The sequence below is a fragment of the Geotrypetes seraphini genome, chromosome 1, assembly GCF_902459505.1.
Source record: "Geotrypetes seraphini chromosome 1, aGeoSer1.1, whole genome shotgun sequence".
Classification (NCBI taxonomy): domain Eukaryota; kingdom Metazoa; phylum Chordata; class Amphibia; order Gymnophiona; family Dermophiidae; genus Geotrypetes; species Geotrypetes seraphini.
In genome coordinates, this window is record NC_047084.1 from 544,324,914 (window position 1) to 544,469,092 (window position 144,179).

Genomic DNA, 144,179 nt, shown 5'->3' on the forward strand with positions numbered 1-144,179 from the left:
TTCATGTAGGCTTGACGGATTCTGTATTATATGGAATATATGATATTTATTTTATTTCTTCCATATCCTATATTGTATTCTGTGCAAATTCAATAAAAAATTTTAAGTAAAAAAAAAAAGAGCTATTGAGACATTGAAAAATTATGATTCATTTATCATAAAACTAGCAGACAAGGAGGGATAGTTGTTATGAATAGACAAGACTACATCTTTGAAATCAAAAACAACTTGATAAAAAAAAATTTTCTATAAATAAAAATTAAAATGACTTAACTTCAGAAACCCTAAAGGAAATGTCTAATCTCTTGGATATAGCAAAAGAAGTAGATTCCTGACTAATTAAAAATTAGACTAACTTGTGGGGAAGAAAGATGGCATCCTGGCAAGACATGATTGAAGCCTCTCTGTCTGATTCTTTTTATTTTACATTAAGGGCTAGTGTTTTTAGCGCATGCACAAGATTAGCGCGCACTAGCCCAAAAATTACCGCCTGCTTAAAAGGAGGCGGTAGCGACTAGCGTGTGCAGCATTTTAGCGCGCGCTATTCCACGCGTTAAGGCCCTAATGCACTTTTTGTAAAAGGAGCCCTAAGTTTCCTTTAGCAGTTGCCTTATGCCAAAAAGAAGGGGGAAGATTCAGTCTGCTTTCTGTCAGGTTTTTAATCCCTCATATGGGTCAGCCGAAGCTCGTCAGCCATAAGAAGATTATGGCATCGGGCAAGTGGGTTGCACTGGACTTCTGGCTCATATCTCCCTCCATACCAGTGACAGACAACATGGAACACAACCTGCCAATCTGTGGAAGAAGCATTTTTGGGTGCAGCTGGAAGCAGCTTTCCCTTGGCAGGTTTTTTTCATGCAGTTGAATCTCCAATACTGGAATCTTCTGAAGCAATGGAGGAGGAGTCCAAATGGTTCAAGAGATGAGGTTGGTAACAACTATATGCCCTCGTGTTAAACCATCTGAAATTACATTGAAAGTCATATGGTCTGCACAGCAGTCCCTATCTGCTCCATGTTCTGGGAATATTCCTGCTGTTCAGCAATATGTTGTTACATTGCAGAAACCGAAGGAAGAACAACATCCTGTCTCCAGCATTAAAATTCAGAATCTATGTATTCAAATTCAGCAATTAAAATAACCACAAACCGTTTCAATTCAAGAAAAAAATGATTCGATATTGGAAGATTTCATTAGACATGTAGATCTGTGAATTCGGAACTTTCCCCAAATATTAACTGTAATTGCTAAAGAACTATTTTATAGGCTTTTAAAAGAAAATAATTCAAAGCGGTGACTTTGGGCTAGATTCACTAACCTGACTTCCGGGGCCGATATGGGGCCCATTCCAGCGGGCCCAACGAATTCCCGAAACAATAATATTGAAATGAGGGCGATCGGAGGAATGCCCCCCTCTGACTACACGGATCGCTAGTGTGCGATCCCGATGCATGCGCAGACCATCTGTAGATGGTCTGCGCATGCGTCTAAGACCGTCTGTGCCGCAACTTTGTTTTAGCCCAGCGAGCCCGTGTTTTTAACCTGCGGGTTAAAACCACGGGCTCGTTGTGCGGGGAAGGGCAGGAGAGATTTGTGGCAGCAGGCAGGAGAGATTCGGGGAAGAACAGGGTGGCGATTCAGGGGAGAGCAGAGCGGCAGGGAGGAGAGATTCAGGGAAGAGCAGGGCGGAGATTCGGGATGGCATGCAGGAGAGATTCAGGGCAGATCAGGATGGCGATTTGGGCCGGCAGGCAGCAGGGCATGCAGAGAGCAGAGTGGCTACCCAGTTAGGTTATGGTTATTTTTTAAAATATATTGACTAATTGTGTGGACAATAATTTTATGAACTGAATTGAAATTTTGAAAATCATAGATAATTGACATCTGAATGGATGTATAAGATATGTTAATTGTTTAGTATAGCAAATTTTGTCCTTATTACTATATTGATTGAACATGCCATTGCATGTCATTAAAACCTGAAAATAAGCAGAAGAAAACATGTATGTGTTTTATCATTTGTCCATGGTAGAGCTGGGGGACCCTCCCCCCACTGGTTAATCAACCTTACCTGGTGGTCTAGCGGTGACGCAGGGCAGGAGTGATCTTCCTACACTCCTGCCCTGTGCAGATCCGTCATTGAAAATGGCTGCTGTGAGTTCCCGTGGTCTCACGAGACTACAATGGGAACTCACGGCAGACATTTTCAATGACAGCTCTGCATGGGGCAGAAGAGTAGGAAGATCGCTTCTGTCCCACGTCACTACTAGACCACCAGGTAAGGTCCGGGAGGCAGGAGGAAGGTGGGGTTTGGTCAGAGTCAGCCCAAAAGTTATTTGCAAATTTTCCATATTCGCAGGCTACCAGAAGAGGAATGTGCAAAGTTTCAGAAAGAGTGCACCCTTCCTCTAAATCAGGGGTGTCCAACCTGTGGCCCAAGGGCCGCATGCGGCTCCATGAAGTATTTTGTGCGGCCCCGGTTTAGGGCAATGCAGTGTTTTCTTCTGCTGCTCCTGGGTGTTTACCGTCTTGCTGGCTCCCTTCTCTTGATGCAGCATTTGTACGTTGTGTGCGGCCCCAGAAACATTTTTTTCGGCCGAAAGGTTGGACACCTCTGCTCTAAATAGTGCACTCTCTTTTAAAGAGTGCACAGTCAACAACATTGCTTTAGAGATGAAAATATGGCCAATGAAAATGGTTTTTAAAATTCCCAGAAATGGCACAGGAAACAATGCGAAATGAACTTTTTTTTTTTTTAATGCCTATCCCTGCATCTTATCATGATTTTCCTTCCTGTGCTGAACAACTATTCTCTGAGTTAAACTCCAGTTTTGCATAGCTCTTATGTGGATATGAGTTTTACTGAATTTAATCAACTGTTCCAAATCCAAGCTCAAGGCAAGTTACAAAGTACACATGTTATCCCTTTCTAAACTGGTTTACACTCTAAATCAGTGTTTCTTTACTCTCTGCTGGAGGCACACCTAGCCAATTGAGTTTTGGAGATTATTATGATGATACAATTGGATTATGCATATTTATTGTGGTAATCCTACATACCTTTGGATCATACTTATTCATCTTGGTAATTCTGAAAACCCAACTAGTTAAAACGGACCTCAGGAGGAGGGTTAAGGAACACTGATTTAAATTATATATGAGGCAAAGGAGGGTGAATTAACTGTCTTTCTCAAGTTGCTCTATAAGTTCCTCCTAGCCAGTCTGCAGGCAGTACATGTAAATCTCTCCTAAGAAAATGCCTTGTGGTTATTCTGAACACCACACTGGATAGATGTTACTTCAGGAATGACCTGGGAAACACCAAAGTACCTTACTTAGATCACAAAGAACCCCAGTGGGGAAAATGCCTGCTTGATGCTTTAACTCTAGTCAGCTGTACTCATCATCACTTTAGTTTTTTGCTGTGGAAACTTTATATTCATTGTTGTGATAAAAACTCACTCTTTATGAATGTATAAGAGAGTATATACTATACTGTATATTGTATGTGTGGAGTTTTTTTTTACTCTTTTTACCAGTGATGATACAGACGGCTTAGGGTACTTTGGGTCCTGATGGTCTATGTTTTGAGGTCTGTTTTTCTCCACCATTTTTTTTCTCTATGATTTCAATGTGATATTATGGTTGAATGATTGAGGTGACCTGCAAAACACATTAACAGAGCAAATATATTTTTTTTCATTTTTATGCTAAATTCGAGTTTATTACAAAACTTCACATTCAGACTGGTGATAGAATATCCACTTCTATAATGGTATTGCCATGGGATATCAGACTGTCCCTGGAACACTCTAATTTCGTGGGGGATCAATTCATCATGCGTCCCAATCTGGCATACCTAATTTTTAAATATCTTTAAATGTCTTTTATATACTTTTCTTTTGTTTATACTTTTTCTATTTTCCTTATAGTTTAAATAATTTAAATAATTTATCCATTTCAGTGCATCTCATTTCATTTCGTAGTTCGAATTAATAACTTAGCTTTTCAGTTTATGAATCATGTGTCCCCTTTACCAATGCATTTCGCTCATTCTTTTTCAAGGCTGGGGAACTGAAAAGACAAAAAACAAAACATACCTAAATAATCGCTAAAACATATCATCCCTCTCCTTTCCGCTTCAGAAAATCTGACTGCGGAGAAGATCTCTTACCTACTACTACTATTCATCTCCTTTACATGCCGTCGGCTATCGAAAAGATGGCCGCGGTGTTCTGCCCTGATCTGAAATAGAGAATCCTATGACATCATATCCGATCCCGATTAAGGACTGTCAGATGGATGCAATCATTCCCCATCCCGTTGAGTTTAGACATTTTGAGGAACACACACAAAAATCCAGTACCAAACATGTCCATTTTCAAAACTGCAAACATCTTTTTTTAATGGATATGTTTGTGTTCAATGCATCTCAAACTGGGCAAGCATCACTTTGGCACTCTTTCATCTCACATACAATGTCAACATACAACAAAACATACAATGCTCAGGCCATAATAAATCCACTCTTCTTAGTGGATTTATTATGGCCTGAGCATTGTACTACTTACTTATGTTTGACACAGTTTATAGTATCTTGCAATAATATACATGAGTGCAATTTACAGTATAATGTAATTACATATAAGAATCCTTGAAAAAATTCTATCTAGATCAATTCAGGGCAGGGTTCCCATCCTGTTTTTGGTCTTCAGCAAATGATTATTTTTAACACAAATTTGTATGTAAGGAAGCATAGCCCCTGACGAAACCAAGAGTAAAACGGTTGGGCAGCCGTCGGGCATAAAGATAAGTGCCTTTCCTTCACAACGCTTTATGCACTTTATAATTTATATAGAGTCTGTATTAAAAATCTATATTTATAAAATAAATTTTTTGCACACGCCACTTTGCCAAGACCAATGATGAAAACACCACCCCAGTAAGGGCATGAAGACAGTTAAAAATTGTGCCTTGGGTGTTTGAGGTCTGGCAAAAAAATTCACTTGATATGAGTTTTGTCCTCAACTACTTTGTATTTTGAACTGACACATTGGACATCTCTGAATTTTACTTATTCAGTTGACAAAAATATCCAAGTCATAAGCCTGCCATAGTCCCGCCCACACCACATCTCTAACATGCCCCCTTGAAATTTAGACAAACTGCAAGTACAGCATAGATATCTGTCTAGATACAGTCGACTCCGCCTAAGTGCACGCCTTTTGGACCGGGTCTCCATGTGCACTTAAACGGAGTGTGCATTTATTAGGAGTGGGGGGTGGGTAGGGGGAGGCTGCAGTTAGGCCGGCTCAATTTAAATATGGCGCTTGGGCTTGCTGGAGCCTAAAGTACAGGGAAACTATGCCCTACAGCTTGAGTGGAAGTGGAGCACTCACTTTCCCAGCTGTTCCAGCGCTTAAGCTGATGTGTGAAGCTTAGCCATTCCCAGTCAGAACGTGATTGCATTTAACCAGAGTGAACGTAACGTGAAAGAATAGAGGTTGGACCTATGACATCAGTGTGCATAAGCGGATTGTGTGCTTATCCAAATTGCAAATATCCGGAGTTTACGTCCATTGACTTTAATGTAAAAAAAATTGGGACCGTAGTGCTAGGGTGCAGATAACTGAAACATGCGCTTAACCGACCTGCACTTAGGTGGAGTCAATTATAATATGTTTCAAAATAGCAAATTGGAAAGGTTTGGTGAGAAAAACATCCCTATGACCCTTTATACCGTGTTTTGAACATTATTCCTTTTTGAAAATGAGCCCCATATTCTCTTATTTGAGTAGTCATGTTTACTTACAACAGATACTTTTCACAATCTCTACATTATGATGTGAACATCAGCAGATTCTAGCCCAGGGGTGGGCAACTCCGGTCCTCGAGGGCCGGAATTCAGTTGGGTTTTCAGGATTTCCCCAATGAGTATTCATTGAAAGCAGTGCATACAAATAGATCTCATACATATTCATTGGGGAAATCCTGAAAACCTGACTGGATTCTGATCCTCGAGGACTGGAGTTGCCCATCCCTGTTCTAGCCAGTCTTATCTTTCTAAACTTGTCTACAATAAGAAGCATATTTTTATTGTACCAAAATTATACCTGCAACAGCTTAAATGTATACAATTTAAAAGCATTTTGTTTTTACCTTGTTACATAATACAAATTGATCTAGAATTATTTTTAGTACCAGTATTAATAACAATCTTAGGAACCAGCTTTTCAAAATCATTTTGGGTGCTAATCAGAAAGGCCACCCTGGACACAGTCAAGTGGTTTGTTCAATATCAGGGGTTCTCAAGCACCCATAAGCACCCAAAGAGCTGACTCCTACGTCTCCAGTTTCATATTGCAATTTGAACAACTTTTGTCAGGAAAATACTGCCCTAAATGTAAAGAGCATGTGGGCCAGAACTTTCTAGGGCACCTGGGGGATTAGCAGATGACACAGTAGTGATGGAATACAGGAATGGCCTGTCATGCATTAATATATTGCTCTAATCATGAAACTCAAACCTTTTAGGGTTCTGCTCATTGAAATCATAATAGCATTAGGCTAACTACAGCATTGTTTCTTTTGTTTCCTGTTTTTTCAAAAGATAATCTCATTTTTTGGGCAGATATATGAAAGCAGACTTCTCTAATAGGAAAAAATTATCCATAGTTTAGTGCACTTTACTTCGGAGGTAGAAAAGCTGCTCTGCCTGCCTGATTTCTATCATTCTTTATTCTTTTAGAGCTGCTGAACCGCTGTAGGCATTTTGCTTCAAAAATATTCTGCTACAGTTCACAGAAGGTGTAGCGAGTCTTCAGTCGAACAACACTAGCTGCCTATTGAGAATTGGTTAGCTATAGATATACAAGGGTCAAAGCCCTGTCTTCTAAAACTAAGTAGTGGTTTGGGAGAGATGTATACAGTAGATGTTTGAAATAATGATGGCCTAGCAGTTTAAAAAGAACACTCACATTGACAGCTTAAGATCAGTTATTGTTTGAAAGTATTTTCAAACAAATCTATGCTGAAAGAAGCAAAGCATTGCAGATTGTGCTTTTCAGTACAAACACCAAGTAATAGCAATTCAAAACAAAACAACATAATAAAAAAAGCACACAAGCTTGCCTGTTGTGAGGTTTAACTAGGTTGTAAATCTGCTAGAGGAAAGATTAAAATATGTTTACTGGCACAGGGTTTATAATTTTTTAAAATGTACAACTATTTCTTAATAGGTTTGTCTCTGGTTTAGGACTCCTTTTACTAAACTGTGGAAGAGCCTATTTCCGTGGGCCGGCAAGGTAAATGCTCATTCATTTCCTATGAGTGATGCTCATTCATTTCCTATTGAGTGTCATAAGAACATAATCAGTGCCTCTGCCGGGTCAGACCACAGGTCCATCCTGCCCAGCAGTCCGCTCCCGCGGCGGCCCAAACAGGTCACGACCTGTCTGTATCACCAGAAGGGGCTCCCTTGCCACCTTGGTTTCTCATTTAAGTCCTGTCTTCCTATCGAAGTCCTAACCCTCCGGTCTTGCACATGCACGACCTGGTTTGGTTTCTATACTCATTACCTGATTAGCTTTCTATACTTGTGTTACATCCCAGCTCCTCCCTCAGTATCCCATGATCCCTTTATCCTTCAGGAATCCGTCCAATCCCTGTTTGAATCCCTGTACCGTACTCTGCCTGATCACTTCCTCTGGTAGCGCATTCCAAGTGTCCACGACCCTTTGGGACATTTACCTCACCGGCCCGCAGTAAAAAGCTCTTCCACGGTTTAGTAAAATCCAGCATTAATGAACTAAAAAAAATATTCTGCTTTGGATATTTGAGAAAATTTGAAGTGGGATTTATGATTCAGTACTTCCGCATTAGAGAATGGCATGGGGACAAATTTCTCCCCGTCCTTGCGGGAACTGATTTTCCTGTCCCATCTCCGTGAGTTCTTTTCCTGTCCCTGCCCCATTCCGGCAAGCTCTATCCTCATCTGCACAAGCCTCAAACACTTTAAAATCATAAGTGCTCAAGGATTGTGCAGTTAAGGCAGAGCTTACAGGAATGGGGCAGGGACAGTGACAAAACTCACGGGGAGGGAAATTGAGTTCCTGCAGGGATGGGGGACAAATATGCCCCCGTGTCATTCTCTATTCTATATCAATTGTTTTCAGATTTCCTGCAGAGATTTGCCAAATTTTAAAAAGGCTAAAATCTGCTGGCTTGAGTTTGACAAATGAACTGTTTACACATCCTTACCCACAATTGCTCTTATAAAAAAATACAGTAGTTCTTGTTGTGCTAGTGACATCACATAAAGAAAAAAAGTCAGACTGAAGATGTCAGAAAATGATTGTTAATATTAAATTAATAATACTTGTGAAAAATAGAAATTATTTATAGCTGAACTTGTTTCTTGAATTTGGATAAGCACACAATTCTTGAGCCTTCCCCAGTTTATGAAGTTTAAGGATATTATGAATAAATATAAGAACATAAGAATTGCCTCTGCCAGGTCAGACCAGAGGTCCATCTCGCCCGGCAGTCCGCTCCTGCGGCAGCCCATCAGGTCAATGACCTGTAAGTGATCCCTTATATCCTTCAATCCTTTTTATCCTTCCTTATCTATATCCTTTAACTGTACCCTTCTTCATCCTATATCTTCCCTATCTATATCCTTCAATAACTTCTTCTTTCAAGAATTTATCCAATTTCTCTTTGAAACCCTGTAAAGTACTCTGTCCTATCACACCCTCTGTAAGCGCATTCCAGGTATCCACCACCCTCTGAGTGAAGAAGTACTTCCTGGCATTGGTTCTAAACCTGTCCCTTTTTAGTTTCTCCGAGTGCCCCCTTGTTCTTGTAGTTGCCCGTAAGCTGAAGAATCTGTCCCTCTCCACATTCTCAATGCCCTTCATGATCTTATATGTCTCTATCATGTCTCCTCTGAGTCTCTGCTTTTCCAGGGAGAAGAGCCCCAGTTTCTCTAGCCTGTCTGCGTATGAAAGGTTTTCCATACCCTTTATTATACGTATAGCTCTTCTCTGGACCCTCTCAAGTATCGCCATATCCTTCTTCAGGTACGGCGACCAGTACTGAACACAGTACTCCATCGCTTGATACAGCGGCAGGATAACTTCCTTCCTTCTGGTTGTAATCTAATATATTTGTCTTACCTGGAATATATGCCTGCAAATACTTTTTTTTTTTTTTACAGGAAATACATTTTTACAGAAAGGTTTGTAGATGTGTGGAGCAGTTTCCCGGAAGAGGTGGTGGAGACAGTGACTGTGTTTGAATTCAAGAAAATCTGGGATAGGCATGTGGGATCTCTTAGAGAGAGGAAGAGATAATGGTTACTGCAGATGGGCAGACTGGATGGGCCATTTGGCCTTTATTTGCCATCATGTTTCTATGTTTCTAAATGTATCTTTTGCATGTTCATTTGGGGTATCCTGATGGGTGTAAGGGGTAATCATGGAGTAATGATTGGTTGGAGAACCACTGCCATATTGTATGGGACACCAGGGAAAAACCTTTTTTTTTTTCCAACAGGTAAACTCATTTAACCCATGGAAAAAGGCTCTTGCAAAATTACTTTTTGAGTTATATGTATTTAAAGAAGGCATTCAAAATGTTCATATATATTTTTACAACACCTGAGTGTAGACATGTTTTGGGAAGATGTTTGGGTGGGGCACAGGTGGAGTAGTTAAGTATGTTTATTTTTATAAAATATAAATATATGTACATATAAGGGGCCGCCAAAAAGTTCTTAGCCCAACCAACAAAGTTGAGGCAGTCTCCATCGAGGGCTATACACCTACCCCCTCTTTTACAAAAGTGTGCTAAGCTTTTTAGCACGCACTAAACACGTGCTAAAAAGCTAACGTGTGCATGTTATCCTATGGACACATTAGTGGGTAGTGCACACGTTGATAAAGTGCGTGTTAAATCGCTTAGCATGCCTTTGTAAAAGAGGGCCTTAGTCCAATGATTTTCCGCTTTTTTAATTGTCGGAAAAATACGTAATGAAACAAGTAGAAAATTGTGTATAGCCCTTGATGAAGACTTCCTCAGTTTTGTTGGCTGGGCTGAGAACTCTTTCTCCTACTTCACAAGCGTAAATTTATACCAGCTCCCAACAAGACAAATGAGGGTGGTTTAAAAAGTGTGGGTAAAAAGGCAAGTTAAACAATGTAGTCTCCATCGAGGGTTATACATTTAGGGGTCCTTTTACAAAGGCGCGGTAGCGGTTTAACGCGCAGAATACCACGCATTAAACCGCCTGCCGCGCTAGCACCTAACGCCTCCATTGACGAGGCGTTAGGATTTTAGGCTGCACGTGATGAAATATCCGACGCACTAATTCCCGTAGCGCGCCTTGATAAAAGGAGCCCTTAGTTCAGCGAGTTTCTAGTTTTATTGCAAGCTCTTTTCCTATGATACAAAATAAACTGGTATCTCACTGGACTAAATGTATAACCCTCGATAGAGACACGTTGTTTAACTTGTTTTTTTACAAAACATTTCAAACCATCCATGTAAATGGACATACAGTATGTAAATACCTCTGATTATCATGGGATTTATGAGAATAATTTATAAAAAATATATTGGTGGTTCTTTTAAAAGCACTATTCACATCTTAGATATCCCTAATCTGGCATTTACCTTACATTACATTAGGGATTTCTATTCCGCCATTACCTTGCAGTTCAAGGCGGATTACAAAAGAATTATCCAAGATGTATTACAACAAGAACTTACAAAAAAAAAAATTGGTCATTTTCAAAAAGAGTGAGAAATGGGTAAGGTTATTTGTTTGGGGTAGTTGGCTTTAGTGAGAGGTGGAGTTTGAGACTTGCGGTATTATTTCTTTTTTTCAGAGTTTTCTTGAAGAGTATGGTCTTTATTTCTTTTCTAAAAGTCTTGTAGTCGAGGGATGCCGTCAGTAGATTGGCGATTTGGTTGTCTAGTTTGGCTGCTTGAGTGGCCAGGAGGCCATCATATAGTTTTTTCCGTTTGATCTCCTTAATTGCGGGGTATGAGAATGGGGTGTGAGTTTTCCTATGTCTGGTTGCGGTGTTGTGGATGAGGCAGTTATTCAGGTAGTTTGGACTGTCTCCGTATAAAGTCTTAAATAGTAGGCAGTAGAATTTAAATTGTATTCTTGCTGGGATCGGAAGCCAGTGCGATTGGAGATATGCTTCTGTTTAGGTGTCCATAGTGCATGAATGTCCAAATGTTAATTTTACAGTGATGGGTTATTGCTGTCCAAACCTGCAGAATATCCACACACCAAGGGTGTATGTTCTGGGCATGTTTTGGGTGGGGCTCACACTTGAATGTTCATGACTTGGCCATTCCCTAATTACAAAGGGTAAAGACCATGGACATTAGGATTTAGACCTGATGCCTGGAATGTTCAGGTCACTGAAAGGTGCTCAGAATGAGCAACGTTTCTCTGGAGGGAATTAGGGAGTCACCCACACAATTCCCACACAGTTGTCATGCTTCCCAGAAACAGAACTAGCAAAAAAAATAAAAAAAAATGGGGCAATGTATCAGCTCTTAGAACAATGGACTTTAATGGTACTAAAAAAAACCTGGCACATGGACTTATTTGTAGGCTTCTTAGAACATGTTTTTCCATGTTGTCACCCAAGTACCAATTGATCTGTGTCCATGATTTGGATGTTCCGCTGTTCATTCTGGATCATCTCAGAGTTATCAGCAATGCAATGACTTATACAGTCCAATGTAATCCTGCTTGAGCTTTCTAAAATGCCTCTAATAGGCGTGTATACTTCCTATCTAAGCTGTTATAAAATTATCCTTGCAAATATATTGAAAATGCATTCTAATGAAAGCATACATTTTCAGTGAGTTCCTGAACTCCTGCACAGTGGATGAAAAATTAATACATATTATGACTGCTATGATTCTTTTCATGCTAGCTTTGCAGTTTTCACATCCAAAGAAGCAGATTCAGTATTGTCTTAAAATAAGATCCTTGTATTTTTCTGTGCATTAAATTTGAAATCTCATAGCAGCCTGCAGCAATAGGGCAAAGATTACAATTTAGCAAACCTCAGCCTTTCTAGTATATTAGGATTATCTATCTGTATTTCAAGGGCAAAAACATGATTGGGCAGGAAGATAGTTTTATCAAAGAAATGCTTAAGTTTTCTTTCTTTTTACACCTACTTATGGACAAAGCACACAGGTTGCATTTAAAATAATTGTGTGAATATTACAAAGACATATGATTGCAAGCATTGAATTCTGGAGTCTCACTGTGAATCCTAAAAAAATAGATTTGACTTAATTTTCAGGTTTCTTCTTTTTATGCTTCCTTTGTCATAACTCCAGCTGTTAGCCCAAACTCACACATTAACTTACACTGAACTACTAATACTATTGATATGGTACCCATGTGTAATTGTTCAAGGTGAGCAGGGTAAAAATGTTTTGCTCTGTTTAGTTCCCCGTGTTATTTAAATGACTTTTTTAATTTGTTAAATTTTAGATTTTTGTTGTGGGTGCAATACCATTCATAGTGTGATTTCTTGTTTTGTTCCATTGTGGTAGAATTTTTTTGCTATGTATGCAGGCAAAAAGTGTTCATTCTGTTTAATTACACATGCCATTTGAAAGAGTTTTTGTTTCATTTTGTTTAGTTGCCTAAAAATGTTCCCTCTTTTTTCCTATGCTGCGGTAGAGGTGTCTACCACAGCTCGGAGCACTAAATACTCTGATGCTGCTCCAAAACTCCTAGAATTCCCATGAACATAAGAATTGCCGCTGCTGAGTCAGATCAGTAGTCTTTCTTGCCCAGCTGTCCGCTCACGCAGCGGCCCTTAGGTCAAAGACCAGTGCCCTATTAGAGTCTAGCCTTACTTACGTATGTTCTGTTCCAGTAGGAACTTATCCAACTTTGTCTTGAATCCCTGAAGGGTGCTTTCCCCTATACCAGCCTCCGGAAGAGCGTTCCAGATTTCTACCACTCTCTGGGTGAAGAACTTCCTTACGTTTGTACGGAATCTTTTTCCTTCTAACTTCAGCGAGTGCCCTCGCGTTCTCTTCACCTTGAAGAGGATGAACAATCTCTCTTTCTCTACTGTCATCTGAAAAGATTCCTAGACAAAACCTTTGCCTTCCAAGCAGCCAAGATGATCCCATGGATCGCCCAAATGATTCTCGAGGCTCCCACTTACCTCGACTTCAGAAAAACACTCAAAACTTACCTATTCAACAAACAAGCCCCGTAACGCCCCCTTTCCGGAATTACCTGGCCACACGTTCGACCCATTTCCCCCCATTATTGATCGCTGTCTTCCTGATCACCTACCCGCTTCCTTCTTCATCAGCCAAGTTCGGCTAAAGTTGTTGTAAATCCAATAAATTGTGGTAAATCGGCCCATTCGGCCCGTTTGGCCCTCCCCCCCCCCTCTATTGGCCGCTTTCCTCCTTCTCTCCTTCCCACTTCCGCTTCTTCAGCCATATTCGGCTGTAGGTGTTGTAATCCAATATATTGTTTGTAAATCGGCATGTCAATGCGGATCCTAATGTAATTGTTGTGAACCGCCTAGAACTCGATGGGTATGGTGGTATATAAGAATAAAATTATTATTATTATTACTAAGTCAATATTGCTGTTACTATTGTCAACTCATATATTGTTCCAGTTTTTTTTTCTCTTATAGTCCCTAAATTAGCTACACAATATCTTCAGCAGTAATCAAGAGAAATGCTTCCTTACAGAAAGGGTGGTGGATGCCTTGAGATGGAGATTGTATCTGACTTCAAGAACAGATGGGATAAACACATAGAGGGGCATAATAAAAAAAAACGTCTAATTCCCCTTTTGGGCTAAGGCCTTAAACGTTAAAAGTAGAAGCATGGAAAATGTCCATTATAATGGCCTGCCTCTACGTTCAGCTGTTTAAACGCCCAGACCACCACTACATCTACACTAACAACAAATAATCAACCTAAAAAAAGCCTAAGTCCCAAACGCCCAAAACAACAGCTATTAGGCGAAGGAGGAGCCAGTCCTTCACCTAAAAGCTGGATTCTCTAACCGGTGTCTGTCAAAAACAACACCGGTTACAGAATCCCCCCCCCCCCCTATAACGATCAGGCCAGGAGAGATCCAAAGCCCTCCTGGCCCCGCCGACTATGATCGGGGCAAGAGGGAGCCCAAGCCCTCTTGCCCCAGCGAGCCCAATGTTCCCCGACTCCACTGGGGCAAGAGGGAGCCCAAACCCTCTTGCCCCAGCGAGTCCGACGTTCCCTGACTCTATCGGGGCAAGAGGGAGCCCAAGCTCTCTTGCCCCAGCAGCATCCCTTCCTGCTGATAATGATTGGGCAAGAGGGAGCCCAAGCCCTCCTGCCCAGGCGAACCCCGACCCCTCACCCCCACTATGATATGGGCAGGAGGGATCCCAGGCCTCCTGCCTCGATGCACCCCCTCCCACGAATGACCCCCCAAACCCCTGATCGGCCCCCTCCCGCTGACCCGTGAGACCCTGCTGACCCCTCGACCCCCCCATCCCCAATCCCCCTCCCCGTACCTTAAATTAGTTGGCCGGATGGATGGGTGCCAAGCCCGTCCGTCCGGCAGGCCAGACATCCGTTGAATGGCTGGCCTTAGTGCATGATTGGCCCAGGTGGCTCAAACCCCACCCACAGGTGGGGCCTGAGGCACCTGGGCCAACCGGAATAGGCCCAGTAGCATTAGGCCCCTCCTATGGGTGGGGCCTTAGGCACATGAGCCCAACTGGCCCACAGGAGGGGCCTAATGCTACTGGGCCTATTTCGGTTGGCCCAGGCGCCTCAGGCCCCACCTTTGGCCAGCCATTCAATGGATGGCTGGCCTGCCAGATAGACGGGCTTGGCACCCATCCATCCGGCCAACTAATTTAAGGTATGGGAAAGGGGATTGGAGGTGGGGGTCGAGGGGTCGGCGGGGTCTCGCGGGTCGGCAGGAGGGGGCTGATCAGGGGTTCGGGGGTGCGTTCGGGGCGGGGTGTGTGTAGACTTCCTCCTGCCCAATTGTTATCGGCAGGGGGGTGCCGCCAGGCAAGAGGGCTTGGGCTCCTTCTTGCTTAATCGTTATTGGCATGGGGGGTGCCGCCAGCAAGAGGTCTTGGGCTCCATCTTGCCCAATCGTTATCGGCAGGGGTGGTGCCGCCGGGCAAGAGGGCTTGGGCTCCCTCTTGCCCAGATCGAGTCATGGGGGAGGGCTGATCGCTGCAAAAGAGATGGCTCATCTCTCCTGCCACGATGGTGATCGCCCACCCCCGTCCGAACCGTGGCACTTCGGGATGAGAATCGCTGGGAGGGGAGATGCCCTGCCATGATGCTCACAAAGTGCCGCGGTTCAGAGTGGGTGGGCGATCACCATCTCAGCAGGAGAAATGAGCCATCTCTCCTGCAGTGATAGTTTCAGTAGGCGGTAGGCAGATTGCTGGGGCTGCTGAGCTGCAGCAATCAACTCAGCGGCCTCTTTTTCAGCACTTATACTTGTTTTGACTTGATCTAAGTCAAAATGTATAAATGCCGACTAGACAGCCTGCCTAAACTTTTGGTTATACATGCTGTACGCCTAGGTGTACAGCCACTTCTCGCCCACCTCCCACCCTTTCTCTCCTCTAAAAACACGTCTTTTCGCTCTAAGCATTTAGAGGCAGGGGAAAGGCCTAAGCTGGTTTTAGATACGTCTAAAACTAGCATTGGTTATGGGTACTTGGACGATCAGGCTTTTTGATTTTCCAAGTACCCATTTAGGCCACTTTTTAGATGTTTGGGTTTTTTTTGATTATGAGCCCCATAGGATCTCTGAAGGAAAGGAAGGTCAGTGAAAAGCAGATAGTATGAATGTGTAGACAGGATAGGCTGCATGGTCTATATCTGCCTTCATATTATACATATTCTATGTTCACCTCCCAAGATCGCAATGTCCTGTTGCAGTTACAGTAAGTACCATATAAGATTGTGGTCTATTTGTTGACACATTCTTGACTGTTCCACCTAGCATATCATTCCCTAACCATAAATGAGAGTTACCAGATGTCCAGATTTACCCAGACATGTCCTTTTGTCATAACTTCTGTTTACATGCAAAGACCCAGTCAGCTCAGCCTGTTGCAGCTGCCAGCATTTGTGAAGAAATCATGTATTTGTGAATGGGGTCACTGAAGAAAGGAAGATGAGGAAGTGCCAGACTTGCAGTTGGGTGTGTCGCAGAACCAGGAAGTGACATCAGAGGGAGAACAAAGACCAGCGCATTCAGCAGGTTGGAGATGCTGCTCATGCCGACAAAGAGTTAAAAATGTACTTGGGGGAAAGGGAATGTGTGCATGTGGCAGGAGGTTAGAGAAGAGGGTAAAGGTGCCACCACCCTGGGTGCCTCCTACCTTTTATACATCACTGTGCTGGATTGCAGGTGAAGGGTGGAGATGTAGTTACAGAAACTCCGATATGCCCTGCTCCTTCCCAGGTTGTATAGGTCAATGTTTCTCAACCTTTTCAAGCCAAGTACCCCCTAAGCCTAACAAATACCAACTGAATACCCCCGCTCAAACTCCACCCCTGACTCCACCCCCATAATAATAATACTAATTGAAATGCAATTTCTTCCATCCATTTTTCATATACACGCAATATAATCTTATTAATACACTAGTGTTTAAGCCCATTACATTAACGGGTGTAAACTTTTAGCACAATGGGGCGCTGAGGCGTTTCTTTCTGTCTTTCTTTCTTTCTGCCTCTCTCCCTGGTCCCCTGTCTTTCTGTCTTTCTTCAAAGGTACGGATGAACGGAGGCACGAAGTTTCAAGTGCACATGCGTGCTTATTATTGATAAAATAATTTTCCCTACGTTTGTTGTCTGGTGACTTGATTTTTCTGTGCTTTTAGCTATATTTCCAGAGCCTCCTGCATGCTTATCCTCTGGTCCTCCTTCCCTCCCACATCTTCTCCCTTCCTTTAATCTCCCCCCTCTTATCCCTTCCCTGCTCCCCCTGTCGAGCAGCAACTCTTCTCCCTTCCTTTTACCTCCCATGTCCAGCAGTACCCCTTCCCTACTCCCTCTTTCCAGCAGTAGCCCTTCTCCCTTCCTTTTACTTCCCCCCTATTCAGCATCACCCCTTCCCTGCACCTCCTGTCCAGCAGTAGCCCTTCTCCCTCCCTTTTATCTCCCCCCTGTCCAGCAATACTCCTTCCCTGCTCCCTCTGTCCAGCATCTAGGAGGGAAGGCAATCTGTAGCACACGAAGTCTCCCTGTTTTCATGGTGGTCTGCAGTGGTTCTGGGCTCGCAGCATCGTGGAGGGAAGGCAATCTTTAAGCCACCGTAGGCTCCTTGTAATGGAGAAATGCTCTACTGCGCATTCGAAAACTGCCGAATGAAACACCTGCACTCTCCTTCTGCCTCCTTCTTCTGCGCTTGCGGAGGCACGGGCTAATGGATCATGGAACACGGAGATTGAAGTCCGCATGCGCGCTAAGAGTTTTGTTATAGCGGATAATGGTAACCACAAAATTTAAAAAAACACAAAGCACACTGTATGCAGAAAAAATATTAATTATCATTTATATTCAGGTTTTTTCAAAGATGTCAAGGCAGATGACTTTAAAATATGCAATGTCACCTCAGTAACTACAACTACAGAAAAATAGACAAATATAGTGAAAAATATAGACAGCAGATATAAATTCTCAAAACTACACATTTTGATCACTAAATCTATATATATAAAATCGGAGGTATGTATGTGTGTATGTATGTGTGTGTGTGTGTATGTGCCGCGATCACGCAAAAATGGCTTGACCGATTTGAACGAAACTTGGTATGCAGATCCCTCACTACCTGGGATGATATGTTCTGGGGGTCTCGCGGCCCACCTGCACACGTGGGCGGAGCTACAAACATAATATCAGATTTCACCCATTCATGTCAATGGAAAAAATGTATAAAGCTGCCATTCTCACAGTAATTCAAAACCGGCTTGACCGATTTGAACGAAACTTGGTATGCTGATCCCTCACTACCTGGGGTGATATGTTCTGGGGGTCTCGCGGCCCACCTGCACACATGGGCGGAGCTACAAACAGAAAATCAGATTTCACACATTCATGTCAATGGAAATAATGTAAAAAGCTGCCATTCTCACTGTAATTCTAAAACGGCTTGACTGATTTGAACGAAACTTTGTATGCAGATCCCTCATTACCTGGGCTGATATGTTCTGGGGGTCTCACGGCCCACCTTTACACATGGGCGGAGCTACAAACAGAAAATCAGCTTTCACCCATTCATGTCAATGGAAAAAATGTAAAAAGCTGCCATTCTCACAGTAATTCAAAAACGGCTTGACCGATTTGAAAGAAACTTGGTATGCAGATCCCTCACTACCTGGGGTGATATGTTCTGGGGGTCTCTTGGCCCACAACTCTATGTTGCTTGCTCAAGGGTGGGTTCACCCAACAATTTATATGTTCTTGCTCCTGGAGGTGAAACTAAAAATGTTGTTTATAATCACGTTTTGCGTTAGTTGTATTGTATTCATTTTGTCAAATATTTCACATTATAATTTGAATATTGTACTTTTTATTAAGCTGTAAAAAAATAATTTCATTCACCACTATAAAGTATCTTTATTTGAATCCATTTATAGTGTTATTGCTATAATTAAATACCCGTGCAACGCCGGGGCATCAGCTAGTTGAAAATAAAATCATTTTTCCTACCTTTGTTGTTTGGTGATTTCAAGAGTCTCTGGTTGCACTTCCTTCTGACTGTGCATCCAATCTTTCTTTCTCTTTCTTTCTTTCTTTCTTTCTCAGGATTTGTGTAGATGCATCTTCTGCTGCCAGACTGCCCACCCCTCCAAACTGATGTCCTATTGAACACTGAAGCTGCACTTTTTTTTTGGGGGGGGGGGGAGGAAGAGAAGACACAGATCAGATGAGTCATAAGGGTTTAGAGAGAGGGGAGACATTGAGTTCTACATTATAGGGGAGCAAGGAAAGGGAGAAGGGACAGGGAATTGCTGGATCATAAGAGGGAAGGGAGTAGGGGACAAATTTGTGATTCCTTCTGTATTTGGTAAGGTTCTGTCTATGTTTTGCATGTCATGAAGGTGTGGAATTTTGTTTCCATATAGTTTCTCTGTAGAACTCTATAACAGGCCTGCTTATTCAGTTTTACTAGTAGTTGGTGTAATGGTGTCCCAGGACTCTGTGTAATATTGCACATTGCTGACTATTTATAGGTAAAGTTCATGTTGTTTAAACCATAGAAATTAATGCTACTTTTGATTGGTAGGTTTGTTACATGTACGTTGTTAGGGTTTTTTTTTATTTTTTTTCAGATTTTTTATTATTTCACAGTGTGCCTTCTAGTAGTAAGAGTAGTATCGATATATCATCTACAAGCCTGAAAACTATCAAAATTCCCTAGTGGAAAGATTTATATTGCTATTACTCAGATGGTTGAAATTATATATATATATAACTTATACAGAGAAAATGTGCTAGTTATGATCTACGTCTGTTGTTGGAGGTGATGGGGAAGGTTGTGGATGCATTTAATTAATTAGAACTGCCATGCAGGATCAGACTGAAGGTCCATGACGATCATGTATGAAGTGTGTCACGTATGGGAACATTGTCTGCCAGGTTGAGAACCACTACTCTAGAGCAACATTTATAATACGAAAGTATTTTGTAAGCATAACAGAGAAAGAAAATGAAAATAAATGATAGTGACTTCAGAATTAGTACTGGTACACAAAATAAATCTCAGCAGGACAAGATAAACCTTTTAGGCCCCCTTTTATCAAGATTTTTTATCGCCGGTCGCTGCGGTAAAAGCTCCAATGCTCATAGGAATTGTTTGAGCGTCAGAGCATTTACCGCAGCAGCTGGCGATAAAAAACCCTAACACGACTTGATAAAAGGGGGCCTTAGTTAGCCAGTCCCTGGAGAGAAACAAAAATGAAATGCACATGTACCATGAAGTAAAAGGTAAATGGAAATATGTACTTATTTTCACTTAGTAGTATAAATGCAGATATCTTCTTTTACATATATCGATCATGGGAGCTCCTTGATCAGAAGTATATTCCCTGGTCCCAGAAATGAGGATCAGCTTTGTTCTTGGCATTTTGAGGGAAATTCTATAAAAGGCGCCTAAAGGTAGGCACAAAATAGGTGCCTAGCGTTTTTAGCGCCAGCTGCGGCAACCCCTCCCATGTCCGAAAGGTCTTATTCTGGGCATTTAGGATTTGGACAAATTTTTGGTCGAGAATGTGGTATAAAGATAGATGTACTGGCGGTCTGGACGATCAAATGCCTGGATGTCCAGATAGATGATTTTTTGGTCAAAAATATTTTAGATATACTTTTTGAGAATGGACATTTTTCCGCTGCCTTCTTTAGACCCTGTATCATTCCATGGTGCGACCTCATCTGTAGTATTGCGTTCAATTCTGTTCTCCTTATCTCAAGAAAGATATAGTGACGCTAGAAAAGGTTCAAGGAAGAGTGACCAAGATGGTAAAGAGGATGGAACTCCTCTCATATGAGGAAAGACTAAAATGGTTAGGACTCTTCAGCATGGAAAAGAGACAGCTGAGGGGAGTTATGACTGAAGTCTACAAAATCCTGAGTGGAGTAGAACAGGTACAAGTGGATCGATTTTTCACTCCGTCAAAAATTACAAAGACTAGGTTACACTGAATGAAGTTACACGGAAATAGTTTTAAAACCAATAGGAGGAAAATATTTTTCACTCAGAGAATAGTTAAGCTCTGGAACGCGTTGCCATAGGAAAATTAATAGTCTTTTATTGAGAAATCATGGGGGAAGCCACTGCTTGCCCTGTATTGGTAGCATGGAATATTGCTACACCTTGGGTTTTGGCCAGGTACTAGTGACCTGGATTGGCCACCGTGAGAACGGGCTACTGGGCTTGATGGACCATTGATCTGACCCAGTAAGTCTATTCTTATGTTACATCCAAATCAAACTTAGACGTATGTTTTGATTATGCCCCTCCACGCCTAAAGAATCTGTACATTGTTCAATGATACATTGTTAGCCTTTAATATTGTACCTAGGTCCCCCTATTATTCTGTTACCCTCCCAGTTTTTCTGTAAGCTCGTTCTCGGGATCCGTATTTGTTTTTCTGTTACCCTCCCTGTGTTTTCTGGGAGGGTGGGAAACAAATAAATAAATATCACTTTTAGCTTGTCTTATCTAAAATGAGTTCTCTAAATCATTACCTGAAATGTTCCTCAGATGTCTCTCCTTACACAGAAACTTTATCATTACTATTATGGATCTGTATATAATGAAAAGCAGAATTTATCTCATAACACTCAAGAGATTTCCTGTTCCTCTTTTCATTTGTATCTTCTATTAATTAAATTTTTATTGATTATCCAAATGAATGAAAATGTGGATTCACTGATTTCTATCAAAGCTCTAAATACTCGTAGGTTTGTTTGAAATCAAATCAGTTTCTTAATTTTAAGTAGTAAATCTGATGCTTGCCTCCATTTTTGCTCTATAGTTCCATCATCAAACATTTGACGTTTGTGGGCACATAATAGATGTTCTTTAAAACTAATCAGTACAATATATGTTTTTAATTGGCAGAAAATCTTTCATTTTTATCTTTTATCAAGATGAATGATAGTCTATCATTTTATTATTTAGTTTTACTTTGGCAACTGCCATTCAATCCTTGTTAATAAAAGCATTCATGTACTATGAAATCATTCCTCATGGCTCTCATTTAATAATTACTGTTGACAGTGAAAAATGTTTCAAGTGGGGCTATTAAAAGTAATTCATTAGTTGAGATGAATCCTAAAGACATCAAGTTGCCTCCCACAGTGGTGCATTAATGAAGGAAAGAACAACAGTAGTGGATTTTTTTTTTTTCAGAGCAGAACATGCCTTGAAATATAAGAATATGGGAAGGCACATTATAGATATACTAGTATTTTAGCCCGTTACATTAACGGGTGCTAGAATATATGTCTGTCTCTCTGTCTTTATTTCTGTCTCTCTCTCCCTCCCGCTGTCTTTCTTTCTGTCTGTCTCTGTCCCTGACCCCCTTTATCTGTCTGTCTTTCTGTGTATCTCCCTGCCCCTGTGTCTTTCTTCTTTTCTTTTTGTCTCCCTTCCTCCCGCTGTCTGTCTATCTGTCTTTCTATCTATCTGTCTCTCTCCCTGCCTCCTATGCAGCAGCATTTCTCTCACCACTTCCCTGTGCAGCAGCCAAAGCAGCATCCCCTCCCCCTCTATTTCCCTCCCCCCACACCACTTCCTTGTGCAGCATCAGTAGCGTTTCTTCTACCCCCCTTTCCCTTCCCGCGGTCTGTCCGGCTCCCTTAGTCCCTTACCGCCCCCCCCCCCCCTTCCCTTCCCTTCCCACGGTCCCGACTACGAACCTGGCAATTCCAGCAGCCTGTGCAGCAGTCTACACACGCTGCTTCGGGTCCTTCTACTGCCCTGATTTACTCTGGCACGTCCCTGATGACATCATCAGAGACGCGGAAGAGCAAATCAGGGCAGTAGAAGGGCCCGAAGCAGCGTGTGAAGACTGCTGCACACGCTGCTGGAATTGCCAGATTCGTAGTTGGGACCGCGGGAAGGGGGTGGCGTGGCAAAGGACTAAGTGAGCTGTCAGACGTCGGGAAGGGATGAGAGGGTCAGACCGGCAAAAAAACCTTACCGAGTGGGGAGCCGGCAAAGGAGTGTTTTCTGCTGCCGCGAGCATGGGGTCTGTTAAGGGCGTATGTGCACTCCTGTGGCCACAGACATGCGGAACACGCAGATAGGAGTGCGCATGCGTGGCTAGCGTTTTATTATATAGGATGAGGAACAGTTTTGAACAATCTAGCCTCCATTTAAAAAAGCCGAGGTAGCGGCTGCCGCTGGCAAATGCTCTGGTGCTCATTAAATCCCTATGGGCGGTGGAGCGATTACCACAGCAGCAGCCACTACCATACGTACGTAAAAGGAGCCCTAAGTTAAAACTGGGACATCCTGCTCATTACATCTAAAAAAGCTATCAATCTCACAGCCATTTTCATACAGGAAAACATCCAGAATTTTTGTTTGAAAATGGCTGTGAGAAGGACATTTTGTCCCATATTCAATAAATGGCATCTTAAGTTAGGTGCCTAACTTAAGTGGATAAAGCCTTTTAAAAATTATTAATATTGTGGGTTTTTTTAAATGTAGGTGCCTAAAAAACAGTACCTACATTGCATCTACAGAAGTGCTTTATGATGCCCAATGCTACTGTAGGCATAGCTTACACTGTAAGTGGCATTAGGTGTCACAAAGCACCTTCATAGCCGCAATTCATGTGAAAGGTAGGTACCAGAAATGTGGGCCTTTAAAACCATGGCCTTTATTTCTAGCACTTATCTGGCATAGCAGATTTTAAGAAAGGTTTGGACAATTTCCTGAAGGAAAAGCCCATAGTCTGTTATTGAGGAAGACATGTGGGAAGCCACTGCTTGCACTGGATCGGTAGCATGGAATATTGATACTCCTTGGGTTTTGGCCAGGTACTAGTGACTTGAATTGGCCACCGTGAGAATGGACTATTGGGCTTGATGGACCATTGGTCTGACCCAGTGAGGCTATTCTTATGTTCTTATGTTTAATCAGAGTACCCTTTTGTACGCTGGACATGACAGAAACAGGTCTAACTTAGGGTATTTTTTTTAGGCTTGAATGATTCTTCTTGTTTGACAATCGCTGTTGGATGTCCTGATTTTGAGCCTTTTCTAGTCCTGCCCAAAACATGCCCCCAACATGCCCCCTTGCTATTTGGATATATCTCATTGTTAGACATCCCTTTTCTGCCTTTGTAAAATTGGGATTTGGATGTTTCAAACATATGCACATTCATTTGGGCTTTTTGAGATGTCCATATAATTCAAAAACAAACTCCATAGCATAGTTATCACAAGGTTGCTTAGATCTGGGGGATCAGTCAGAGTGAATTCACTTATATCCAAAGGTTGCTGACCTGTGATTTAAGAGGGAATTTATAACTTCTGAAAGGATTTTGATGTGAGGTATATGACTATGTTAGGGATCTATAGGAGCTCTGTTTTTTCTTGGGTTCCAACAAAGTTTGTTGTTTTTCGCCCATTCTTGAATTGCTGTTAGAGAGGCAGCCAGTTTGCTTAGGGCTGTAAGACTGGTTCAGTGGGTATGAGTAGCTTACATCACCCATTAATATATATTGACTCTGGACCCCGAAAAAAGTGGGCCAGTCAGAGGCAGTACAAAAGAAAGTGGGAATGGACAATGAACACTCCACTGAAGATCACTGATGTAAAACCAACTTGTTTATTTCATAAAAGGACACAAGCAGAAGCTGTGGACCCGACACACCACTATGTTTCGGCATCTGAGGAACGCCTGCATCAGGGGGTCACTGTAGCGTATAAGTTCATAGATGGCAGGTCTGGGATAAAACAAAGCTCGGTCCAACTAACATACCAGAGTAACCAAAATCACTGAAAAAGCTGTGGAAGTCAGAGGCAGGCCAGAAGGCAGTGCTGGGGAGGAGCCCAGTCTTACGAGGACTCTGGTAATATTCAACAGGGGTCTGCATAAGATAAGTGGATACATTTAGGACAGCTTTTCACCCGTTTATCTTATGTGGGCCCTGACTAAATATTGGACCAGGCCTGTATGAGGGTTTTTTTAAATTATAAATCTTATTCTCTGGAACCCCTGATCCTCCTGATCCATGCCCCTTCCCCACTTCCCCGTTCCCCCCTGCTCACAGCCAATTTTCTTCCTGAAGGTCACCCATCCACCAGTGTGTAGGTAGGCACCTTTATTGGGGTTGAGGGCAGGATCAAAGCCCCCTCACATCTGTTCCTTGCTGGCAGCTCCTCAAAATAGCTGCCATGTTTCTTGCGACATCTCATGGAACTAGGGTTACCAGATTTTCCAAACAGAAAATCCAGACCCAAGACCTCACCCCCATGCCTGCCCTGTTCTAGCCGGCCATGCCCCATTCCACCCCCAGGCCCACCCCCTCAACCTGCATGAGCAACGAGCGACATTGGACAGCATTCAAACATGTGATGCGTCAGGAGCAGCGCGGGACATTCAGTGCGGTGCTCTGCGCTAAAAACTGGTAGCGCAGTTTAATAGAAGAGGGGGTTGGTTATACTAAAATAAACATTTTCCCCCTTATACTTTCCACTCCCTGTGTATTTGTCCCCATCTCCCTCCCCCTCCTTCCCCCCACCCCGGTTTATTGGTGCCAGGACATTTTAATTTGCTCTAATCTGCATTGGCTTTGGCTTGCGTTTCCTTGATGGTGACTTGTCTGGTGAGTATTCTTTGACCTTTACAGAGTACATTCCTTTTCTTTTAAGCATTTTCTTTGTTTTTTTTTAAGAGGTTAACTTATATGCAGTATTATGCCATTGTGTTGGCTTTTGTGTTTCACGCATATTGAGATTTGTTAGGTATAAATGCTCTGCAAGTTTTTTTTATGTTTGCCGGTTACACTGAATGCAATATATCAAGATATTTGACAAGTCTGTGAAGGTTTATTTCATATTTGTGGTGCTTAGCTATCAGTAATAAGTGGCTGGATATTGATTTGGTGTAAGATTTTTTTAATGTAATTTCTTATTTATTATAATTGCTCAAGGAAAACAGAAATCGTAGAGCAAGCCTGGTCCCTATTCAAGGGCACAGTGCAAGAAGCACAACATATGTACATCCCCAGATTTAGAAAAGGGTGCAAAAAAAACCTAACAAAAGACCCAGCATGGATAACCAAAGAAGTGAAGGAAACAATAGGAGACAAAAAAAAAAAATCATTCCGGAAATGGAAAAAGGATCAAACCAGGGAAAACTGGAAGGAACACAGGAAATGACAAAAAGAATGTCATCGAGTGGTTAGGAGAGCGAAAAGGGAATACGAAGAGAGGCTAGCCAGGGAGGCAAAAAAATTTCAAATCATTCTTCAGATATGTTAAAGGGAAGCAACCAGCAAGGGAGGAAGTAGGACCATTGGATGATGGAAACAGAAAGGGAGTGATAAAGGAGGAAAAAAAGATAACCAATAGGTTAAACAAGTTCTTCTCATCAGTCTTCACAAGCGAGGACACATCCAGTATACCAGAACCCGATGTGATCTTCCATGGAGACCAAGAAAAAAAAAAACTGTCGACAATAGAGGTGAGCCATGAGGATGTCCTCCAACAGATAGATAGATTGAAAAGCGACAAATCACCAGGTCCAGACAGAATCCACCCAAGGGTACTAAAAGAACTAAGAAATGAGATAGCGGAAATACTCCATCAAGTTTGTAACCTATCATTGAGAACTGGCGAGATCCCGGAGGACTGGAAGATAGCAAATGTTACTCCTATCTTTAAAAAGGGGTCGAGAGGAGATCCGGGGAACTACAGGCCGGTAAATTTGACATCAGTTCCGGGCAAGATGGTAGAAGCACTGATAAAAGACAGCATCTGTGAGCACATCGAAAAAAATGGGCTAATGAAAGCGAGCCAACATGGCTTCTGCAAAGGAAGATCGTGCCAAACAAACTTACTCTACTTCTTTGAGGGGGTAAACAGCCAGTTGGATAAAGGGGAACCCATGGACATCATTTACCTCGACTTCCAAAAGGCCTTTGACAAGGTACCCCATGAGCGACTACTTAGGAAGCTGTGGAACCACGGGGTGGAAGGGGACATACACAGATGGGTTAAACACTGGTTGGCGGCCAGAAGGCAGAGGGTTGGAGTGAAGGGTCACTACTTGGACTGGAGGAGGGTCACAAGCGGAGTTCCGCTGCTGTTCAATGTATTTATTAATGACCTGGAAACGGGGACGAAGTGTGAAGTTATAAAATTTGCGGATGACACTAAACTCTGTAGCAGGGTTAGAACTGCGGAAGAATGCGAGGACCTACAAAGGGACCTGAACAAACTGGAGGAGTGGGCAAATAAATGGCAGATGAACTTCAATGTAGGGAAATGCAAGGTCATGCATATAGAGAAAAAGAACCCGATGTTCAGCTACCAAATGGGGGGATTAATACTAGAGGGAAGTAACCTTGAAAGAGACTTGGGTGTACTGGTGGACACAACAATGCGCAGCAGCCTCGAATAAGGCAAACAGAATGCTGGGTATTATTAAGAAGGGTATTACAACCAGAACGAAGGAAGTCATCATCCCGCTGTACCGCGCGATGGTACGACCACATCTGGAGTACTGTGTTCAATATTGGTCGCCTACCTAAAGAAGGACATGGAGATACTTGAGAGGTTTCAGAGAAGAGCAAAAAGAATGATAAAAGGTATGGAAAACCTTTCATATGCAGAGAGGCTAGAAAGGTTGGGGCTCTTTACCCTGGAGAAGCGAAGACTCAGAGGAGACATGATAGAGACTTACAAGATCATGAAGGGCATAGAGAAGGTAGAAAGGGACAGATTCTTCAGCCTATTGGGAGCTACAAGAACAAGGGGGCACTCGGAGAAATTGAAAGGGGACAGGTTTAGAACCAATGTTAGGAAATTTTTTTTCACTCAGAGAGTGGAGGACACCTGGAATGCGCTACCGGAGGATGTGATAGGACAGAGTACATTAAGGGGATTCAAAGAGGGATTGGACAAGTTCCTGATGGATACAGGGATTGAGGGATATAGACAGAGGTAGAGATAGGATTAGGATAGAGGTGGAGATATGATCATGAAAGGGTATAGATAGAAGAAAAATGGGAATTAAAGGGATATAGGATACGGGGATTGAGGGATATAGAAAGAGGTAGAGATAGGATCATAAAAGGGTTTAGATAGAAGAAAAATGGGGATTAAAGGGTTATAGACAAAAGATCACTTACAGGTCATGGACCTGATGGGCCGCCACAGGTGCGGACTGCTGGGTGTGATGGACCCCTGATCTGACCCGGCAGAGGCAACTTCTTATGTTCTTATGTTCTTTCATGGCCATTGCTAATTCCTTTTTACCGTTCTCATTTCACGTACACTGAATTTATTTATTTTTTTTAAAACAGGGTTGATAAAATGATTTTTGCCTTATTTTATAGAACATTTGACTATTGCACAGTTCTATTTATACTGATGATTGCTTGTTATACTGTAGATGTTTTAGGGACTTATGGCTTTGACTGTTTCCCTTCTGTTCACTTTTTAGTCATACCGTCAATATACTATATATAACCAGGTATTAGAGCTGAGCACTCAGTTGGAGATATGCTGTATATGCATTTATTATTTATTTATACTGTATATTCCTGGACTGTTTTACAGATTGTTTTAACCTTTCCCCCTTTTATCATGCTGCGCTAGAGATTTTTCGTGCAGGCCGGCTAGGTAAGTACTCCGATGCTCAAAGGAATTCTATGAGCGTTGGACCATTTGCTGCGCTGGTTCATGCTAAAAACCTCTAGCATAGCTTAATAAAAAGGGCCCTTAGTTTTTTTGTTTTTAGATATGTTCATCTTATCATATTGATATATTTATGTGTAATATGTTCAAATACATTAAGACTTTGGTTTGCTAGCATAATTCATTCTGAAACCATGCTTGTACAGTACTCCCCCGAAATTTGCAGGGGTTACATTCGCGGAATGACCGCAAATAGTGAAATATCACGAATATCGGAAGAGTACTGTAATCGGCACTCCTCCTCGTCTCTTGTTTCATCCCTGGCACTCCTCCTCCTCTCTTGCTTCGTCCCCAATTTAAAAAACAAAAAAATTGCCTTCTATCTCCGGTCTCATGCGCATCAGACCACAGAAGACACCACAGTTTGGTTTTGAGCATGGTGCTGAGTGCTGACCCTTGAGGTTTCCCTGCAACCAGCCCAAGCAAAGGTACCCTAGTCACTTTAGTCAGCGGCATCTTCCGGAGATTGGTGGTGGTGATTTTTCTGCTCTACATGTTGTGGGAGGGAGCACGGGAAGCGCGCGGCCAGGGAAGATCGCGGGTTGGAGAAGGGAAGGCTGGCTGAGTGTAGACAGCTTTTCCATTGGTCAGTCATTCATGGTATTTTCTGACCAGAAGAGGCAGTCAGAAAATATTGTGAATGACTAAGTCCGCGAATCACGAACTGTGAATTTGCAGGGGTATATTGTAATCCAAAACACTCATATCAAAGCAAATTTCTGCCTAAGAAATAATGGAAACTCTGACGATTCTTTCCAGAAGCCAAAAACTTTAATACAAAATACTGTATATACTCGAATTGCAAGACTTCTCTCGTTTAGAACGGTCACTAAACTCCTGCAGCGTCAGAGAGAGAAGAACCATCAGCTCAGTTGTGATGATATGACACATGTATACTGTATGTACTCATATTTCAAGACCTTGCTTGTTTAGAACAGTCACTACACTCCTGTAGCATCGGCTCAATTGTGATGATGTGATGTGTGTTGTAACAAGTCTGACTCCTGTACCAGCCTTGTGCCAGTTAGGAGACACAGAAACAACCCTATTAAGCTGGTCAGGGCTGATCAGTGTGTCCCTGCAGCCCAGGATCAGGAATATGGAGATCAGGTTGAACCCCAACAGAACTCAAGTCACAGTCATAGAAAACAGGGTTATGCCCCTTTAAGGGCATCCATCTTGAAATTGCTGGCTAAGCAGGCTGAGAGGCAGTCAGAGCTGAACAGAGACCATCCCCCGCGCAGGGCTATGTGTGGCTCCACAGCTCTGCAGCATTTAGAGGGCTGGGAAGCTCAGTCAAGGAGGCAGCCCAGGGAAGCTCCTATGCTGGAGGAGCCCCCACAGTCCCAGCAACCAGAGGATATCGAAATGCAGACACCCGAGACAGGAGAGGATTTCCAAGAGGACAATGTGCCCGAAGCCATGGAATGCCCTGCCCGAGCTTCCATTTGTAGAAGATATGGAAGTGAGTTGAACTGACTGCTTTTTGCCAAGGTTTTTCTTTTCTCTTTCTGCATGAATTTTGTTAGTGTTTTCTGGGGGAACTACTTGCTTTTAAGGAAGGTTTTTTTTTTTTTTTCTTGACTGAAAGTTCTACTGGAGTTTTTGAACTTGTTGGGACTTTTGATAGGGGAAAGCTTATCCCCAGTGAATTGTTTGTTTTTTCTGAAGGTTTTTTTTTCTTTTCAAGATGGCTGAGCAGGAGTTCTGCTGCAGTTTAAGCAGAGGTAAAACTATTATTACCTAGAGAGTTTGTTTTGCCTTCTTTGAAGCTAGGGAGATATTAAGGTTGGGGGCAGGATTTTCCCGTCTTCTCAGAGGAGGGTTTTGTGGGTTTTTGCTTTTTGTTCTGGCAAGGTGCTGAATTGGCAGATTCACCAGCCTTACTCTCCTTAAAGCATTGAGTGGAGTGAAGTTTCTCAATGCCTGAGCTGAACTGGTTTTTTTTTCTTTGATAAAGAACTAAATAATGAGGATGTTTTGATTCATGGTTTTGTTAGAGCTGAAAAATTAGCTGGATTTACCTGGGACATGAACTGAGCATGCAAGGTGTTTACCAGACCAGGCTGGTGAGAGAAATTTTGTTTTGTTTTTTGTTTTGTTACATGATTGGCTGTAAACCGCTTCGAACTTCATGGTATAGCGGTATATAAGAAATAAATTATTATTATTACTCCAGGACGCATTTGTGTTAATTTGAATGCCAAATAAATTCTGTTTAGTTTTTGAAAGCTTGCCTAGTGGATGCCATCTGACTGTTATAAACTAGGTAAGCCCACCACTACAGGGACTTCCTCCTACTTTGGGAAGCATGCTGGGGCCATATCAGTGGTATGTGCCAGTTCCTACTATCACCTAAGGGACGGCCACACTACAGTGTATACTTTATGTACTTGTATTGCAAGACATTGCTTGTTTATCAAGTTAAAATTTAATAAAATGTTTTGCTTGGCTTGCAAAACACTTGCAAAACAGTTGCAAACCAAGTTACTTGCAATCCAAGGTTTTACTGTATTTATCTATATTTTATTCATCTATGTATTGTCCATGTATTAAGGTCTTTTTAAGTATGATCTGTTGTGTATCCTTCTTTTAATTGATTATTTATATTTTTATTGTATTTATTTTCAATTGTATTAATTTATTTTTATGTGTTCATAAGGTTTGATTGATTGATTCCTGATGAAGGCTGACCAGCTGAAACTTTGCCATGTTGAGTGTCCAATGAATCTGAGCACATCTGTAAAGAAAGCAAGAAAGCCAAACCCAGATTCTTAGGAATTCAAAACAAAGCAGAAAAAGAATGATTACTCAAAATGTATGGTTAGAGATGGTGAAGTCATTGGTCTGTCCCCTGGTCACAAACCTCACCTTTGTGAGCACTGTAATGCAACTTCTGAAGCTCCTATCATCTGTGCGACCATTTCTGTGCAGCCAATATGGCATGAGGTTCATCCAGAAGCACCTTTAGCAGCAACATGAGAATATATACAGTGGGTGTTTTTTGAGAAACAGTTTTCTGTTACCATAGTCCTCACCTCTGGAAGCATGCCAAAAAGTCTTCCCATATCAAGATCCTGCTTCTTAGAGAGTGGCATAATTAATGGCAGCAAGGCATGCTCTGAACAACCAAAACAATGAACTCATCCAATTTTGAATATTTGACACCTATAGAAAGAAACTTCAGGCAGATTACTATGTTTATGTCTATGTTTCATTTATTATGTATGTTCTCATGTGAACCACCAAGAACTTTGGATTGAGCAGTATAGAAACCTTTGATGTCTAAGTGTGAATAAAGATTATACATTCCACCTTGGGGAATCTTGATTTTCTAAGGGTCCCACTTTCTGCTTTTTTCCATTTGGGTGATCCATGGGACACAGTTCTTCTCCTTCTCTTTCTTGCAGACAGCATAAGTCCCTGAATAACATGTCTGCTCTGCAAATGGGTCCTTCTATCCCAGACAGAAAAAAATTGCAATCCATTATTCTTCTCTTGTATTCTGTAGTGCTGCTTTACTTTTTCAGCCTTTTATGTGTATTTTGCTTTCCACTGATTCCAAAACTGCATAATGCTTCTGTAAATGCATGAATGCATGCTCAAATGTAGTGTGTTATTTATTTATTCATACTTGTTTTCTAACATCTCAGTTATACATAGTCAGATAAGACATAAAAATGAAGCATAATTCACAATCCAGAATTTAAAAAGTATTCTAATACTCCATGTTTATCCTACAGCATATGAAATTTTAAGACCTCTAAAAACCAAGCTTTTACTACTTTGTTATGCTTCACCTATACATGTATATGGTTCTGTGTTGCTAATAAAGTAGCCTATTGATTAAAGCACTGAGTGTGTCAGGGGTGGAGAATGGGCATGAAACCATTAATAAGCTAATGCACTGACATTACTACCATGCTAACTGGTCACCGTACATGAAGAAGGACATGGTACTACTCGAAAGGGTCCAGAGAAGAGCGACTAAGATGGTTAAGGGGCTGGAGGAGTTGCTGTACAGTGAAAGATCAGAGAAACTGGGCCTCTTCTCTCTTGAGCAGAGGAGATTGAGAGGGGACATGATCGAAACATTCAAGGTACTGAAGGGAATAGACTTAGTAGATAAGGACAGGTTGTTCACCCTCTCCAAGGTAGGGAGAACGAGAGGGCACTCTCTAAAATAAAATTGAAAGGGAATAGATTCCATATGAACATAAGGAAGTTCTTCACCCAGAGAGAGGTAGAAAACTGGAACGCTCTTCTGGAGACTGTCATAGGGGAAAACACCCTCCAGGGATTCAAGACAAAGTTAGACAAGTTCCTGCTGAACCGGAACGTACGCAGGTAGGGTAGTCTCAGTTAGGGCACTAGTCTTTGGCCAGAGGGCAGCCGTGTGAGCAGACTACTGGGCACGATGGACCACAAGTCTGACCTAGCAGTGACAATTCTTATGTTCTTAAGTGTATCCAGTGATGTAGCAAGGGAAGTTAATGCTTGGAGCGGTGACATCCAGTATCTAATAATAATAACTTTATTCTTGTATACCGCAATACCATGGAAGTTCAATGCGGTTAACAGATGAAGAGACTGTACATTTACAGTGATATTACATACATGATAGAGATGAGGCATAAAAGATAAAGGAGTTACAAAACAGGGCATTTAGTTAAACTAAGCGATCAGATTTGTTAGGCCATAAAGTAGCTTGACAAGATCGGAGGAGTCGGGGAGTCCAAGGGCATATCGAAGGTCAGTGTAGGGGGTGAGGGAGAAAGGGTGAGGAGGAGTCAGAAGAATTTGTCAAAGAGATAGGTTTTGATTGACTTCCTGAACATTTGGTAGGAAGGGGAATTAGAAATGAGGGCGGTTAGGCATTTGTTCCATTTGCCCGCTTGGAATGCTAGGGATCTGACAAGGAATCTCTTGTGGAGGCAGCCCTTTAGGGATGGAAAGGTAAACAGGCAAGCGTTTCGTGTGTGAGAGGGGCCTGTAATTTAAGGTGCTCAGACAGGTAAATTGGGGAAGAGCCTTTTAAGGTTTTGAAGCAGAGGCAGGCAAAATTGAAGATGATCCTTGCCTCTACTGGCAACCAGTGAATTTTTTTTGTAGTAAGGGCTTATGTGGTCATGTTTTTTGAGATCGTAGATGAGGCGAATGGCCGCATTTTGGACTATTCTCAAGCGTTTGATGGTATTTTTATAGGGTCCCAGGTATATGATGTTACAATAGTCTAGGGTGCTTAAGATTAGTGATTGGACCAGCAGTCGAAAGGAGAGGTGGTCGAAGTAGCGTTTAATGGTGCGAAGTTTCCAGAGGGTGCAGAAGCATTTTTTGACCTGGGCACTCATATGGTCTTCGAAGGTCAGGCACCGGTCCAGGATGACTCCAAGAATTTTTATAGTGGGGTTGATTGGGTAGTCTAGTCCATTTAATTTCAGAGAAGTGTTTGTTAGTTTAAAGGTAGGGCTTGCTAGAAAAATTTTGGTTTTTTCAGTGTTCAATTTTAATTTGAATTGTGAGGTCCATTGTTCTAACTTGGTGAGGACGGAAGAGGTGAATTGTTCCGTCTCTTCTGTCAGTGAAGTTAAGGGAATGATAATGGTGATGTTGTTTGCATATATGAACGATTTTAGGTTTAAGTCAGCTAACATCCGTGCCAGTGGAGCCAAGTAGATGTTGAATAGGGAGGGTGATAGGGGGGAGCCCTGTGGGACACCACAGGGGTTGCACCAGGAATGGGAGAAGGTTCCATTGCTGTGGACCTGGTAGGTATGGTTGGTTAAGAAGCTTGTGAACCAGTTTAATACCTGTCCGGTGATACCAATGGAGTCAAGGCAACTGAGCAAAATGTCATGGTCGACCAGGTCGAAGGCACTGCTCAGGTCATATTGTAGTATCAGGGCGCTTTTGCCCAGTGAGAACAAATGGAGGAGGTAATTGGTCAATCTAATCTATTCTAACCTAATTCTTAGTTTTATATACCGAATCATCTCCTAAAAATAGGAGCTTGATTCAATTTACATAATTAAATCACAAAGAAAGAACCATTAACATTCATTGGAGTCATAGTCTAAAAAGTGACGAAACATAGTGGTTTTGAAGATTTTGCGAAAGATCTGAACACAATCTAATTTGAGGAGGTAGTTCAAGTTTCAAGTTTTTTTAAAATTTGATTTTATCACTTATCAGCATTTCTTTAAAAAAAATTTTTTTATTATTAATTTTCAATTTGAGTACAAAGTGCATTCAATTTTACATACAATTAATATCATGAACAGCACTTATTTTTGATCAAAGAATAATACAAAATATATTTTCCCCCTCCCTCTCTCCCACCTTCTTTGGATGTGTGTGCCAAACAAATAGGAAATAAAGGCATTATACAACTAATCAGAATTAACAAAATTTGTTAAAGGACCCCATGTTGTTTTAAATAGTTTATTATGACCCAATATATCTGAATTCATTTTTTCATATCTATAACATAGACATAAAGTTTCCCACCAAAAGGAAAAATTAAGCCCTTTCCCAGTTTTTCCAATTCTTGGTAATCATTTGCATGGCATTTCCTGTAATAATGATATAGGAGTTGCTTTTATATCTGTCTAATTGTCCTATGACCACATCATAGGACAATGGAATCGATGTATCCAGTATCATATTAATTTGTCCCCATATTGATTTCCAAAAATTGAGTATCAAGGGACAATAAAACAACAAATGATCCAGTGTCCCTACATCATGATGACAGTGCCAGCATCTATTAGACTTTGAACTATCCAACTTTTGCAAACGAACTGGAGTCCAAAAAACTCTATGTAACTAAAAGAGCCATGTTTGTCTAATAGATGCTGACGCTCTACATATCCTCCAAGTCCAAATCCATGGTCATTGAGTAGCAGAAATCTGCTGCTTTATCTGAATGCTCCAAATGTCTTTTAAGCTAGTTTTAGGCTTCTTATTCAAATATTCAGATATTAATTTATGCCACTTGGCAGCCTGATGCCCTAGCAAATCTGTCTGGAAACATAGGCCTAGCAAGCTATATTGATTTTTAAAATTTTGCCAATCAGGGAACCCTTTCTGAATGGCCTATTTCAACTGCAACCATTTATTAGCTTGAGACTTTGAGATGCCGAATGACTGTTATAAAAATAAGTTGTAATAAATTTAGCATTTTCCCATTGGGTATTACATCATCTAAATTACGTTTATCTGCCTTCAGCCAATGTTTCCAGAGGATTTTAGACTTGCCGATTTGTATCTTGCAGCCTATTTTACAAAGCCGCGCTAGTGGCTGCCTCGTGGCAACAGCCCCGAAGCCCTTTAAACCTCTTTGGGTTTCGGGGCAGTTACCACGCAGCAGCTGCTAGCGCGGCTTTGTAAAACAGGCCTTTAGAGTTTAACCCTAAAGATTAACATGTGGATTGTTGTATTAGAGTAGGTGTTAAATTATTAATAAATTTTAATGTATTCCAGATGGAAAAAAGAATACTATTGTCCTTGTATATTCTAGGTCAGTGTTCTTCAAGCCGGTCCACAGAAATTTCCTGCCGGTCCACAGGGCCGGCATGTGCATCAGGCCCCAAACTGTGTACTTCAACTGCCGGTCTACGGTGCGATCGATGCGTTGTTAATAAGATTATATTGTGTGTATATATGAAAAATGAATGGAAAAATAGTGTTACAATTAGGACTATGGAGGCAAGTCTGGGGTGGAGATTGGGTAGAGATGGGCAGGATCTGGCCCACGACTTAGCCCAGTGTTCTTCAACCGATGCCGGTCCACAAAATAATTCTTTTATTTCTGCTGGTCCATAGGTGTAAAAAGGTTGAAGAACACTGTTCTAGGTAACTTGATGCTCAAGATATGGCTCAGACGTAATGGATAACTAATAAACAGATAAAGGAACTAGGAACCCTGCTTTTTGGAACTAGTCTTGCTTTTTTGACTTCAACCCAGTCGTTTATATTGGGATTCAGACGTAATGGGTACATGAGATGACTCTATAATATCAGCCAATCCGGAAGATGCTGCATGAGTTCAGGAAGGATTCAGTACATACCCTGATGCAAAATGAAGGCTTGATGATACTTATAAAAATTTGGAAAATTTACCCTCCCCCTCGCCCACTGATTGTGGTTTTTGTAAAGATACTAAAACTGTTCTAGCAGTTTTACACAGCCAAATAAATTTTGTAAGAATCCCATTTAATTTCTTATAAAATGAACTTTGAAAATAAACCACAGGAAAAATCATTTTGATGGTTTGGACTCTCCCCCACCAATAAAAATGTAGTGGGTTCCAATGCTCACACATTTCTTTGACTTTTAGCAATAAAGACTTTTTATTTACTGTCATTGTGTCTTCCAAAGATCTTTGAATCATAATACCTAAATATTTTATTCCCTCTTCCTTCCAAAAGAATGGGAATGGATCAATTAAACCTTTTACACAATGCACATTTAATGGAAGAACCTCTGATTTGCTCCAATTTATTTTATAACCAGAAAATTTGCCGAATCGATCAATCAATTCCAGTAAATGCAGGATGGTAGATTCAGGATTCTTCAAATGAAGCAAAATATCATCTGCATAAGCTGTATGCTAATACCGCACATGAACAATTTTTCGCCTTCTTCCAGTGTGGATATGGGGGCACACCATGCACTGAGGTTCGAGCATTGGGGGTGTGGTTGCACATTGGTCTTAGTGTTATAGTGTTGAAACACAGACAGTGTTGGGTCCACATGTTTTCAGAGGTTCAGGCCCTAGACATTTTTATGTGGATTATCTATTTGTTTTAATAAAGCCTTCATCCTGGGCATCAACTCTCCACAACTCTCTTTTGTTTTATTGTCAGGTATATAATGCAATCAAGAGATGGACATTGCCCTGATCAGTGAAAGCCACCCACTCTGGCTTCTCTTAATATAGCCTGCAGTTCTTTATCATCATATTCCTTTGAAACTACGAGAATTGCTTTAGTATCTTTACAAAAACCAATTGCAACATGGGGGGGGGGGGAGGTAAATTTTCAAAATTTTTATAGGTACCATCAACCCTATATAATGCGTTAGGGTATGTACTGGATCCTCCCCGAGCTCATGGAAAATCTTCAAGACTGGTTATGGTTGGAATGGCAACTCCTGTCTCCATTGAGATTGTGTCACATTTTAAGTATCAAGTTACCTAGGATATATAAGAACAATAGAGTTTTATTAGACACATGGCAGACATTAAAATTTATTAATAATTTAACACCTATTCTAATTCATAAATCCACCTTTCAGTCCCTCTGGCTGAACTCCAAGATTCAAATTGGCAGGTTTAAGATTATCTGGAAGCATTGGATGAAAGTGGGCATACGTACTCGGGATGATGTAGTATCAGATGGAAAGCTGCTTGACTTTTCACGACTGCAACAAACATTTGGTATTGCTAAGTCTCAAAACTATAAGTGGTTGCAATTGAAGCAAGTCATTCAGAAGGGGTTCCCCGATTAGTGAAATCTTAAAAATCAGTATAGTTTGCCGGTCCTATACGTCCAGACAGATTTCCTAGGGCATCAGGCCGCCAGTGGTACAAATTAATATCAGAATTTTTGAACAAGAAACCAAAGACTGGTCTTCTAGACATTTGGAGCATTGAGATAAAGCAGCAGATTTCTGCGTCTCAATGGCCACAAATTTGGACTTGGAGGATGAAATGTATGGCATCTGCATATAAGGACAAACATGGTTTTTATTGTTGCATAAATCTTTTTGGACCCCTGTTTGTTTACAGAAATTGGATAGTTCTACGTCTAACTGATTCTGGCACTGTCATCTCGATGTATGGACACTGGATTTTCTGGGGAGAATGTATATTCTTTCCTGTTACCAGCAGCAAATGACCTTTTCCCCATTAGATCCACTGATGTTCAATGTTGTTCAAAGTACTTGATCAAAGTATTTTATTTATTTATTTTAAAAATTTATATACCGTTTAAAACTAAACGGTTTACATGGTTTACATACACAATGTTAAAATGATGACAAAATAAAAGCAAATACATGATAAAATAATCATATAATAAAAAGAAATACATACAATCCTCAGAGAAATACCATAATATGGAAAGAAGAGCTCATAGATAATTCATCAATTTTAGTTGAAATAACTAAAAAAAAGGCATCAACAAATAGCTGTGTCTTTAGTAATTTTTTGAACCTACCCTTATCACAGCAATTTCGTATCTGACCCAGTAAGGAGTTCCATAACTTATCCCCCGCACAACAGAAAGACCTTTTACCTGTCTCAGTAAGTCTTGGATTCACGGATGTCTTCAGTAAAGCTAAACTCTCAGAATGCAGAGATATTTTTGGTGTGTAGCTGAGTAATAGTAAAAAATACTTAAGAAAAAGTAAAGTACACATTTAAAAAATACTTAAGAAAAAGTAAAGTACACATTTAAAAATTTACTTAAGTGAATGTTTTTAAAAAGGTATTGCCCAATATAATACTTTTTGAGTAAAAAGTAAAAGCATTGTTGACTACAAAGAATGCACCTATTGTTAATATTTTTCTCCCAATAACGTTAATGTTTTACAATGCAATCCACTTTGCTTTTAGTATTTCTGCTTGTGAGTCATTATTAAACCAGCAAAGCTAAAAAAAAAAATAAAAAAAAAGTGTTCAACAACTGCACTGGCAGAACGTGGATTGCTCAGTCTGATTAAAAAATTCCTTCAAATCAAGCCAGGCTGCAATATTACTGATGTCTTTTGACTGAATCTGCAGATATTGATCAATGGAACACTTGACTTCTATACAGCAAAGAATGCTTTCTTATCACCATTGTCATTAGAAGCAGTCCAGTCTAATTCATCACTTGTGTCTTCATCTTCATCTTTGTTATCATCATCATGCTGGCCAATTCCAGAAAGGCTTTCACAAAGTTGGAATCATAAGAACATAAGAAGTTGCCGCCGCTGAGGCAGACCAGAGGTCCATCTTGCCCAGCGGTCCGTTCCCGCAGCAGTCCATCAGGGCCATTGCCTGAGCAGTGGTCCCTGACTATTTCTATAACCTACCTCTACTCCTATCCCTATAACCTACTTCTACTCCTATCTATACCCCTCAATCCCTTTGTCCTCTAGGAACCTGTCCAAACCTTCTTTGAAGCCCTGTAACGTGCTCCTGCTTACCACAGCTTCCGGAAGCGCGTTCCATGTATCCACCACCCTCTGGGTGAAAAAGAACTTCCTAGCGTCTGTTCTAAACCTGTCTCCTTTCAATTTCTCCGAGTGCCCCTTTGTACTTGTGGTTCCCCATAATTTGAAAAATCTGTCCCTGTCTACTTTTTCTATGCCCTTCAGGATCTTGAAGGTTTCTATCATGTCTCCTCTAAGTCTCCGCTTCTCCAGGGAGAACAGCCCTAGCTGTTTCAATCTGTCAGTATATGAGAGATTTTCCATACCCTTAATCAGCTTAGTTGCTCTTCTCTGGACTCCCTCAAGCACTGCCATGTCCTTCTTGAGGTATGGCGACCAGCACTGGACACAGTATTCCAGATGCGAGCGCACCATTGCACGATACAGTGGCAGGATGACTTCCTTCGTCCTGGTCGTGATACCCTTTTTAATGATACCCAACATTTTGTTTGCTTTCCTTGAGGCTGTGGCGCACTGTGCCAACGCCTTCAATGTTGTGTCTACCATCACTCCCAGGTCTCTTTCAAGGTTACTTACCCCTAGTAGTGATCCCCCATTCATTGTCTGTTGTTCTAACAATTTTTCATCTGATGGCAAACTCTTTTTGAATATCTTCAAGAATGTCAAATGTGTGGGAACCTTTCAATCTTGGAGCTAGTCAAGCAAACTTTCTCTCTAAAGACTATCAGACTAGTGAACAGTCACCCCAATGTAACATTTTCCATTGGATGACCAGAGATCTGTTGGTCGTAGAGACATATCTGTTCACCAAGAATTACAGCCCACGTCAGCATTGTCTCCCCTTCAAAGTAACCCAACTTGTCACTGTTCTCTTTGTCTAGAGACCAGTAACCAGTTCAACAAACACAGGCAACATCACTGTTCTCATATGGTATTACTAAACTGCAAAATATAAGGCAAAATGACCCACTATTTGAATAACGAGGTTTGCAAAAGCAAAATGCAGCTCCAGATTTTGCTGTTTGATTTAGTTTACTGAGGAATCATCATTTACATCTTACATCTTACTTCCACTTTTGCTTTTTAATTTTAACTGCAAGCATAAGATTAGTTAGGTAAAAGTACCGTATTTTCACGCATATAACGCGCACGTTATACACAATTTTACAAACCGTGCATAACCTTGCGCGTTATACGCGTGAGCGCTCTGTATAAAATTTTTTTTTACATAGTTCCCACCCCGCCCGATGCCCGATTCATCATCCGGAAGGACCGCTCGCACCCCCACCCCGATGGACCGCTCGCACTCCCACCCGAAGAACCGCTCGCACCCCCACAGCCTCCCCCCCTCCCCCATGGAGAAGCTGTCTACCTTGTTTCCGGATGCCAGTGAGCCCAGCTGCTTCCTCTGCCGGCGGTCCTGCCCCTTCTCTGAGCCCTGCGCTAGGCTGCTTCCTCTTCCGGCGGTCCCGCCCTTTCTCTGATGTCAGAGAAAGGGCGGGACCGCCGGAAGAGGAAGCAGCACAGCAGGGCTCAGAGAAGGGGCAGGACCGCCGGCAGAGGAAGCAGCTGGGCTCACTGGCATCCGGAAACAAGGTAGACAGCTTCACCATGGGGGAGGGGGGAGGCTGTGGGGGTGCGAGCGGTTCTTCAGGTGGGAGTGCGAGCGGTCCATCGGGGTGGGAGTGTGAGCGGTGGGGGTGCGAGCGGTCCTTCCGGATGATGAATCGGGCGTTGGGGGGGGCATCATGCATTCAGGGGCATCAGGCATTCAGGGTGGGGACATGACTTCAAGGGGGAGAGGAGAGTTGGGGTGGCCGAAAGTAGAGTCGGGGTGGCCAGATGAGAGTCGGGGCAGCCAGAGGAGAGTTGGGGCGGCATGCGAGGTATACCCGTGAGTGCGGTATATAAAAATTTATTTACATAAATTTGTGTTTCCCGCGCGCTATACCCGTGTGCGCGTTTTACAAGGGTGTGCGTTATCTACGTGAAAATACGGTACTTAAAACTGGTGAAATTGTTATTTCAGTAAAATTAACAAATGTTATCCTGTACTTCATTATTATAAATAAAAGTAACAAAACTTTTATTTAAGTACAGTAACTAGTTATATTTACTTAGTTAATATCCAACACTGCTGATGCCTCCCACAATCACAATCACCTGAAGTCCCCTGACAATTCTCAGCATCTTCTCCAATATCCATAGTTTCTTGTGGCAGCCCCTTTGACAATCCTACTATTACAAAGAGTAAGAAAACAGTCCCTGCTCAAAAGAGCTTACAATCTAAACAGGCAAGACAGACAAACAGGATGTCATGGATACAGTTAAGGGGAATGGTTAATCAGCTGGCTGGGTAGGAGGGCAAAGTAGTAGGGTTAAGGATTGAAAGCTATATCAAAAAGGTGGGTTTTCAGTCTGCTTTTAAACAAGGGAAGGAGCTATCTTCTTCCCGACACATCCTCTGACAATCCTCACCACTCCTGACAGCTTCCTATGATTATCACCCCCTCGTGATCCCAACTGTGGCATCAAAAACGACCCTAGGCCAGGGCTTCCCACTCCAGTACTCGGAGCACAATTAGCCAATCTGATATTCAGGATATCTACAATGTATATGAACAAACGAGCTTTGCATATTCTGATTTTGATATTCTGAAAACTTGACTGGCTGGGTTGTGAAGCACTGCACTAGGGTTCAAAATGGCACATCATATCTCTAGCAATAGTTGCATGCTACTACAGCTAGGGGGTTACTGACAATGAGTGTTTGGGGGTATTTTCAGTACAAGGAAGGTGAGACACTTTGTCCTGTGTTGACCTGGGAGCATCAGACTGCTAAGACATGGCTCACTGTGTCAGCATCCTGATACTCCAAGGCCAACATAGGACAAAGTAGTATTACAATGCAGTATTAAATAATATTCATATTTATTATAAATTAACTTCTCAGTGATTGGTTAAGCTGCCAATATTTTTTTTTATGGAATAATTCAGCTTGCAAAGTTTACAGCAAAATACATTATTAAATTTATATAATAATGAGGTGTTTAGTATGCACTTGAACGTTTTCCATTTCATTATTTTGTATCCCATGGTAACCTAATGTGCATTACATTAATATAATACCTGATATTACTGTTTAGTATGTGCTAAAGGGCAAATATGTATTATTGTCTTATGGGCCCTTTTACTGTACAAAGCTGCAGGAAGCACTAATGCATGATTATTGCAGCAAGAAAATGGCTTACCGTGAGGCATGCTGAGGCAGTCTCTAATGGACACACTCTAATTTTGGCATGAGCACGTAAGCTCCTACCTCCACCTATTATGTAAGTAGTAAGGACTCAAACACTAAACACAGGCAACCTGGTTAGCATGTCACAATGCAATTACGCTAACTGATTAGCACATAGCTTGCTCATTCTGCGCTCCCAGACCTTCCCCGGCATTAAAAAAATACATTTTACTTTTTGGTATAAGGTAGCATACACATTTTTAATTTCAGTAGGCAGCAATGAAGTTGCTGCCTGCGTCGTCTTTGGAGCTCTCTCCGACATCACTTCATCTCAAAAGTGACGTCAGAGAAAGGACCAAAGCCGAAGTGGGCAGCAACTTTAACGCCAAGGTTAAAAAGTCACGGAGAACAGGTGTGGGCACGCATGTGCGGCAGGGGGAGGAATGGAAAGGGGGGGCGGGGAGGAGGAGGGTGCCAGCACTCCAAGGAAGACTACGCCTGGGACAGTCTGTCCCACCTCCCTTAATATGCCACTACTTTGTACCGCTGTTTGGTTAAAGGGCCCCTTAATGTGCATGAATTACTACCCCCTCCCTTTTGTAGTTATGGATGTAATTTAAAGCAATGCGGTTTTGCATATTATTCTTATTTATTATAAATTAACTTCTCAATAATTGGTTAATCATCTTAATCATACTTTAAACTGTGATTTAAATGAATAAATCTTAGCCACTAGAAAATAATAATCAGTATCAAGATCGCTCTTTTTTATCAGTCCTGTCTATCACAAAACACACCACTTTGGAAGAGATATCAAATTAATTCCCTGCTATGGTAGCATTCTTCTCAACATATAATAGATTGCAAATGAGTTTAATTCACTAGGGCTAATTGGAAAAGAAAATTAGAAAAATTGGGACATCCACATAGTAAAAAATCATTATTATTTTTTTTTAAACTGGCATAATACTCCATATTAATATTTTCTTATTTCTGTATTTTACTTTGTTCCATTCTTTCCCTTAGATCTTCCAGCCAAATAACAGCAGCATGAATAGCCTGTCATTCCAATCCACAGGTCTGAAGTCAATCTCAATTTGATATCAACAGTAACATATTCAACACAAATGAGTATTAAAAATATTGGTCAAGAAAAGCATACACATGGTTTTCTGGAAAGGTCCATAGTCAAAAGAAAACCATGCATGAAATATGAGATGCATGAGAAATATTATTTATGAAAAAGTGAATAGTCACATTAAAGGGAAATTGTAAATATAATTTTTCATCGATAATTATACTACCCAAGAATAGATACATTTCTACAGAACACCACATATCCATAATTATTTTTGGTGCAAAGAAATCTCCCATTTATAATAGGCAGTAATAGTGCTGCTTAAGTCAGGAATTAAACTTTATGGGGCTCATAATCGAAACAGAAAAACGTCCAAAAACCGGCCTAAGTCGGCACTTGGACGAATATTTCTCAAAAACGTCCAAGCACCGATAATAAAACCGGGTTTTGGACGTATGTCTAAACGACCTAGGCCTTCATAGTGCCGCTCAATGTCCAAAGCTAAACGGGGCATTTCAGGAGGCGTGTCGAAGGCGGGATTTGGGTGGGACGTGGGTGGGCTTAGACTTAGTCGTACAGCATGTATAACCGAAAGTTTAACAGAGCCTAGACGGAACTTGGACGTTGTGACTTAGACCATGTAAAACATGGTCTAAGTCACAAAAACCCACCTAAACTCATCAGATAAGCACTGCAAACACATAACACAGACCCCCCACACACTACCCCAGTGATCACCAAACCCCCCATAAAAAATTTATTCACAACTTTAAATTTCAGCCTCCAGATCATCATCACCTGGCCGCCTGGCATAGGAAAGCCTAGTCGTCCAGCCTAAAGGCAGCTTAAGTCATCTTGGGGGTGGGTTAGGGACCCGTAGAGAGGAGGACCCATGCCCATAAGCCCCTGTAATCAATGCATTGATACTTAAACATGTGCACTCCCCTATACACCCTAAAACCTTTTTTACTGGCATATAAGTGGCTCCTGCAGCCATAAGGGCTATTGGGGTGGTAGATAAGTGGGTCTAGGGGATTCTGGAGTTGGTTTGGAGGGCTCACCATCACCTATAAGGGAGATGTAGTGAGGAGAAGCCATGGCACCCTTTTTGTGAAGTTCACAGCAGTGCCCTTAAGGTACCCCACTATTTAGGTGGCATGTCTGGGTGTGCAGTCCATCACTTTGCAGACCCCTCCCACGTCCAACAGGGCTTGTTCTAGGCGTTTTGGACTTGGACGGAAAGTTGGACGGAAATGTGGTATAAAGATGGACGATTTAGCGGCTTGTACGATCAGATCGACAGGACGTATAATTAGACAATTTTCAAAAGTAAAAAAAAGTTGGACGTATCTTTTGAAAATGTGCCTTAGGCTCTTTAAGTTTGGACAACTTGTGAGATGGACATAAATGGACTTAGACGTCCCTTTCGATTATGCCCCTCCACGGGCTCAATATTGACATAGTAACATAGTAGATGACAGCAGATAAAGACCCAAATGGTCCATCCAGTCTGTCCAACCTGATTCAATTAAAAAAAAAAAAAAAATCTTCTTAGCTATTTATTGGCAAGAATCCAAAGCTCTGCCTGGTACTGTGCTTAGGTTCCAACTACTGAAGTCTCTGTCAAAGCTCACTCCAGCCCATCTACACTATCGCAGCCATTCACGCCCTCCTCAGCCCATCCTCAACCAAACGGCCATATACAGACACAGACTGTGTAAGTCTGTCCAGTACTGGCCTTAGTTCTTCACTATTTCCTATTATTTTCTAATTCTATATCCTCTTTGTTCTGATTCTAGATCCTCTGTGAGACCAAAGGAGAAAGCCTGGCTACCTCCCATAGTCCAGATTGACCCTGGATATTCAAGGCCAAGGAAATAGACAATCACTGGCATTGAATATTCAGGTCAAGGTTCACTAGCATGGACATATATATATATATATATATATATATATATATATATATATTTATACCTAAGGTGATCATACGTCCCGTTTTGAATGGGACCGTCCCATTTTTAGATCCCCTGTCCCTTTGTCCCCACACACAGCCTCGGGACACCGAAATTTCCTATTTACAGGGACAGCATCCCGAAGCTGTGCGCAGGGACAATGGGACAGGTGATTGCTTCCTGTCCCTCTCTACCGCACAAACAAAAGCCTCCCTTGGCCTGCCAGTGCGGTGCTTTGGGCATTGTCGTCATCGCCCCCCCCCCCCCCGGTGCCCCTCCGGAGCACCCGAACCCCCGTTGACCCTCCCATCCGACCCTCCCACCGCGAAATAACCACAAACTTCCCGGCTCCAGCAGCGTCCGCAGCACTCTAAATATGCTGCTTCGCGGCCTTCTACTGCCCTGATTTCCTCTGCTGCATCCCTGATGGTTGCGGTAAGAATAGGTAGTGAAAGGTTTGGACAATTTCCTGAAGGAAAAGTCCATAGTCTTTTATTGAGAAAGACATGGGGGAAGCCACTGCTTTCCCTGGATCAGTAACATGGAATGTTGCTACTCCTTGGGTTTTGGATAGGTACTAGGGCCCTAGATTGGCCACTGTGAGAACAGGATAATAGGCTTGATGGACCTTATGTTCTTATGTTATCAAAGCTACATCTGTTGTAAAGTCAATTTCTTAGCTATGCAAGTAAGTCAAAGGCATATACAAGTTTCAAAACTTTATCTGTAAACAACGTAGACTCCATGTGAACCAAGTCCAATTTGATGCCTAAGAAAGTCAAAACAGTCAGAGGGTCTCTGACATTTCCATTGCCAAATGTACCCCTAACTCTAGGGCAACACACTGAAAGGCTGGTGCAAGTACTGGCAGCCCCTACAAAAATAAATTTCATCTACCTAAATGTTTCCCTTGGCCATGAGTACCCCAGACCTAACACTCCTCAAAAGGACCTCTGCTTCATCAAAATAAGAATACAGCATGGAACAAAAAGATGAGTCAATGAAAGCACTGACTCCTGTGCCCTCTGAGAAAGAAAGGTTATTGATGAGGTGATATTCACCCAGCTCCTTATTTGGAACAACATCAAATTGGTAAATCACCAAATGTTCATATGGGGAAAGGGGCCAGCTACGTACCCTAACTTCAAATACTTCTGCTACTTCTTCCCTTTTCAAAGCCACTGAAAGAGTGGATAATTAACACATGGATGATATAAGGGAGGACCCACAAAAGGAATAACAGAAGCATAAGAAAACACTTCCCAAAGAAAACTAGTATCTCTTGATTTGGATAACAACTCAACCATTTTCATAAAACATCCAGCTTATTGGGGGATGAGGCCTTGCTGAACTAGTCCTAAAACTGGTAGGGGACAGGAGCATTTCCTTCACAAATTGATATGCTAGAAGTTCACAGTACCCAGTGTTTAAATGAAAACAAACATTAGGCAGAATACCCACAACCCAAATGCCCCCACAAACTTTGGAGCAGAAAATTCCTACTGGCAGGGAGGCAACCCCAAAAGAATTATCTGAAGAACCAGCAAATGAGAAAGGTCTCCCAACCAGCAAACCTGACCTTTAAGCTCATGGCTAAGCTGGCATCATCTCAGTGAAACTCACTATCCACCTATTGTACTGTGCTGTCGCACAAAACTCAAATGCACTCTTATGAACCAATTCTTCGAGATTAACCGGGATCTCAAGTGCTCACAGCCATAGTATTGAAGTATTTTTCAAAATGAATGGCCGATACTGTGAGCTATCATTGAACCCTTATGTAATCTCTTTCTCTTATTACTTATATTATGTGCATTTTATTATTTTTTCTTTTTTCTTTTATAAAATATATAAATATATAAATTGCTTGCTCTGCTGTCCCATATAGTGTAAAATCACTTATATTTTTTTCTTTCTTAGTGTTTCTCCTGATGTTTATTCACTTCAATATTTTGTTCTCTACGGAAGATCTCCGTTTCGCACCCAAATTTTACCACGGGGCTTCGTCAGGAAAGCGATATCATTCACTCGCTTCTATTCATGACATGAATTTATTTCAGACTAAAGTGTCAACTCAATTCTGGATGACTTGAGATTACATAAGGGTTCAATGATAGCTCACAGTATCGGCCATTCATTTTGAAAAATACTTCAATACTATGGCTGTGAGCACTTGAGATCCCGGTTAATCTCGAAGAATTGGTTCATAAGAGTGCATTTGAGTTTTGTGCGACAGCGCAGTACAATAGGTGGATAGTGAGTTTCACAATAATAGATTGAGTGATCATCTCAGTGAACCATACATCTACATCTTGAAAACTCCAAGTATCATATTTATCCTGAGACAAGTCTTTCCAAAACTGTTCATTATAATTAAGACAATCTCAGCTTCCAAACATTTTGTAAGTTCTTAAAATATTATTGTGTTAACAAATACGTTAAGGACAACAACAAAATTATTTTCACATAAAACCACAAAAACTGTTGTATAGTCATGACCACTGATGGTCACCCCACTTCAAACCCAGCATGCACCCAATATACGAAGGAGAGAAAAAGCCTGACTAAAATAGCAGTGAATACACCAAAAGGTTACAAGTTAAACTGCTTTGAATACTGTCATAGGCAAAAAAAAAAACCTCCCTCACAAACAGCTTAGGTTCAGAAATGAGAACTGCTTCCCAGGAACACGCTCAAGGACTTAGCTGGAAAGAGTCTACTTGAGCTCCCAAGACTGTCACATTTCCTCAGATCTCCCAATAAGTGACCTTGCTTCGCCAATCCATTGGCTCATCAGGGGATAAGTGGAAAATCCTTGAAATGCACAGCCTGCTCATTGGGCGGTCTGAGGAGATGTGACAACGTTAGGAGTTCAAATCGTCCCTTTCCAGCTAAGTCCTTGAGCATGCTCCTGGGCGGCAGTTCTCATTTCTAAACCTAAGCTGTTTGTGAGGGAGGTTTTTTTTGCCTATGACAGTATTCAAAGCAGTTTAACTTGTAACTTTTGGTATATACACTGCTACTTTAATCTGAGGCTTTTTTCTCCCTCGTATATTGGGTGCATGCTGGGTTTGAACTGGGGTGCCCCTCAGTGGCCACTACTATACAACAGTTTTTGTGGTTTAATGTGAAAATAAGTTCTTAAAATCAAATCAGCACAATATATGAAGCCTGGGAATACTGCAGACATAACTGAACCTAAAATTCTAGAACAAACTTTAAAAGCTGAAAGCCAATTAAGAAAAAAGATATGGGAAGAACAAGAGGAAGAAACAGAAGCCAAGTTTCCTATGATTTTTTTTATCACCTAAATCCAGGTCTTTAGCTAATAATGATAACAAATCAACATTTTTAACCTGCCATAATTTTGGAGGTACCTGACAATCCAACAGAGCTATGGCATTCAAAGTATGCCCTTGTGTGATACCCTACCATCCTGCAACCCCATACCGCCAGCTGCAGCATTCAAATCTCAAGTCTCAGTCCCAAGCCCAGCTCTGTCATCCTCAACCAACTCAGGGAAAAAAGGAATCCCAAGAATCCAATTCTCACACTTGTAAGGGACTGATGCCTGAATTTCTATGCAGCTGCTAAGGTTGAAATCATTATGCTGTTACAAGTGCATTCCTGCCAGCATTATTGATCATACTCATGATGCTTTTGCAGATGAAAAATGAATATCCTTCATTTCTATCCATGTCATTCCTCTTTTCTACTATTTTATTTTTTTGCATTGTTTAGTTTTCTGATTCATTGGCACAGAATGAAGGAAAACCTTGAATAAATCAGTTTCATTATGTCATAGAAATTGGGAATGAAGGTAAAGCAGATTCACCAGTATTATATTTTAAAGAAAGCCATTATTTTGGTTCTAATTTTTTTGAGTTTATGAATAATCCAAATATCTGTTTTTTTACTCATGGTCAAGGTTTCTACCCTGGTGAAGGTGGTGATTAAGGGCTCCTTTTACTAAGGTGAGTTAGCATTTTTAGCGCATATAGGATTTTAGCGCGCGCTAAACCCGAGCTACGCGGCTAGAACTAACGTCAGCTCAATGCTGGCATTAGCGCGCACAGCATTGTAGCATGTGCTATTCCACATGTTAATGCCCTAATGCAGCTTAGTAAAAGGAGCCCTAAATATCTCAGTCTTATATGAGCCCTTCTCCTCCAAAGTTATATCCCATTACAAACAGAAAATTTAGCTGTCATTTGTACCAAACTGAGTGCCATCTTCCATAGAAACCATACCAGCAAGGACCTATGAAAGAAATAAGGGAAACAGAGGAAGAGATAGACCTGGTTTTATACCTGTTTGTGTCAAAAATATTAAACTGTTTTTATAATTAGCTTCTTCTTTGGTCTGCTTCTCACTGTTTTTCTCTAATTTATCCTCTAGTTCTATGGCAGAAATAGAAAAACTAGAGGAAGAAGGCCATGGCTTTGCAGGCATCAGGAGTTTTAGAAGGACGTTCTAGTCAGTTTACTCTGTCATAGATTGAGTGTCTGGTCCTGTCCACTATGGTAGGCATAAGCTGTTTGCTAACCTTGATGAAATAATGTTGGTGGTGGACGCCCAGACAATTTCAGAAGTGAGGCCAGTATTGGGTAGACTTCTAAAGTCTAATATGGAAAAACATGACAGAATTTTATGGTCTGTGTCCTGATTATTGATGGGCAGGGGTATGATTTGATGAAAAATTCAATGTTGGGAAGTAGGACCAGTGCTGGGCAGACCTCTACAAAATGTGATGACTGTTCCCCCTAAGCCGAGCAGGAGACCTCCACAGAAAGTCCTGCCAGTAGGAAGTGCTATTTCACTATCACATTTTAAATAGTGAGAGACAGGCAAGTTCTGCATAACTCCAAACAATCTCCTTGTCCATAGTGATTGAAAACACACTATCTCCTACAGGTAGCAATGGAGTACACCTGCTTACTTAGAGGGAACTGAGTCTGTGACCTAAGGATAGAAGGGACAAATCAGGAGCAAGTGTATATTTTACTGTATGTGGCACATTCACCTAAGGGTTGATTAAAATGCCAGTCTGCAACATTATTAGACTGCAGGTTTATTCAAATATTGACAATAAATAGAACCAAAATTACAACACTATTTTTCCGTGATTGTGTGACTGCCCTATATATTATGCCAAACAATTTTAAAAAAGCCCAAATCAGGGAACTCATCCTCTAAATCACAAATATACATATATGAAGTACTGTACTATTAACAATTATTTTATATACCCTCAGATTGGCCGTGAAAGCTAGAGAAGCGATGACAAAGCCGAAGTTCAAGGCTTATACATTTCTGGATGGTATGAAGTCTCACTTCATACCATCATCAGCATATACAGTACACTGTGTGCTTTTTTATTTCCAAATAAAGCACACACTGTGTATGCCAATGATGATGTGAAGTGAGGCTTTTTGCTATTTATTATACCAGCATTTAACTATGATAGAGTATAACCTAAATGGAGTGGCAGATGAAGTTCTGGACACCTTATTGGACAGACAAGATGGATCATGAGAGTTTTTATCTGCCGTCATATACCATTTTACTGTATCTTGTTACTAACAACCTCAAGCATGGCCACAGGATTTTCAGTAGAGACAATGCTTCTTCACACATTTTTTGAAATCTGCTGCTGTGCTAAAGTCCTGTTCTTTTGCTCAGGGGTCCCAACAACCTGGACCAGAGGCAGTTTTCTCTGCAGGTAGAGGAGTAGGCTGTGACTGCTTAGGACACTAGTGGACTCACAAAGGCACAGGTGGAACCAGGCCAGAGAACATCTGTGGGGGAAGAGGAACAGCAGACATTAGCCCTGAAACCTCTCATCCCCTCAGTATGAGCCTGATCAAGTTTCAAGTTTCAAGTTTATTATATTATTTGATTAAACGCTTTTCAGAATACAAAGCGTTTTACAAAGAAATAAAATTAAATTTCTAAAATCACAAATACATTGTAATTAAAATTAACTACTTTAAATTAAAAAATAAAAACAAACTGGGGTAAACAATCCACATGAAACAATAGGAAAGGGGGAAGAAAGAATAAAAAATACAATTTATAACTAAAAAAAAATAAGCAGGTCGGGTTAGTACATAGGGAAGGTAAGAAGAGAAGGAGAAAAAAAAAATAAAAAATTTTGAGAACTAGAAAATCTAAAGAGAAGGGAAATATAATCTGAATTTAATGAAGGAAGAAAAAAATTCGGAATTAATCGGAAAATTAAACTTTTAGTTAAAGGCTTCTTTAAAAAGAAGACATTTTAAACTATTCTTAAATTTTTTCAAGTCTTGTTCAAGCCGTAAATATAGAGGGAGAGAGTTCCAAATAGATGGGGCAGTAACTGAAAAGATCAGGTCACGGCGAGTACCAATGATTTTTAATGAGGGAACATAAAGGGTAGCTTGTGAGGAAGATCTAAGAACTCTTGACGAACTATAAGGAATCAGGAGCCTATCTATAAATGCAGGAGTATTATTTTTAATTGTCTTAAAGACTAAAAGAGATATTTTATATGTTATCCTGTATGAAATTGGTAACCAATGAGCGATTTGAAGCAGAGGCGTGACATGATCGAATTTATTTGAACCTGAAATTACCTTTATAGCAGTATTTTGTATGATTTGGAGGCGCCTTATATCCTTGAGATAAGCCCCCTTTAATAACGAATTGCAGTGGATGAGGAGCCATAGGGGTAATGGAGGGGAGAGTTCTACCACAGATAATAGGTTTTCAATATGGCATCCAAAATACTGTGACAGAACCAGCTGCTGATGTTTAACCAAATCTCTGTAACACTTGAAGATATAATGCCAATTGGAGAAACTTAACCGTAGCAAATCACATGGTCTGAATGGTATACATCCCAGAGTGCTGCTAAAAATGAACTTGCAAAGCTATTGTTAGTAATTTGCAATTTTTCTTTAAAAGCCAATGTGATGCCATTTTTTAAAAGAGTTCCAGAGGTGATCCAGAAAATTATAGACTGGTGAGTCTGATGTCAGTGCCAGGCATAACACTGCTGCTCAACTGCGCATGTGATTTTTGTTTTCAGCGTCTTTCAAGCAAAAATGTCCCCTGAGGAAGGCATTTCATATATGCCAAAACAGGGATCCTTGTTGGGATCACAGTTTTCAAATAAGAACTTTATCATTGGTTGAAAAGACACCTCGTTTGCCTTTTCTGTCTGACAATCACTTAAGCCAGCAATAAGAACATAAGAATTGCTTTGCTGGGACAGCCCAAAGGTCCATCAAGCCCAGGATCCTGTTTCTAACAATGGCCAACCCAGATCCCAAGTACCTAGCTAGATCCCAAGTAGTAAAACAGATTCTATGATGCTTATCCTAGGAATAAGCAGTGGATTTCCCCAAGCCATCTCAATAATGGCCAATGGACTTCTCTTTTAGGAAATTATCCACACCTTTTTTAAACCCTGCTACTGTGTCATACATTTGTGCATAAATTATGCATAGAACACTGTGCCCTGCCTATACTTCATCTAGATTTTGCCCACATGTATGCCTATCTTAAAAGTAGAGACACTCAAACCTGTCCAAGGTCAGCAGGCCCTGCACAAAATTCCTCTTTATGTGTGTTATTTTCTAAGCTCTCCAAAATATATCCCCCCAAATGTCCTCGCTTTTGTAGGACAACCAAATAAAGTATTGCTCACAGTGACAGGTCAATTATGCATGGAAGTCATTTGAGTAATATCATATTTGTGTGTGTGTATATATATATATATATATGTTAAAATTCTGCAAAAGCACTATTTTGCAAATGTGCAAGGTGATGATATTTGTTTAAATAAATAGCATTGCTAAATAAAAGTATAAACCCTGTGTTCTGTCACTTATATGCACAAGTTTGGCCTGCTGTTTTGGTGGTCTAACTTGTAAAGTTATACAAGCATAACCTGTACACTTAGAACTTTGTCCAACCCATGTGAATGCATTCTCAAGAACTGCCAGTGCCATTTCTGGGCAGTTAAATAGTGCTGAATATTGGCAAGTCTGTTTTAAAATTACTGCTCTAATATTGTAGTCCATCATAGTTTCCTACTGATCTATATATAGAAACGTGATGGTAGATAAAAGCCAAATGGCCCATCTAGTCTTCCCATTCACAGTATCCACTATCTTCTCTCCCTGTCCCACACTTTCTTGAATTCAGACACAGTCTCTGTCTCCACTACCTCCATCGGGAGAATATTCCACACATCCATCATCCTTTCTGTAAAAACACATTTCCTTAGATTACTCCTGAGCCATCCCCTCTTAACTTCATACTATGCCCTCTCATTCCGGAGTTTTCCTTCATTTGAAAAAGGCTCACCTCCTGTACTTTAATGCCACTGAGATATTTAAACTTCTCAATCATAGCCACTCTCTCCTGCCTTTCTTCAAGAATATACATATTGAAGTTTTTAAGTCTGTCTCCGTATGCTTTATCCAAACAAATGAGACTATGGAAAGTCAATGTTCTCAGCCCTTGAGTTGTAATTTATTCAAAGTATTCTTGACAACATCAATAGAAACAATAAGCACATTAAAAATCTATCCACATTTATCATAAGAGGACCCATATGCTTTATGACAGAGACTAGTGACCAATTTTGTAGCTGCCCGGTGCCATCCTATTTATATATTTTGAAGGTGTGGTCCTTAAAGTTGCACAGGGTATTCTAAATGGGTCCTCACCAGCAACTGATATAAGGAAACTTTCACCTCTTTTTTTCCTACTAGCCATTCATCTCCCTGTGCATCCAAGTATCCTTCTGGCTTTGAGGTCACCTTTTCTACCCGTTTGCCACCTTAAGATCATTAGATATGATCATCCCTAAGTCCCACTCTTCTTAACCCCTGTATACTGTTCCTCTGGATTTTTGCAGCCCAGTGCATGACCTTGCATTTTTTGTAGCATAAAATGTTAGTAGACAATTTTTCAACCATTCTTCATGCTTCACTAGATTCCTCCACATACTATCCATATCTTCCATTGTGTCTACCGTATTACAGAGTTTGGTATCATCTGCAAAAAAAGACAAACTTTACCAGATAGTTCTTCTGCAATATCATTCACAAAGATGTTAAAAACAGTCGGCCCAAGGACAGATCCCTGTGGCACTCCACTGAAAACTACTACTATTTATCATTTCTATTGAGATGCAGAGCGTTGGTAGTGCTGTACATTCAACATGAAATAGATGGTCCCTGCTCAGATGTTACTGTCTAATTGGATAGACAGAGAGGACATATATGTCATGACAGCAGATAAAGGCCAAATGGCCCATCCAGTCGGCCCATCCGCAGAAACCATTATCTCTTTCTCTCTCCAATAGATCACACATGCCTATCCCAGGCACTCTTGAATTCTGACATAGTCTCTGTTTCCATCACCTCTTCCAGAAGACTGTTCCACGCATCTACCACCCTTTCTGTAAAAAAGTGGAGAGAATATTAGCTATTCAGCAGGGACATTGATTGATGTTTGGGAGCCATTAACAAATTATTGTAAGGATTGATTATAATTTATTTCTTCCCCTTTTATTTATTGAAGTATAGAGTGGGTTTAATTTTAAATTATCTGAAACTATAATGTTGTATTGAAGGAAGGGAGGGAGGAATTATATTATGATTCAATATATATATGATTAATAAGTGATATTAAAGTGTATATGATTGTATTATAAATCACTTGTTGAAAGTTTTAAAATGAATAATTTAAAAAAAAAAAAGTATTTCCTCAGATTACTCTGGAGCCTATTACCTTCTTAACTTCATCCTAGGCCTTCTCATTGTAGAGTTTCCTTTAAATGAAAGAGACTCGACTCATGCACATTTATATTAAGTAGGTATATTAAGTAGGTATCATATCTCCCCTCTCCCGCCTTTCTTCAAAAGTATACAGATTGAGATCTTTAAGTCTGTCCCCATACGCTTTATCATGAATACCACACACCATTTTAGTAGCCTTCCTCTGGACTGACTCCATCCTTTTTATATCTTTTTGAAGGTGCGGCCTCCAGAATTGTACACAATATTCTAAATGAGGTCTCACCAGAGTCTTATACAAAGGCATCAATATCCCCTTTTTCCTACTGGCCATACCTCTCCCTATGCAACCTAGCATCCTTCTAGCTTTCGCCGTCACCTTTTCAACCTGTTTGGCCACCGTAAGATCATCACATACAATCACACCTAAGTCCCGCTCTTCCGTTGTGCACATAAGTTTTTCACCCCCTAAACTGTACCATTCCCTCGTGTTTTTGCAAGAAGTTCCAGGACTGATTTTATAAAAATGTATTAAAGTTTCAATTTTCAAGTTCTCCCCTTCCCTATGTATACACTTTTGCCAATGTTATTTCCACTTCTGGAAACAGTCCTTAAACACATCTTCAGGAATTGCCAAAAGTTGCTTTCCTTTCAGTGTGGATTTAAGTTTAGAAAACAAGAAGTCAGCAGGGGCCAAGTCAGGAGAGTAAGGTGGCTGGGGAAGAACTATCAAGTTTTTACACAAGCTTTGTGAATTATGATGCATTCAAAACATCTTCCTTGACTCATGATGTTCCCCATAAGCCTCTTTCAACATTTCATAAGTTTCTGAAGTGGTGTTATCCAATTTAAAACAGAACGTCACACTATAGCTCGGAGATGAAAACAGTTATCAACAACCGGAAAAAAAGGAGTTTGCTCTTGAGGTTTCAAGCTAATGTGTCTCAAAAGAACTTCCTATTGGTGCGCAATTCAAACTGTCCTGGAACTTTTTGAGCATACCTCATATAGGTGTTGGGGAGTTTCTTGCAGAGGGAATGATAGGATGGACATAGGTAATTTTATGGTGAGTGGGAATTCAGATTTGAGGGCAGCATCAAAAAAGTGGGTAGTTTGTTCCATGCATATGGTGCAGCAAGACAGAAGGAGCTGGAGATAGTATTGGAGGAGAAGGGTACAGATAGGAGGGACTTGTCCAATGAACAGAATTCATGGGGTGTAGCATAGAGGGAGAGAAGTATGGAGAGATATTGAGGGACTACAGAGTGAGTGTACTTGTAGATCAGTAAGAGGAGTTTGAACTGTATTCAGAAGTGGATGAGGAGCCAGTAAAGTGACTTTTTGAGAGGGGTCATGTGAGTGTGGTGGCTCTCATGGAATATAAGTCATGTGGTAGAATTTTACATGGCTTGAAGGGGGGAAAGATAGTTGAGCGAAAGACCTGAGAGAAGCAAGTTGCAGTAATCTAAGCGAGAGGTGAAGAGAGAGTGGATAATATTTTTGGTAGAATGCTCAGAAAGGAGAAGTTAGATTTTGGTAATATTATAGAGGAAGAAGCAACAGGCTTTAGTAGTTTGTTGGATCTGAGAGGAGAAGGAGAGAGAGCGGAGTCAAAGATAACCCCAAAGTTATGAGCCGATGAGATGGGGGAGGAGAGGGTTGTCCAAAGGGATACAAAATGGAGAGAGAGGGAAGTGGGTTTAGGCGGAAAGGAGCTCTGTCTTAGCCATATTCAGTTTTCCTCAGAGCAAACTCTATTTACCACTATATAAACTTGATATAGATAAGTCATGTGGCCTCTTTTTCAGGTTGTATATATATATATCAATAATAATAAAATGCTAGAGGCGCATGCGCTCTTGAAACTTCGTGAGCGGTGGCGCCTTGAGGTGTGCTTCTGTGCCCGTCCTCACGGCGCCTGCGCTTGACTGTGCAGAAGACACCAGCGACTCCTCCCTCCCGCTCCTCTTCAAAGTGGCCTGCTGAGGTTCGCCAGCCGCTGTAGCGAACCTCGCAATCCGCTCTCCACCTCTGTGCAGAAGAAGGAGTCGCCGTGTCACCTCCCGCCCTCACTCGCCGCTGCCGCCGCTGATCCTCCTCTTCAGAGCAGCCTGCGATCGTGACCGGCTTTAAAGAACCTCACAGGCCGCTCTCCAGCTTCAGTAGCACGCTCCCTCTGACGCACGGGATCATGTCAGAGGAAACATGCTACCGAGTTGGAGAGCAGACTGCGAGGTTTGCTAAAGCCGGCCACCACGATCGCAGGCTGCTTTGGTGAAGAGGATCAGGCCAGAAGACACCTGGATGTTGGGAGGGTAAGAAGGGAATCAATACCGGGAGCCAGGGGGAAAGGGAAAGGGGGCTGCTTTGGGGGGAGGGGTGTGCTGAGGGGAGACAGAAGGGGCCATGAAGAGATAGGGATAGGGAAAGAGGGCTGCTTTGGGGGGAGGTGTGCTGGGGACAGACAGCTTTGCTCAGGGAGGAAGACAGAAGAGGGCCATGGAGAGACAGTTAGGGAGAGGGAAAGGGGCCTGCTTTGGGGGGGAGGTATGTCCTGGGGGCAGACAGCTTTGCTCAGGGCGGGGGGGGGGGGGGGAGACAGAAGGATACAGACAGCGGCCAAGGAGAGAGAGAGAGAGAAAGAAACACAGACAGACACATCTATTCTAGCACCCGTTAATGTAATGGGCTTAAATACGTGTGTATATATATATATATATATATATATATGCATTAACAGATTTGCTTATGTCCTTTTAGATATTTTGTCCTATTTACAGCCTAAGGTTTTATTTGACAGCACCTGGTTTAACAGTTAACTGCATACGTTCATCACGCAAACCAGATGAGCATTTCTTATATCAATAAATCCAAGCTGTTGTGATACAGCCGATTTGATGTAAACACTGTCATAGCATACAGGAGTTTAGAAAAGCTCCAGATAAATTTGATGTTGATAGGAAATGTAGACTGCCTGAATGACAATCATTTTAGATAAATCTCAAATACCTAAACTGACTGACTCCAACACTCAAATTGAATATAACTGCTGCAGAGGAAACACTGTATTTCTAGTAAATTCTTCAAGCAGTTTAATTTTTTACTGCTCAAAGACTCGGCTATGCTCTTGGGATATGTTGCAATGGCTCCATTGTAATCATTAGTTCTCTGCACATGAAGGATTTGTTAAACTCATTCTGAGCAGTTCATTAAAAGTCTGAATGCTGTTTGAACCTCTTCTTTGCTAGTTGGATTTCACTCAAAAATTCTAATTCCCCGTAATAAGCACAGAATAATATGTACAATGGAAAAAGAGAACAAAATTATATTCATTTTCCTGTAACTTATCTTCCAGCAGCACGGCTTTATTTGCTGTGAGATATCCCCGTAATGCATCGCTCTATTGAAAGCATACAAAAAGATGAATGATTGCATTTCTCTGCTTCGTATACGTATCTGGTCTACAGACAGTGGCAAAGTATGTTTCTTCAGAAAGAGTCTTCAACATAAAAGGCACAGAAAACAAAAGCATTTTTTTTTTCTCTTGACTTTTGAAACTTTTCTTCACAGATCAAGTCAAACTGGCTAGCACTGACCCAATTCATCCATCTTCTAAATAACTGCCTGTTTTCCAATACAATAACATGTCACGAAAGCTGAGCTTAGCAATGCTTTTTGTTATCTTTATCAAATTGTTTTGGATCCCAAGTTGAAATAGCATTTTACAGTCAATAGTCCAAGCTTTGTAGTCTGAAATTATCATGACCCATGTTACTTTTATTTTTTTTTTTTTTAATAAATCTTTATTGATTTTTAAGTGTAATTGAACATAAACACTACAAAAAACGCACTATTAAATACACAATTAATACCTAAAACAATCATTTTCTCCCCCTCCTCCTAATTATTAATACAAGAAGACATATTATGTGATTACAATATTATAATTAAGTAATTTTAATAATCAAAATTCATTTCCCTCCCCCACCCCCCTGGATGTGTAAGGAAATCTAATAAAAAGAGAGATACATGACAATTATTGCAATGCAACAAGTGCAGTCAATGGGCTCCATACTCTATTAAATGTATTACTAAACCCTAAACATTCTGCATTCATTCTCTCATACTTATAAGTGGTACAAACATTTGTCCACCAAAATGTGTAATTCAGCCTGTCGCCCATAAAATCGGATGTATGTATGTATGTGCCGCGATCACGCAAAAACGGCTTGCCCGATTTGAACGAAACTTGGTATGCCGATCCCTCACTACCTGGGGTGATATGTTCTGGGGGTCTTGCGGCCCACCTGCACACGTGGGCGGAGCTACAAACAGAAAATCAGATTTCACCCATTCATGTCAATGGAAAAAATGTAACAAGCTGCCATTCTCACAGTAATTCAAAAACGGCTTGACTGATTTGAACGAAACTTGGTATGCAGATCCCTCACTACCTGGGATGATATGTTCTGGGGGTCTCGTGGCCCACCTGCACACGTGGGCGGAGCTACAAACAGAAAATCAGATTTCACCCATTCATGTCAATGGAAAAAATGTAAAAAGCTGCCGTTCTCACAGTAATTCAAAAACGGCTTGACTGATTTGAACGAAACTTGGTATGCAGATCCCTCACTACCTGGGATGATATGTTCTGGGGGTCTCGCGGCCCACCTGCACACGTGGGCAGAGCTACAAACAGAAAATCAGATTTCACCCATTCATGTCAATGGAAAAAATGTAAAAAGCTGCCATTCTCACAGTAATTCAAAAATGGCTTGACCGATTTGAACGAAACTTGGTATGCAGATCCCTCACTACCTGGGGTGATATGTTCTGGGGGTCTCGCGGCCCACCTGCACACGTGGGCGGAGCTACAAACAGAAAATTACATTTCACCCATTCATGTCAATGGAAAAAATATAAAAAGATGCCATTCTCACATTAATTCAAAAACGGCTTGACCGATTTGAACAAAACTTGGTATGCAGATCCCTCACTACCTGGGGTGATATGTTCTGGGGGTCTCGCGGCCCACCTGCACATGTGGGAAGGGTGGGTTCACCCAATAATGTACATGTTCTTGCTCCTGGAGGTGAAACTAAAAATGTTGTTTATAATCAAGTTTTGTGTTAGTTGTATTGTATTCATTTTGTCAAATATTTCACATTATAATTTGAATATTGTACTTTTTATAAAGTAAAAAAATATTTTCATTCACCACTATAAAGTATCTTTATTTGAATCCATTTACAGTGTTATTGCTATAATTAAATACCCGTGCAACGCCGGGCCATCAGCTAGTGTACTATATTACAGATTGAAAAAGTGGTCGATAGCAGACAATGGGATGCATTTTGTTTAGTCTTTGTTACCTTTCCTCACTTGTTTAGTCTATTGAGTATGAAATAGAAATGTGGAGGCCCCTATTATTAAGTTGTGGTAAGGTTTTGTGGTCATTGCATTGCGATTGCTAAAATTAAGTACAAAAACGCTGAATTAACTGGTGAGGATTTCTGGACATTTCTGAGATGGCTGTTGTGCAGTTAATGCTACGAGGGAGTGCTTAAAAGTTCTCAGCCCATCCAACCAACTTCCTAAATTCTGAGCGTTATTTTGCCACTGAAGCTGAAGAATGCTATCTTATTTTGTTAAGTTACAATTTGCAGAAACAAAATTCTATATTTTGACATTGTTTCAGATCATTGATTGAACCATATTCATGTCATTTTCTTCTTGGTTGGGAAGAAAACTTTTCACCCCCGTTGTATTGTGCATTAACTGTATGGCAGACAATGTGAGATGCAGTTAGCTATACATCTTGAGATGGCATTAACTGCTCTGCAAAGTAAAACCCTCTAAAATGGGGGGGACCGCTCTTATTCTAAGAAAAGAATCATTAAGTATCCACTAAAAAAGTTTTGTATTTGTTATGGTTACTATTCTTTTATATGTCTGCGTCAGACACAGAGGTTTCTCTACACTGATAATATTTTTTGTAACAGTGTGTTCCTTCTACCATTTCTGCTATTGCTTATTCAAGATATTATGGGCAGTGCTTGGTATATTTTCTTGTATATGTTTATGAACAGTCCCATCAAAATTGACTCTGACTCCTGAGACAGACACCATGCACCAAAAGCAGTCCTGTTTAGTGGTTGCATAATAAACTTTACTCGTGTTGGAGTCAGAGTGGTTCCCTCCCCTCCCCCCATTTGTTGGTTTTACTTTGTTGTTCTTTGGAGGTTCAAGAGATTCAGGGATTTCTCCTCACTGAAGTTGTAGTTATACCCCTGGGCAGCAGGGGCCAGTAGAAAAATCTACAGGAACTACCTGTCCCAGAATGCTCTGAGCTTTGTGGCAAGCGCTGAGATCCATTATATAACCCTGATGAGTGAGAGGGGCCAGACTCAGACAAAGAGCTGCACTTCTGCACCAAACTGGAATTATTCATAGAGTTTGCTGAGAAAGAGGTCTCCAAGAGAGAGACCTCCACCTTTCCTAGCTGTAGACTGAGAGGGAGCCTTGGAAAGGGCTGGAGAGTATATGAGAATATCCAGGGGATGAAAGGTCTTTGCTGGGCTATGGTAAGCCAACCTCATATATTTAATATATTGTGGAACTCAGGGCTCCTTTTACTAAGGTGTGCTAGTGTTTTTAGCGCACGCTAAAGATTAGCGTGTGCTAAACGAAAAATACTAATGCAAGCTCTATGGAGACGTTAGCGTTTAGTGTGTGCGGCATTGCCCCAGGTGCAAAATAAGTATTGTATGTATATTTAAACCCACAGGCTCGCACTGCAGGGAAGACCGCATAGATCCAGAGCTCGTGGCAGAGAGCAGGACAATGATCAACAGAGGATCCCGATGGCAATAAACCCACTCACTTTAAAGAACTTTCCAGGGTATCAATCAGCTATGCTCCTTATATGTGCACATCCTCTTGTAGTTACATGCTATAGATTTTATACACTCTTTCTAGACTAATAACTAAATGCAGTTGCACACACAACTGCAAAGTGGTGCCAAGTAGCAATAATTAACTCTATGTATCGATGATTGTTGTTTGTTAGCATCAATTAGCACCTAACTAATCAATTAACTTGTGTGAATAAGTACCAGTATGCTATAATCTGTACAATTTTGCATGCTATGGGTGGAAATGCAAATATAAAATTATAGAAAAGGGGATAGTGATTGAATCACTAACAACTAAAGTTTTATTCTTTCTCTTCTGGAAACCCAGACCCAATAATGCATCACCAATGCACAAGGACAGTATGTCATGTAATGAAGATTACTTCCTGCCACTGACTGATAGCAGTATCCACTGAACGTTTAGTTCCTGTACTAATCAATCATCAGAGATCAATGAGACATCTAAAAAAATGCATGTTTATCTCTTTTAAAGTAGACATTTTTTTCTTATGTAGGCATTTCCTTAAAGCCATCATGATGCTTGTGGAAGTGACCAACATTTCTTTAGATATTCTTATGTAAAGAATGGATCCTAAAATATTTCCCTTGCTACAAATTCTTGGTAGTCAAATTCAGTGCTCATGTCAGGCTTTTTTTGTATAATCTAAATAAATGTGCAAACTGCTGTGATGGCACAAAGGAGTAAAGACATTTATATATATATTGAAATTTTTGAATCACTTACTCTAATAAAACTCAAGGCAATATACAAAGGTATACATAATATATAAACAACTAACATCCCGTAGGTAAAACAATAAAAAAATTATGCAAAACTGTGTAATATTTATAAGGCAACAATACAATCTAGAATAAAACACAGTTTGCTTTAAAAAAAAATACACCCAGTAAATATGTTAATGGTCTGAAAGAGCAAGTTTGGTGAAGCTCTTCATTGATCTTACCTACTGCCTGTCTCCTGATTTTCCTCTGTGATAAACAGGGATATGCAAGATTGTCATTCACTATAGACCAATATCACAGTCAATTATGCAACATCATTTGATACCAGAACTGTTGCACTGACAGGCTAAAAATGATCTGGGGTTTTTCTGTATTGTGTTCAGCATAAGAGTCCTTGGCCACTGGCATAAAGAAAATGTAACGGATATGGGAATAAAAACTATATTGAAAAACAAAACAAACCCCGAAACAAAAAAACTCCTTGATCACGAGCAAGCATGCAATGATTCTCCTACCAAAGAACTACAGATTCATTGCTAGAGCATCTGCTGGCTTTCTGAGTGGATGAAAAGAAAATAAGAGAATTTCATGGAATGTCTGTCTCCACATGGAGCCAAATTTTTTGCCCCTGAAGAGAGGAATGTTTTACCTCTAACAGTGTAAACTGGACCTCAGGGTAGTTCTTCTGCTAATGTCTTTGCTGAATCCACTATAGTTGTCCTCTTGTTCATTTTGACAGTATTGCTCTAAAGTGTTTGGACACTTCCCCTCCAGAGACCCCACCTGTAGCCCTCCCCCCCCATACACACACCCTTTACCTTTTAAGATGAAAGTCCAGCCAGAGGGATCCAAAATGGTGGGCCTTCCCCTTCCCAGTGCATGGCAGGGGCCTTAGATATCTGGCAAATTGAAGTCTTAGGCCACTCCCACTGCATCCCAGGATGCACTTGGAAAGAGGCTTAAGACTCCAGTTGGCCCAGGTGCCTATGGGAGGGTCCTTAAGCATTTTGTCCAATTAGAGCCTTAGGCCCCTTTTTGATGCATCCCAGAATGCACCAGAAAGGCTATTTTGCTGGCCTACATTTCAGGCATCTTTTTCAGCCCTAGGGAGATGCCTAGGGCCATTTAAGCTTGCCCAAGGCTACTTCCAGGTGAAACTACTCCCACATCCAGCCTTGGGTGAGTTTAAGTGTCCTAACACATCTCCCTGTACCCGTGACAAATGCCTACAGTGCAGGTGGCCTGTCTCGGGTAGTTGTTTTTTTTTTTTTTTAGAAATCGTGAGTCCCAATTGGCTGGTTAGACAGCGGTAGGATGCCTACTGCTGTCTACAATTGGGACGCCATTTATAGAATTTGCCCCTTTGTTCCCAAAATGTCCAAAATCAAATTTAGACCTCATATTGAAAATGCCCCTCCACACTTCTGATTTTCTTTATTGACTATTAGAAAATGGAATGCTTCTACCTCTTTATGAGTTTCACTTTTTGGCACTGAACTGAATTGCAAATTAGAAAAGAAGGAAGAAGCTTCTTAAATAATCTTGTAAATCACAAATAAACCATACTAGAGAATAAGGTGGTAATGATGAGTTTTTGCAATTAGGTCTACTACAGTAAATTTGGTGTACATATTTATAAGAGGCAGAAAAGATGCACATGATTTAGGTACACTATTAAATTTCTTCTGTGTTACAATTATACAACAGTATAGTGAATGGTTGGGAAAATATAAATAAAATAAGTTAACCATCTGAAAATAAACTCTTGTATTTTCTGGGGAAGCTGTGTTAATAATTAAACATCTCAACTTGTTTTTGATATGGTGTGTTGTTAATATTATAGCACTACTACAAACAATGATATGTAACTTAATGAGAAAAATAAATTAGGAGAAATACTGTATGAGCCATGGAACAGTAAAAATTTGAAGTTAACTTTCAAGCAACAATCATATTTATTCATTTAAACAAGGGCACTTCCCAACTTTTTGTGCTTTCCATCTGTCTTTTACATTCATCTTTGATGGCTAATTAAAGGAAATCAAAAACCAAATTATATTCAAGTTGCTTAGGGCCCCTTTTACAAAGCTGTGGTAGTGATGCTGTCACGGTAAATGCATTGAATCCCATAGGAATTGAATGGGTTTTGGTTCATTTACCACAGCTTTGTAAAAGTGGCCCTTATTGTTTTAGTTGATGGTATCTGTACTGTATGTTATTTGAGGATAGTAAAAAGCAATATCTAATGATCAGTGAGTATATTACTACAACTACTATCCATTCAGTTGTGTCTGACCCTTGGATACTCTGTAGACCAGTCCTCGCCATGCTTCCCTGTTTTCCATGGCTTCTTTCAATTGCTTGATGTTCATTTCTGTGTCATTCTTGATGGTATCCAGCCAACAGGCCTTTGGTCTCCCCTGCTTCCTTTTACCACTGACCATTTCAAGTAGCACTTCCTTTTTTCTAATGAATTCACCCTCATCACATTCCAAAATAGGTCAGTTCCTTTCTTTTAATCTTGCCTTCCATGGACAACTCTGAGTTTATATGATCAAGAACATCTTTGTTGGTGATCCTAACTGTCCATGGGATTCGTAGAAGTCTTCTCCAGTACCACAGCTCCAAGGTGTCCATTTTTCTTCTTGTAAATAATTTTTATTGAGAAAGCAGTCAATACAAATAATAAACACTAGTCAGGAAACAACATGACTTGTACAGCAAAGGAACAGAGCAGAGTTGTAAACAAATTCACTGCAAAAAGGAAAGTGCAAACAGAACGTCCACATGAGAAAAATACAGGAACAGTCTATGAAGGAGGGAAAAACCCCTCCCAAAATGGATCATAGAAGGTGTAGCAGGAAGTCAACCTCCTGTAGTAGTGTGCTTGATGTCTGACTGTGGTATGCTTGGAGTATGCATGTTGTGGTTCGAATGTGCTGCATGGGATGGAGTGCAATTTTTCTTCTATATGCTTTCATGAGTATCCATGTCTTGCAGTCGTAAGTTGAGATTGGGAACACAATTGCAGTGCAAAATATTGGAACGGTATTCCGTCTTTCTTTGATAGTTACTGAGATGTCCTTGCACTTCCATATTTGGTCCATGCTCATGATGGCTGCATGCCCCAGTGCTAATCGATGTTTGATCTCTGCTGTCAAACTGCCGTCATTTACTATGTGATCAATGAGGGACCCAAGGAAAACAAAGCTGTCAACCATTTCTATTTCTTCATTGTTGATCTTTATGTGGACTTTCTTGTTGGCAGTAATCATGATTTTGATCTTCTTGATGTTCAGGTAAAGTTCCATCTTCTTACTTTCTTCTTTCAGCTTCAGGATCAATTTCTAGAGGTCCTTCTTACTCTACCAGCAGGGTAGTATCTTCTGTGCATCTTAGATTGCTGATGATTCTTCCACGTTTTTTCACCCCCAACACTCAAAATCATCTAAGTTCATCTTCCTTATTATTACTTCTGCATAGAGGTTGAAAAGAAAAGGAGAGAGGATGCATCCTTCTCTTGAGCCCTTTTTGATCTTAAGCCATATCTGGTTTGCACTGTAGCTTCTTGATCTGATTAACCTGATCAGGTGTGCTGGCTGGTATACTATCTGTTAAATGTTAAAGTTATAATGCAACCTAAATATTGAAAAATTCTGCATACTTCAATATTTCTCCCTCAAGTAGAAACATAGAATAGAAACATGATGGCAGATGAAGGCCAAATGGCCAATCTAGTTTGCCTATCCATAGCATCCATTATCCCCCCTCTGCCTAAGAGATCTCATGTCCTACACTATCTTGAATTCAGATACATTCTTTCTCTCCACGACCTCTACCAGAAGACTATTTTACACATCTACCACGCTTTCGGTAAAAAAAGAACCTCATTTTATGTCCTCTCACTCTGGAGTTTCATGTCAATTGAAAGAGACTTGCCTTATGTGTATTTATGCCACATAGGTATTTAAATATCTCTCAAAAAATCACAAAAAATGCTAAAAGCCAGAGGTGGGCTGACCTGGAGAGATATAAATGAATACAAAAGTGGAGATAAAGCCTCAAAAATCATATATATGGACAGCAGTCCAAAAGGGCTTCAAGCTGCCACACTACTTGTCATTGGCATAAAAAAACTCCACCCAATTAAATACTTTATCTCAAAACAGGCAACTGCCCACCACCGTGCACGGATGGAAAAAAGAAAAATTTAACTTAACTGAAGTAGAAGAATAGTCGCGCTGTCCACCAGTGATCTAGTTGTTCAGGAAGAGCACAAGCTTTACTGCTTGAGTTCACCACACATTCTTCGTTCGCCTCCAACAAAAGCCTTGTTTCACCATTAACCGGCTGCCTCAGGGATTCAATACCAGTTAGCTTTCCTCCATAGCACAAACAGCAAAGACAGCACAGCTGTTTTAAATGGAAGTGAAGAGGAAGGCTTCCGGGAGAACACAGATGTTGCAATTCAGGAACCAATCATAAGGCAGATCACAAACACATCACCAAGCTTTCAAAATGATTCAAAAAAACAAAAATTCAAAAGATAAAAGAAAATAAAACAACCTCTTAGAAAAAAATCTCACCACTCAATGCACTGATTAAGCCCCAAAGGCCACAGGATATTCAAGAAATAAATCCATTGTAATTCTTGCTAATAGAGGGTGCGTTTAACATCCCCTCTCCTATCCTTGGTGGGAATGTGTTGCAGCACGTAACAGCAAACATCATCAGAAATTTGCTTCTTTGCCACACAATGCCTGGCCAGCACATCTATTTCTTTCTTGTGCAAAATATTGGAACGGTGATCAAACACTTGGGTTTTAAATTGTCTGCAGTGTGATCTATATATGCCAGATTACAGGAGCAGAGCATGATGGTGGGCAGTTGTCTGTTTTGAGATAAAGTATTTAATTGTGTGGCATTTTTTTATGCCAATGACAAGCAGTGTGGCAGCTTGAAGTCCTTTTGGACTGCTGTCCATATATATGATATTTGAGGCTTTTTCTCTACTTTTGTATTCATTGATATCTCTCCAGGTCAGCCCACCTCTGGCTTGTAACATTTTTTGTGATTTTTTTTTATTTAAATATCTCTATCAAATCTCCCCTCTCCTTCTCCCACCTTTCTTCCATTGTATACACATAGAGATCTTTTAGTCTGTCCCTGTACTCCATATGACATAGACCACTGACCATTTTAGTTCCCTTCCTCTAGACAAACTCCATTCTGTTTATATCTTTTTGAAGGTGTGGTCTCCAGAATTGCACACAATATTCTAAATGAGACTCCTGAGAAAATTAAAGAGTCATGGGATAGGTGGCAAAGTTCAGTTGTGAACTAGGAATTGGTTATTGGATAGAAAACAGAGGGTAGGGTTAAATGATCATTTTTTTTTTCAATGGAGGAGAGTAAACAGTGGACTGCCACAGGGATCCAAGTGGCAGATGAAATTTAATGTGGACAAATGCAAAGTGATGCACATTGGGAAGAATAAAATAAATCACAGTTACTGGATGCTATGGTCCCCCTTGGGGTTAGCGCCCAAGAAAAGGATCCGGGTGTCATTGTAGACAATACAATGAAACCTTTTGCCCAATGTGTAGTTGTGGTAGGCCAAAAGGCAAACAAGATGTTAGAAAATATTAAAAAGGGGATGGTTAACAAGACTAAGGGCTCCTTTTACGAAGGTGCGCTAGCATTTTTAGCGCACACTACAATGCCTCACGCAGTAACTCTGCACTACATAGAAAATACTAATGCCAACTCTATGGAGGCATTAGCATCTAGCACGCAGCACTGTAGTGCATGCTTTGCGCATGCTAAAACCACTAGCGCACCTTCGTAAAAGGAGCCCTAAGAATGCTATAATGCCTCTGTATCGCTTCATGGTGCGACCTCACATGGAGTATTATGTTCAATTCTGGTTTCCTTATCGCAAGAGAGATATAGCGACACTAGAAAAGGCTAAAAAAAGTGCGACCAGGATGATAAAAGGGATGGAACTCCTCTCATAAGAGGAAAGACTAAAAAGGTTAGGCTCTTCAGCTTCGAAAAGAGATGGCTGAGGGGAGATATGAATGAAGCCTACAAAATCCTGAGTGGAGTAGAATGGGTACAAGTGGATCAATTTTTCACTCTGTCAAAAATTGCAAAGACTAGGGGACACTCGATGAAATTACAGGGAAATACTTTTAAAACCAATAGGAGGAAATATTTTTTTTCACTCAGATAATAGTTAAGCACTGGAATGCATTGCCAGAGGTTGTGGTAAGAGCATACAGTATAGCGTAGCTGGTTTTAAAAAAGGTTTGGATAATTTCCTGGAGGAAAAGTCCATAGTGTGTTAGTGAGAAAGACATGGGGAAAGCCACTGCTTGCCCTGTATTGGTAGCATGGAATGTTGCTACTCCTTGGGTTTTAGCCAGGTATTAGGGACCTGGATTGGCTACTGGGCTTGATGGACCTTTGGTCTGACTCAGTAAAACTATTCTTATGGTCTTATGAGTCTTACAAGGACATTGATACCTCCTTTTTCCTACTATCCAATAAACCTCCCATTTTATAAAACTGTGCTAGCGGCTGTTGCTTTGGTAACTGCCCCAAAGCCCATAGAGATTTAAAGGTCTTTGGGGCTTTTGCCACGTATCAGCTGCTAGCGCAGCTTTGAAATTAGAGGGTAAGTAACATGCTGAAGGAAAGCAAAAATTGAGCAACAAACTATGACAATGTCTTGTTTCTCCTGGGTCACAGAAATTCTATATATGGTGCTCAAAATTGTATGCATAAATTTGGGCATGCACCCAAATTTGTGCACACAATGTAATGGATTAATAATCCAATTAGTGTGAATACTTGGACGCTAACAATCAATTATTGGCAATAATTGACAACAATTTGAATTTACACATGCATGCATCTTCCTAGTCAGTATTCTACAAAGATACACGTGTACATTTTTAAATGGAAATCTAAAAAGGGGTTGTGCCCTTGGAGGAGAATGGGTGAATCAGAGGCGTTCCTAAAATGATCAGATATAAAACTTCTAGACAATGTACATGATAAAAAACATAATCATTATATTACAGCTTAAAATTATCACACAGTGTTACAGAATATGACATATCCATGCCTAATTTAGGCACAAAGATTTATTGAAAAGGTGATTAATAAATCAAGTAATTACATGAAATACTAAAAGCTTGGTTTTGCACATTACAGAGCAATTTTACTGCCATGCCACAGGAAGTAAAACGTTTAAATTATTATTTTTTTTAGTTCAAAAAATAGGCATGGGTCTGCCTGCTGTATCACATTATGTAGATAATTTCTTGTCATTGCATTGGTACAGCGTGCTTCTTGCCTTGTTAATATTTATTGTACTTAAATTATTTTAATCTATTAAAGTTTTGGTATGAAAAATGAGCATAAAACATACAGCAGTATTTGTTCATACATTTTTTTTAGCCTTTTGAAGCTAAAGCTTTGCTTATTTAAATATTATATTTAGATATTATTGGTAAATACAAGTACAACAGGGAAAGAGGGGTGTGATAGTGAATAACATTGCTGTTCACAAACAGCTCCTTCCCACCTTAAAATAAGTAAGCAAAAAAAAAAAAAAAAAAAGGTTAAAACAGGTTGTAGCTTTATTAACCAATAACTTCTATTATAATTCTTGATTATAACCACAGAATTAATGGCCCTGTACAAGTTGTTGGTGAAGTCTCACTTGAAGTACATTGTGTTCAGTTTTAGAGGTTTTTATCTCACCAAGGCCATAAAACATTTTGAAAGAACTCGGAGAAAGTCAATAAAAATTGCATGGGATTTGCAACAAGAGGTGTATGAAAAGAAACGTGAAGACCTTAATATGTATAGCGTAGCGTAAAGAAGATATGATGCAGATGTTTAAACACTTAAAAGTTATTAATATGTTATTAATGCATTTATGTGGAATGCATTGTCTGTTATCTTACGGTTTTGTAGAAATCTATTCCAATTAAGAAAGTTGCTTAAGATCCATCTGTTTGTTTAAGCTTTTCTAAGCTAATATTCTGCTTCTTAAGTTAATACTTTATCTTTGGAATATCATCTTTTTTTTGCAGGTTATCAGATTTATGCTGCTTTATTGAAGTAATGTAGTAGATTAGTGGTTGATTTGTAATTTATTGGCTGAGATGGCATAATCTTATGATTTTTGCTAATGTATATGATTTTTAAGATGTTTAAATCCTGAAATGTGCATGTGATACTGTGAGCCGCCTTGGATAAAGGTGGATTAAAAATGTATTAAATAAATAGATATACAAACAAATCTTTTCAATAAATGGGGAAGTGATAAAACTAGATGACATGAATTGAGGTTGTAGAGTGGTAGACTTAGAAGTAATATCAGAAAATACTTTTTCATAGAGGTTGGTGGACACCTGGTGGAGGTGGTGGAAACAAAAACAGTGACAGAATTCCAAAATTTGGGGAGTAAACCCAGAGGATGTCTATATGGAAAGATGATGAAATCAAAACAAAGCTTAGACACAGTGGCGTAGTAAGGGGGGATGGGAGGTGTAAAGTCTGGTATTGTCCTAAGTTCCAACTGCTGAAGTCACCGTCCAAGCTCACTCCAGCCTATCCAACCATCCCATTGTTTGCAGGATATCTACCGTAAAGTCTGGCCAGTAACATCTTCATGTTCCAAATTAGTGGAGTTCCCATTGATGTCCACCCAAGCCCATCCTACACTGAATCACCATATATGGGACACAGACCATGCAGGTCTGTCCAATACCGGCCTTAGTTCTTTAATTTACATCCTTCCATTTCCTCTCCCTTGCTCAGACCTGAAGCCCTGGTGGAAGAATAGGCTTCACTGAACAAATACAGTACAGAGCACAAAAAGCAGTCAGGACTGCCAAATAAACATGAGTCTTGAAGGTGAGTTTAAAAGTAGACATGGTACCAACAATGCAGACCCTTTCATTGAAGGGCAACAGGAGACCATGAACAGGCTTGGAAAGAGAATATATTTACATTTTTTCACACTAAGCCAAATATTCCCCACTAAAAGACCCTGATCATTCAAAGATTTCTTAAGAGATTCTACTAACTCACCCAGGCAAAAAGCTTCAACAAAGGCAAAGGCAAATGCCCAAAATAAGCTACTTCCTAAGGAAATATCCATGTCACTGGCAACACATTTAAAATGAGAAGGGTTGTGAGGTAAATAGACTGACACAAATTATAATCATAAAAGAGAAGGAAGAATGAGTCTCCACAAAAAATATAAACAACAATAAACAGCATAGAGAACTGCAACAATAATTAAACTCTGGAATTCATTGCCAGAGAATGTGGTAAAATCAGTTAGCTTGATGGGGCTTAAAAAAAGGTTTGGATAAATTTGAAAAAAAAGGAAAGTTCTTAGGCCGTTATTGAGAGGGCTTGAGGAAATCCACTGCTTATTCTTAGGATAAGCAGCATAAAATCTGTTTTATTACTTGGGACCTGGGTTGGCCACTGTTGGAAACAGGATACTGGACTTATTGGACCTTCGGTCTGTTCCAGTAAAGTAATTCTTGTGCTCTTATGTTCTTAACACAATACAATGTGCAAACAAAATACTTAAAGAATCCTTTATGCTGTTCTGTTCCTATGAATAACGATATGGGCTCTGTTTCAAGGAAAGGAGCACAATGGGCTTCAATGGACAGGGACAAAATTTTATTATGCATCCTGGTTTATTAGTGCCGTAACCCAATGTGGCCAGGGTTTTCCCTCCAAGAAGGCTGTGCCAGGGGTGAAACTTCAGGTTTTTTTTGTTTGGTTGTTTTTTTAACTTGTATGTGGTATATAACCCAGTATCATTTCTAATATTGTGTAAGCCACAATGATTCCTAGTTGACATTTGCGGGATACAAGAATCGGTATGGTATGGTATGGTATGGTATGGTACTATGAGGAAAACAATTCTAGGTAACAATAGCACAGAACTTTCTCCTCACAGCATCAGCATTTCCACCATACATCTTTTAGATGCTTAGGCAGGCCATTTTCTCCTCCCTCACTCTTCGCCTCTTATCCCTAGTTCCACTCAGGGTAATGTATGGAATTAAATTGTTACCAGAGTCAAAATGATGACTCTCAGATGACTCGCAATCAAAATTAGTGTCAAATTCCATCACAAGCCACCATCTACTCCCTACAGCCACCATTTTCTGACCATAACGATCTCCAGATCCATCAGCATTGGACTTAGGAACTCTTTCTGTGGATGATTTCTTGAATTTCATAAGTGTTCCTACAACACATCCTACTCTGCACTCCTCTTTTTGACCCACCTACAGTCAGCAGTCCAGCATTATTCTGATGTTGTCCTCCATTCTAACCAACTATTCTGATACTTTTTCCTGACCCCATAAAATCCTGCCCTCTTCTTCCCTTCCTCCACTCCACAACTGCACCTTTTGCTTAGGACCTATTTCATACACCCAAAAAATCTCCACTAGAAATTAAATAAGTCAAAATTAGAAATAACTAATTCTCCCCTACCCCCACTCTTTAAACTCCAAACACCACCTTCCCAATTACCACAATAACCCCAAGGAAATTCTACTACAACAAACAAAACATCCTGTAAAATCTGCACAAAGACATATACACAAAAATAAAATATTCAATTCCCAACACAATTTGACAGGCACTAGGACCTCGTGGCCATCTAAACTAAAAATTAGCCTGTTAGTCAAAACTGCCTGCCTTGGCTCAGTTCCCTTATAGACTGCTCAAACTAGAGCAGTGTTTCCCAAATTGGTCCTGGACTGCCCCCTTGCCAGTCAAGTTTACAGGCTATTCACAATGAATATGCATGAGATGCATTTTCATACTCTGTCTCGATTGTATAGAAATTGTCATGCATATTCATTGTAGATATCCTGAAAACCTGGCCAGCAAGGGGGTACTTCAGGACTGACTTGGGAAACACTGAACTAGAGCACTGCAAGCCATGCTTTACTGACTAGAATTATTCCTCCTCACCCACATGAAACAACCTCAGAACAAATTGCATTGACTGCCCCAGCCCAAACCACAACAGCCTCAAACTACTGTTAAGCCAAAAATGCAAAAAGAAACAAAAAAAACCCCAAATCTGTGTACTACCTTCAAAAGGAAAACACTACTTCAAAAGACAAAAAAATTCATATTATCTTGCTACCACTCTTTTCTCACTTCCTGATTGGCTGCTGCCACTTGTGATGCAAGCTATCCACAGCTGGGAGAAGAGTTTTTTATGTTGTTGTTTTTTTTCCCCCAGTAGACATTAGTCAAGCCCTAGCTGATGTTGTCTGGGGCATGTACTCACAGTCTGAGAAATACAAGTATATCCAAGTACTGGAAATTTTAGTCATACCTATAAAAAGCAAATGACACCACATCAATCTGCAGTTTAGCTGAATTATTTTTGTTCTCTATACACAAGAACTTTAATTATAATCTAATTCAGTTCAGACAAACTTTGCATCCATTGAAATTCTACAGCACAATATATTCATACATTATTTTAGAATGAGAGGTTGGGGGGTTGTTAGTAAAAGGCAAATTAACTGTTTTGCAAACTTTCTTTTGACTACATATTCATGTAGTACAAAGTCATATGCAACACACATTAATCATGGTTTCAATGGTATAAAATTGCATTTACAAGCTAGATTTTAATCACATTAAGTATAATTTCAATACATAGAAAGTTGACTTATAAATAAATCACAGTTTAACTTCATCTTGAAGGCACAACAATAAAAAAATAAAGCCATTTTATTTGATGCACTGTAGGCAGAGTATTTTCACTGCTGATATGAAGGCAACATAGAGCAAGCTGAGCACAGCTTTGAAGTAAGAAAGAAAATCTGTATTAGTTACCACATCCATTTCATTCTTTCCTATCAGTTTTAATACAATTGCACTACAGTTCCAGTCATAAGACCTTCAAAAGTCTTATCTTTAATTCTGACAGCAATTTAATCACATAAAGACATAGATGGTAGAAAATGTACTGTATCACTTAGAGCAGATACTTGCTGGTGTTACTAATCCATCTTGTCATACCTGAGAAGGGACACCTGGCAGGGTGTCTAATTACTCAGCATATAATGTGGACCCTTCAAAATATTCTTCAGCATAAGACAAGTTGAGTGCTTTCAACCTCTAAGAACTCCATATAGGGGGCCAATTTAAAGATTAGCAGTTCATAACTATATGTCACCAACTGTGCTTCATGTACTCTTGTATATCTAATAGAACTTAAAATTTCCTTTGGCATGACAAACTTGAGATGTGGTATTCCTGCAGCAAGCAGCTTCACACATATTTTAACATTTCTTCTAGAGGTTGAAACACTTTCTGCCTCTCATGAGTACAAGGGGGTGCTGAAAAGTTCTCAGCCCATTCAAGAAGAGAATGACATGGATATGGTTCAATCAACGATCTGACACAATGTCAAAACACATAATTTCATTTCTGCAAATTGGCACTTAACAAAATAACACTCTTTTCAACTATAGTGGCAAAATAGAGCTCAGAATTTAGGAAGTCGATTAATTGGGCTGAGAACTTTTCAGCCCGCCCTCGAAAGCAGTGTCATGAAGGGGATAATTCTCTAACAGGGCACATGCTCTTAAGAGGTCGAGTACACGCCCACTTTGGTGGTAATTTAGTCATTTTCCCATATATGCAGTCATATACGAGGGGCTGCTGAAACGTTCTCAGCTGAGCCAACAAAGTTGGGGCAGCCTCCATCGAAGGCTATACACTTAGTTCAGTGATTTTCCACATTTTTTTGTTCCATATTTTTCTGACGGAATAGAAAATCACTGGACTAAGTGTACAGTATAACTCTCGATGGTGACTGCCCAAACTTTGTTGGTTCAGCTGAGAACTTGTCAGCGGATAAAATCCTATGCATGGTGACAAAAAAAAAATTAGCATCAATCAGAATGGTATTTAGTGCAATTCTATAAAAGGTTCCCACTATATACGAGTAGAATTGCGCTTAGCAGCCATACACAGCATAACATTGAGATATACCCATACCTGTGTGTAAGTTGTGCGTGGATCGGACATTTCTATAACAGCGTGCCTAACAGCACCAATTTTTAGTTGTTAATTGCCGATTATCAGTGTTGATTGACTTATTAAACAAGTTGCATGTGCAAATTGGCTATGTGCACTGATTTATGCAACAACTTAGGACCTGCATCAAATAAAACTGTTTTATTTTCTATTGTGCCTTCAAGATGAAGTTAAACTGTGATTTCTAAGCATGTATTCCCACATTTCAGGAGGGGAATGCAGGGCTATGTCCAGTAATATTGATTTTGGGATTTACACCTGCTACCCAGGGCATCTAAGTTTCAGAAAAGAGTTCATATTGCGTATTGCTCCTCTGGAAGGATTAAGGGAGGCCACCCCTTTAATTCCTAGCAGTTGATAAAAAGAAAAATGAAATTGACAGGGGAGTCCAGGCTCTGTGACAGCTTTGTGATTAACCCCCCTTCTCCCCCTTTTACAAAACCATGTTAGCGCTGATAGCGCTGGTCATGGCGGTAACAGCTCTGACACTCATAGAATTCCTATGAGTGTCGGAGCTGTTGCCTTCATGGCCACTAAAAACAGTGCTATGGTTTTGCAAAGGGGGGGGAGTAATGTGCTTAGAACAGAAGCTCTTAGTATGGGAAAGCCCAGTAGAGCATCACACAGATGTCTTAAGTAACCTGGTGGATGGGATATTGAATCTTAGAGCGGAGGACCCAGAACCATAAGCCACTCTAACCATTACATTTATAGTGGAACGTGTGAGCCCACCAAAACCTACCAAAATCCTACTATACTGCCATATGTTGTAAGTGCCACCTGTAGCCATGAGGGCTACTGGGATGCTAGACAGGGGGTATAGTAGGTTTAGGGGGAGTTTTGGAGGGCTCAGCATGGATTAGAAGGAGTATATAGTGAAATGTACTTCTTGCACTCTTTATGTGAAGTTCACAACAGTGTCCTATAAGATGTCCCACTGTTCTGTGTGGCTAGTCTATCACAATGATGGCCACTCCCACATTTAAATAGTCTGGATTTGGGTGTTTCTTTGGTTAAAAGATAGATGTCCTAAGGGTTGGACGTCCTGTTGGCCTAGACATCCAAGCAGACGATTTAAAAAAAAAAAAATCAATTTTGGATGTTTAGCGGTTCAGCTTTCGAAAATGGATGCTTTTGTGCTTCCAACTTTGGATGTTTAGCAGGAAACATCCAAATTCGTATTTAGATGTCATTTTTGAAAATGGCCTTCCACGTATGCTATAGATCTACGTATGCAAATATATAGCAGCTTTCTAACAAAGGAATTTAGAAGTATTACGTGTGCAAAAGACTTATAAACAGTTACATCTCTACGTATGCAATTGGCTAAAAGCAAGACTTAATAAGCCTGTCAGGAAAGATAGCTATCAATGGTAAATTACACAAGTAAGTAATTAATTCTGTTGTAATATTTTAGATGGGGTAGAAGCCTCTTTGGCTATAATGAAAGTAGCTCATTTCATTCTAGATTAAATTTTAAAATAGAAGAAATAAAATGTGAGTATGTTAATAAAAAGGAAGGAGTCTTTGGAATGTGGAAAAAAAGTAGATACCACAAAGCCAAAAAATAATCACAGTGATATCCCAAAATTCAGCTAGTACTGTTGCTTAAAAAAATCTAGACTGCAACAGTTAACTACAATATGAATAACACTGAATAGAAGAATTCAGGTAAATATTGAGCTAAATACCCAAGTATGCTAACAAATACTTTGGAAGCATTTCAACAATGAAAAAAAAAACCCCAGTACAAATAAAACATGACTTCTGAATACTGCACTACTCAATTTCATTTCTTTGTCTGTTACACCTCCTTCCCATTCCCATCATCATTTTTCCTGGTTCTTTGATCTACTTCACTGTTATAAAGCATATAGTAATGCCTTCTAAATATCTCATGGTTTTATTGACTAGATTCCTGCTAATTAATGTTTAGGGTTTGCAGCAGAAGCTGATATAATGGTCTGAAATGATTTGGTCATTCTCTCTAGTTTTTCTTGCCCTTGAGAGCAATCACTCCAATTAGGTTCTCATAACAAGCAATCTCAGTGTCTCAATATGTCTGCTGCTCCGCTTGCAAATTTGGGAGTTAAACTCTTAGATTTCACTAGAATTCATTTTTATACAACTGGCATTTGGCTTTTTCTTTGCTCAAATATGCACAATCATTTCTACAAACTGTAAAGGAATTTGGAAGGTCAGATATATCTTGCCACTGAGCAAAAATTTCTGAGTCATAGCTATAAAGACATTTCTGTAAATTTAATTGAAATGCACTAATTTTATTTGAGTGACTGTATGATGGCCTTATTCATTTGAAGGAATTGCCATATTCTAAGATCATATTCTATTTGTTGGGAAACAGACACTGCTGACAATGAAATATATTAATTAGTTTCAAACTAGTGAACCCAATCAGTTTATGTTGACAGGCTGCCTTACAGAATTATACAGTAAGCCGTAGCATGTTGTGGTAACTTCACTGAAACTTAATATCTTCTGAGAAACATTTCCAAGGATTCATTTGAGTGAACTCAGGTAATAATACCTACAGTACCTTAGGCTTTGCCTGTAGTCTTGTACTTCCTTATGCCCTTTTTCCCACATAAACACATACAAGACTCATATAAAATGGTGGCAAAAACTTGGCCCCAGCTTTATTAATCTTACAACATTCAACACAATTTTAAATCTGACAAAGCCAGTCCAGCTAGGCAGCATTGAATTAGCTGATATGTAAACTCCCTACACCAGAGGCTCATGGTGGTGCACAAGAAGACAGCTGCAGCAGCCCCAGCTCCAAGAAGGAGAAGGAGAAGGAGAAAGCAGCCCACCATCTTGATCTTCCTCCAATTAATCATCGCCATGCTGTTGCTGAAGCCCCGCCTACTCACCACAGATACTCCTCTTCAGCCCTTGTAAAAGAGCCAACAATCAGGTGGACCTCTCCCACCGGCAGGCCATGCCAAAGGGCCTTTCATGTGGACCGGGAAGATGGGAAGAGATGCTGCCCATCTGACCCAAGACACGGCAGATCCCAACACAGACCATCTCTACCAGTGCACTACAAGCACCACCCCACTCACCAACACAACTAGCCTTACTCAATCAAACCCACTCGACCATCAGGGACATTCCCTAAACAAAGCCCGTGAAAACCACCCTTCCACATAAGCTCAAAGGCCCCCCTGATTGAGGAAATACAGAGCCCATCTCCCTCTCCTACCCAGTGATCTACCAGACACCAAGCTCCCCTGTCTCAGAAGGCAGAACAACCTAGAATCCCCACCCAAGGTCATTACTCCCTCTAGAATCCTCCAGACCCTCCACTACTTCCCTAGACTTGGACAACCAGCTAATAACCCACAATGTCCCTTGCAAGCCCAATATAGTCAAGCTCAGTGATCACTGGCCGAGGGAGGTATGGTGATCTAAGATCTCTGCAAAGACAACGGACTACCCCAGATGCCAACGTCAGGTTAGTAAACAACAAAATCCCTCACATCCTGGACCTCATATCCAATAAATGACTATGATATACTTCTCATCACTGAAACCTGGCTACCGGACAACAGTGATGTACAACTGGGACAACTCTTCCTCAACAGCTACCAAGCCTTCACATCGTCACGTATAGTCAGATAAGACAGAGGAATTGCAGCCATCATCAAAGCAAATCTACATCCTAGAGTCATAAACCAATCCACATTCTAAGGCCTAGAATGCCTGACTTTCACCATCAGCCAAAATGAAAAAAGTGCCTTTGTTCTCATCTACAGAGCCCCATACTCCCTGCTGAACACCCTGGAAAACATACTAGCCCTCAAAGGGAAACTGATCATCTTTCACCAGCACATATGGATACTAGGAGACTTCAATTTCCAGTACTTTCCATACCTAACTGGCCAGTCACACAACTTCATCAACACCCTGTCAGACCTTGAATTCACTCAGATTGTCAATCTACCTACCCACTGCTCTGGCAATACCCTGGATCTCATCTTCATGATGAGCAACCCACCTGCTGGTTGACCACTGAAATGAAACCATCATACCAGTGCCATGGTGTGATCACCATGTCATTGCCTTCAATAGCACCATAGTCCTGAAGAAAGACATTCCCCACCCATCCACCACCTCTGAGCTTATCCTAGACCCCTCCACAGTGAACCTACCTACCTGCCTTTGAGACATGACTACTTAATCTCTCAGAGCAACTGGAGAAGGCCAAACTTGAAGCAACACTGGACTTTGCCCTACCGCCTCAGTCCATGACCCATGCCCCCACTCCTTCCTATACTCAGCGAAAGGCCCAGCTATCAAATCAATCCTTCCCCTGATCAACACCTCATTCCACAAGGGAGAGGTACCAAATCCTGGAAAGCTGCAGTGATCAATCCCCTGTGCACACAAGAGCACATTGATAGGGCGGATGCCTTGATTAGAGAAGACCTACAGATAACAATGTCTCAATTGGCTGCAAATTTGGAAATCAGCTATGGATCTCCATTTGTCATAATGCATGATGACTTGGGAAATAGGAAAGTCTGTGAACAATGTGTTCCCAGCAACAGTGTGTGAAGGTTGTGACCCAGTTCCTGAGACGGTATGAAAAAGATCCAAGTATTCTGGAGAGAATTGTCACTGGTGATGAGGCATGGATGCATCATTGTGATCTGGAGAGCATAAGACAAAGCATGATGAAGTAAAGGAAGCAGTGATCACCTGTCTTCGGGAGCAGGCGAAAAACTTATTTTCTTCAGGAATGCAGAAGCTAGTTGAACAATACAACAAATGTGTCATCTCGCATGGGGCCTATGTGGAAAAGTGATATGTTCAGTTGCTCACAGTTACTTATATTAAAGTTGTTAAATGTGGTTTGTCTTTATGTTTTGATTTACCCATATAAATAATATTCCAAAAAAGAAAAGAAGGCATCAATTCTAACTCTTCTTACTGACCTACAATTGCATGCACTCCGCAACCCCTCAATATCTCTTCTCACTTATCTCCTCTAGGCTTTCCCCTCCGTGAACTCCTTTTATCAGGCAAGTCCCTCCTAACCATACCCTTCTCCTCCACTGCCAGCTCCAGACTCTGTCCCTTCTATCTTGCAGCATTGTATGCATGGAACAGATTGTCTGAGTTATTATGTCAAGTTCTATCTCTTGCAGTACTCAATCCAAGCTAAAAGCTCAGTTTTTGAAGGCTGTTTTCAATTCCTAATTCCTATTTACCAAAAAATTACCTATGTCCTTCCTATCTTTCTTTCTGCAAGGAACTCCCTACCCCTATATGTCCTATCTGTTTGTCCAAAATAGATTGTAAGCTCTTCTGAGCAGGAACTGTTTATTATATGTCAAATCCAAAGTGTTTCATATGCCTTTCAGTGCTATAGAAATGTTAAATAGTAGTAGTAGTGTCTAGTTTCTTTAAAGAATAGGTGCATTCATATTGCCTAAAAATAGGCCCTTCCATACAGAATTACCCTCCTGGAATCTGAAGCTCAGCTAATATCTCCTAGGAAAGAGGGTCTTGAAGACCACTAAAGATACTGCACTGAAAATCTCCCATGTTAAAACTTGGGCCTGTCTGTAAGCAGATAGTTTAGCCATATGACCACAGTTTCCTTTCAAAATATTCTATCCAGATAGGACTAAGAGCTGCTAATTAAAATTTAATTCCTGACAAAGTTCCTTACAAAGAAAAGGTCAGAAGCCTGTAACACATCATACAGATAGACAGATATAATTCACATAAACGAAGAGCAGATAAAAATCTCCATAATTCTTGAAATAGTGCAGTACATATGGCTAGAAAAGTGCATCTGTTGAATATCGCAGCATGGCACTGAAAGAACTTTGGAGAAGGAACATACTACTACTAATCATTTATACAGTACTACCAGATGTACACAGCACTGTATATATCATATGCAGGTACTTTCTCTTTCCCTAGTGCGCTCACAATATAAGTTTATGTACCTGGGGCAATGGAGGGTTAAGTGATTTGTCCAGAGTCATAAGGAGCTGCAGTGGAAACTAAACACAGTTCCCAGGATCTCTGTCAGCTGCACTAACCATTAGGTTACTTTTCCACTTGAACTTATCCTGCTTGAAGACTTACCACCAAAGCAAAGCCGAGTACTGGACCTGTAGGGGGATAAACTGTCTTACCATCTTGGCACTGGTAAATTTTGAGGTCATTCTAGGTACCGTATTTTCACGCAGATAACGCGCACCCGTGTATAACGCGCACACGGGTATAGCGCGCAGAAACCACAATATTATGTATAAAAACTTTTGTATACCGCGCTCACGGGTATAACGCGCATGCTGCCCGACTGTCCTTTCGCCCGCCCCGACTCTCCTCTGGCCACCCCGACTCTCCTCTGGCCACCCCGACTCTCCTTTCGCCCTCCCCGACTCTCCGTGCGCTGTCCCGACTCTCCGTTTACCCGCCCTGCCCTGCCCTGCCCCCCCCCCCGGCAGGACCACTCGCACCCCCACCCCGAAGTGCATAGTGTGCATGGACAGATGGGTAGGGAAGACATGGGAAAGCAGACAAATTTGAGGAGGAAGCAGACAAATGGAAGAAAGTTGAAAAAAGTTAATGTCAAAGATGGATTTAGTGTTTTGAAACTTTTAAGAAGTGAGCTAAGGTGTTGACCAGGAAACTCTATTGATCATTAATATAATCTTTGAATGAATAATATTAAATGTGAAGATTAGATACATGGCCTCTGATAAGAAACACTTCATATGAAGCTATTTAAAAATTTGCCATTTATCTCTGTGAAAGATGGATGTAAGGCAGAAAGTAAGGGAGAGAAAAGCAGCACATGAATAAGACAGCCCTGAAAACAGAGTTTAGAGCACAGACAGAAGGAAGTGCTTGGCTATTTTGCATGGGGTTTTAGCTAATTTGCATGGCTGGATCGGAAAATGGGAGATCGAGGGGGAAAACATGCAGTGGGCCATTTTGTGCTGCTTTTTAATAAATTTATAAATTATCTAGAGATGGGAATAACTGAGGGAGGTAATAAAAATTTTTTATGATACAAAGTTAGTGAAAGTTGCTAAATTGCAGGAGGAATGTGAAATTTCCTTTATATCACACCTCAAATACTGTGTGCAATTCTGGTTACCACATCTCAAGAAAGACAAGCAGAGTTAGAAAATATACAGAGAAGGGAGACCAAAATGATAAAGGGAATGGGATAACTTCTTTATGAGGAAAGGCTAAAGTAGCTTCAGCTTCAGCTTGGAGAAGAATGCTGAGGGAAGATATGAGAGAGGCCATAAAATACTGAGTGGAGTGGAATGGGTAGAAGTCAATTAGTTATTTACTCTTCCCAAAAATTACTAGGACTAGGAGGCATGCATTGAAGCTACTAAGTAGTAAATTTAAAACAATCCAGATAAATTTCTTCACTCTACCTCTAGGTAAACTCTGGAATTCATTCCGAGAGAATGTGGTAAAAACAGTTAGCTTAGCAGGGTTTCAAAAAAGGTTTGGATAGTTTCCTAAAAGAAAAGTCCATAAGCCATTATTAAAATGGACTTGGGGAAATCCACTGCTTATTTCTAGGTTAAGCAGCATAAAATATGTTTTACTCTTTTGGGATTTTGGCAGGTACTTGTGACCTGGATTGACTACTATTGGAAACAGGATACTGGTCTTGATGGACTTTCAGTCTGTCTAGGATGGCAATTCTTATGTTCTTCTGCTCATGATCTACTTGTTTTTGCTGAAAAACATGTCAAATCCTCGTATTAGCTATTGCAAAATTTTATTGTGTCTGGCTTTGTGCAAAATCCTATTATGTCCACAAGAAGTAATCCCTTAAGAAAAGAAAAAAGACTAATATCTTAATATATTAATCACTTTGCATGCACAATATTCTTTTAGTTGTTAACTACTGCTATAATTAATTTTAAAGAGCTAATTTAGGTGAATTTAATTTTGCATAGTAATACATGTTTAGGTCCATGCTTTATTAAGCATGCATGTGCAAGCCTAGCTGATTATTTAGTGCTGTGAGGCAAATAAATCCTTTATGTTTTTTTTAGATCACATTATCCTGCCAAAATGAAAATGGGAAACCAAGAAGCTGCAGCTGGCTTTTAATGGTAAGTAGACTTGACACAACTTGTTTATGCTAGAACCTGTGAAGTACTACTTTTATGATGTACAATAATCATGACATGGATATGAAATGTTTAACATTTTAATTCAGGGTGATGTAATATATTGCAACAATACATCAATGGTAGAGCACACACTAAATCTTAGCCTCATTTATTAGCACAATTATTGCATTATCAATTGTATATTAATATTTAGACAAAAGAAATCAAGAATTACGGGGTGGTTCAGGGAGTGGGGGGGGGGGTTTGGTGGAGCATCCAGTGGCATCCCTCCTGCTTTTTGGGGGGGAGGAAGGGGAGGCTCCATTGGCAGGAGGGAGTGGGCATCCCTCCTGCCAATATTTTCTCGGGGGGGGGGGGGGAATTCCTGGTGCCATGTTTGTAACACACGCAAAATATCTGTGCCATTGAAAATAAATGGGAAAATAACCCAGGCAGTTACCAACACAGTAACCAACAGATCTAGACTTGCAGTTTTTCTGATCGATAAAAAAACATTTTTTTGAATAGCCAAGCAATGTTAGTGCATCAATCGCTTAGCTACTTTGCATGGGGTTTTAGCTAATTTGCTTGGCTGGATTGGATAATGGGCGATCGAGAGGAAAAACATGCGGTGGGCCATTTTGTGCATCGGTTTGGTAACAGCGATCATCGCTAAAGCTGTGAAAACAGGTTTAGCGATGATTGCTGACTTTAGTGATTATTGTTCCGATTTCATTGATTCTATTTTTTATGTAATTTTGTACATGTGTATATTTTTATATGATTTTTCATACATTTTAAAGATTACAAGGAAGGGTCCAAAGATGTAAGCAAAAAAGGATTCTAAATAAGGCTTGGTGTTTTACATCTCTATAATAAAACCCTAAGCGGCGCATGCGCACTCCCACCTGCGTGTTCCGTATGTCCGTGGCCGGAAGGAGTGCGCATGCGCGCCTACAACGGCCCCACACTCGCGGCCCTATTTGCATTCCAGTGGCAGCAACTGAGTGGTGGAAAGCAGCCCCGCTCCGCCCGTTGATCCTCCACAAACCTCCCGGCTCCAGCAGCGTAGGCAGCACTTTAAACACGCTGCTTCGCGCCCTTCTACTGCCGATTTCCTCTGCTGCGTCTCTTATGACATCATCAGAGACAGACGCGGGAGAGGAAATCGGCAGTAGAAGGCTGCGTGTTCCGTATGTCTGTGGCCGGTAGAAGTGCGCACGCGTGTCTACAACTGCCCCACACTCGCGAAGGGAGAAGATACAGAAACAAAGAAAGACAGCCAGCCAGCCAGGGAGAGAGACAGTAAGACAGGGGGCCTAGGAAGAGACAGAGACACACAGGGGGACAGAGACAGAAAGAAAGGGGGGCAGGGAGAGAGATAAAAAACATAAAGTAAGAAAGAAAGAAACGTCTCAGCGACCCATTGTGCTAAAAGTCTACACATCTATTCTAGCCCGTTAATGTAACAGGCTTAAACACTAGTATGTAATATGTTTTTATGATTTTTTTTTTCAATAAATTATAATTGGTCTATAGGTTGATGTGTACAGTCCCTTCCCCACTTGTTTTTTTGTTTTGCTCTGTTCTGCATGTGGTTGAGTTTTCCTGTCTCTTGTAGAGTGTGTTATTTTGTTTTGTTTTTTAGTGCTTCTAGCTCATAGTATTTAGGTATTCAAAGCACTCACTAATAAGTTATCTTCAGAGAAATTGATCACAACAATGATGGTTAGGTAGCTATTACTAGCTCCAACAGCTACCGTCAAGATTTCTCAACCAGTCACTCATAGTCCACCAGGGACTCAAAAAAAACTCTCACCGTCTGTGGCTTTAAGTGTCAAATCCTCATCGGCCCAATATAATTTTGCATTTCTTTTATTCTATTTTTATATATAACTTATACTTAAATGTAATTTATTTAATAGTACTTAGCTTAGTGGTCAGAACATGTATCTCGAGCATACATTGTCTGACAGGGTTAGCAAAACATAGTTAACAAAGCATGGTAAAAACATAATATAACCAACATGGTATGGAGAGAAATAGTATGGTGAGCATAATATTACAAAGCATGGGTAACATAGTATGACACGACTTGGCAAAACTGGTAAAGCAAGCGTGCGTGATGAAATATAGCACATAAGACATGGAACAGCAAACACTGAGTGGCAGACATGGCATGAGAGAGTGAAGCATGGTAAATATTGTGGCAGATATAATATGGTAAATATGGCGTATAGTAGGACAAAGATGGCAATGTAACATTTAACAATAATATAACCTGTGAATGATGTTTTCCACAGGGAAAAACCATAGAACTTTGCCAAAATGTGATGTTTGTGACAGTACCAGTTATTTATCCAATTATACTACCAAAATATTCTGCACATATGTACTTGTGGCCTATGGATCATACCTTTACAATCTCATTTTTTGCTATGACAAACTATCCTATTTTACCCCCAAACCCCAATCACTGTGCCCTATAGCAATGCTAGTTTACAATGTTTGCTGCAGCTGCAAAACAAAATATACTGTACTGTATATATACATATATATCACAGTAGTTGTGGGTAGAGTGTCCTTTGTCTTGAACCATACTACATTTAAACTGAGCTCTGTAGTGCAGACCAATGGATAGCACAAGAATAACCTGCAACAGTTTACTAGATTCATGAGTTTATTTTTGTTTTGTTTTTAAATTATTTCTCCAGTCATGAATGAAACAGGAAGGCATTCGTTGGGGGGAAGGGAGGAAGGAAGAAAGGAATGCATTATGGGGAAGTGGGAGGTGGAGGTAGTGTTTTTGAAGAACAGAGAAGGAATGAAGGAACTAATAAAAGATGCTGCCAAAGAACAGGAAATACACATTACCCAATCAATATCTAATAATGATTAGTAAGGGAACTGCATGTAAGGGTAACATTCTTTTTACATCTTTTAAACTATTTTTTTCTCTTAAAATGATATGTTGCATTTTAAAATAAGTAGATCTTTTATCTGCTTATTTATTCTCAGGGTAAAAGGTGAGTGCTCAGTGATTTCTCCCACGGTTAATATAAACAGTGACCTGATTGACTGCGGTGCTCCCTGCATGCCATAACATATCCATGGCTTTATCATTCCTACTTTGTTTTGCTTCAGGCACCTGATTAAAAAGCCTAGACCAATGTCTGCTTTTATCTCCTTGCTTTGATTTTCACTTTAGAGCACTTTAACAGGACTGTTCTCAGGCTCCCCCGCTGCTCACACTCTTTCTGGCATTTATTGTCTAAGTTTTCCTCTCAGTATGGCACCATGGGCTAACTATATAATATACCGACTGCATGCACGGATAATTCACAGCTCTATCATTGCTCTGCTGCACTAAGCAAGCTTTCTGTAATGCCGTGGACATAATAGAGAGGAAAACAAGCTCAACTCTTCCCGTGATTTCTTTTCTCCTAAGTTGTCTCAGAAGACTAATGAAATCCAACATAAGGTTCTACTGACTGTGAACTACACCACTTTTTAAACCCATTCAAGCAGTTGAGAAACTGTTGTGACAATATCATCCAGCCAAATAGATCACTGGTGTGATTGCTATTAATCTTAACTTGCTATTGGTCTATTGGGATCTGCCTGGGGATATAATGATAAAAGCTTCAAAGTTATTTATTACTAAATAATATCTTTCATTATTATTTTTTTTTTTAGCAAAGACAGATTAGATTTGCTCTTACATGAGGATCATTACTGATACTTAAAATACTATTACTGTAAATGAGCACTAATCACATACCAGAGGCATTTGTGATTTTGGGAAACAACATCTGCTATTAAAAACATATACCGTATTTTCACTCATATACCGCGCACCCGTGTAAAACGCGCACACGGGTATAGCGTGTGGGAAACTGTAATTTATGTAAATAAATTTTTATATACCGCGCACACCCGTATACCGCGCATGCCGCCCCGACTCTCCTGTCGCCGCCCGACTCTCCTTTCGCCCGCCCCGACTCTCCTCTGGCCACCCCAACTCTCCTTTTGCCCGCCCCGACTCTCCTCTCCCCCTTGAAGTCCTGACCCCACCCTGAAAGCCTGATGCCTCCCCCCGACGTCCAATTCACCCCCCCCCGCAGGACCGCTCGCACCCCCACCCCGAAGGACCGCTCGCACCTCCACAGCCTCCCGACCCCCCCATCATGTAGAAGCTCCTACCGTTGTCCTGCTGCTTCCTCTTGGCGGTCCCGGCCCTTCTATGAGCCCTGCGTCTGAGCTGCTTCCTCTTCCGGCGGTCCCGCCCTTTCTCTGACATCAGAGAAAGGGCGGGACCGCCGGAAGAGGAAGCAGCGCAGACGCAGGGCTCACAGAAGGGCCGGGACCGCCAAGAGGAAGCAGCAGGACAACGGTAGGAGCTTCTACATGATGGGGGGGGGTGGGAAGCTGTGGGGGTGCGAGCGGTCCTTCGGGGTGGGGGTGTGGGTGCGAGTGCATGCGAGCGGTCCTTTGGGGTGGGGGTGCGGGTGCGAGTGCGTGCGAGCGGTCCTTCGGGGTGGGGGTGCGAGCGGTCCTGCGGGGGGGGTGAATCGGACGTCGGGGGGGGAACTATGTAAAAAAAAGTTGTAAAATGCGCTCACGCGTATAACGCGCAAGGTTATGCACGGTTTGTAAAATTGTGTATAACGCGCGCGTTATATGCGTGAAAATATGGTAGGCCAGTATCAAAGTAAATATAACACACACACACACCTTTTATGAAGCCACATTAGGCTTTTTTAGCACCGGCCGCGGAGGTAAAAGCTCCGGTGCTCATAGAATTCCAATGAGCGTCAGAGCTAATACCGCCATGGCCAGCGATACAAAAGCCCAACGCTGCTTCGTAAAAGGGGGCCTAAGTCTCTTAACCATGAATTTTCAATGGAACTACTGGGTAATTATAGAAAACAAGTGCTTACATTTATATGCTGATTATAAGTTTTCAAGTTTTATTTAAAATTTGATGAATCGCTTAATCGTAATACAAAGCAATGAACAAATCTAAAAAAATAATGCATCACCAAAATTCGGGGAGTCAGTACAATAACATAGACAAATCACATAACATAAACAGGACCAAAAGGGAAGTAGGGGAAGAAATACAATGTATGATAGTAAATGAGACGAATAAGGGATATAACAATAGGGAGGGATTAAAAAAAAAAAATCAAAAGCTGGAATTAAAAAGCATGACCTAACTATAAAAAACTAGCAGTCAAAAGCATCTTTAGAAAGAAAGCATGTAAATTTAAAATCACGTGTAAGCACTCATCTATAAATGTGCACATATCTTACACAATGCAGAATCTGGGCAGGACTTACACACATTTAGAGGGGCATAATCGAAAGGGACGTCTAAGTCCGTTTACGTCCATCTCGCAAGTCGTCCAAAGTTAAAAAGAGCCTAAGACACATTTTCGAAAGATACGTCCAACTTTTTTTTACTTTCAAAAATCGTCTAATTATACGTCCTGCCGATCTGATCGTCCAAGCCACTAAATCGTCTATCTTTATACCACATTTCCGTCCAACCTTCCGTCCAAGTCCAAAATGCCTAGAACAAGCCCTGTTGGACGTGGGAGGGGTGTGCAAAGTGATGGACTGCACACCCAGACATGGCACCTAAATAGTGGGGTACCTTACAGGGCACTGCTGTGAACTTCACAAAAAGGGTGCCATGTCTTCTCCTCCCTACAGCTCCCTTATAGGTGACGGTGAGTCCCCCAAAACACCTCCAGAATCCCCTAGACCCACTTATCTACCAACCCAATAGCCCGTATGGCTGCCGGAGCCACTTATATGCCAGTAAGAAAGGGTTTTGGGGGGTGTAGGGCAGTGCACATGTTTCAGTATCAATGCAGTGATTACAGGGGATTATGGGCATGGGTCCTCCTCTGCTCCTGCCCCTTAAATTAGAGGACGCCTAAAATCAGTGCTCCCTGTTGAAACCCTTGAGAAAGCCTGTTTAGGCAAAACGGGTCCCGTCGGGCATAGAATTGTTGGGGCAAGCAATTTATACTGCAATAAAGGATAAGTAAAAAAATGATTTACCAGTTGTTGATTATTGAATTACAAAGAAGAAGTTATTCATAGACTGAGCAAATTTTGCCTTTTTTGAAATTTGGTGATTTAACCCTGTAAAGTGAGGTAGCTTTTGCATTGTAGAGTCCCTAACCCATCCCCAAGATGACTTAAGCTGCCTCTGGGCTGGACGACTAGATTTTCCTATGCCAGGCAGCCAGATGATGAGGTCTGGAGGCTGAAATTTAAAGTTGTGAATAAAATTTTTATGGGGGTGGGGGGGTTGGTGATCACTGGGGTAGTGTGTGGAGGTCTGTGTTATGTGTTTGCAGTGCTTATCTGGTGTAGGTTTTACATGGTCTAAGTCACAACGTCCAAGTTCCGTCTGGACTCTGTTGTAAAACTTTTGGTTATACCTGCTGTACGACTAAGTCTAAGCTGGCCCACGTCCCGCCCAACTCCCGCCCTCGACACACCTCCAGAAACGCCCTGTTTAGCTTTGGACGTTGAGCGGCACTATGAAGGCCTAGGTCGTTTAGAAATACGTCCAAAACCCGGTTTTATTATCGGCGCTTGGACGTTTTTGAGAAATGTTCGTCCAAGTGCCAACTTAGGCCGGTTTTTGGACATTTTTCTCTTTCGATTATGAGCCCCTTAATGTATATGAAGGGGTGCTGAAAAGTTCTCAGCCCAACCCACCAACCTCTTAAATTCTGAGCGTTATTTTGCCACTGTAGCTAAAAAAGAGTGTTATCTTTTTTTTTTTGTTAAATGCCAACTTGCAGACATGAAATTCTCTGTTTTCACAGTGTTTCAGATCGTTGATTGAACCATCCACATCATTCTCTTCTTCGTTGGGCTGAGAACTTTTCAGCACCCCCTCGTACTACTACTAATCATCATTTCCATAGTTCTACTAGAGGAATACAGCATATGGAGCACATAAGTGCATACATGGGAAAAAAAAAAAAAAAAAACAACAAAACTAGTAAGCAGCCCTTTTCGTTTTAAATTCTTTGATCCCAGCAGCTGGCCAGATTCTGCATGCCACTCAAAAATTCTGCAGGGAGAAAAAATTCTGCCTTGCACAAATTTCCTCCAGGAGTAGCACTTCATTCATTTAATTTTCTATACCGTTCTCCCAAGGGAGCTCAGAATGGTTTACATGAATTTATTCTGATACTCAAGCATTTTTCCCTGTCTGTCCCAATGGGCTCACAATCTACCTAGGGCAATGGGGGGATTAAGTGACTTGCCCAGGGTCACAAGGAGCAGTGTGGGTTTGAACCCACAACCCCAGGGTGCTGAGGCTGTAGCTTTAACCACTGCACCACACACTCCCCTCCAGTCAGCGAGAGGAGGAAGGATTCCTGTATTGACTGAATCTTTCAGAACAGGAATTTCAGCAAGCAGGCCTCAGATGGCATAACATCGTGGCAGCTGTCTGCACACTACACAGGGCTCCTTTTACAAAGGCGCGCTAACGGTTTTAGCGTGTGCTTAGCACGCGCAAAAATGCCGCGCGTGCTAGCCACTACAGCCTCCTCTTGAGCAGGCGGTAGTTTTTCAGGTAGCGCACGCTATAGCGCACCTTTGTAAAAGGAGCCCACAGACTCCTCCAAATGCAAAGAGCAGAGAACTACTGCTAGCTATTTTGAAGGATTCAAATTTTCAGCTGGAGAAATAGAGAGGAGTTTGAAGGAGAAGATGGGAGAATGGTGTGTTGGAGAGAGGTGAGCAGTTTTGGAGTGGGGAAAGCCAGCATCAGGAACCGCGCAGGACCTGAGAGAGAAAAGGGTGCAAGTTGAATTCCTCAAGCATAAAGTATGACAAAGGAATCCCTTAAATAAAACATAGCATCTGGTTTCAGCTGCAGAGATTAAGGGAAAGGGATTGGTATACTGCCTTTCTGTAATTTTACAACCACACTCAAAGCAGTTTACATACAGGAACTTAAAGCATTTTCCCTATCTGGTCTGGTGGGCTTACAATCTCTCTAATGTATTTGGGGCAGTGGAGGATTAAGTGACTTGCCCAGAGTTACAGGGAGCAATGCAGGGTTTGAACCCACAACCTCAAGGTACTGAGGTTGTAGCTCTAAACCAGGGGTGCCAACACTTTTTGGGCTTGCGAGCTACTTTTAAAATGACCAGGTCAAAATGATCTACCGACAATAATTTTTTTTTTTTTAAAACCCACAAAGCACACTGAAAGGCAGAGAAAATGTTAATTATCATTCAAATTCCGTTTTTTTTCAGAGGTCAAGGCAGATGATTCTATGCAATGTCACCTCAATAACAACCATACAAAAATAGGCAAATATAGCCCCTCCCTTTTTACTAAACCACATAGCAGTTTTTAGCGCAGGGAGTGCGCTGAATGCCCCACGCTGCTCTCGACGCTCATAGGCTCCCTGCGCTAGTAAAAGGGAGCCATAGTGCAAAATATAGACAGCAGATATAAATTCTCAAAACAGACACATTTTGATCACTAAATTGAAAATAAAATCATTTTTCCTATTTTTGTCTGGTGATTTCATGAGTCTCTGGTTGCACTTCTTCTTCTGACTTCTTCTCACTTCACTCTGGCTGCACTTCTGACACCTTCTGACTTCAGCCAACTCCTGCAACCAATATTTCTTCCCTTCTTTCAGCCTTCTATATGCTTTCTCTCTTCCAGACCTCATTCTCTCCCCCAACTTTTTCTTTCTTTCTCCCTGCCTCCTGTTCTTTCTTTCTCTCTCTCTCCATGCCCACTTTCTTTCTGTCTCCCTGTTCCCTTTTTCTTTCTGTCTCCCTGCCTGCCCCCTTTGTTTCTTTCTCACTGCCCTCCCCCAAGCCACTAGGTTTGCCGTCGCCACCGGGGAACAGGCCTCCAAGCCACCGCCCCCCAAGCACTGCATGCAGAAGCTTTGCACTGACCAGCATTCTGCTCCCCTTCAATTCTGATGTCGGAGAGGAAGTTCCGCGCCAGCCAGACAGCGATTGGCTGGCCCAGAAATTCCTCTCCGATGTCAGAATTGACGTCGGGGAGAGGAATGCTGGTCAGCGTGAGGCTTCTGCAGGCCCAAATCTCCGGACGCCCAGGGCCGAGGAAAAGAAAAAAACCCAGTCTTCCATGAGAGCCATTCCAGTCTCTTTTTAGCATGACATTTTGAAGAATGTATAGCCCCTCCCCCCCCAATAGGAACCACCTTAACTTCCCATTTTCAGGCTCAAGATGTCAGAGCAGCAGCAGCAACTCCGGCATTTTGGGGCAGAGCACCTCCTGCTCCCGATCGCCTTTCTCCAGTCTGGCTTGTCGTATCCGCCAGGGGCAGCCGGCGCTCAGCTCTCCAGGGTCGTGACTTCCCTAGACCTCCCTCCCGCCTTCTCCTGAAGGAAGTGACATCATCCCCCAGTCGGAAGACGGGTTCTGGCAGTCGGGCAAGGAAGGGCGCAGCGAGAATGAGTGTGCGTTAAGTGATGAACCTTGGGGAGAGGAAGGCTGATTGGCCGGTCGATTGGGACGGCAACACGAGTCTATCACGGAACCCGGGATAGGCTCCGCGATCGACTCGCGTTGCCTTCCCGTTCGACCGGTCGATCGCGATCGACATATTGGGCACCCCTGCTCTAAACACTTTACCACTCTCTCCTCCAATACACAGGAGACTATCTTAGTAACCTGATTAGTATCTGGAAAAAGAAAGGCATATGCTTTTATTGACGTACATAAGGTACCCTGTTTTAGCTTTTAACTACTAGCATCACAGAGACAAACACACAGAAATGAAGTGGCATTATCTAAATCAAAATGTTATAACACTGGAATTCGCACCTTGCTCAGATTGTTCACATAAAATACACCAACTCATATATAGTGGCAAAAATGGGCCGCAGCTTTACTGTCATTAAGAACAAACCTTAATAAAACAACTTATAACATTTTCCAATACAGTGTAGCTTATTCTCAAAATTCTGGAGCTACTCGGTGTCGAACCAGCTCCTCTTCTCCCCATTCCCCACTTCCCTTTTGGAAGGGCCCTCCAGCCGACCTCTTTGTTCGTGTTCCGTCGGGGGTCAGGTCCTGAAGAAGGGCTCCTCCCGAAACCAGCGCGGTCGAACCTCTTCTCATGGCGCGGTATTTTGCGTTTATCAGTTTGTGAGATAGTTTCAGATAAGTATTGTGTTCATTTGATTTTTGCATGGTGATTTTTGATTTTGTTGTGTGAGTCGGGGGGTCTGGCTGGCAGGGTTTGTTTGGGGGTCGCTCAGGTTGTTTGTGTTGAGTTTCATTTACTCACTTTGATTATTTGATTTGTTTGATTTAGTGGACTCAGGTCCCTTTAATTTCAGCACACTCAGGGTGCTCAATGATGGTGTGTGGGTGGAGGCTTACCGCCTTGACCCAGAAGTGAAGTGTCGGAGCTGTGCTCCAATCACTGAGGGTTCACACTGAGAGCACCCTATATTATATTCACCCCATTTTGGTTTGTTAGTTGCGAGCCAATTTTGGCGTCTTGAGCGTCCCCCACACAAACCTTGATGTGACTAGGTTGCCTTTTTGTGTTTTTTCTGCTGTTTCTGTACTGCAGACACTGTTGGATTTTGCTTTTGTTGTTTGCGAATATATTGTAAAGCAGTAATACTATCTGAAATATAAGTCTATATTAATAACCAAGTTTACAACACCTCTCAACTGCCTCACTCTACATCAACCAACTGTAACCCATATGTATGTATAAACAACCAAATCTGTAACTCCTCTAGTACGTTCCACTCCATGTATGCTAATTTGTAACGAAACAACAAGGCAAGTAGTCCACCAAAGAATCCAACATGAAACAAAAGAAGATCGGCAGAAAATAAGGAAATTCAAATCAGGTTTATTCAAGGTGCTCCCAAGAACCATGCCCGATGCATTTCGCCAAACAAGGCTAGTCAACCCTAACAGAAAACCATGTCTTTCATACACACAAAACACAGATACACCCTAACCTAGTATGGAATAAGTAATCACAAACTAAAAATAGAAATATGTAGATAAAGGTTAAACTGAACTGCCAAGAAGCCAAACTGCATGCAGTGAAACACCACAGAAACAATGAACATAGCCCCCTAATACTCTGCAAAATATAAATATAGCAAATATAAATTTGAAGAAACTGACAATCACCACTTTACAAATTAATAAATAGAAATAAAACAAAAATTGAAAATAATAATATACCATTTCATTGGACTAATCCATTATTTGAATTAACTTTCAGATGCCATAGCCTCTTTCTTCAGGTCAATATAGTACACTGCTGTTACATTATACTGTCCTGACCTTAGAAAGGAGGTTTTGGTCGCTAAAAGTTAGTTAAAAAATGTATTAAAATGAGTCCAAATAAAAAAATTACCTTATTTTCTATTAATAAAAGTTTTATCAATACAACTACAATACTATTTTATTCTAAAGCAACAAAAAAATCTTTTCTACCTTTTGTTGTTTCTGCTTTAGTCATCTTGTCTTCTCTCTTCTTTCTAGCCAGCATCTGTCCTTTCTCTGTCTTCCATACATCAGCCTCTTCCATACATCAGCCTCTTCTATACACTGTCCGCCCTCTCCCCATTCCATATGGCATCTTCCCTCTTTCTATGCTCCTTCCATGAACTGTCTATCGTGTGCCCCGTCTCTCCTTTGTACATGATTGATTTCAGCTCTGTCACCTCTCCATTTTCTTTCTCTGTCACCAGCCCCTCCCCTATGCTCTGGTATCTCTCTCTTCTCCTTTCTTTACTTCCTACTCCACGGTCTGGCATCTCTGTCTCCTTCCCTTCCCTGATTCCCTGGCATCTCTCTCCTTTCCTTTTCTTCCATCTCTCCTTCCCCCTCCATGCTCTGACATCTCCTCCTTCCTTTTCCCTTGGTCTGGCATACATTCCTCCTTCCCTACATGCCCTGGCATCTCTTCCTCCCTCCCTTTCTTCCCTACAGGTCCTGGCATCTCTTCCTCCCTCCATGCCCTGGCATCTCTTCCCTCCATGCTTTGGCATTTCTTCCTCCCTCCAGGCCCTGGCATCTCTTCCTCCCTCCCTTCTCTCCAAGCCCTGGCATCTCCTTTCATTCCTTCCTTTCCCTCCAGTTGGGTGCAGCAATTCCCTCCCCTTCTGCTCACTTTCCTCCTTCTGTCACCCCGTCCCCAGTTGGCAGTGCAGCCCTAAGCGGGTGCTCCAAGGCTTGGCATCATGAACTTCTTCAGGCATCAGCAGCATTCACAATTTGCTACTGTTGCTGGCTTCAGGCCTTCTTCTCTGTCAGATCCTGCCTTCATGGAAACAGGAAGTAGGCAGGACTCGGCAGAGAGGAAGGCCCAAAGCCGGCAACAGCAGCTAATTTCAAACGCTGTTGCTGCGCGAAGAAGTTAAAGATGCCAGGACTTGGAGCACCCAGGGCAGACCGCTTCTCCCTGACACAGCAGCCGGGGCCCCTCTGAAAAGGAACATTTAGCTCTCCCTCCCATGTGAACCTTGCTGACCCTCCCACCGCGAGACGACCGACAAACTTCCCTCCAGCACTCGTCGACAGCCACAGCACTCTAAACAGGATGCTTCCCGGTTCGCGGCCTTCTGCTGGTGATTTCCTCTGCCGAATCACTGATAATGTCATCAGTGAAGCGGCAGAAGGAATCATCAGCAGAAGGCTGCGAAGCAGCTTGTTTAGAGTGCTGCAGGTACCAACGAGTGCTGGAGGGAAGTTTGTCAGTCGTCTCATAGTGGGAGGGTCGGTGGGAAGGGCCCGGGCGATGGCAATGATGCTGGGGGAGCCCGGGACAATGACTCTGCTATGAATCCAGTGAGGGTGAGGGCAATGCCCAAACGGCCCTAAAGCACTGCACCGGCAGGCCCCCCTGACCATTTTGGGCCCTAGGCCCGTGCCTACTGGGCCTATCCTTTAATCCAGCCCTGCTCATGCTCGTGCTCTTGAGTTCTGTCCCTGCCTCATCCAATGTTATTCTCTATAAGTTAAAGGGGCCCTTTTACTAAGGGCTGTTAAATGATTTAACACACGGTAATCAATTTAGTACCTTAGCATTTAGCACACCTTAGCATTTAGCGCATGCTAAATCAGTTAATGCACGCTAAATCGGTTAGTGCGTCTTAGTAAAAGGACCCCCTAAGTTATCTGCCTCAAATCAATGGTGGTCATGCTCAGGTGCTGTGGGTACATTTCATCATATGCTTTTTTATTGCTTGACAGTATTTATATTTTGGCAACAAGTATGGTCTAGAATTTGCACAATCTTTCAATTCCGAGCCACCTTGTCTTACCATCATCTTCTGTTTGAATCTCACTTGGTACTTTTAGAGAAGGATAAAATTTTATATAATATCATGATTGCTACAGCAGTTCAACTTATTCTTAAAAATTGAAAGCAAGCTAGCAATCTCAATGTACATTTCTTGGTGAAATTTTCTTTGTTTAATTCATAAATATAAGGCTACTATAGTTGAATATTTTGGAAGTTTTAAAAGATTTCTTTCTAGGTTGTTTACTTTGCATGATAATTTAACATGGTCAACTTAATTCTGTTCTTTTTTTTCTGTAGAATTTGGGGAAGAGGGTTGATTCTCAATAACCCGCATTTTCCTTTCTGTTTTTGGGAATATACTGTAAGTGTTGAAAATTAATAAAATTTTGAACTTAAAAAAGTAGTTTTTTGCGGTTTTTTTGAGGAAGACACTTCCCTGTGCAGCAGCAGCATTTCCCTCCCCCACCCCACTTCCCTGTGCAGCAGCAGCAGCATTACCTCCCCCTCCATTTCCCTGTGCAGCAGCAGCATTTCCCCACCACCCCACTTCCCTTTGCTACAGCAGCATTTCCCTCCCACCCTTCCCTGTGCAGCAGCAGCATTCCCTTCCCATCCATTTCCCTGTGCAGCAGCAGCAGCATTACCTCCCTCTCTATTTCCCTATGCAGCAGCAGCAGCAGCAGCAGCATTTACCTCCCCCCACCCCACTACCCTGTGCAGCAGCATTTCTGGCCAGCTCCCTTACCCTTGCCAAAGTTATTTTTGAGTTTAAAGCTGCCGTGGTGGCTCCTCTCACGATCAGCACCTGCATAGGAAGCCTTCTCTCTGACGTGACGTCAGAGAGGCTTCTGACGCAGGTGCGGCTCATGAGAGAAGCCGTGGCTGCAGCTTTGAACTTAAAAATAACTTCGGCAAAGGTAAGGGAGCCGGCCAGACCACGGGCCGCAGAACAGTTCCTGGGGGGCCACGAGTTTGACACCGCTGTTAGATGGAGTGAGGGCAGGAGGGGGAGTCGCCAGCGTGTTCCCTGCCTCCGTATTTAAAAAATGAATTTGGCATGAACCCAGGGAACACGGTGTCAGGCAACACGCCGTCCTAAGTGCGCATGCGCGCTTAGGGTTTTATTATAGAGGATGGTAGCCCACATTGATAATTGTGCCTATAAATATTGTTATTTATATTCAGAGATGATTTCTGAAATAGAGGCCCTAATTTAATATAGAAATTTATGCCAGAGAATCTTTAGAATGTGCTTCTCACCATAATGAAGGTACAAACAACATAAAAAGAAGCATGTCAATCAGAGTCCAGTATCTCACAATAACTGGTTCTGTTTGTGTAGTTGTTTCACCTGGGATTACAGGTCAGCTGAGTTTTTATCCAAGTTTCAAGTTTATTTACAATTTCTTATACCGTTTAATCAAATTTTTAAGTGGTGTACAGTAATAATAAAATTTTTTACAACATACAGCAACCATAAAACATGGTTAAAACATAGCATTACTTGATAATAATGGGGATAGTTAGTACGATCAAAGACTTAAGGGCCCACAAATTAAACAGTGGGCTAATAACAGTGGCTGAGCTATTGAAGAGGGAATTGTGACAGGATAGATGGGGGAGGGGGAATGGTGGGTGGAGGTTGATGTGAGGTAAGGTAGGGTGGGCTATGGTTAGTTGAATGAGAAATGGATGGTTGGTGGAGTGGAAGTGGCTTGGGATTGGCTGAGGGCAGAGTGGGAGCTTGGACTGTATGGATTAGAGTGTTTAGATATAATATTTCAGGGGTGGAGAGGGTAGTGAGGGGGCTGGTGAATGGGTAGTTAGGTGAGACAGATGGGAGTGGGAAAATATTTGCAATTTTTGAGCAATTTTGTTAGTGATTTTGCTGCCTGCTTACTGAGTTTGCCTGTTGTTTAATTTTCTTCGTGGTTTGCTGGACGATCTGGTGTGGTGGAGTCTTTTTTTCGGGCTGTCTTCTGTCCTGCAGCCATTGTGGAGACGTCCGGTTCAGTGTGGCTGGTGGCGGTAAGCACAATGTTTGGGGGCAACACTGCGTAAGCACAGTGTTTGGGGGCAGTTGTGGGCTTTGTTAATTTGGAGGCGGCTGGCTTGCGTCACGGCATTCTGGTGGGGCGGCCGGATAGTTGCTGCCTTTGGGCATGCTTCCCAGCATCACAGTGCTGGAGAGGAGCAGTGGAGCAATTTGCTGTTTTTAGGGCAGGGCTGGCCGGCATCGCAGCGCTGCGCTGGAGCAGCTGGAAAGCTCTGCTGTGTCAGGCACGGTTTGACGGCGATGTGGTGCTGCGTCTGGGGGAGCTGTTGGCTCTCTGTGTGGACGTTGCTTGCTGGTGTTTGGCGGCTTACAGTTGGGACCATGTACGCAGCTTTCCTGGCCTATGCTGTCTGAGCATTCTTAAGTTTCCTGTCAGCGGCTGTTGCATTGGGGAGTGAACTTTATTTTACTGGATGTTGGGAGTGAACTTTATTTTACTGGATGTTGAGCAGTATTGTCTGGCTGATTATTGTATTTTGCTGTGTGGCTTGCTTCTGTGCTGTCATTTTGTGCTGTTGTCTGTACTGCTTGGCGGTCAGTGGTGGGGAAATCTTAGGGGGGGAGTGGTTGTGTGGCCTTTTGGAAGGTGTAGTGCTAGCCATAGCCCCTAAGGCAGGGAAGGATAGTCTCAGACAGTGTCAACCACACAGCAGAAGGCACCAGGTGTAGGTGTGCATGGCCAGACTGGGGCAGGTGGTACTCGTGCCAGATGAGGGCCTCATTGACAGCCATCTCGTACTGCTGCTGCTGGCCCTGTAGTTCCTGTTGCCCAACGGGCGAGTATTGCTGTGCTTGAGGTTGATCAGGATGATGGTGCAGTCCAGGGTCCATCTGGGTTGTCTGCTGGTGTCATGGTACCGATTGCTGTTGAGTTGCGTCAATGTGCTGATTTATGCTAAGGGGTGGGTTTGCGGGATGTTGGGGCTGTTCAGGTTGTGGGCGTGGGTGGTACAGGTGGGGGTAGGGTTGGTTGGGGGCAGAAGTCTTTGGGTAAGTCTTTGAGAGATAAGAAGTTTTTGAAGAGATTGTAACATGTTGTTAAGCATTTAGATCGTGAGAAGCGGAGTAAGCAGAGGTCTGTTGATTCTATGCAGGTGTGGGAATCCTCTGATTCATGGGATTCGTCCTGCTCTCCTTCTTCCTCCTCTTCTTCCGATGTGGTCCGGTGGTTGGGCATCCAGTGGTGGTGCCTGATGCTGGTGGTGTAGCCCAGATTTCTCGTAGTGGAAATACTTTTTCTGCTATTGCTCCTTTGGATGGCCTGCTGTCCCAGAAGTGGCGGCGGAGGATTTTGAAGGGACGATATGTAGACTTCTTGTCTTTATTGGAGCATAAGCAGGAGGGTTTTGACAAGAAGAGGAGTAATGAAGGCAAGGATGAGGGAAAAAAGAAAAAGTCACACGTGTCTAAGACTATTTTTAATTTGTTATTGGGGTTCAATATTTATTCTAGTGTTCTTGGGGGGATTTCTGAGGTATGGAGATATGATTTTGCAGTCCTATCACACAACTGGTGGCTGGGTTTGGCTAAATTAATTATGAGCATTTTTGTCATAGTTTGGTCAAGGACAAGTCTGAGGCTTGGGGTTTCCGTGATGTGGACTTCTGGTTGTCAGATATGACGGCAGGTCATCCACCCTTTTTTTCATGGAGGAGCCCCTTCGGGGGCTCCAGGGGCACATGGGTCATTGGGTGGGGGGGTCTCTTTGGGGGGATATGGATCTCAGTTTGGGGGCATCCGGGGGGGATGGGGGAGAGGTGGGTCCGTTAATTGGCAGGATACTCATCGGGGATTGGCATTCAGAGCACCTTGCTTCCAATTCAATTCCGTTCATTGTGAGCGCCCCGGTTGTCAGTTCCTGTACAAGTGTAGCCAGTGTGCCAGCTCTCACCTGGCAGTTTGGTGTGTGTGAATGTGGGGTATGGGCCAGTCCTTTCGGATTGGGGGGTCAGGAGCATCTGGGGGTGGCTGGTCAAGATTCCTTCCCATGTTAAGTTGTGGATTTTGGAGAATTTTTGGCACTATATTCTAACCGTTCAGAGGCCAGTTACTGTGGGGTGGGTTTTCAGATGGTTTTGTTAAACCGTTTTGTGGGTCTCCTTTGGTACATCGTCGTATTAATGTCAATTCCACGAGGATTCATGCTGGGGTGGTGCGGGATAAGGAGATTAGTTTGTGGAGAATTGCAGGGCCTTTTAAGGATCCTCCTTTGGATAATTTGATGCTTTCTCCTTTGGGGGTGGTCCCTAAGAAAGAGGCGGGTAAATTTTGTCTCATTCATAACTTGTATTTTCCTTTGGGTCACAGTGTCAATTCATTTATTGATCCTAGCTATTCTGTGCAATACGCTTCTTTTGACTCTGCTGTTGACCTGTTGCATTCCCTCGAGCTGCCTGTACATCTTTTTATTTGTTGAGTTTTCATTATGAACGGTAATTTTATTTTGATAAGTGTATGCCTATGAGTTACTTGGTTTCCTGTGCCTATTTCAAGGCATTTGCTACATTTTTGCATTGGGTGGTTCACCTGAGTGCCAGATCTGCTTCTATGATGCATTATTTGGATTATTTTTTATTTGGGGGGGCTGCTTCCTCTGGTCAATGTGAACACCTGATGGCTGTTTTTCAGAGGGCTATGCAGGAGTTGGGTGTGCCTCTGGCTGTTGAAGAGTCTGAGGGCCCCTGCTCTTGTTTGGTTTTTCTGGGCATTAAATTGGATTCCATTCAGATGGTTTCCTGGTTGCCCAGGGAGAAGGTTTTAGCACTGCAGGTTGTGATTGACAGGGCATTGCAGAGGAACAATTTAACTTTATATGAGATTCAGTCTCTGGTGGATAGTTTTAATTTTGCTTCTAGGGTAATTGTGAAGGGTAGGGTTTTTTCCTGACATCTTGCTTTACTGACTAAAGGGGTATTGAAGAAGTACTATCATATTTGACTTCTCAAACGGGTTAAGGAGGATCTTCATTTGTGGCAAACTTTTTTTTATCCAGCTTCAATGGGATTTGTGTTTGGCAGAAGCCAGCAGTTTCTGCCTTGGACTTGCAGCTGTTTACTGATGCGGCTGACAGTCATGGTTTTGGTATCTTTTTTCAGGGAGCTTGGTGTGCGCAGCCTTGGCCTGAGTGGTGGCGGGCCAAGGGCTGGTGTACCAATGTTGCATTCCTTGAGCTTTTTCCTGTTTGGGTGGACGTAATGTTGTGGGATGGGCAGTTGCTGAATAGGAGAGTGATTTTGCATTCAGATAATGTGGCAGTTGTGGATTCTATTAAGAGGCAAACTGCTCATTTTCCTATGTTAGTGGAGCTGTTGCGTTCGATAGAGTTGTTGTGCCTTCAGCTTAATTTATCACTGGGGGCTAGACATGTGCCTGGGGTTTGTAATGACCTTGCTGATGCTCTTTCTCGTTTTCAGTGAGTGCGTTTTCGAGCATTGGCTCCAGCAGCAGACCAGACCCTGACAGCTCTACTGGAGGATTTTTGTCAGCCTGTCCAGTTATTTAACAAAAACTGTTGACAAATTCTTTGGCTCAGAGTACTTGGAGGTGATATACTACGTGTTGGTCCCTTTTTCAGATATTTATGCATGGGTTTGGTGCAGGCCCAACAAGTGAAGAGGATGAGTTATGTGTTCAGCATTTTATTTTATTTGCTCATGTGTAAGGGTGGTCAGTGAGATGGTACATCAGGCCTTGGCGACAGTTTCTTTTGTTTCTAAGTTGGATGGTTGGTGTGACCCAACTGCTACTTTCTTGATAAAGAAGCTGATGTACAGTTATGTGTGGGTTGGGGTGGCTTCCCAGTCCCGTATGATGCAGCTGCCTATTCCACCTGAGCTTTTGGAACACTTGTTGGGTGCCTTGGGGCAAGTTTGTTTTTCCTATTATAAGAACATAAGAAGTTGCCTCTGCTGAGTCAGACCAGAGGTCCATCGCGCCCAGCAGTCCGCACCCACGGTGGCCCATCAGGCCCATGACCTGTATGGTGATCATTGTCTGAACCCTTAAATCCCCTTGGTCTCTATCTAAACTCTCTCTATATCCCATCTCTACCTCTATCTGTATCCCTCAATCCCCCTATCTTTCAGGAATTTATCTAATCCTTCTTTAAAACCCTGGAGTGTACTCTGTCCTATCACAGCCTCCGGCAGTGTGTTCCATGTGTCCACTACCCTCTGAGTGAAAAAGTCTGTCTCTTCCGGGTTGCCTTTGCGGTGGCTTTCTTTGAGGCTTTGTGGGTGAGTGAATTAGTTGCACCTGCTAAGACATCCTTAGGGGACACAGGTTTATTGTTGTCTGATGTCCTTGTAGGATCTCGAGATTTGAACTTATGCATTAGGCACTCCAAGACTGATCAGCTGGACAAAGGGATGTGGATTCATTTGCGTATGTCTCCACATTTATCTGTTTGTCCTGTCTCCTTGGCGCAGTCTTACATGCATGGGCATCCTTTTGGGGGTTTATATTAGTTAGTGCATGTGAATGGGGTCCCCCTGACGTGCTTCCAATTTGAAGCTATATTGAAGAAAGTTCTTACGGGGCTGGGCTTGGATCCTTCCTTGTTTGGTACTCATTCTTTTAGAGCTGGGGTTTCTTCTTTTGCTGCAGGGAGGGATGGGTCTCCTGAGTTTAACTTTGTTTTTTTCTTTAGTTTCAGGGAGTCTTGCTTTATGTTTATGTTTATTCAGGTTTTTGATTGAACGCTTTTTCGAAACTACAAAGCGTTGTACAAAATGTAAAATTAACATTTAGACAAAAATTTAACAAATAAAACTTACTTTACTGTAATGACACATCTATTATTAATTGAATTATAATAAAAACTACATGACTTACAACAAATACGTACTGGGTAAAAAGGACCGAAAAGCCCCTGGACACAAATAGGAAGAGGGGGAGAAATACAATCGGTATAGAAAATGTGAGAAATATTTAAGGTAAACACAAAAGGGAATTGGGAAAATAAATGTAAGAAACAAGATTAAATTAATTACTAAAACACAGTTGATCAGTTAAAAACATCTTTAAAAAGAAAGCACTTTAAATTGCTTTTAAATTTTTGTAAGTTTTTTTCCATTTTTAAGTGTAAAGGAAGAGTATTCCAAATCATAGGGGCTGTCACAGAAAAGATTGAGGTACGACGTGTACCAATTATTTTTAAAGATGGAATGTTAAGATTATATTGAGAAATAGATCTTAAAGCTCTCGGAGGGTCATATGGGATCAAAAGTCTGTCTATAAATGCTGGTGTATTGGTCTGTAAAGTTTTAAATGTCAAGAGGGCCTGTTGACTGTTGCATATGGCTTTGTGGGCATTCCAAAAAACTTCAATTCAACACGTATTGTAAATGATGTTAGGTAGAAGGGATTCCTTCATACCAAAACGGACAGAAAAAGACTGTAGACAAAATCATAAAACGCAACGGAGAAAAATAAACCTCAATTGAGAGCAGCCGGTTGCGTTGCGTTGCGTTTTATGATTTTGTCTACAGTCTTTTTCTGTCCGTTTTGGTATGAAGGAATCTCTTCTACCTAACATCATTTACAATACGTGTTGAATTGAAGTTTTTTGTGATTAAATACGATTGTACCTTTTGTGGGAATTCCTACATCTATTGGGCAGGGAGGCATGCAGCGGAGTCCTGATGGGGTTCCAATTTGGGACTGTCAGCCTTGAGAATTGGGACTTCGTGGGATGCTCTGGGAGCAGTTGATGGCAGCATTATTGGAAGCTCAACACTACTCCTATCCTGACTTGATTTTATTATATTTGGGTGGGAATGATTTGTGTACTGTCAAAGGGATTGATCTTATACCACGCATATGGCAGAATTTTGTGATTTTGACTTGCTGTATGTCCCCTACTCGTGTAGTATGGTCTCAAATTATTTCTAGATTAATGTGGCAGGGGGCGCAGAGTCCTAAGGGAATTGAGCATTTGCGTAAGAGGGTGAATATGGAGGTTGATAAGTTTATGAGGGGTATTAGTTCTGCATCATGAGCTGCTTACAGTGGACTGTCTGGGATTTTATCATGTTCAACTTTCGGATATTGGTTTGGATATCTTTTTGAGTTCTATTCAAGATCTTTTAGAATCTCTGTTTAGGAATCCTACTGGCTGTAGCTAGAGTAGAATTGGGACTCTTTGCTACACAAGCCATCTTAATACCCTCTTTGGGGGGAGCAGTGACAAGCTTATGCTGTCACTGCTGTGGCGGAAATTGGTTATTCCAGGCGGTCAATGATTGGTTTATTGCATGGATACAGGGATTGATGGAAGGGCAGATGCTTGTGTGTGATACCGTCACAGGTATTGGTGAGGCTGGGTGGCACCACAAGTCTCATGGGGGAGGGGGGCAAGAGTTGGATCTATGTCGAAAAAACACAAGATGAATTTGTGGGGGCTGTCAGCTAGGTTGTCACCGACTAGCTGACATTGGTTTGGGTTTTTGGGAAGACCGTTCTGGAGAAAGTTGAATTTATTTATATTAATGGTTTATTGTTGTAAAATAAAGCTGTGGCCAGAATTTATTTATCTACTTTAACAAGTTTGTGGAGTTTTATTGACTGAAATTATTTTTGGGTATGAGCGATGAAAGTATGTGAATGCCAATGTTAACACCATAGACAAACCAAAAACTATTTTTGCTAGCTGCACTAGAATACCAATGTCATACTCCCTGTTGAAGTATCAGCTTCTTATCATCAAAGTCCTTACAATACATAAACAGACAAAGATCTCTGGAACCTATTTATGAAAACATACTAACACACATTAATGCAAATTACTGTGCTTTAGGGTGCATTCTTCATATGAAGATTAATGGAGTCTATTTACGTGAAACAAGTGTTAATGAATATAATGATACAAAGAGGCCTTTCTGTCAAGTGCACTAGTAAAACTGTCCAACCTGTCAAGAAAAGTAAAACAAAACATGAACAGTGGCAAGAAAGTAGTTCACAGAAGTAATTAATCACCTTGCTAAAGTGTTTTATAGATACTTATAAAGTAAGTTTAGAATGAATTCAGTCATTATGTCTTCTTTGGACTCTGGAGGATGACAAGCTTTTGACAGTGTTTGATAGAGATTAACTGTTGTAGAAGAGGGTGGATAGAAATAAGTTGAGGACAGCAAGAATGGCACAGTTCAAAGAAGATATTCAAGGTGTTCATAAGAAGCAACTATATGGGGCTCCTTTTATTAAGCCGCGCTAGCGGGGTTAACGCATGCGACTTTTTATCACGCGCTAACCCCCACGCTGGTCTAAAAACTACCGCCTGCTCAAGAGGAGGTGGTAGCAGCTGGCCGATGGTTTAGCGCGCTGTATTACACGCATTAAACCGCTAATGTGCCTTTGTAAAACGAGTCCATAGGGTCCATTACATCACATACTCACAATAAGTAATTCACTGACTCACCTGTCATTTTTATTACCTCACAAAATGTTCCACAATGCATATTTAAATCAGTTGAGGGTTGAATATCTTTGGAAAATAATTTGCAGTAATCATGTAGCACCAATGTGCCCTCATCTTCATATTCTTAATCACGATATGCCTGCAGTGTACTCATTATACATATGCTAAGCCAATTTATAAAGGGAATTGTTTGTCATTTGCCCCCTTAAAATATGCTAAGTCATAGAACCATTGGTTAAAAAATAATAATGTGGCAAAGATCTTTCAAATTAAAAAAATAAGTCAGAACTAGATTACCGTATTTTCGCGGATATAACGCGCGCGTTATACGCGATTTTACCTACCGCGCATACCCCTCGCGCGTTATATGCCTGAGCGCGGTATAGAAAAGTTTTTAAACATAGTTCCCACCCCGCCCGACGCCCGATTCACCCCCCCAGCAGGACCGCTCGCACCCCCACCCCGAACGACCGCTCGCACGCGCTCCCACCCGCACCCGCATCCACGATCGGAGCAAGAGGGAGCCCAAGCCCTCTTGCCCGGCCGACTCCCCGACGTCCGATACATCCCCCCCCCCCGAAGGACCGCCGACTTCCCGACAATATCGGGCCAGGAGGGAGCCCAAACCCTCCTGGCCACGGCGACCCCCTACCCCCACCCCGCACTACATTACGGGCAGGAGGGATCCCAGGCCCTCCTGCCCTCGACGCAAACCCCCTCCCCCCAACGACCGCCCCCCCCCCCAAGAACCTCCGCCCATCCCCCAGCCGACCCGCGACCCCCCTGGCCGACCCCCACAACACCCCCACCCGCCTTCCCCGTACCTTTGTGTAGTTGGGCCAGAAGGGAGCCCAAACCCTCCTGGCCACGGCGACCCCCTAACCCCACCCCGCACTACATTACGGGCAGGAGGGATCCCAGGCCCTCCTGCCCTCGACGCAAACCCCCCTCCCCCCCCAACGACCGCCCCCCCCAAGAACCTCCGCCCGTCCCCCAGCCGACCCGCGACCCCCCTGGCCGACCCCCACGACCCCCCCACCCCCCTTCCCCGTACCTTTGGAAGTTGGCCGGACAGACGGGAGCCAAACCCGCCTGTCCGGCAGGCAGCCAACGAAGGAATGAGGCCGGATTGGCCCATCCGTCCTAAAGCTTCGCCTACTGGTGGGGCCTAAGGCGCGTGGGCCAATCAGAATAGGCCCTGGAGCCTTAGGTCCCACCTGGGGGCGCGGCCTGAGGCACATGGGCCAAACCCGACCATGTGTCTCAGGCCGCGCCCCCAGGTGGGACCTAAGGCTCCAGGGCCTATTCTGATTGGCCCACGCGCCTTAGGCCCCACCAGTAGGCGGAGCTTTAGGACGGATGGGCCAATCCGGCCTCATTCCTTCGTTGGCTGCCTGCCGGACAGGCGGGTTTGGCTCCCGTCTGTCCGGCCAACTTCCAAAGGTACGGGGAAGGGGGGTGGGGGGGTCGTGGGGGTCGGCCAGGGGGGTCGCGGGTCGGCTGGGGGACGGGCGGAGGTTCTTGGGGGGGGCGGTCGTTGGGGGGGGAGGGGGGTTTGCGTCGAGGGCAGGAGGGCCTGGGATCCCTCCTGCCCGTAATGTAGTGCGGGGTGGGGTTAGGGGGTCGCCGTGGCCAGGAGGGTTTGGGCTCCCTTCTGGCCCAACTACACAAAGGTACGGGGAAGGCGGGTGGGGGTGTCGTGGGGGTCGGCCAGGGGGGTCGCGGGTCGGCTGGGGGACGGGCGGAGGTTCTTGGGGGGGGGCGGTCGTTGGGGGGAGGGGGTTTGCGTCGAGGGCAGGAGGGCCTGGGATCCCTCCTGCCCGTAATGTAGTGCGGGGTGGGGTTAGGGGGTCGCCGTGGCCAGGAGGGTTTGGGCTCCCTCCTGGCCCGATATTGTTGGGGAGTCGGCGGTCCTTCGGGGTGAGGGTGCGAGTGGTGCTGCCGGGGGGGGATGTATCGGACGTCGGGGGGGGGGGCATCAGGCTTTCAGGATGGGGACAGACCTTCAAGGGGGGACAGTGCACGGAAGTCAGGGGGGTGAACGGAGAGTCGGGACAGCGCACGGAAAGTCAGGGCGGGCGAAAGGAGCGTCGGGCATCATGCGCGTTATATGCCTGAGCGCGGTATAGAAAAGTTTTGGTACATATCATCGTGATTTCTGCGCGCTATACCCCTGTGCGCGTTTTACACAGGTGCGCGTTATATCCGCGAAAATACGGTAATTGTTTTGGGGGAGGAAAGGAAGATAATTTTTCCATAATTTCAAAACCCTTAGGATACACAATTGATACATTACATTAGGGATTTCTATTCCGCCTGTGCCTTGCGGTTCTAGGCGGATTACAATTTTAGAAGATATCTGGGCATTTCCAGTAGAATTACATTACAGGATAAGAGAAAGTTACAGGAACAGTAAAGAATTATGATACTTCAATATCATAGAGGATAGTACATATCATCTGAATCAAGTTACATCGGGCGGAAAGTAAAAGAGTTGCAGTACATTCTAGATCACAGACAAAGAGGTACTATAGGTGGGTGTTCCCAAAGGCATTGATTGGGAACTCATTAGATGGTGGTTAGAGTGATGGGAGATATTTTTTGAACATTAGTGTTTTTATTTTTTTTCGGAACTCTTTTATGTCTATTGTTTTGGTCAGTAGTTTTGAGATGTCAGAGTCAATTTTAGCTGCCTGTGTCCCCAGAAGGTTGTCGTAAAGTTTCTTACATCGAGTACCGTTGAGAGGTGGGTAGGTGAAAAGGTTCTGTGTTCTCCTTCTTCTGGGTGAGAGGTAGTAGTGAAAACGGTTGTTTAGGTAACTGGGTGCCATGCCGTGGGTTACTTTGAAAAGGAGACAATAGAATTTGAATTGCGTTCTTGCTTTTATTGGTAGCCAGTGAGATTCTAAGTATGCATTGGTAATGTGGTCGTATTTGCTGAGTGAGTATATGAGTCTGAGGGCTGTGTTCTGGATGGTCTGTAGTTTTTTATTGTGTTGGTAGGGCAAGGTAGGTAAAGGCTGTTGCAGTAGTCTACGATACTTAGCACAAGGGATTGGACAATGATCCTGAATTGGTCTTTATTAAAGAATTTTCTGATTTTTCTTAGATTTCGCATTGTGAAGAATGCTTTTTGGATGATTTTATGGATTTGTGTTTGCATTGTGCAGCATCTGTCTAATTGTATACCTAGGATTTTGAGGGAGCTCTGTATTGGGTACTTGATTGAGTTTACTTCCAGTTCTGTTAGGGATGGTTTTTTGTCCTTCTCTAGTAGTAGGAATTTAGTTTTGTCTGAGTTCAGCTTCAACTTATGATTTGTCATCCATTTTTCTACTGTTTCCATTGTATTTTTCAGGTGTCCTATGGAGGTTGGGTTATGGATGTCGAATGGAAGGAGGATGGTTATGTCGTCTGCATAGCTGAAAGAAGTAATATTTAGGGCGTCCAGGGTGGTGCCTAGGGAAGCTATGAAAAGGTTGAAAAGTGTGGGAGAGAGGGGAGAGCCTTGTGGCACTCCGCAAGGGTTGGACCATGGTTCAGATAGAATGTCTTTTGACTTGACTCTATATGTTCTTGTTTTAAGGAAGCCTTGGAACCAGTTGTGAACTTTACCTGAGATTCCTATTGCGTCTAGTATCTGGAGAAGTATGGAGTGGTCCACTAGATCGAATGCAGCTGAGAGATCAAGTTGGATGATTAGCAGTCTGTTTCCTTGGCTGAGGTGTCTTCGAGCTATGTCTAGTAAAGATACCAGTAGAGTTTCTGTACTGTGGTTGGTTCTGAATCCGGATTGGGATGGATGTAGGATGTTATGGGCTTCTAGGTACATGGACATTTGTTGTGCTACTAGCCCTTCTATTATTTTGATGTATGTTGGGATAGAAGCGATTGGTCTGTAATTTGATGGGTTATTTATTGGACCTTTGGAGTCTTTCGGTATAGGAGTAATTATGATTTCACCAAGGTCTGGTGGGAACTGGCCTTCCCTGAGTGCCAATAGCCCCCATCGCAATCCCTTCCCAAATTAGATCTTGTAAACTGTTAACCTCTAATCTCTAACTATGAATGTTTCCTTTCAATTTATGGAATTTATCTAATTCATTGTAAACCGCATGGAAGTTCACGGTCCTGCAATATATAAACTGTTGTTATTATTTTTATTGTTGCTACTATCAGATATTCACTGCTACACTCTGTAATTCGATGTCTGTGCAATTTATCTTCATTGTAAACCGCCTAGAAGTCGCAAGATTGTTGGCGGTATATAAGAATAAAGTTATTATTATTATTATTATTATTATTATTATCTCTAGATCATTGATAAATATGTTTTTTTAAAAAAGGGTTGATGCTACGGGAATATTTCTATAAAAGGGTGCTCCGGTGAAATCAATTTTGTAAAGAAAAGCAGGCATCTACTTCTCTTTGTTGAATACTAGCATAACAGATGAAATACAGGCCTATAAATTGGGCGTGAATATTCACATCAGCCATATAAGAGGCGAGTGTGGTGTAGTGGTTAGAACTGCAGCTTCAACCGCCTGAGCTGGTGAGTTCAAATCCTGATCTGCTCCTTGTGACCCTGGGAAAGTCATTTAAACCTCCACTGCCCCAGGTACATTAGAAAAACTGTAACCCATTCTGAGCTCCTTTGGAAGGATGAACTAAACAATTGAATAAATAAATATTGCTATATAGTTTATATTTTTTTAATAGTCCGCTTTATACAAAACAAATAAAAAAAAAAAACATGCACAAATAAAATACACAAACACATAAAATTCATACTCTAGAAACCAAATTGTTACACAAAATCCTTAAAAGATACCTGTCCAATAAATACTGCAAGCAAAAAAAAGGAGTATAAAATTACTTTTAATAAATATGCTCTTCAAAATTTGATTATCAAAATACCAGCATATATCTTCAAATATTCAATAGTGTCTATAAATATAATATTTAATTTTTTTAAACAAAATATAATGTGAAAAGTGCTCAGTGTCCTTTGTCTTCTGCGCAAACGGTGCCGCTAAGAGAACAAGTTTGGGACCATCATAACACTCTTCCGTCCCAATACAAACAAGTTATTACAACGGCTACTTATGAAAATGGAAAAGGTAGCACTTATCATATATTGGAGGTAACTGATCTTGTTCCTTCATCATAACCAAATAGTGGCCCAGCAGGAATTTTTCTTTGCTATTGTGCCTTAAAGTGACTGGTGTGTGCTCATAAGGTTGTGCATAAGGAGCAGTCGTTTTATGCACAACCTTATGAGCACACACCAGTCACTTTAAAACACAATAGCAAAGAAAAATTCCTGCCGGGCCACTATTTGGTTATGATAAAGGAAAAAGTTCAGTTACCTCCAATATATGATAAGTGCTACCTTTTCCATTTTCATAAGTAGCCGTTGCAATAACTTGTTTGTATTGGGACGGAAGAGTGTTATGATGGCCCAAAACTTGTTCTCTTAGCAGCACTGTTTTTGCAGGAGACAAAGGACACTGAGCACTTTTCGCATTATATTTTGTTTTAAAAATTTTAATATTATATTTATGGACACTATTGAATATTTGAAGATTTATGCTGGTATTTTGATAATCAATAAATACTGCATACTAGACACTTCCTCTTTAAAGCATAATAACTTCAACATCCATTCTTCATTTGACAAAATAGGTGGTGCTTTAACAATCACTTAAACATATTTAAATTCCCTTGCTGCCGTATATACATTGGAAATATGTTCCATTCTGATAGACCTGCCCAGGAAATAAATCAAACTAACCCAGTAGTATAAGTGCTTGCACCTAAATGCCCAAGCCACACGAGTGAAACATAAACAGAGAAGGCAGATATCACCTATCCAGTCTGCCCATTCATACATCTGTTACATGCATGTAAGGATGAGTCCCACAGACTTTGTTTATGTGTACACCTACCTGCAAAATGCATGCTATAAAAGAAATAAATGTAGTTTCAGATCACGCTTAGGCAACTTTTACACACATATATGCACATACAGTAAATGCTGATATTCTAAACATTAACAGATGCGATCAGCATAAATGTTAGTGCCCACTTCATAGAATTACCCCTCTGTTGAGGTATTAGGGCCAACATAGAGCTGATGCATACCAGAACGAGCAGTCAATCTATACTTGGCAGGCTGTAGCTAGGCATCGACTTCCTTTCCTCTAGGATGACCTGTTATTTTCTCTCATGCCATGGTGGAATGATAGCTGTCTTCCCATCTTATTTATCTTTGTTCAATGTGTGCCCCTATTTCTCCTTCATATGAGTGTATTATGTTCTAATTGGCTTGGCTAGGTCCAACCCACAAAGCTGGGGATTTATCTATCCTGCTTCTAGTCTGGCCTAACACTGGATCATTAACTATAGTATATTTATTATCTTATTTTTTTCTAATTTATGTTTAAAATGTGCATGGATTCCTTGTCCATGTCTCAGATTCTAGTTGGCCTAGTTTCTTTTCATTTCCAGATGCCTTGTTATGTGCATTATGACTTGTGAATTACTCTCGTGTTCAGTGCTTTGTTCTTGGATTAGTGGCCTACCTCAAGGGTCAATGCAGTTAACGCTCCCATTGCACCAAATGTCAGGGTTATATTGCACATTCCTATTTTTAAAGGTTAGTGCAATTAAAATTGCTCTTAAACTGCACCGTGAGGCTACACTCATTCTTTACCGATAATAGGACCCTTCTCAGTGGTTGCCAATGTCCTGGTCAGCCAAAAAGCTAAAGTGTTGACAGAATGATTCAACCAAAGTCAGAGAACTGCTAGACTGAACCAGCTACCCAATTAAGGGGCTGATAGATTGACTCAGCTATCTAATTTAAATATTGAGAGAAGTACCCAGCCACAAATTGTAGTGCTTATGATATCCTTAGAAGGACAAGAAACCTCTGTGCTATAATAGCCTGGAATTTTATTTATTTTTTCTTTTCTCTTTCTCTCTGCAAAACAGAATCCAAATGTAAGGAACTGAACATCCTGCCTGTTAATTGGGTTGTTTTCCAGAGTGCATATCTGTTTTCCTGTCTCTTTCTGAGCTCCAAAAAGGCCTTGTAAATCTGTTTTCACTCTTGTTTTGGAGAATTTCTCCAAAGATTTTAAATTCTTATGCCATGTTCCTAGTCCTGTAAATCCTGGAGAAAATAATCTACATCTCTTTTTTAAATTTCTTCTTATTGTTGATTCCTGTACTTATAGGAGGTACTTATAGAAATGATTTTTTTTTTCAAAGTAGAAGCCTCTTTACACTCATAAACAGATTTTTTTTTTTTTTAAATAAAATAGCATAGGGTTACACACAATAATGTATGCATGGTTTCAAAAAGATATATACTTTCACACAACATGCATGTTGGTGTGTTAGACGGCAGAGTTTGAGAAAAGCATAACAAAGTTAAGATTTACACAGCAATTTTAGAAAATATCTACCATATTGTTTCTAATAATCTCCCTCCATATTTGCTGAGATAGGGAATTAACAGACCCGCAAATACAGAAAAACCGTGAATAACTTTTTCATATAACCATATTGTTTCATATAACTTTTTCATATAACCATATTGTTTCTAATAATCTCCCTCCGTATTTGCTGTGATAGGGGATTAACAGACCCGCAAATACAGAAAAACTGTGAATAACTTTTTCATATGTTATTCACTGTTTTCTATTAAAAACCATTGTGAATATGGTGAAACTGCGAATAACATGGTGGGAGACCTGGCCTGTTCCTGAAGGAAAGGCAAAATACGGTGAATAAAATGCTGGGAATCAGCTATTTTCTCTGTAAATGCTTGGAATAGGAGATTTCTCTTTGCAAGCTGATGTAATTGGGGTTGGGGGGAGGAGTCAGCAAGCTAATTTAAACTGCGAATATGGAGGGAGAAGTGTATTAGAAACACTGCTTCTAGGATACTTCAATTTTTAATTTTTCTCCAGACTAGTGCTACCTGATTCAGAAAAAAAAAATTTGATTCGATTCAGCATGTTCCCTCTGCCGCGGTCCCGTCCCTGGCATCAGGGGTGGGACTGCGGCAGAGGGAACATGCTGCGGAGGCCAACGGCAGCCTGCTAGAATCGCTACAGCACCAGCGATCCTCTGCAGGCTGCCGTAATTAGCTTAGAAGGTGAGACCGGTAGGCCAGGGGGGAAGCCAGAGGATGCTAGAGATAAGGGGGAAACATGCCGGCCTTTGGAGGGGGCCTAAATCCGCAGAGCCGAGGAAACCCAGCGCTGGCACCTATGCAGCATTTCCCAACTGACCTTCCCCCCTTGCTCCCTAAAGCAGGAACAGCAGTAGCAGTGGACAGCCAGGATGAGGCAGCACTTAGGACAGGCTGTTCGCTGCAAGAGTGCTGCTGCTCCTGTTTTAGGAGGCCCAAAGGTATGGGGAAGAGGGTTGGTCAGTGAATCGGCGAGCCCGATTTTTTTTAAAACAAATCGGTTTGAATCGATTAACCAAAATGAATCGATTTGAATCAGCGAATCTGGCAGCACTTCTTCAGACCCTATGCAATATATCAAAGTCAGGTGGGGAAGAGTCAAGACCTGATCACTGACAGGAAGGAGTGCAGTGCAGAACCTGATTCCTGCTGTCCCCCCCTCCCTGCCAAACCCCAAAGTAAAGTCTGAGAGCCCAAGTCACTCACTCACTCTGTCCAGCATGAACTGGAGTGCACAGAGAAGCCTTACAAAAATAAAAAGGTTTTTTTTTCCTCTAAGAATTTTATGCGCTGTTTGGTTTTACTGAAGAGAGCAGTCCTCAGGCTGTAGCCTAATTAAGTCCAGAAGTCTCAGGGGATTGAACCACAGTGAGCCTGGGAGACATTGCATAAGTGTTATTAAAAGTCACGTTTTCAGCTTTTGACCTTGTGGTAGATCCACAATTCATCAAGTCGCTAGGACTCGAGCACAAGTCGATGGCACCAAACAACAACATAGATAGATAGATATGAGGAACAAAATGGTGTGAGTTGTTAACAACTGAATCTCATAGATGCTGATTTGTCTTGATATTAGTATCTGGTCCGCACTTACAATCACTGATACCTCCTCTTTTATTTAAAAAAAAACCACAAAAAACTTTTAAGTTATATATTTATGATATATGTAGTTGGTGAAAAACTGTTTCCCTGGTGATAGATTGCTTATGGAGAATGATATATTCTAGATTCTATATTGTATATAGGGCTCAAAAATGGGTGCTAGAAAGGTTTGGCGCTGAACTCTACTCTATACATGACAGGTCTAGTTGCATGCTGGTTATAGAATAGCTTTCAGGAGGTCAAGTTGCATGCCAGTATGGAATCCCACTCACTGCAGATTTTTTGGTTGCTCTAAAATAGATCAGCACCAAAACCTTGAGTGTACAAACTCCAATATAATAATAATAATAATATTAATAATTTATTTTCTTATATACCGCCCTACCAGTAGTTTTGGGCGGTTCACAACAGGAAAAAGCTGAGACATTTCAGCACATGATACAATTTCAGAACACACAAACTGCATACATCAATCTAGTATTATATAATAAAATATTATAAAAAATGAAAAGATTAAAACATGCATTAAAAATAAGAACCAAAACACCTCATTATAATATCAAAAACAGCATTCTTGTTTGTCAAATAAATGGGTTTTTAATATTTTCATAAAGGTAAAATAAAAATAGGATTGAACAATCATCGGACTTAACCAGCATCAATGTCATTGTGTAGTATGTGATGATGATACGTATGTGGAGAGAGTATGCAACTTAATTTTTCAGAGCCAGACACCCTCATTCTGGTTAGGCCAGAAAGATATTTTGTCTGCCAGATCACAGGAAGAGGAGCTACAGCCAGAAAAGGAAGACCTGGAAGAGGCTCACCACCTTGTATAATGCATAAGCCTCCAGATTTCAAACACCCAAGGTTCTACTTGTTAATTTTTCATACCTTTACAGGGGTGATGTGTTCATCATTGGTCTTGGTAAAATGATGTGTATAAATTAATGTTTAATTATTTTTAACAGGCTCAATAAAGTAGTAAAGTGCTTATAGTGCTGAAAAGGGAAGGCACTTATCTTTATGCCTGACGGCTGCCCAACCATTTCACTCTTGGTTTCATCAGGGGCTATACCTCCTTGTATAAATGCACTAATTTCTGAAAGAAAATAAAAAAAACCTGATAATCAATTTAAATGTGAAAATTCTAACACCTCTTACATATTAATGTATTTTAATTAATATTAATATTTATTTCATAATTCCAAAAATCAACTCATTAATAATAAGTTTAGAATTAATAAATACTTATTTTTTAAAAAATCATTAATTATATCATTTCATTATTAAATATTATTGTGGATCTCTAAGCCATAAAACATGTTACCTAATTTCATTATAACGTGAATAAATCTCTAAAACCTTAACAATGAATAATACTAGTGTAATGAATCTGCCTTCCTGTATAATTCAATCATAATTATCTAAATCTATGAGGTACTCTCACAAAACAATGGTTATTAATGAGTATAATAAAAAAAACTCTCAGTTTGAAAAAGCCATAGATCTAAAAATCTCCAATAGAAAAATGATTTCATTACCTAATTAATCTACTAAATAAAGCAAGGAAAGGGAAAGACACCTGAGAAAAAGAAAAATTTCTTGATTAACTACATCACAAACTATTTAGGAAATTTTTTAAATTACTGTTCATTTTATGCAGTACATTCCCCAAAATGTTTAAAAATTATGTCAGCTGATAGGAAAATGATATACAAAACAAAAAATTGTCATTGCCAGTGTGAGAAACATTACAACACTAGTGTATAGATTACCGCTGTTCTCATATTAAGAGAATTTAAAATTAAATACAAAAAACAAAAAATGTTTACTTGCTCTTGTAAAAAGATCTATAAAATCCCTTTACCAGACAGAAAAGCAAGCACAAACGTCAGCCTGATTAACGCCTTAAAGCTTTCAAAATGGTGTCGGTTTTTAAATCAAACAATCTCAAAAGGAGCCAATTGCAACAATGAATGACGTCAATCATGGCGAAGAGCTGAAAAATGGTGCTCAAATTGAAATACATTAATAGAAATTGTAAAACTAAAAATTACATCAATGGTTATAAGTCACCAAAGCATTGACTAATGTTTAGAACTTAAACTTTCTGAGAGAAACTAACTGTATAACCACAGATCTTCAAAAAAGTACACAACTCATCAGATAAAAAAATTATTATGAAAAGCTAAGGCAAATATCAAAGTGTCATATATGACTAACAAAAAAGAACAGAATAGAAAACCCAGAAAAAAATGAGATGAAAAAGACAATCATGATCACCAAACCAAAAAAAGGTTGCAAACACTGAAGGAACAAAAAATCAGAAAAAAATCTTCCATTCGATATTATTATTCAATCCCACAGGTTCCAGAGAATTCAGTCTATGAATCAATATTTGTTCTCGTTGTGTGAGTAGTTTGTCTCAGTCACCCCCCCACCCCCACCCCTCTATAATTGATCTTCTCAATATCAATAATAGTACATCTGAGATCAGAGAAAGCGTGTTTATTCTCACAACAATGTTGAACAATTGATTATTCCATCCTTCTACACTTAAGATTGGATCTGTGCTCATTACTACAGATGTTTAAGGTTCCTCTTAGTTTTACCTACATAAATTCTGGAGCAAGGACATAAAGGCCCTCTTTTACAAAGGTACGCTAAGGATTTCAGGAAAAATTCATGTCCCTTTTCAGTCTCCTCTTTTCAAGGGAGAAGAGGCCAAGTTTCTCTAGGATCTCATCCAGTCCCTTAACCATTTTTGTCGCTCTTCTCTGGACCCTTTTGAGTAGTACTATGTCCTTTTTCATGTACGGTGACCAGTGTTGAACACAGTATTCCAGGTGGGGGCGCACCATGGCCCGGTATAGTGGCATGATAACCTTCTCTGATCTGTTTGTGATCCCCTTCTTAATCATTCCTAGCATTCTGTTTGCCCTTTTCACCGCTGCCGCTGCACATTGCGCAGATGTCTTCATTGACTTGTCTACAAGTACTCCCAAGTCTCTTTCCTGGGGGCTCTTTCTGAGTACAGCACTGGACATCCTGTATTCGTGCATATGATTTTTGTTACTGACATGCATCACCTTGCATTTATCCATGTTGAACCTCATTTGCCATTTCGCGTCCCATTCCTCGAGTGCGTTTATGTCTCGTTGTAGGTCTTCACAATCCTTCTGTGTCCTCACTACTCTGAACAACTTTGTAGCATCCGCAAATTTAATCACCTCACTCGTCGTACCAATTTCCAGGTCATAATTTAATTGAATAACAAGCTAACCGGCACCAATAATTGGTGTTTCAACAAACAATTATTGGCACTAATTAGAATTAATTACAAGTTACATGTGTACATTTAGTCTGCTCCTAAATTATATGTGCAAGTCTAAAAGGAGGGTCAGGTAAATTGGTGGCTAATGGGTGGACTGGGGACGTTCCTTTAAGGTATGCACACAGTTATAGAATAAGGACATCTGCGCTTAAATTTAGCTGCAGTCATTTGCATCACAGTTTCATCGGTGTAAATGGCTGTTCCTAAAATTTGACACAGTTCTAAAGCATAAGCTTTATTCTATAAACTGTGCCTAACTTTAAGGTACCGTAGTTTATAGAATAGCCTTTTATTGAGCCTTGATTTTTTTTTAGGCATATATAGAATTGACCTCCCCCCCCACTTGATATATGACTTATACAACATTGCCCTCCATATGTTTGCATTCAGAAATGTATTACACCAAAATAGATAGACATTGCGCTATGCAGAAGAGGATTTATAGCACTAGTTCATCCTCTGTCTTAAAACCATGTTATAAAATGCATGTGACATTTTTGTGTATCTATGGTAGGGAATCTTAATGATTCAACTCTCCATTTAAAATGCCAGACATGGCTATTATTCAACAAAAATATAAAACTGCATGTTGATTAGCCAGAGGCAGGCAAATTACAAATTAAGCAGATGGTAAAAGATTTGATGATAATTCCCAGTTCACAAATACTATGATATATAAATTGTAACACAATTACACATTAATAAATTGCTGTACTATACAACAATTAAAAAATAAAATTGGAAAAAAAAGAGTGATTTTTGCATGAGCATAAATGCAATTTAGCATATAAGCAATAAAACCACATCATTCTGCACTTTGAGAATAAAAAGTCCGAGAGCTAGTCTCGACGGACGGCTCTAACGCGGAGCTGGAAGGCCCGCGGGGCCGTCCGCCGAGCAGGTTTCGGGAAAAGGGGGGGGGTTAGGCAAAAAAGGAAATTGGGCGGGCAGAGGCCGTCCCGCCGAGGGACTGGCCTCTGATAAGTCAGTGTCGCGGCCGTGGGGGAGGCGGGGGGTGGAGGGATTATTTAAGGAGGGTCTCGGAGGACCTTAAGGGTTTCCGGTCCTCCGAGACAACTTTTGAGCCAGGTCGGGTGATCGCGGGTCTCGGGCCTACCACGTGGCTGTACCTCCACGCGTGTCGGTCCTCTGGGTGCGCGGTGGTGGTAGCGGTTCGGCGGCGCGAGTCGGGTGCCGAATAAATAACTTATAAAAAAAAAAAAAAAAAAAAAATTTAAAATGGCTCGTGTCCCTACCTCTGCTGCTGCGGATCCGGCAGAGCTGTCCCTGGTCGCCGGTGACTCGTTCGACGAGGAGGAGCGGGACCCGGTGAGTGCCTCGAGGGGGAGGGGTAGACCCTTACCTCCTAGACGCTCGCGTTCGGCTGCCCGAACTGCGATAGCGCTGGAGGTCGGTGGAGAGGCGTTGGTTTTTAGAGCCAGCGCGGGGTCGGCCCGCAGGGGCCGTGGAAGACTGCAGGGAGGAAGGGGGAGGAGCCGGGGTGCTTCACAGGCTGGGGATAGGCCGGCAGGCATGGTTCCTGTAGCTCAGGCTGGGACTGTGAGCGAGCTGGATGCTGGGATCCCTTTGCCGGGTGGGTCTGTTACTGCTCGGGCTGGGGTGGTGATTGCGGGAGAGGGGTCGGGGTGTGGCCGTCCGGACAGCGTGGCTCATGCCTCGGAAGGGTTTGGAGTCCTGGGGGCTGGTCCGTCGGAGATCCCAGCGGTGCCCGCTCCCTCGGGATTGGATCACGGGATGCCTGGAAGCGCGGGGAGCTGGTGGTCTTCGTGGCCGCCAGGTTCTTGGGGGTCCCCTTGGGGTCCTAATCCCTGGGCCCTGGTGCCTCCTCCCTACCATGGGGTTGTCCCTCCGCCGCCTTGGAGCCCGGGCATCCCCGTTGGGGGTAGTCTCCGAGGGATTGAGGGGTTGAGAGATCAGCGGGTGGGGGTCTGGCCCTCTGGGTTAATTTCTTCTTCTGCTGTGCAGGTTGCTGGCCCCTGTCTTGATTTTTTCCCCCAGGCTTCTGCTGCTGACCGCGAGTGTGTCCCCGGGACTTCTGCATCTGGAGTGCCTACCGAGGGATTGGATGCTGCACGGCAGACCGGAATCGAGGACCGTGATCGGGCAACCCATCGGAGTCCTGCTATGGTGGTAGCTGCGGATGGCGCCACTCCTGGAGCGGCAGGTGGCGGAGGACGACCGGCTGGAGACCTGAACACGGGTAACATGGCCTTAGCGGCTGGGGTGCTTGGTAAGGGTAGGCGGAAGAAGGGTAAGGGGAAAGGTAGGAAAGGCCGGCGGGGTAAGGATTCTCCGTCGTCTTCTTCTTCGTCTTCTCTAACTTCTTCTTCTTCTTCGACGTCCTCTTCCTCGTCAGATTCACCTCGGCGGGGATGGGTGAGAGCTCAGTACAGGAAGGTGCCGATCGGGGGGCCCCGGCTCTGGTGGCGCTATCAGAGCTATGGGAGAAGGTTCCGCGGTCTCTTCGCCGCAAGATTAAGAAGCGTTCGTGCGTTGATGTTTTTAGGCTTTTGGAAGGCCGTGTACGAGGTCGGAAGAAGAAGAGCAAGAAGGAGGGGGGGAAGCCTAAGGGGAGTGTTGTGTCCCGTAATATAGTGAATTGGTCGCGGGCGTTTCTGCGTTTGGCCAGTGTTTGGGGACGCGAGCGTCCCCAGGACTACGGCCTGTTGTTGGCTTACGCGGATTCCATTCTAGATGGTTATCAGAGATTCGGGGGTTGGGCCTGGCTCAATTATGATGAGGCCTTCCGTGACAAGATGGAAGAGAACAGGCACATGTCTTGGGGTACTCAGGACATTAATCTATGGCTCACCCATATGGCAAAACCTGGGGGGTCGGGCCTGAGCGTTGCTGGTAAGGCGGGGTTTCCGGTAGCGGGGGGAGGTCGTTCCTTTCGTCCCACGGGAGGCCCGGGGGCCGGTGGGGGGCCGGGCCTCTGCTGGCAGTTCAATAAATCCTCCTGTTCCTTTACAGACTGTCGCTTCCGGCATGCCTGCTCCTTGTGTGGACAGGGTCACCCGGCTACCAAGTGCCCCAAAAAGGGAGCGGGTGCCCCCATTGCTCCAACCAAGTGAGGTCGGGGTGCAGGGGCTGCCCACTCCGGTCCGGGTGGGTGCCATGAGACCTTGGTTGGACCAGTATGGGGATAAGAAGTCTGCGGCAATGTTGGCGGGGGGATTTAGCGACGGTTTTGTGATTCCCTGTTCCCTCCCCTTGTCTTCCGTGCAGGCCTCCAATGCTTCTTCGGTTTCTATATTGCGGGGGGAGGTGCGGCGTAAGTTGCGTGAGGAACTTGCTCTAGCGCGGGTTGCGGGCCCTTTTCTGGATCGTCCGTTCCAGGTGATGGTGTTGTCCCCTCTGGCAATTATTCCTAAGAAGGAACCTGGGAAATTCCGCCTGATTCATAACCTGTCCAGGCCCGTAGGTCGTTCGGTGAATGACGGTATTCCTCGTGATCTCTGTTCGGTTCGGTACGCATCCTTCGACAGTGCTTTGCGTCTGGTGAGAATCGCGGGTTGTGGTGCGTTGCTGGCGAAGGTGGACATTGAGTCGGCTTTTCGGTTGCTACCGGTTCATCCATCCTCTTATCCGTTATTGGGCTTTCGGTTTGAGGGTGCCTTTTATTATGACCGTTGCCTGCCGATGGGCTGTTCCATCTCCTGCGCGTTTTTTGAGTTGTTCAGCTCCTTTCTACATTGGGTTACTGTTCGCCGTGCAGGCAGAGACTCGGTGGTTCATTATCTAGATGATTTTCTGTTCGTAGGGGGGGCGGGCTCGGGTGATTGCGGTCTGCTAAAATATACCTTCGAGGCGATGGCTGCCGAATTTGGAGTGCCGTTGTCGGCTGATAAATCGGAAGGGGCCACTTCTTGTCTCACCTTTTTAGGGATTGAGATTGATACGGTTGCAATGGTGACCCGGCTACCACAAGGTAAGGTGCGACAGCTGTTAACCTTGATTTCTATGGTGCGGGGTACCCATAAATCTACTCTGCGAGTCGTACAGTCTTTGTTGGGGTCCCTTAACTTTGCTTGTCGGGTCCTGCCTATGGGACGGGCTTTTTCTCGTCGTTTAGCGGCGGCGACGTCCGGTGTTCGGAATCGTAGGCACTTTGTTCGGATTTCGGCTGGGATTCGGGCAGATCTGCATATGTGGTCTATCTTCTTAGCTCATTTCAATGGATCGCTTCCCATTCAGTTCCCGGATACCTCCAGTGTGGATCTGGAGCTGCAATCGGATGCGGCGGGGGGCGTAGGCTTCGGACTCTACTGTCAAGGGGACTGGTGCGCTGCGGCATGGCCGGAGAGTTGGCGGAAGGCAGGTTTTACTCGTAACGTGACCCTTTTGGAGCTTTTCCCCTTGTTAGTCGCGTGTGAGCTGTGGCCAGAGAAGTTGCGGAACCGGCGTGTGGTTTTCTGGTGTGACAACATGGGGGTGGTTGAGGTAGTGAATAGGCAGGCTGCAAAATGTTTACAGGTGAATAGGGTGATGCGGGAGCTGGTCTTGCGCTGTTTGCGCCTTAATTTGTATATCCGGGCTCGACATGTACCTGGTGTTCAGAACAGGCTTGCTGATACACTTTCTCGCTTTCAATTTTTGCAGTTTCGCCAGTTGGCGCCTTCAGCGAAGGAGGAGGGGTCGCCGATGCCGGAACATTTATGGGGCTTGTTGGTGAACGAATCTGGAGCTTGTTGCAGCGATCGGTAGCGCCAGCCACGTGGATTCGATACAATCGGGGTTTTGTGACTGTTTGTCGATTTCTGCATACGCGGGGTTGGGTCCCCGGTCCTGTCTCTGAGGTCTTGTTAGCGGACTTCTTAGCGGGATCTCAACAGGAGGGTTTTTCCCGGAGTGCGGCAGCGGGGCACCTGTCAGGCTTTGCTTATTTTTGTAGGGCCTTCGGGTGGTCCTGTCCTACGTCCGGGTTTTTGCCTCGCAGGATGCTGGCGGCCTGGGATCGAGTGGCTCCGCGGCTGCCAGATGCCCGGCTGCCCATCACACATGCCTTATTGTTGCGTCTCATTGCGGTATTGCCCGTGGTTGCAAGTTCTAGTTTCGAGGCTTGTTTGTTTAGGGTGGCCTTTTCCTTGGCTTTCTTTGGAGCGCTGCGGGTGGGTGAGTTGCTTGTCCACCCGGCAGACTCCCTGGGTTTGCGAGGTCTATTGTTTAGACAGGTAAGCATGTCTGGGGATGCGGTGCGCTTGTTCATTGCCCGGTCTAAGTCGGATCAGCTGGGCAGGGGGCGCACTTTGGTCTTGCGCCGAGTGGTGGGCTGTGCTTCATGCCCGGTCCAGTCGCTGGAAGCCTATATGGCGATTCGACCTAGCTCTGACTTGGCCTTGTTACTGCACGCGGATGGTGTCCGTCTTACTCGCTACCAATTCCTGACTGTCTTGCGTCGGGCTCTGGGACGGTGCGGTGCAGAGCCGGCGCGCTTCGGCACGCACTCTTTTCGCATCGGAGCTGCCACTAGTGCTTTCGAGGCAGGTGTTCCCGAAGGTGCCATTCAAAGGCTGGGCAGATGGTCTTCAGGTGCGTATCGTGGCTACATCCGCCCGATAGATGCCCTGCATGGGAATGCGCAGTCAAGTAGATTGGGTTAATGGGTGATCCGGGGATAGGGTGGTTCGGCGGGTTGTTGAGTTCTGGGTTAGATGTTTGCGGTTTGGGGATGTGCGGGCGGGTGCACTGCATGGTTTCTTGTTACTAACCTCTTGAGTTCTAGGGAATTTGGCTTGACTGCTGGGTTTTGCTTTTCAGGTGCGGCGCGTCGTGTCCTGTCAGTTTGGATCGTTGGACACTCCTTTGTCCATTGGGCCGGGGAGCGTGCGGTGATTCGACCGGGTGGTCAGCACTTGGGTCTCCATCATCGCGGAGTCTACGTCTCCTGGTGGGGTCAGCGGGGGATGCGTTGGCACCAGCTGCTCCCCCTAATGGAGGATCTGCGGCATCGAGCTCAGCGTCCCGATCTATTGCTTTTCCACCTCGGGGGCAATGATGTGGATGCGCTCAGTGGGAAACATTTGATTGACATGGTGATAGGGGATCTGGGGGTGATACAGGGTTGGTTTCCGGGGTCACGACTCGTCTGGTCGGACATTATTCTGCGGCCGAAGCGGTTGGTGTCTCGACGATGGACTCGGGGACTCATTAAGGTGAATAGACAGATTGGTCGGTGGGTGGAAGCTCGGGGCGGGGTTCAGATTAGACATTCCTGGGTTGATGTTTGTTGTTCGGGTTTGTTTTTCCGGGATCAGGTGCATCTTTCGGATATTGGGTGGGACCTCTTACTTGACGATTTTGCTACCTGCTGCGAGCGTGTGTTGGACTCTTAGTTGCAGCTCTGTTTATTGGGGGAGCCTGTAACGGGTTACAGGCTTGTGGCGGTATCCCGAGCTACTGGCGGCTGGTCTCATCATGGGGATGAGCGGTGGGCCGGCTGGGAGCCGTGCCTGGTTGGTCGGATGACCTTGGACAATGGGGCATGTGGGGACATGCCACCCCTCGGACCCTTGCTTGGATGGCAGGGTCGGGGGCCATTTACATCTGTGTCAGTAGCTCGGGATCTGGGTCACAATGGTGATACCATTGTGAAGGTTTTAATAGATAAACGGTTATTTAAAAGTTGATTGTACTGTTATTTATATTATTTAAATGTTATTTAAGTATGTTAATTTACAATAAACAGGGCTGCGGCCAGGTTTCACCACGCACGTTTACGCGTCTTCTTTGGGGATTTGTTTAAGGGTTTGAAGGGCTGGATGATGTTTCCATTAAGAAAGCGGGCCATTCCAGCTTCCGCTGTTATAAAAAGTCCGAGAGCTAGTCTCGACGGACGGCTCTAACGCGGAGCTGGAAGGCCCGCGGGGCCGTCCGCCGAGCAGGTTTCGGGAAAAGGGGGGGGGTTAGGCAAAAAAGGAAATTGGGCGGGCAGAGGCCGTCCCGCCGAGGGACTGGCCTCTGATAAGTCAGTGTCGCGGCCGTGGGGGAGGCGGGGGGTGGAGGGATTATTTAAGGAGGGTCTCGGAGGACCTTAAGGGTTTCCGGTCCTCCGAGACAACTTTCCCGCCCTCCCGCCCGTTGGTACCTGGGGGTGTGAGTTTGCATTGGTATGCGGTATCCCGAGCTACTGGCGGCTGGTCTCATCATGGGGATGAGCGGTGGGCCGGCTGGGAGCCGTGCCTGGTTGGTCGGATGACCTTGGACAATGGGGCATGTGGGGACATGCCACCCCTCGGACCCTTGCTTGGATGGCAGGGTCGGGGGCCATTTACATCTGTGTCAGTAGCTCGGGATCTGGGTCACAATGGTGATACCATTGTGAAGGTTTTAATAGATAAACGGTTATTTAAAAGTTGATTGTACTGTTATTTATATTATTTAAATGTTATTTAAGTATGTTAATTTACAATAAACAGGGCTGCGGCCAGGTTTCACCACGCACGTTTACGCGTCTTCTTTGGGGATTTGTTTAAGGGTTTGAAGGGCTGGATGATGTTTCCATTAAGAAAGCGGGCCATTCCAGCTTCCGCTGTTATCAACTTAGAAGTGAATCAAGACCCAATTATTATATACTTCACATATATAAACTTCTACACAATCTAGAGATATTTTAAAAAACATATATAATCAAGGAAAATCTGTTTAAGATAAAGGGCTCCTTTTATCAAGCCACGCTAGCGGTTTAATGCGTGTAATACCAACGCGCTAAACCGCCGGCAGCGCTAGCTGCTACTGCCTCCTCTTGAGCAGGTGGTAGTTTTAAGCCAGCGTGGGGGTTAACGTGAGATGAAAAGTCGCGCACGTTAGTAGATGACGGCAGATAAAGACTCGAATGGTCCGTCCAGTCTGCCCAACCTGATTCAATTAAATTTTTTTTAATTTTTTCTTCTTAGCTATTTACGGGCAAGAATCCAAAGCTTTACCTGGTACTGTGCTTGGGTTCCAACTACTCCATCCCTTGAAACCCTCCCAGCCATTGAAGCCTTCTTCAGCCCATCCTCTCCCAAACGGCCATATACAGACACAGAACGTGCAAGTCTGCCCAGTACTGGCCTTAGTTCTATATTTAATATTATTTTCTGATTCTAGATTCTCTGTGTTCATCCCATGCTTCTTTGAACTCAAGTCACCGTTTTCCTCTCCACCACCTCTCTCGGGAGTGCATTCCAGGCATGCATCATCCTCTCCGTAAAGTAGAATTTCCTAACATTGCTCTTGAATCTACCACCCCTCAACCTCAAATTATGAAACCCCCCCCTGTAGATCGTGGCAGGAGGGATGCCCAATTCTTCAAATGGAACACCCCCCCTAGATTGCGGCAATATGAATGTCCAATCCCTCCTGCAGCAACCCCCCTACCCATAGATCGTGGCAGGAAGGATGACCAATCCCTCCTGCAGGAACCCCCCCCCCCACCCTCATGACATAACTGTCCAGTTTCTGTTTGAAGTACACAGTCATTGCATCTTAAAGAAAGTGATTCAATCGGTTCTTAGAGAAACATGTGAATGGTACAGTTATGTTTTCCTTTCATTTCAAAATGCTTACTCTCCAATACTTTGTTGATGTTGATAGAAATATTTTCCTATTATATAAACAATTATTATATAGCTAATTCTTAATCAAACCAAACTTTTCTTTCTTTTAAATGTATATTTCAGGGTCTTTAGCTCTTGAAAATATTTATACTGAATGTATTTATTCTTATTATCCAGAAAATTTACATAGCAGTGGGAGCGAATTCCAGCATGGCAAATGTGACGCAGACCATTGGAATTGAATGGGCTACGTTGCATTTGCCATGCAGAAAATGCTACAGTGGCTTTGCAAACAAGGCCTTTAGTTTCCTTGACGTAGGCTATATTAGGTGAAAGTTGACTTAATCAGGATTAGCATTTAGTTTGACTTATTGCTTGGTCGTGTGAGTTTTCTGCATTCAGGATGTTGAATATAAGTAGGTTTATTATATCCACAATCAATTATGTTTAGATAGTTTAAATGTTTTGAATCGGATGTTTGTTTTATTTCATTCCATAATAGTTAAATACAATTAAAGAAAAATGAGACATTTTAAAAGAACGTTTATAATAGTTTAGTTCACATCAAGGAAGAGAAGAGGTAATAAGAAAGAAAAAAATATATATATAATAATTTAGAAATTAAAAATAATAATTTAGAAATCAAGCAAACTATAATTACTGCAATCAAAATTACTTCCAGTGACAAAAACTAAAGTACAAGCGTATACTCAAAGTATTATCGTTTTCCTAATAAAGAGGATTCCAACTGGAATGGGTCAAAAAAGGTGAATTTGTTCCCCTGAAAGAAAAGGTTTGTTTCCACTGTAAAAACGTTAGACTTCAGAGACAAAAACTGTCTCCTATGTGCCTGGGTAGCCCTTGATACATCAGGGAAAACATTGACCTATTGACCACAAAAACATTTACTTCTTTACTTTGAAAGAACAATTTAAGTGCCGTCATTTTATCTTTCTCCTTAACAGAAGAAACCAGAAATGTTGCTCTGGTGGAATAAGATCATGGAACACCACTAAAAAGGCAGCTAAATCAGAATTTACACAATATACCAGTTCAGTACCTTCCTTGCTGTTATTCTTATTATTTATTCATTCATTCATTTTTATAGCCCGCCCTCCCCAGGAACCCAAAACGGGTTACAAGGATACATACTCGTACACAAAGTTTTCAGGAACAGAGATACATACATTAGAGTCAATAACATGCTACAGGAACAAAACACAAAGCTATAGAATCAATAACTTACAACTTATAGAGAATGTGACTAAGAACACATGCTTTGCAGAATCTAAGTAAATAAATCATAGAGTCACGAATGGGTATCAACATATTTGCAGTGAATGGTAGAAAAGGTAGTTAGCAGGCACATGTGTTCTGAGGTAAGGTACGTCTGTCAAATAATTGATCCGATCCATGAAAGAAGTGTCTTTACTGTTTCCAGAAGGTCAGTAGGTTAACAATTGCCCTAATGGCAGGAGGGAGTTGAACAAAGAAATACAGTACGTGTTAGAAACCAAAACAGAATCAACATGAGCGGTTCCCAAGACTTCATTAACATGTTTACTAAATAGTACCTTGGTGCCAATAAATTTAATTTGAAGAAATTGAGAAATCGTAGGTTTTTTGCATGATATGAATTTTCTAAAAGCTCATCCCACCTAAGTCAAGACAATTTTAATAAATTGGCAGACTGAACAGATGTAACCAGAATCTCTAAAGTTGCTAAGTAGACTCTGCCAATGTATTCACAGTCTGCTGTGAAAACACTTAAACTTGAGGAAGAAACTGATAAATCAAAGTCTTAGTGCTCCTTTTACTAAGGTGCACTAGCGTTTTTAGCGCACGCAGCAGATTAGCGTGCGCTAAGCCCACGCTACGCAGCTAGAACTAATGCCAGCTCAATGCTGGCGTTAGCATCTAGTGCGTGCGGCACTGTAACGCGTGCTACTCCTGCGCGTTAATGCCCTAACGCAGCTTAGTAAAAGGAGCCCTTAATCTCAGATACCACTATCCAAATATCCTTCTAGAATGGTGTGGAAGAGTAGCCAAGAAGTTAGAGCAGAGGTGTCCAACCTGCGGCCCAGTGAAGTATTTTGTGTGGCCCCGATCGAGGGTAATGAAGTGTTTTCCTTTGCTGCCCCCGAGTGTTTACCGTCTTGCCGGCTCCCTCCTCTGTCTTGCTGCAGCATTTGTGCGGCCCCAGAAACATTTTTTTCAGCCAATGCGGCCCAGGGAAGCCAAAAGGTTGGACACCCCTGGGTTAGAACATCAGGCTGACAAGCAGGGAATCTCAATTCAAATCCTACTGCTATGCCTTTGGATCTTGGGCAAGCCACTTAACTCCCCATTCCCTCAGGCACTAAAATGAGATTATAAACCCTCTGGGAATATGGAAATGTCTAGTATATTTGAATGTTACTCATCTTGCCCTACTATTGAATAAGGTATGAATTAAATCCAAATAATGCACTTGTGAGTCCAACTAGGAATATTCTGTGGCCAGCCTCAGACCTCTGGAAAAAGAGCAATCTTCTTCAGTAGAGGGGAGGACACAATCTGATTGGCTGTGAAAGGGGAGCTAGATGAACACTTAGGTCTCCATTGGAAAAAAAAAAAAGGAAGGAAAAGGAGGGGTTGTAAGAGGAAATGGAGACAGTATCATCAGGACACAATTGAGAAAACAAGTATTCCATGTTTGTTTTTAAGACTATGTATGTACCACTAGTAATCTGCCAAGTATTGTTAATATGAAGCAGACTACAAATGTTTTAAATAAATACATGTAAATGTTTATCCTTCACATCTTATATTCAAAGTTCCTCTTTCCCATCTTAGTTGTATTGGATCCTCAGCTTCACTTCAAGAGCAGAGAGGTTTCACCTCTAGTCCAGCAGCTCTGTTCTGCCATGGAAGGGAAAGGACACCTGAAAAGAAGGCATTTCCTTAACGGGAATGAATTTCCAAAGGCATATGCCCAGAAGGAAGGTATTAGGAGAGCCATTTCAGTTGAAGATTCAGTCATTAGGCATGTAGATAGCTGGGTGGCTGGTGGACATGATGTTCATTTGGTCACTTGCCTGTCTGGTACAAAAGTGGAGAACCTCATGGGTCACCTAGATAAGATTTTAAGTGGTGCTGAGGAACAGCCATCTATCTTGGTATATGTGTATACCAGCAATATAGGGAAATGTAGGAGGGAAAACCTTAAAGCCAAGTTTAGATTTTTAGGTAGACATTTGAATTCCAGAGCCTCTAGAATAGCTCTCTTATAAACAATGTCCATTCCATGCGCAGGTCCAAAAATACAAGCAAAACGCTGGACTCTCAATGCATGTAGTGGCATAGTAAGAGGGAACAGAGGGGTGCATATGTATCAGAATGGGAGGGGGGCATAGGGGCCATGGCCTCCACAAAACCTGGTGGTGGCTCTGCTCCCCCACCTACCTCCTTTTCCGGCCATTCTAATTTTAAATCTTTGGTGTATAATGCATGTTCTTTTCTACCTCCCCCCAGCCCAGTGGGACCCTGTGGCATAACCTCTCTCTTCAGCTCCTGACTTCCCCACACCTCCTCTCCAGTCACTGTTATTTTAAATCTTCAGGCAGCCACAACATCAATGAGTTGAGCCTTCTGCCTTCAGCCTGCCCTGGAATTCTTCATTCAGCAGCGACTTCCTGTTCCCACCTAGGTAGGCTGCTGTTGAATGAAGGGTTATGGGGAGGAAGTAGGTGGGGGAGTCAGGAGCTGAAGAGAGAGGGCATGCCACAGGGTTCCACTGAGGGGGTGAAGAAGAAAAACATATGTTACATGCCACGGGCTGGGGGGTATGTGGTTGGGAAGACAGGGAGCACAGATGCTGCATGGGTTGGAGGGGGGTGGGAAGGTAGGAAAGGACAAATGTTGCACAGTCTGAGAGGGGGTTGGGAAGGACAGGTGCTGCATGGATGGGGTGCTGGGAAGGGAAGGAAAGAGAAATGCTGCCAGTGGGGGAGGGAAGATAAAAGAGAATTGTTGGACTTAGGTGCATGGAGTGGGAGGTAGATGGGATACATGGAGAAAGGAAGAAAGAGGGAGAATTGTTGGACATGATAGCGGTGGAGGGGAGGGAAGGAGAAATGTTACACTGGGAGGTAGGAGAGATGACTCAAAGAAGGGAAAGATGTCAGATTCTGGAGAAGGATGATGGAAGGAGAGAGTTGTTAGACCACTGAAAGTGTAAGGAGAGAGAGATGCCAGACCAGGGAAGGAGAAGAGAGAGAGATGCCAGATTGCATCTTTTCTAATACAGGAGCTAGTTTTTCTCCTGTCCTGATATTATTAGGTACATCCAGGGATGAAAAGGGTGATAGAAACATTATCTGCTTTTTAGCTTTTAGTTTTAATCTATTCCCTTGCATCCATTCCTCAATCACTTTCAAACTTATCATTACTCAGTCTTGAGAGGTGCCACATATTCAGACTGAGACTTATTCAGAACACTGCAGTAAGACTTATTTAGGGACTAAAGAAGTTTGACCACATAACTCCCTTTTAGTGGCTTCCTGTGGAGGCCCATATAATCTTCAAACTGGGCTGTTTATACTATAAAGTTGCTTTTGGTCAGGTTTCTTTATATATGGCTAATATAGTATACATAACTTCTCAGAGAATTAACAGAAGGTCCCATGCCCTTTTTATATTTCCGCCAATTAAGGGTTGCAAAAGTAAGAAATACCATGATAAGGGCTTCCGTCATTTCCTTCTTACATCTCATTCCTACTTACATTTCAGAAATCAATTAAAAACTTATCTCTTTTCAAAATTCATAATCAATTAAATTTTTTTGATTCTTTCCAGTTTGTTTATTAATTAATTAATCTTTTATAAACTGCATTGAGCTCCATGGTTATGCGGTATAGAAGCCTGATTTTATGTTATGTTATATTCAAGCAAGTGCCATAGAACGCAGCCAGCAGACACGTGCCCATAGGGACATTTCTGAAGGGGTGTGGTCAAAGGGACACACCCCTTCAAAGCCAGGTGTAGGAAGTTGTATTCCTTTTCCAATAAGTGAAAGAGAAAGGCCAAGATAGAACTGTCCACCATAAATGCCTAAAGTAGTTCTACCTTACTACGGTACCTTGAATAGTTTGTCTCTGCTGCTTCCTTAACCTCTGGTGAGCGTACTCTCCCTTCTCAGCATGGCAACTATTCAATAACTGGAGGACTAATCTCACACTTAGTGAGTCTTAGTCTCCTACAAGATACTGTTTCATTAATGAGTTCATCATCAGGGGTACTAGGATCCAATTCTCCTCTGAGAGCACCATTGCCTACACCTGCTCAGATGGTTCCAATCACCTTGATAGGAAATTAAGCTGACTCTCAGGATTACCCTATAAGATATATGGCATGTTGTGAGCTGAACAGAGCAATCTATTCAAAAGGCTGTTTCAAGTTTCTGTCAATTCACTCAAGATGTTACTAAAATTACTGAACATGAAAAATAAAACAAATTGAAAATGAGACAAAAACGGATTCTTCTATTACAATCTGCAGTCGCTTCACATATTAAGGATAGCCTGTCAATTCATGTTAGGTTAGAAATGATGGAGAACCTCTCTTGAGCTAAACATCTTAGATTCTTGAAATGTACTTTTACCCATTATTTAGCCCCTCTGGAACTTTTGAAAATGTACTTAAGGGATGTTCTTTGGTATTCTTAAGCAGATGCTTTGTCAATTGAGAATATATATTATGTACCTAAGGGTTCTAGAAACCTTCGGGAGGTAGGAGGTTTAGATCCAATTTCCTCTCCTGTCAGCCTTAATATATGTCAATTTTTGGAAACTACTCAAGATGTTATCACTAAATATGCCACTATATTGGCTATGGGTTGATTTTTTTTCTGAAGCTGTCAAAAAGGAAATTTTGAAACTATATTTTGTTAAAAAACAAGTTCCATTATGGTCAGAAAATATATGTTTATCCAGATGTGGTTAGGCAAATTCAATATCATAGAAGACAGTTTCTACAACTGAAGATTAAGATTTTGGCTATTGTGGCTACATTTTTTTCCTTTAGATTTCCCCGTAAATGCTTGGTCATGGTTGAGAATAAAATAAGTTTGTTTTTTTTAATTTGTTTGTTTTGTTTTTCAGATCCTACTCATTTAGATATCTTCCTCAAGGACAAACCTGTTTTGCAAGTCAATTGCTACTTAAATTTTTCCATTTGTATAGCTATAGAAGGATAGGGAGTTAATTATATGATAATTTGTTCTATCATTTCTTATCATGATTTATACTGTATACTGTGATAAGCAAGCCAGCATTGCTTATTGCTACGGTAACGATAACTAGGAATAATGATACAATGACCCATCTTAGCCATTTAAAAAAGCTAGAATAGAGCTTTATTGGAGTGAACTACGTGTCCCACAATGCAATTGACTTTTCAACTCAGTGCTGAGTGCAGAGCAGTTCTCTTCTGCTGGTGTTGATGAGCAGGAAGGCAAATAGTAAGAGGAAACCAATTTAAAGGAATTGATCTGCTGAAAGAGGGAAGGGTAGGAAGACTGTCAGGTGCTGGAAGGTCAGTAAAGATTTTTTAAAAAGGTGCCCTGTTTGAAGTCAGAACATAACATAAGAACATAAGCATAAGAACATAAGCATCGCCTCTGCCGAGTCAGACCATAGGTCCATCGTGCCCAGCAGTCCGCACCCGCGGCGGCCCCCCAGGTCCATGACCTGTAGTGTTCTTTCACTTAAAACATTTTATCCTTTATAGTACCCCTCTAGCTATACCCCTCAATCCCCTTTTCCTTTAGGAACATGTCCAACCCCTTTTTGAAACCCAAAATCGTACTCTGCTCTACCACCTCCCCTGGAAGTGCATTCCAGGTATCCACCACCCGCTGGCTGAAGAAGAACTTCCTAGCATTTGTTCTGAATCTGTCTCCCTTCAGTTTTCTTGCGTGCCCTCTTGTTTTTGTTTCACCCGCCAGTCTGAAGAATCTGCCCCTCTCCACCCTCTCTATACCCTTCATGATCTTGTAAGTTTCTATCATGTCCCCTCTAAGTCTCCGTTTTTCCAGAGAAAAGAGCCCCAGTTTCTCCAGCCTCTCAGCATATGAGAGGCCTTTCATGCCCCTTATCATTTTTGTTGCTCTTCTCTGAACCCTCTCGAGTGTCGCTATATCCTTCTTAAGGTACGGCGACCAGTATTGAACGCAAGGGGAAAGGGGAAAAGCTTCCCAGGGGCAGAGGAATCCTGTAAAAGGGGGAAGGTTCCAAGGCCAGTGAAAGCATGGAAAGGGGAATTTTCCCAAGGCCAATGAAAGCCTGAAAAAGGGAAAAAGTTCTCAGGAGCAGTGGAAGCCTGAATAGGAGAAAAAAATGTTCCCAGGGCTAGTGAAAGCCTGGAAAGGAGAAAAGGTTCCCAGGGGCAGGGAAAGCCTGGAAAGGGGAAATGGTTCACAGGAGTAGGGAAAGCCTGGAAAGGTCATAAGGGTTCAAGTGTAATTGAAATGGTATGAGATAACCCAAAAGCATGAAACTGTTCAAGGAAGGAGAAATTAACCACATGTTTATTTTAGAAGGAATAGGGATATCCAGAAGCTTTATCTAGTAAGAGTTGGATACAAGTATAAGGTTGTCTTTATGTTTGATAATAATTAAAGTGTTTAGTCTTCTAAACCAACGGCTTCAATGCTTGGTTTCCTTTTTGAGAAACTAGGATAGGGCTGGTAGTTTAGAAGTAAGAGAAGCCTCTATCTCATGAAACCAGCAGATGACATTTCAAAGAGCTTTAAGACCTGAATAGGGTAGTAGTAGCACCCCCTAGTGGGAATATGACAAATACTTATTAAAGACCATATTCTATAAATGACGCCTAAAAACTCAGAACTGAAAAGGATAGAGATATGATTGAAGTCTACAAAATCCTAAATAGTGTAGATTTTGTACAAGTGGATTGATTTTTTTACTCCATTATAAATTACAAAGACTGGGGACACTTGATAAAGTTACAGTGAGATACTTTTAAAACCAATAGGAGGAACTATATAAAATGCATAAAATTAATAAAAATATATATACTGTACTAGAGAAATTTAAGTTTTGTATTTTCTTTTCTTTTCCTTTGTAACACTTTGTGTACAAATTGAAGACATTCTCAATTTAAAAAATAAAGATTAAAAAACTTATTGTGGTTGGTCTTTTACCTAAACATCATAAAAGAAAATACAGACCATTCACTTTTAACAAGACTATAAAAAAGATATTTATTGTTGATGGTAAGACATAGGGGTCCTTTTATCAAGCCACGCTAGCGGGGATTGCGCATCGGACATTTCATCACGCGTTAACCCCCATGGCCGGCTAAAAAACAAACGCCTGCTCAATGCAGGCATTAGCGGCTAGTACGGCAGGTGGTTTAATGCGCAGTACTACGCATGTTAAACCCCTACCCCAGCTTGATAAAAGGACCCCATAGTGACATCAATACTCAGATGACATGTATTGAGCCATTCATGAAACTGAGTTAAATCTGCAAACATCTCTTTCCAGAAAACCATAATATCATCAAGTAATCTTAACCATAAGTTGTGCCCAGGGTATAGCAAAGAGACCAGTGGGGAAGACATGCCAACCCGGATCACCTAGGAGAAGTTTGGTGCCAAGTGACATCATCCTTCGGCATCCTCTCAGACATAAAAACAGAGTAATTTTAGCATCAGTGTGTGCTATCCTCACACACACAAAAAAATAGGTTTTATATTTTAGCATCAAGGTCATGTTTGGAGTCAGATAGTAGGAGTGTTCTGCACTAATCAGTTAGCATAGCTATATCAATGTACACTAACCAATTAACATGAGGTTAAGCACAGGATCCCTTACCACCTAGTAAATGGGTGGCAGTAAGAGCTCACACAGTAATGGTCACCTGCTAATTGGGAAATTAGCATGTGGCCATTTTACAGCTGCACTAAAAGTGGTCTCTGCAGGCAGGAAATGCCTACACTAATAAGAGCGCAGACCACTTTTTAGCACAGCTTAGCAAAAAGGCCTCTTAATTTTATGCTTTTTATTTTTATTTTAGAATATGCCACGCATTTGATAATGTATTTTGTGGTGGCTGATGTGAACCCCCTACTGGTGGAATCGTGCAATTAACTCTAAGCATGAAAATGGATGGCAGTGTCATGATACCTAGTAGGGTCCCCAAATAACTCCACACAACCACGGGATTCAACATGAAAATAATTGTAAGATTTATTAAATAAAGGTAAGCTCGTCACATGGATACCAATTGCTACAGCTAAATGGTACAAGATGTTATTACTTTAGGGTAAATAACAAAAGTAATAGGATATTACAGTTTACTCCCTAAAGTTTAGCTTCTGTAACCTACAAACAATTTCATATGATTACACACAAAACTTAATTATTACTTCGTCCTCACAGCAATTCAACTACTGGAACTCAATTTTACCCCTAACAACCTTTAAAGTCTCATGATTCAAGTTCATATACAGTTATGTTTGTAATTAAGCACACATCAATGTCTTACTTCTAGCAACTAATTGAGAATATCTAAATCATATCTGATAAGGCAAACTGCAACCTTAGTAAATCTTTGATTCTGTATGTGTCCAATTTAAGTAGCTAAAAACTATAGCGATCCAAGAAGGAGAAAGATTTGGGAATTTGTAGTCACTATGAAAAAGGCCATGGTAAGAATGCACTCTTCTTGTCATTTCTTGGTCCAAAAATATTTCTGTTTCCCCCACAAGTCTCTTCTGCTACTGATAATCTTCCAGCTCTAATTGGAACCTGTCACCAACTGTTATTGCTGATCAGTTGGCATTAATCCATTTTGTTATATCCAGCAGTTCTGTGAAAGAGAGTTGACGTATGCTATATAAATTGGCCAGTCACAACCTTCAGATTTTTTCATCCCCAATATACTTTTTTTTAAACTTTTGCATGGACATGTTGCACTGCTTCTCATCTGGCCTTAATCCCTTTCCTACCCCCTCTACCTCTCCTTGTCATATCTGACATAGATAACATAATGCCTCACTTTCTTATGACAGGGAAGAAATAGCCAAAGTCCTATTTGGCACATTCAATCTTTGTTTTATTTTACAGTTTAATATCTCACAATTCAAAACCATTTTAGCAAAAGAGCCAGCTACGATGTCCTGTAATAGCTAGTTATTTAAAGGGGGCTATAACTATATTTTTTTAATTATTAAAGATTAAAGACTTGTAAACTAATGATGCTTTTCTTATCTCATGTATGTAAAGGATAGGCCAAATGCATTGTAAACCCTCAGAATTATTTTTCTACCAACTTTCTCAGACATCCCTCTTCACTATTATTATCATCAGTATAATCCAGCCACACTTCCCTCTCCGCGGACATCTTCCTACTAATAGGTGGGCTGCTTTGATCCACTGCACAAAGCAGAAATGCTTAATAAAAGTGCTTAATAAAAGAGGGGGGGGAACCAAGACAAGCGGGGTAGGGAGAACATTTGGTAGGAGAATGGGATTGTGCCGCTCTAAAGTGAGGTTCCTACTCCTCGATAGCTGGACAGAGAGGCAAGCAGAGGTAGACCATTGCTAACCCCCCCAATCACTTGAACGGAGATGGGGGGGGGGGACAGCCAACGAGGCCAGGATGCTTGGACGGCGGCTTGGGCCAAGTGTGAGTAGAGCATTCGCTTGAACGGCAGTACCTACTCATCTGCAGTGGTGAACAGGCCCCAGCTTGGCTCCCGCTTGGTATGATGGTGTGCCCCTACCTGGAGGGCTGTTAGAAAGTTTAGGATAAGTTGTTATTCGGCAGGTTGTTAGTAGTTGAACATTATTATTCAGACAGAATTATTGAATATGGTTGTTGATATGATTTGGATTGTGTTGTAACCATGCTGCGGCCAAAATAAAACTTCCTTAATGGAATTCAACCCTGGTCTCAGACTCTGATTGATGGCGGGATAGGGGGGGGAAGAAGGGTAGATATCGAGGACCCCAGTGAGACCTCCCCATCCTTGAGTCCCTGCTCAACAGTTCTTATAATCTATTCAAGCAGACAAATGGGACAAACACTTTCTTTCTCCAGGTTTGTTCAGGAGAAAGCTTGGGGAAACCTGGAGAAAGCAAGTGCAGTCACACCACAAACATCATGAGATGACTGGTAAAGACCTTTGAGTCCTGAAGAAACAGCTAATCTGCCGTGAAACATTGACAACGACTCACCGATTTATATGGCTGATACATGAAATATTTTTGATTGAATACATATATAAGAATACTTAAAATCTCCTTATTTTCACTAGTGTGCAGTGAATAGTTGAATTGCACTGGTTTGGGAAAAATTTTTGTGTATGACTTAACCACTGAATGATAGTTTTTTCTGCCGATGATATGGTTGGAGTTTGGTGGGACATAAATTTGCTCACCACGATCCTGAAGCTTTTTCTTTCATTCTAAGTGGGAATTCAGCTTTTGTAGTGGGGTGTTTTTGTTTTTTATGTATGCCTAAGACAACACACAACCAATATTTGTCCAATATTCACCCCTAACTATGCCTACCTTCTGGTAGGCACATTAGAGTACAACCTACCTGAATGTGGTAGGTAATTTACTTGTATTTTAAGAACATAAGAATAGCTTTACTGGGTCAGACCCTTGGTCCATCAAGCTTAGTAGCTCGTTCTCATGGTGTCCAAAACCCAAGAAGTAGCAATATTCCATGCGTCTAGATTGGCTAAGCACCCCTATCTAGATGCCCAACTTTAGGCATCCTTTATAGAGTCAGGGCTTATGCCAGTACTAACATTAAACCAGTGGATATGCCATCAGAAACAGGGTAAATAGTCAACAAACCCATTTCTAAGGACAAACACTGTTTTATACATGTAAATGGCTTTGAAAGTAGCCTACGCATAACTGTTTGAGGAAGAAGAGTTATAGTGACCCTGAAAATCATTCATCCTACATTGTTAATCATTCCTAGACTTTGAAGGAAAAATATCATCTAATTACTTTCAATAGAAATAACCTGGTTTTATAACTCTTATCCACATATCTTATCCACATATCTACAGTTTAACCAAGTTGTAACCTAAGAACTCTTAAGCCTTATCTCTGTATTCTGCTTACATGTATTTGATGACTTTACATTGTGCCTATTTTCGCTGATTGCCCAGCTCTTCTTATTATAAACTGCCTTGAACATGGTTTTGACGGTATATAAGAATAAAATTATTATTATTATTATTATTGGCTATCACCTCACAGGCTAACAGGCTAAATTTCTTCTCCGCCTTAACTCCACCCAGACCCAGTGTTCACTCTAAGATAAGCAGGAGTCTCCCACCTATAGTCCAACAGTGAGGGTCAATGTTTCACTGTCACATTTTCTATAATGAAGTACATTTTCTATAATTGAAGCACCATTTCTCACTGGCAGTAAAGCAGTTGAAGGACTCATACTCACTTAGAGGGAACAGTGCCTGGACCACCAACAAAGTAGGTGGTTTTGGCATAGGTAGATATGGGAGATATTCAGTGCCACTAATATATTTCTGGTTAGCCCTGCACAAGATATTTAAATGGTCAAGAACCTCTCCCGGTCATTTAAATCACTTGGAACATCAACCCTAATATTTTTCAATCACTCCACTAGATTCTAGGCATATTTTATAATGTTTTAAGTACCTATATATTTTATTGGTTTATCAATGTGACATTGCATCTGCAGTTTCTGCCTCAATAGTTTTTGAAAGATACTATTGAATATTATACTGTACATTTTTTAATCTTGTTTCAATAGATTTCAATATTCTTTGTTAAAAGGCAATGTATTATAATGTTAGAACATTACTTATAACAGTGGGATAGTGCATTAAAGAAGGATATACTATAATGAGCAAAAAAAGACAATTTTATTAAATAAGAAAAATTGAAGGTTATCTTCAAAACGTTGCCTTAATATGGTCATCATTATATTTATCATGGTAGGGGTGAATTAAGGCTATTAAATATCTATTATGTTGAAGACAAATTACATACTGAGTACATTACTCATACTTTTAGCAGATAATTTTTGGTAAAAAGATAGCCTTTTCTCTGAAAAAGAAATATCCATATGCAGCCCTCTGCAAACTTAAAATTACCAAAGTACCATGATGTATATTTTTCTGGATAGTTAAAGTGAGAAAAGGAAAAAGGGTCAACGACAATTTTCTTCTGCATCAATGTGATTATAATCTGCAACAATGTGGATTGTAACTACAGCACTGAAGGATAGAGAACAATCTTCAGTAAGTAACATATAAAGAAAATTGGTATTTCCTCTTTCCTTATACTAGTGTTCTTCAATGCAAGGTCTGGCCCCCGTTGTCATTCTGATTCTTCCCCCAGTACTCTCTGCTTCTCTATTCATGCTTAGATCAGAAAGAAAAGTGTACATTGGAAGAAAATCTACATGCTTGAAAAATATTTCTTAGTAGAAGAGGAAAATTCATTTGGAAACACCCACCCCCAATAAAAATTTTGAAGGCAGGCTGGAAGTGATGGACATACACTGATCAGCAGTAATGGCCCTGCATGGGAAGATGTTTGGCAGCTCTCCTTCATGCTTTATACCATATTCCAGGGATGGTTGCAGCAAAAATTATTATTGGAAAGCAATGTTAACATGAGCCTCTAGTCTACAACATAGTTCTCTCTAAGCTGAGCAGCAGTCCTCTATCTATAGTTCAGTCAGTGGGGGTCACTGTTTTACTATCACATGTTCTATCATGAGGGACAAGCAAAGTCTGCAGGACTCCAGGGAATCTGCCTGTGCCTAACTGAATAGATTAGGTTCTTACCTCAGTAATCTTCTTTCTGTTATAAGACATAGGATTCTTTACTGAAGCTGCTGTCCTACTTTAGTCACAAGCTTTACAGAAGGATATCATTCATATCTTTCAACTCTTCCCCTTCACCAATGGAGAATAGCTCCCTCTTCAGTTAGTACCAAAGCAATGAAACTCCACTGAAACAGAAGAAAAAAGAAGGAAGGGCACAGGGAACTTACCCGGAGACAAACTACATTTCTGTTCTGCTTTGTAACTCATGACAAAAGAACAATAAATATGAACTCGTAACTTTGAAATATCCTGCTATGCGCAACTTAGGAATTAACCTGCTATGCGCAACTAGCACTATCGCATAACCCCCCCCAAGCTTCAAGAAAAACAGTGTTATTCATACTCTTGGTGGTTTTTTTGTTTGTTTGTTTTTTTAATGCTCATACAAATGACAGAAGAAGTCCCTTAATAGACTCCAGCAATGTTTGAGGCAGTAAATAGGAGAGCCATAAGTCTGCACAGGGCGGGCCAAACAGAATCCTATGTCTTATAACAGAAAGAAGATTACCAAGGTAAGAACCTAATCTTCAATTCTGTGCAAAGATATAGGATCTTATACTGAAGCTGACGTACCAAAACAGTGCCAGACATCTAGAGAGGGACAGATGAACCTGTCCGCAGCATAGAGGACCCACATGCGGCATCTTCTTTAGACACCACATACACTCTGTCAAACCTTCTAAAGGTATGGAGAGTAGACCAAGTAGCTGCTCTACAGATTTAATTAGGTAGAAGGGCCCGGGACTCCGCCCAGGAAGCAACAACACTTCTAGTTGAATATGGTTTGATAGAGATAGGTGGCTGTTTTCCACAGGCAATATATGAAGAAGAAATTGCCATGCATATCCATCCAGCAATCAAAGCCTTGAAGGCTGGCCTGCCTCTTCTTGATTGGCTGGTCAGCACAAAAAGATGGTCAGAGAGATGCAAATCATTGGTCCTTTCCAGGTAGTGAAGTAGAACTCTTCACACATCCAGCCTCTGCAAAATCCTGTCCTGTTTAGCTGAACCCATAGGGTGGGAAGCAGGCAAATTAATCTCTTGATTGACATGAAAAGCTGAGACACCCTTCAGTAGAAAGGAAGGTACCATTTGCAGTAAAACATCAGCTTCTGTAAACCTGAGGAAAGTCTCTCTGCAGGAGAGAACCTTTAATTCTGAGATTCACCTCACTAAGATTATAAACACCAGAAATACTGTGCTGACCATAAGGTCCAAAAGGGACGCATCTTGCAGAGGATTTTACAGGTACTGAGAGAGGCCCATCAGAATGATATTAAGGTGCCACAATGGAAAATACTGATGCAATGGAGGACACAGTTGGAGCGCCCCTTCAAGAACTGAGTGACATCTGGATAAGATGCCAGCGACAGCTTACCTCCCTGAGCCCATAAGAACGAGAAGTCTGCCACTTGTACTTTGAAAGGTGTAACTCAGGGCTGCCCTGGTCCGGTCCTCAAGATCTACTGGTAGGCCAGATTTTCTGGATAGCCACAATGAATATGCATGAGAGAGATTTGCCTGTACTGCCTTCTTGGTATGCAAATCTCTCTCATGCATGTTCATTGTGGATATCCAGAAAACCTGGCCTGCCAGTAGATCTCGAGGATCGGACTTGGGCAGTCCTGGTGTAACTGCTAGGTTTTTTTCTAGTCCGGCTTGCAAAAATGCCAGGATCACTGGAATTGGTCTGACAAGGCTCTACCTGTTCTTTGGTGTACTATAGCTGGAAAGCTTTCAGGTCTTAGCGTATGCTGCAAATGTCATTATGAGTTGGAGGTGTGCACTCAAGAGCATGCTGTAAGACCAAAGGGCTCTGGATTCTCCATGGGAACTGGGCCATGACTGAGGAGCCCCAGATGAACTGG